Consider the following 105,059-nt stretch of genomic DNA (forward strand, 5'->3'; position numbering starts at 1 on the left):
TCAGCCTACTCAGTACCCAAGTGATTTTCCCCCAAAGTCCTCCTCAAGAGTTATCAGGCTCCAAAACATCCACATTGTATTGTTTTTCCTCTGGAATAGTGTTCAATATACATAGTAGGTTGACTGGTACAATAAATGTGTCTCAATTCACAGTGGTTTCAGAGTCCTGCAATAAGAGCTACGAAGCTAATCTTCTCTGGGTGTCACTGAGTAGACTGATACCCAATGTCATTGAGCCACATTCCATTAGGCTGTACAGTGAAATAAGTATGCCCCCAATGCAATTCTAAAGTCTAATACATCCAGTGGTATTTCAACAGATTTGATTAATTATTGTCTTTTGTTGGATTTATATAAGAACATTCCAAACTCGTTTAGCATGATCTATTCGATTATGGCATGATTCAACTGTTTGTATTCATTTGCATCACTTTCTGTTAAGACTTTTATTTTAAAGGCGAACCGCAAATTCCACTAATGTAGCTAATCCTTATTGTGGCTAGCTTCGCATAGGTGGGTCCGACCACCATTTATCAAATAAGAACTGTTTTATAAATTAGGGATATTTTACATGATGACACCCAGCTAGATCGTTAGCTAGCTAACTATAGCTACTGAAACGGATTAAATCGTTTTGCTGTGCTTTTGGGGAAGAACATTGTTTGCATCCATCAGCTAGCTTGCTTGTTCATGACCAGCTGTCCAGAGCTCGGGAAGTGTTCCTGCGGTCTTCTGGCAGCGGCAGGTGCGGGAAACAAAACTTGACCAGCATCATAGCATAAGTATCGGTGAATCGTGGTGACATGTGAAATACGAGTGACAGTGTAATCAATCTGTAATAACTACGTAAAAATGTATGAACATGTTAAATTATTATGTGACGTGTAGTCATATTCAGATCCCGATTGGTCAGCAAGCTTATTTGACGCGTCAAATAGTGTTATTTGATGTGTATCTTTTTGACACGAAAAGACCCAAACGGCGTTCGATATTTCTGTGTATTTGTTTGCAAAAATCTACTCATAAGTGCATTTCATGCATTGAAATATGCTCAACAATGCTAGAAGTGTACTGTAGGCGTAGATTTCAATAACAACTGATTATGAGTTGACAGCTAAAAACCTGGGCAACCAGAGGAATTGACTCCAACCATAGAGCTAGATAGAATGCTTTGTGCTCAAAAGCCAGTTTTAGCATGGGCAGCGTCATTGAGGATTTTCACCATTTTGAAGTAGTCAACTAGGTGGGGCATGGTTTAAGGAAGTGTCACATAATTTCATCCAGGTCACAAGGACGGATCACAAAATGAATTATACTCGTGAGGATACATTCCACAACTGCAAGTGGCAGTAAATCGCAAACACTGGCTTTATACCTATACAAACAGGCAGTGTGCACCCTTAAAGTTATTTTGCCAACTCATAGAAGTAGTAGAAAGAAAATTGACTACTTCAAAATTGGAATCCCTAAAAACACGTCACTTCAATACAAGTGCCTTTTCGTTGCATGATAGGAAACAATTTTCATTAACCGTAACCGAATTCTCCTAACCTGTTGCGAAAAAGTCATAACTGTATAGAAGTGGTGTGTTTTCATGGAATCTCACGTAAAAATGGATATGGACCACAATGGCGCTGCACATGCTCTCACGGACGCCATAATGGGAAAGCTACAAATAATATGATCATTGTGAATAGTCAGATTAATATGATAGTTAGATTTAAACGTTGACATGCTTTGCAAGAAAAAAATGTTCCCTAATAACCCTGTTTACATGGACACATCTGAAATCAGGCTACCTGATGGGACTTTGATAAATGCTGAAAATCGTAAACCAAAATAAAGTTTCCAACATTCTGAGTTCGGACATTTAACGCTGGTGTGTGTTTTTTTTCTTCAAACGCATACGTTCAGTTTTTCCGAACTCACTTCACTCGCGCAAAAGAAAGAAGCTCGCGCTGCTTGTGCTAGAACATGCGAAGATACACCGCTATAACTGTACAAATGCTAATAATTCGAAAAATTCGAACGCAAGCATTTGCTTTACTTCGATTTTTACCTTACGCCGATTAAAATAACGGAGTAAGGTGTTTCCATGACTGCTGCCATAATCAGTTTAATATCGAATTATTAGCGTGCATGTAAATGTACAAGGCGATGTGTATCTAACGTTAAGTCTATGGACCCAACATATCTTTGCTTCACGTATTCTATTGAAATTCAACAATTTCCCCTTGCACATACACATATGGATGCTGTTCACAGACTGTGTCCATAAATACACAAATATTGGTAATAATAAAGGTGCCTTTGACACAACAACAGAGAAAATAAACAATATTGATAAACCTGTCAATAAACGTCTCATCTGGCATAGCAGGCATGCATGATTGTGTTTTCCCGCGAGACAAGGAAGTGGTGTGTTGGGGTTTGTTGACGTTCATACTCCATAGCTCGAGACGGAAACATCTGCATGATAAGAGATGTTCTCGAATAATAATTCATAGAAGTGTGCGACAGCAATGTCGTCAGCTCTCTCTTTTATACATGCTTTTAGCGTAACGTATTTGTCATCTATATGATACTAGGATATAGGGACACAATCGAATGTAAGTCTGTGTAAACAAGTCTTGTATTTTGTTTTTGTAGCTAGCTAACGTTAGCTAGGCTAGCTAACGTTAGCTAGCTAGCTTGTCATGTCTGAAACGTCAACATTACTTAAACTGCTGTTGGACTGGTTGTGCCTTAGTCCAAGATCGTTAGCTTCCCAGTATTTTCTGTTTCATACGATTTCATCTTGGATCTCCAAGTGATGTCACTATCTATTTACTATAGTTAGCTAGCTAGCTAGTTAGGGCCACTATGGAGAGATATTTGGTAAGGTTAGTTTCAGTTGATGTGGAGTTAGCGCTAACTGTGTTTGTGCTAGTTAGAAGTAGAAGCAAGGTGTGAAAATTGGAGGATAACCATTGAGGATAACCCCACAGTAGCAACTAGCTAGGTACCGACCTTGCCTGGTCCCACACTGTATTTACCGAAGACAAATATTCTATAATCATTGTATGCCATACATGTCGGCAGGTAGCCTAGTTTTTTCAAATTGTATTTATTTCACCTTTATTTAACCAGGTAGGCCAGTTGAGAACAGGTTCTCATTTACAACTGGGACCTGGCCAAGATGAAGCAAAGCAGTGTGCCAAAAAACAACAACACATAGTTACACATGAGATAAACAAAAGTACAGTCAATAACACAATAGAACAGTCTATGTAAGGTGTGTGCAAATTGAGTAAGGAGGTAAGGCAATAAATAGGCCATAGTAGTGAAGTAATTACAATTTAGCAAATTAACACTGAACTGATAGATGTGCAGATGATGATTTGCAAGTAGAAATACTGGTGTGCAAAAAAGTAAATCAAAACGATATGTGGATGAGGTAGGTTGTTGGATAGGCTATTTACAGATGGGTATGTACAGCTGCAGGGATAGGTAAGATGCTCAGATAGCTAGGGTTAGAGCGTTGGACTTGTAACCGAGAGGTTGCAAGATCGAATACCCGAGCTGACAAGGTAAAAATCTGTCGTTCTGCCCCTGAACACGGCAGTTAACCCACTGTTCCTAGGCCATCACTGAAAAATTGAATTTGTTCTTCATTTTCTTGCTTAGTTAAATAAAGTTGAAAAAAGTAATGTCTATCATTCATGTGTTCCCATGTTTATGATTGCCATTCCTTCTTTTCCTATTCCACAGAGAGCAGAACATTGCCTGTCCACCATGGCAGCCCAAACCCCTCCACAGAGCGCCTTAAGGGAGTTCTGTCCCCTGTACTACCTGCTCAATGCAATACCTGCCAAGGTTCAGAAAGGCTTCCGCTCTGTAGTGGTCTACCTGACTGCTCTGGACACCAACAGTGATTACATTGCTGTGGGGAGCAGTATTGGGATGCTCTATCTGTACTGCAGGCGGGTCTGCCAGATGAACAAGTACAACATAGAGGTGAGTATGCCACTGTTCATGCATTGCTTATTTTATTAAATTATTTTGCATTTTTACCCTAAACCAAATTAGATAACAAACATCCAATTATTAGTGATTCTATGAACCACGTTTACCCCCCCCCCCCCAATAAGTAAGTTTGTCATTATGTTTAACTGTTAACATGTTACTGTATCTTCCCAGGGGAAATCCGAAGCTATCACAACAGTGAAGCTGCTCAGTTGTTTTGATGACTTGGTGGCAGTGGGCACAGCGTCTGGTCGGGTTGCTCTCTTTCAACTGGTGTCTCAACTTCCAGGCAGGAATAAACAGGTATGCCAACCAACCAATCAACTGATCTGTTGATACGAGTAAAGATAGTGTCATGTTTTGAGCTTTTTTGTTGTTGTTGTTGTATTTTATTCCCTTTTAAAATGGAAAGGTGCAAGCTTAGCACATGCACTGCTCAAACCTTTAGTGTGTGTGTCTGGGTGTATATCGGAGGGGTTCGAGAGGGGGGAAAAAGCACAAGACAAATGTCCATCTCATATGGATTAAAGTACATCTTATCATATAATGTGCTAAGTAAATGTATCCCTTTGTGTAGCCAAACACTGAGGCCTCTCTCTTTTCTGTAGCTAAGGCGATTCGATGTGGTCGGTTTGCATAAAAGCACAGTCACTGCTTTGGCCTGGAGTGCCAATGGAATGAAGCTTTTCTCTGGTGATGACAAAGGAAAGGTTGTGTACTCTGCTGTGGACCTAGATCAGGTATAGCAGCTTTCATTCTTTCAGTTATGTGCTGTTTGTTTTCTAACCATCTTCTCTCACATATTTGTTGTACCCTTATACACTAAGGGTGTATGTAACCCAGTATTGTGGTTGCAGCTTTGACCTGTGTTGTATGCTCATATCCTTAGGGTGTGTGTAACCCAGTGCTGCTGTTTGAGGAGCCCTCAGCCATAGTCCAGCTGGAGTACAGTCAGAAAGTCCTGCTCATCTCCTCTCATCAGAGATCCTTGCTCTTCTACACTCAGGAGCAGGCCCTGCAGCAGCTGGGCACCAAGCCCAGGAAGAGGTAACCTACATGTTGTACTTATTCATTAAAAAGTACCACAACTTCTACATCAGTGACTTTTCAGCAACAAATGAAGTATGTCCCCTTCAGACAATTTATTGAGACATTTACATTTTCTCAGCTGAGTTTCTTCATATTTTTCTGATGTATTAAACGAGAGGAATAGACGGTGCAACAATCTAAGCTCTGAAGTTATGTGTATATCTTATATATGTCTCTTGCGTTATTCTTTTCCTCGAAGCAATGGGAAGTTTGGTGCGTGCTTCCAGCCAGGCCTGTGTAAGCAGAGTGGCCTGCTGGTCTATGCAGCGAGGCCTGGTCTTAGGTTGTGGCGGACGGACGTGCGAGGACTGGTGGAGGACACGCGGGTCCTGAAGCCTCTGTTCAACCAGCAGGTGCCCCAGTTTGAGCTGTTCCCCAGGCCAGCCCCCACAGGGGGTTATCGGCCCCAGGAGAGGCAGCTGGGCCTGGTGAGCTGCTTCCTCAGAGAGGGCTGGGTCCTCAGCTGGAACGAATACAGTGTCTACGTGTTGGACTGCCTTAACCAGGTAAATATGTCCTCAGGTAGGAATGGATACTAAACTAATAATACATGTATTTTATTTAGCGCTTGTTACAATGTTTTGTTAGAGAGTAATGGCGAGAGGTGGTTAGAAGTGGATCAGTTGAGACTGCAAAGAATGTAGTAATTTAAGCCATCTTAAAATGGATTGCCTCAACCACAAGGTAATCAAGTGTGAATTGCATGTGTTACAAATTATATATTGATGGAGAATAATGAAAGATAGTAGGGTAAGTAAATCAGCTTAGAGAATACAGGTACCTGTAATTGAAGCCATCTTTGTGTCCTGTCAGAGTGTTTCTTCTTTCTAAAGGTCGCAAATATCACATCGAATGTGGATCTCCCGTTGACTTCTGGCTGCTGACATTTTCGTGCGATTGTACATTTAAAATCGTTTTTCACTCGGTTCGCAAGTACTCTCGGCAGGCAAACGCTATTGGTGTGTTCGAGCCCTTACGGGAAGTCGATCTGTCAATGTTATTTTGTCTTTGACTTTCAAGGTGATCATCGGTGCACTGGAAAGCTGCGGGGACATTGTCTCTGTGTCATGCACTGAAAATGAGATCTTCATCTTGAAAGGAGATCGAGACATCGTTCGCATCTCCAATACTCCCGAGGGCCTAGCTTCCAACAGTAAGATGTCATATTGTATTTTGTTTGCTTGAATACATTGAAACCACTTTGGACTACAGTTCAAACCAACCAGACGGTGGAAAGAGAGACAATCACAATCTACAAATAACTTTCTTTAGTCCTTTAATTTCTTTAGTCCTTTAATTTCTTCTATCTCTATAGTCATTCCCTCTTAACCTTCTTCTTCCCGTCCAGTTTCTGAGTTGTCCCTCCGTTTGACCTCTCCCCTGACCACTCCCACCATCCTGCTCCCGCCCACCGGCTCCGTGGAGACAGCCCAGCCTATCAGGACCATGGCCATCATCACAGAGCACGGGGAAAGGCTGGTGGATGAGGAGGTGGAAGAGGTAGAGGAAGTTCTAGAGCAGGACCAGCTGAGTGATAACCCCGAGGCGGGGGAGGCTGTAGCCCTGGTGGAGAGGCCTGAGGTGGGGGAGCGACTGAGCCACCAGAGAGGGGCCAGTGTAGGGGGCACCAGTGAGTCTCGTAGCCGCAGCAGCTCCATAACGTCCTGGGATAGCGTTCAGGGCATGATGCTCTCCACCCCAACCACCACGGAGCAGTCGGACCTCTCCTCCAGCCGCTACAGTGCCATCAACCAGGAGGACTTCCAGCAGGAGCTGGTGGTCAAGGCCATTAAAGTCAAGAAAAAGGCAAAGAGGAGGAGACAAGGTGAGTGGCAGTAGTATCCAATTTGGTAAGGCTCTGATTTTCAACAAAGGGCCAAGAAAACTTTGAGGTCTAGTGTTCTTTGCTCTGGTTGATCACAAAATGTTCCAAAATGGCTCTAAGTAGCATTTTGATAGCTTTAAAAAAGTTCATTGCTTGTCTTAGAATTTACCTTTTCCATGTGAGTCTGGATTCAATACATTAATGTTGAAACTTGATTTCGGCTATGTTCTCTCTCTCTTTTTCTCTCTACAGAAAGTGGAAACCGCATCTGTGAGCAGCACAACAGCTGGTCCGAGAGCATTTGCAGTCAGGATGGAGGAGGGGGCAGCGACGGGGGGGCCAGCACTCCTATGAGTGAGCCCCCATCCGCCTCCGACCACACCAGTCTCATGTGCAGCAGTCTGGACCTGCAGAGCAGGAGCAGCGGATCCCCAGACCAGGAGGGACCCGTCAGTGGCAGTTCCCCAGAATTAAATAACTCTGAAGCTCAGAGCCAGGGTGGTGGCCAGGGACAGGACCCTCAGACTCAACCCCCTGGGACTCGGCCTCCTTCCTGCCCCGCGTTCCTGCCTTTCCAGGACATGGAGTGTCAGTCCTACCCAGAGAACGGCCACGGCCCCTCGGCCACGAACAAACAGGGAGAGGCCCCTACCCCAGATGTAGACCTTCTACTGGAGTGCACCTTTGCCTACATGCAGACCTCAGAGGACCAGGACCCCACTGAGGAGCAAGAGGATGACTTCCTGAGCCCCCTCATTGGACCGGATGACTCTGAGGACCAGGACGACCCGCACCATCTGGAGCCTCCTAGCTGTGTTGATCAGATGTGTTATTCCCGGGAGCCTGAGCAGTGCCCCTCCAGTGACGAGGAGGACATCTATGCTGCCCAGGGAGTCCCGTACTCAGCCTCCAGTGTCAGCCTTGGAGACGGCCTCGACGCCCTCAACCTCCAGGGCTCCAACATCGGACAGCAGGACCAAGACAAGACAGTAATATAACACACAACATGTTGTGTGATGTTTCTGCTTCCTTCCTCAGTGTGTGTGCTGCTACAGTACATTGCATTCAGTTTCATTCTGACACTATATGACTAGTAGTGTCACTTCAAAATAGAAGCATTGACTCATTTGATTTTTGTTAAACGGTTGGATAGTTTTCACCATAGAATGTTGTTCATCACCAATACCAACAGTTCTGCCCCTGGTTGAACCCTCTCTCCTCTCTTCTCCTCTGTAGTTAGCAGAGAGCTGGATGGGCTACACAGGGCCAGGCTGTGGCATTCTGAACCTGGTGGTGACTGACCGATACATCTGGTGCCTGGACTTTAAAGGAGGCCTGTACTGCAGTGCTCTCCCAGATGGGGGGCTGAGCTGGCAGAAGTTTGAGGAGAACGTGCAGCAGGTGGCACTGTCACCTTCAGGTGAGGATGTCTAAAAATATGATAATTTAGCGGCAGACACTTTTATTCACAGTATCTCTGTATTATGCGTTATAGATAGAAGGTACTGTGGTACCTGGTCTACATCGTTGTTGCCTCTATTTAAGATGAGCATTCAATGTGTTGGTACTTTTGGGAGTTGGTAAGTTCATTATCCAAGATTTCTCCTTTGGATATAAATACTAGTGGTTTGTCATGGCTGTTACATTGAAGTCTGATTTCATTTCAGGGTCCCTGCTATGGAAGGTGGAACAGAAGACCATGACAGCGTATGCATGTGGTAAAGTCACCATCAAAGGCAAGAGGCACTGGTACAAAGCCCTGGAGGATTCTGCCTTTGTGGCGCTTAGTGAAGACACAGCCTGGATCATCCATACCAGCGGAGACCTCTACCTGCAGACAGGTGAGATAGTTAACCACAGGGAAGGAGTTTGTGATTATACTCATGAGTCTTGTTGTTCTTTACTATCTGCTTTAAGAATAAGATCACTTTATTGGTCAAACCACATTACAGGATTCGTCTGAAATTTGACCTCCTCTTTTAACCCAACCCCCCCGAAAGACACACATACATGTTTTTGGAGAGGTGCGGGGAGCTACCACGCTGGGCGCCCGGGGGGTTACAGCGGCAGGCAATGACATCTAGGGTTTGAAACCAGAAACCCTTCAGTTGCCAGCTCAACTCTCGACAGACTTTTCCAATCGAAACCGGGATTCGACCCTCCGCTTGCTGTCTTGCCTCTCTAACCGCTGGGCTACCTGACACCCCCTTGCTCATTCCGCTATGGAGTAAAGATGAAGAAATCTGCCACTACATTTAGCAAATTCATTGCTGCATAGAAAAGGTGCTCACAGGAAGTTTCTATAATATGGTTTTTGTTACAAACCATTTTACTTTATTTTAAATGTAAGATTTGTTCATGTAAGCTATTTGGACTATTCAATTCACTCCTCCATTTGAAACAAGACTTCTGGGTTTCAGCAGCAGGTGGCCTCAGGGCATAAAGAATATTACATCATGACCCTGTTCATTGGCAGTCTCAAGCCGGCAAATAAGTTCCTGCAATTAACCAATTGGCCATTAGATGGAGCTGTTTAGGCTCCATAATAAATAGTATCATCAGTCACTGGCTAAAATACTTTAGAGGTAATCATAGTGCTGTATAGATGCCATATTTGGGATGAGAATAATGAAGACGAATAAATCCCAAACATTACAAAATAATATCTGTCCCTTGTATTATGATGGCTTGTGAACAACACCGCTAACCCTGCTGGTCAAGACGAGTAATATTATTTCCCTGGTTGTGTATGTCAGTTGTACATGAAGCATGACTCTAGCAGCTGTTCTGACACATCCAGAGCCAACAGACACAGAGGCCTGTTCATTAAATTACATGCTGTGTATGTCTGCCTCTGTCTAGCCTCAGAGAAACCCTCTGAAATGGGTAGGATTTGTCACAGAAATTGGGTGGTGGCAACGAGATAAATATAGACTTTGGAGACTGACATCAAAGCAATTGAAGATTAGTGATTGGTGGGCATAGTGTTGCTGCAGGCTTGTAATTTCAAGTGGCACATTTAATTTCAATTGGATATGATAAACTAAGAAACCAATGGGAGACTGGTAATATGGCTAGATGTTCTTTACTATTCGGTCATCAGATTTGTCACCAATGCTCCTTATAGGACACATCAGGACACATCTGTAAACTGGTCATCTCTTTATACCTGCAAGACCAACATGCCCTCAATCATCTGAGATCTACAGCCCTCACAACAACCCGTTTTGCCAGTCACATTCTGTTAATATAATAATAATAATAATATATGCCATTTAGCAGACGCTTTTATCCAAAGCGACTTACAGTCATGTGTGCATACATTCTACGCATGGGTGGTCCCGGGGATCGAACCCACCACCCTGGCGACACAAGCGCCATGCTCTACCAACTGAGCCACAGAAGGACCACTGTTCAAGGGCCCCAAAGAACACACATCCCTGGGTCGCTCGTCTTTTCAGTTTGCTGCATCTAGCAATTGGAATGAGCTGCAACAATCACTCAAACTGGACAGTTTTATCTCAATCTCTTCATTCAAAGACTCAATCATGGACACACTTACTGACAGTTGTGGCTGCTTTGCGTGATGTATTGTTGTCTCAACCTTCTTGCCCTTTGTGCTGTTGTCTGCCCAATATTGTTTGTACCATGTTTTGTGCTGCTACCATGTTGTGTTGCTACTATCCTGTGTTGTCATGTGTTGCTGCCTTGATATGTTGTTGTCTTAGGTCTCTTTATGTAGTTTTGTGTTGTCGTTATGTGTGTTTTGTCCTATATTTATATATATTTATTTTTAATCCCAGCACCCGTTCCCGCATGAGGCCTTTTGCCTTTTGGTAGGCTGTCATTGTAAATAAGAATTTGTTCTTAACTGACTTGCCTAGTTAAATATAGGTTAAATAAAATAGAAAAATAGTAGTCTAGACTTGGCATGATTACCATTTTGTTTACATACAGACACTCACTCACTTACTCACAAAAAAACACAACAAATGCACTAACTCACAGACTAATCCCTGACTGTGGTCGTGGTCCCATCCTGCAGGGTTGAGTGTGGACCGTCCATGTGCACGGGCTGTGAAGGTGGACTGCCCGTGCCCAATGACCCAGATCGCAGCACGGGGCGGGGTGGTATGGGCCCTCAGTGAACACAGGGCCGTCTTCTACAGAGAAGGCCTCAGCAGCTACTGCTCTGAGGGGGAAATGTGGAAGTACGACAAAATCAGGTAGAACCTTTTCTGTGTGTCATAGACCCCAGTAACAGTGATAGATGAGTTAGCTATGCTTGCTTCTCGTGAAACTCATATGGGTTGTCATGTGTTTGTTCTATTGAATTGTAATCCAACAATGACTCTTTCACCTCTTTTGAAAAGAGGAAGGAAGATGTGTGTCATACAGGCCTAGTAACAGTGAAAGTTGAGTTAGTATGACCAACCTGGGTTAAAATCCAGCTCTCCTGCACACCATAAGACTGCGTTAGCCTGCTGAGTTAAAGGGAGCTAATGCACGTCTTCAGGACTCAGGCAATGTTGACTATGCTTTCTTTGCTAATCATCACGTATTTGTGTGTGTGTTTTTCCTCCTTTCAAAGTGAGAGTCAAGGTCTGGAGCCCATCTGTATAGCCCTGGGAGAGAACAACACAGCCTGGGCTCTGGACACCGGTGGAAGTCTGTGGTTCAGGACTGGAGTCACTGCCAAAAAGCCCCAGGGGGACGATGACCACTGGTGGCAGGTTGGTATCCAATGTTACCCACACAGTGCTAGGGCTGTGGCGGTCACGAAACTTTGTCAGCCGGCGATTGTCAAGCAAATAACTGTCGGTCTCACGGTAATTGACTGTTAATTAACATAAACACATTTAGCATCTCCTGGCTTTCACACATAGCCTACAAGGCATTTTCTTTAAAGTAAGAAATTCATGTAATATAGCCTACACCTTCACAATAAATTCATTATTTATTGTAGACAGGTCTATAGAAACATGATATGAAGAACATGTAGTCTATTTCAGAAGAACAGAATAGCATACTCTGATTTGTCCTTATGTTAGGTACTGATGTGGCTATGTCAAATGGCTGTAGCAGACAAGATTTACTTATAATTCCGTGGCATTATTTTATAGTTTGAAGAATCCAATTGAACAAATATAAATATTTTCCCCAAACGATTTGAGGGATATTCTGTGTTGAGCGGAAATATGCTTACTTTAGAGTTATTCGTGTAACTATAGTTCTACAAATGTTGGGCTATATGTTTTGATTTGTAATACATTGTATGGCTGTGGGACGAGACTCTAATGATGAATTGAGTTGCTTGAAAGGCATGAGCTCTGCTTTGTTTTTTGCACAGGCTGTACACATCCAAGTTATATTTTAGCGCTTGGCGACGCAGACACTCGCGAGCAGTGTGTGTGCGCAATAACTGAATAACATATATTTGTACAATTATTTTTGCAACGCATGTTAGGCTATTTCTTCACATTATAAGCGCAGCAATGCCCACATGGTAGTAGGCTATAATGCTTTTATTATAAAGCTGCATTTTTATGGTGAAAATGATCTTCCCCAATCTTGAAACTCACACGCTGCTTATATATGCCAGTTAGGTTCTACACCCCATGTGAAGCGGATGAATGTGCTTAATTGCCCACTTTAGTTGTGATACAAACCTTTTAAAACATCTAGGCCTCTGGGCTAGGCTACATGAGGTGTGCTACTATGTTTCAAACAAGTCGCAAAAAAAAGCGTTGTTTCTATGGGCATGATGCTGGGCGTCATTCACAAGTGATAATATATCATTCACAAGTGGTAGGCTAATATTGTCACCCATCAGACTATTATTGGTTTAATCTTGTCTTTACATATACTAAATAATATACAGTTGAAGTCGGAAGTTTACATACACTTAGGTTGGAGTCATTAAAACTAGTTTTTCAACCACTCCACAAATTTATTGTTAACAAACTATAGTTTTGGCAAGTCGTTTAGGACATCTACTTTGTGCATGACACAAGTCATTTTTCCAACAGTGGTTTACAAACAGTTTATTTCACTTATAATTCACTGTATCACAATTCCAGTGTGTCAGAAGTTTATATACACTAAGTTGACTGTGCCAGCTTGGAAAGTTCCAGAAAATGATGTCATGGCTTTAGAAGCTTCTGATAGGCTAATTGACATCATTCGAGTCAATTGGAGGTGTACCTGTGGATGTATTTCAAGGCCTATCTTCAAACTCAGTGCCCCTTTGCTTGACATCATGGGAAAATCAAAAGAAATCAGCAAAGACCTCAGAAAAAAAATTGTAGACCTCCAAGTCTGGTTCATCCTTGGGAGCAATTTCCAAACACCTGAAGGTACCACTTTAATCTGTACAAACAATAGTAAGCAAGTATAAACACCATGGGACCAGACAGCCATCATACTGCACAGGAAGGAGACGCGTCCTGTCTCCTAGAGATGAACGTACTTTGGTGCGAAAAGTGCAAATCAATTCCAGAACAACAGCAAAGGACCTTGTGAAGATGCTGGAGGAAATGGGTACAAACGTGTCTATATCCAGTAAAACGAGTCCTATATCGACATAACCTGAAAGGCCACTCAGCAAGGAAAAAGCCACTGCTCCAAAACTGCCATTAAAAAGCCAGACTACGGTTTGCAACTGCACATGGGGACAAAGATCATACTTTTTAGAGAAATTTCCTCTGGTCTGATGAAACAAAAATAGAACTGTTTGTCCTTAATGACCGTCGTTATGTTTGGAGGGAAAAGAGGGAGGCTTCCAAGCTGAAGAAAACCATGAAGCACGGGGGTGGCAGCATCATGTTTTGGGGGTGCTTTTCTGCAGGAGGGACTGGTGCACTTCACAAAATAGATGTCATCATGGGGTAAGAAAATGTGGATATATTGAAGCAACATCTGAAGACATCAGTCAGGAAGTTAAAGCTTGGTTGCAAATGGGTCTTCCAAATGGACAATGACCCCAAGCATACTTCCAAAGTTGCGTCAAAATGGCTTATGGACAACAAAGTCAAGGTATTGGAGTGGCCATCACAAAGCCCTAACCTCAATCCTATAGAAACTTTGTGGGCAGAACTGAAAAACTGTGTGCTAGCAAGGAGGCCAACAAACCTGACTCAGTTACACCAACTCTGTCAGGAGGAATGGGACAAAATTCACCCAACTTATTGTGGGAAGGTTGTGGAAGGCTACCCAAAAAGTTAATCTATTTAAAGGCAATGCTACCAAATACTAATTGAGTTGTATGTAAACTTCTGACCCACTGGGAATGTGATGAAAGAAATAAAAGCTGAAATAATTAATTCTCTCTTCTAATTATTCTGACATTTCAACATTCTTAAAATAAAGTGGTGATCGTAACTGACCTAAGACAGGGAATGTTTACTAGGATTAAATGTCAGGAATTGTGAAAAACTGAGTTTAAAGGTATTTGGCCAAGGTGTATATAAACATCTGACTTCAAATGTACACGTATGTGTGACATTTGTTTTGATTTGGAATGGACCATTATCATGTACATGTCTCGAAACAGGGGCATCAGGAAAAAATGTATGTACTTAAATAGCGAATGGAGGATGCTTTTCCCCGTGGTTCATTTTCATGCCAGCCAGGTAGGCTATACACCTGTTGTAAATATAAGCAATGTGCTTTATAGAGTTGAGATATAAATATAGGAGGCCTAACTTATAGAAAGCTGATTCTGCTATTTTTAGTAGAGGCCATCACCCTTTTTTCTTGCACTGTTGCATAACCTATTGAAATGAGCTCATGGGCTCTCATGAAGTGTGTTTGGTTAGATTATCAAATGCATTTGCATTGATGTCAGACTGATTAGAAGAACAATAAAGTTCTGAGTACCAGGCAGTTAGCAAGTTTGGTAGGCTACTAATAACCAGCAGCAGCATCAGGGCTTGGAGAAGCCTAATTACCGCGACTAAATGGTCATGTGGAATTTGACTGCCTTCATGACTCGTGACCGCCGGTGTGGCGGTAATACAGTCACCGCAACAGCCCTACTCACACCTGTAATTTCCATCAGTCCTCTATTTTGCACTTCGATCGTTTTTTAAGAATGTCTATTTTTTTAAGTCAAAGGGGTTGCATTACAGACAACACCCCGAGATGACTGGCACACCTTCTAATGCTTATCTATTTCTGGCCTTTTGTTCCCTCCCTCAGGTGAGCATCACAGACTATGTGGTGTTTGACCAGGGCAGTCTGTTCCAGACGCTGATCCAGGCCACTCAAAACGTGGCCACGGCCACCAAGGCCCCGGTGGAGCGGGTGGCAGAATGCCTCCGGGTGGCCTTCCTCTCCCAGCAGTCCCAGTGCCAGCCCAGCCTGGTCTCTTCCAACACCACTGGCGTCTGGATTGCATCTGGCAGGAACGACTTCCATGTCGCCAAGGGCAGCCTCAGCGGTTTGTAATTAGACCTCAATACTTTTTTGTTAACTCCCCAAGCTAATGCCTAGAAATCAAATCAAATTTGATTGGTCACATACACATGGTTAGCAGATGTTAATGCGAGTGTAGCGAAATGCTTGTGCTTCTAGTTCTGACCGTGCAGTAATATCTAACAAGAAATCGAACAATTTCACAACAACTACCTTATACACACAAGTGTAAAGGAATGAATAATATTAACATAAATATATGTACAGTGAGCTGATGTTCTGTGTTTAGCCAAGCAGGCTAACTAGCTATTTTGCTGCAGTTAGATACCCTAGCTTGCTGATATTTCTCTGACAAGTTGCAAAGTGTACCTGGTTTCTGGTGCATATATTTCATAATACTCGTTTTCTACAGCACTATTTTCTTCAACACGGTTTTTTAAATATAATTTATATTTAACCTTTATTTAACTAGGCAAGTCAGTTAAGAACAAATTCATTTGCTACAACAAGCGGCAACCTTTTCTCAAAATTTCATCACATCCTTGTAAAGAGGCACCGTTACCGTAGATACGGTCTCAACCGTGCATCCTATATTTTTTATCTGAATTCCCCCGTCTTTGGTCAGCTGTTATACAACACAAATGTCATCTTTTCTCTCCTTATGTCGGCTGTTCTATCTGAACGGGCTTTAAGGCAACAACTATTTGCATTTCTTTACTGACACCTTCTCAAAGGTCAACGTGTGTTAAGGCAGTGAGATGGACAGTGACTTTTGTGATAATACTGCAGGGTGTTTAGTGTGACAGTGATGTTTTGTGACACCACAGGCACTTTCTGGCAGGGTGTCGTACCCAGAGGAACCGTCTCTGCCACGAAGTGGGCCTTCGTCTACTCCTCAGCTTTACTCAGTAAAGAAGGTAGATTGATGACCACTCTTTGTGAGCACATAACATTATTACTATCATCCCTCCACCTTATGGCAACAACTCATTTCAAATAAATGTACAGAAATAAAGAAGACCACTCCTTTGACATTAAATTTACATTACATGTTATCTGTGTCTCTCTGTGTATTACATCACCAACATGTGACAGTGTTTGTATCAATCTGTCTCTGCAGGGAGCTTCCTGTGGCTGGGCCAGAGCAGGAAAGACCTGTTCTGTGTTTGGGACCAGGATGGTCAGATGCACCCCACCACGGTCCAGCTGCCCCAGGACATAGAGATGGTGCAGCTTACTGCCTGCCGCGATGCCCTGTGGGGACTGGACCACCACGGCCGTGTCCACATCCGCACCCTCTCCACCAGCTGCCCCACTGGCATGCACTGGAATCTGCTGGACCTCAGCCAGCTCGGTGAGACCATACTGTTCACACATAGAAATAACATTGGTTGCCTCATCAGACAGATCACAAGCTAGGTAGCTAAGTTTAGGCTAGATGCTAAGTGCAAAAATAACGTTGATTTTGTTTGCTAAATTGGTGATTTAGTGGCCTCACTGGGAGATTGATTGCAGTAGTTTTGTGGTATTTCTTCTCTGTTTTGTAGGAAAACTATACGGAACAAAAATATAAACGCAACATGTAAAGTGTTGGTTTCATGAGCGGAAATAAAAGATCCCTGAAATTTTCCATATGCACAAAAAACACATTTCTCTCAAATGTTGTGCACAAATTTGTTTACATCCCTGTTCGTGAGCATTTCTCCTTTGCCAAGATAATCCATCCACCTGACAGGTGTGGCATATCAAGAAGCTGATTAAACGGCATGATCATTACACAGGTGCACCTTGTGCTGTGGACAATAAAAGGCCACTCTAAAATGAGCAATTTTGTCACACAACACAATGCAACAGATGTCTCAAGTTTTGAGGGAGCATGCAATTGGCATGCTGACTGCAGGGCTGTCCACCAGAGCTCTTGCCAGAGATTTGAATGTTCATACAGAGGCGGCGCTCCTGGTGAACGGGGACTTTAATGCAACTTAAATCAGTTTTAACTAATTTCTATCAGCATGTTAAATGTGTGCAACCAGAGGGGGAAAAATTTGAGACCACCTTTGAGACCACTCCACACACCGAGACGCGTACAAAGCTCTCCCTCGCCCTCCATTTGGCAAATCTGACCATAATTCTATCCTCCTGATTCCTGCTTACAAACAAAAATTTAAGCAGGAAGCACCAGTGACCTGGGTCTATAAAAAAAGTGGTCAGATTAAGCAGATGCTAACCTACAGGACTGTTTTGCTAGCACAGACTGGACTATGTTCAGGGATTCTTCCGACGCCATTGAGGAGTACACCACATCAGTCACTATCAATAAGTGCATCGAGGACGTCGTCCCCACAGTGACTGTACATACATACCCCAACCAGAAGCCATGAATTACAGGCAATATTTGCACTGAGCTATAGGCTAGAGCTGCCACGTTCAAGGAGTGGGACTCTAACCCAGAAGCTTATAAGAAATCCCACTATTCCCTCCGACACACCATCAAACAGGCAAAGCATCAATATAGGACTAAGATCGAATCATGCTACACCGGCTCCGGCGCTCGTCGGATGTGGCATGTCCTGCAAACTATTACAGACTACAAAGGGAAGCGCAGCCGAGAGCTGCCCAGTGACACAAGCCTACCAGATGTGCTAAATAACGTCTATGCTCGCTTCGAGGCAAGTAACACTAAAACATGCATGAGAGCATCTGCTGTTCCGGAAGACTGTGTGATCACACTCTCCGCAGCCGATGTAAGACCTTTAAACAGGTCAATATTCACAAGGCCGCAGGGCCAGATGGATTACCAGGACGTGTACTCCGAGCATGCGCTGACCAGCTGGCAAGTATCTTCACTCACATTTTCAACCTCTCCCTGTCTTGAGTTTGTAATACCAACATGTTTCAAGCAGACCACCATAGTCCCTGTGCCCAAGAACACTAAGGTAACCTGCCTAAATGACTACCGACTCATAGCACTCACATCTGTCGCCCTGAAATGCTTTGAAAGGCTTTTCATGGCTCACATCAACACCATTATCCCAGAAACCCTAGACCCACTCCAATTTGCATACATGGAACAGATCCACAGATGATGCAATCTCTATTATACTCCACACTGCCCTTTCACACCTGGACAAAAGGAACACCTTTGTGAGAATGCTATTCATTGACTACAGCTCAGCGTTCAACACCATAGTGCCCTCAAAGCTCATCACTAAGCTAAGGACTCTGGGACTAAACACCTCCATCTGCAACTGGATCCTGGACTTCCTGAAGGGCCGCCCCCAGGTAGTAAGGTAGGTAACAACACATCTGCCACGCTGATCTTCAACACGGGGGCCCCTCAGGGGTGCGTGCTCAGTCCCCTCCTGTACTCCCTGTTCACTCATGACTGCACGGCCAGGCACGACACCAACACCATCGTTAAGTTTGCTGATGACAGAACAATGGTAGGCCTGATCACCGACAACGATGAGACAGCCTATTGGGAGGAGGTCAGAGACCTGACCGTGTGGTGCAAGGACAACAACCTCTCCCTCAACGTGATCAAGACTAAGGAGGTGATTGTTGACTACAGGAAAAGGAGGACCGGGCACGCCCCCATTCTCATTTATGGGACTGTAGTGGAGCAGTTTGAGAGCTTCAAGTTCCTTGGCGTCCACATCACCAACAAACTAACATGGTCCAAGCACACCAAGACAGTCGTGAAGAGGGCACAACAAAACCTATTCCCCCTCAGGAGATTGAAAAGATTTGGCATGGCAGATCCTCAAAATGTTTTACAGCTGCACCTTTGAGAGTATCCTGACAGGTGGCATCACTGCCTGGTATGGCAACTGCTCAGCCTCCGACCGCAAGGCACTACATAGGGTAGTGTGTACGGCCCAGTACATCTCCGGGGCCAAGCTTCCTGCCATCCAGGACCTCTATACCAGGCGGTGTCAGAGGAAGGCCCTAAAAATTGTCAAGGACTCCAGCCGTCCTAGTCATAGTCTGTTCTCTCTGCTACTGCATGGCAAGTGGTACCGGAGCGCAGGTCCAAGAGGCTCCTAAATAGCTTCTACCCCCAAGCCATATGACTCCTGAACTGCTAATCAAATGGCTACCCATACTATTTGCATTGTCCCCCCTGCACATTGACTTGGTACCCCCTGTATATAGCCCCACTATTGTTATTCACTGCTGCTCTTTAATCATTTGTTATTCTTATCTCTTACTTTTTTGGGGGGTATTTTTTCTTAACTGCATTTTGTTAGGGCTTGTAAGTAAGCATTTCACTGTAAGGTTTACACATGTTGTATTCTGCGCATGTGACAAATAGAATTTGATATGATTTAATTAGTCTACTATAAGCCACCTCAAACGTAGTTTTAGAGAATTTGGCAGTATGTCCAACCGGCCTCACAACCGCAGATCACGTGTAACCATGCCAGCCAGGACCTTCACATCCTGCTTCTTCCCCTGCGAGATCATCTGAGACCAGGCACCCGTACAGGTGATGAAACTGTGGGTTTGCACAACCAAAGAATTTCTTTACAAACCGTCAGAAACTGCCGCAGAGAAGCTCATCTGCATGCTCGTTGTCCTCACTAGGGTCTTGACCTGATTGCAGTTCGGCATCGTAACCGACATCAGTGGGTTAATGTTAACCTTCAATGGCCACTAGCATGCTGGAAAAGTTTGGTATTCACGGTGAATGCCGGTTTCAACTGTACTGGGCGGATGGCAGACAGTGTGTATGGTGTCTTGTGGGCTCGCGCTTTGCTGATGTCAGCGTTGTGAACAGAGTGCCCCATGGTGGGGTTATGGTATGGGCAGACATAAGGTACGGACAACCAACACAATTGCATTTTATCGATGGCAATGTTAATGCACAGAGATCAAGAGGCTATTGTCATGCCATTCATCTGCCGCCATCACCTCATGTTTCAGCATGATAATGTACCATACCATGTTGCAAAGGATCTGTACACAATTCCTGGTAGCCTAAAAATGTCCCAGCTCTTGCATGGCCTGTATACACACCAGACACACCCATTGAGCATGTTTGGGATGCTCTAGATCAACGTTTATGACAGTGTTTTCCACTTCCCACCAATATCCATCAACTTCACACATGCATTGAAGAGGAGAGGGACAACATTCCAGAGGCCACAATCAACAGCCTGATCAACTCTATGCAAAGGAGATGTGTCACGCTGCATGCTGCAAATGGTGGTCACACAAGATACTGACTTGTTTTTTTGACCGTTTTTTATTTATTTTTAAAGGTATCTGTGGTGACCAACAGATGCAAATCTGTATTCCATTCATGTGAAATCCATAGATTAGGGCCAAATTAAGTTATTTATTTTGACTTATTTCTTATATGAACTGTAACTGTATGAAATTGTTACATTATGCATTTATATTTTTGTTCAGTGTAAATATTTTCCACATTTCATTATACTGTAGTAACTAAGCCACTTTGTTTGCAAATGTTAAAGGAACATTTTATATATAGGCAATAAGTATTCTTAAAAATTAAATGGCCATTTTCATAACTGATTAGAGCTGAACATTTATTCCCAGTGTGACATACTTATCTAGCACATGCTGTATGTCTAGTCTGTCAAATGTCAGCCTGTCTTTTGGTGTCAGTTCCATGTAAGCTGCATACTTTCGCACGCCCATCGTAGTGTCCCCACCAGCTTACGTTTCATGTCCCAGTGGTCGGCAATGGTACTCGCACCTCCAAACTGCAGTCTGACTTTGACCTAGTTCATGTGAGGTTGTCTTTCTAGTCCTAGTTACGCCCCTCAGGAATGCAGAGAGAGCAATAAACTAGCACTCCTGAAACGGAGGATCTGGATCTAGAGGCATTGTCTTGAGTTGGCTGCTGACACAGATTCAGCAGGCAGACGTCACTCGCTTCCTCAGTTTTACTAGGGAGTTTTTTTAACTTAAGTATAGGCAGGTGGTACTTACATAAGACTTTTTTTGTGATAAGGTCCTCCTTGAGCAAGGTGTCAAAGTTCATGCCAGGCAGGGAAATTATCAGAGCAGTTCCTCCTACTACAAGTCAAGACCTTTCAATACTCCATGAAGGAGTGTCTGATAAGTTCTCCAAAGAAATCCTTATATTTTTTTGGAGTGAACTGTTTACATTGCCTTTTAGACTTTTTGGGGGGCTGTACCACGTCTCAAGCAGTAAGCTGACATGCCTGTAGAAAACACATGATTCTAAAGAGATATTAGGCCTATGTAATTACCGTCATTTGGCAATGAGTCCCTACCCTCCATTCCAAGAGGTTGGTGTCATTTAAAATTCATGGAAAGTAAGTTATCTAACAGCAGATCGATTTCAACCCTTCGATAGATGCACCAGGGTCTTGGTAGAAGCTTCAGTGTTTGTTTATTGAAGAGGTTCAGGTTGTATATGTTCTGCTGCTGGAAAGTGGCTGGATGCAAATAGACAGACATGTGACGACAGCAGACAGCTGTAGCCAGGCCATATTGGGCTATGTGTGCATCACAATGTAACATGAGAGGGGAGGGAGCTGAGAGTACACACATTTTTAGCCGTGTTCTGTTAGATCATGTGGTCATTGACACTAAGTCTCCGTGCTAGAGCACTGCACAGGAATCAGGACAGGGACAAGAGTGTTTTGACACCTTTCACAGTTCATTATAGTTCATGAAGGAAGTTTTGAAGTTATCGCATAATGAAAATACATTTTTCAGTGAAACTTATTTCATTGTAAGACGTTCATTGGGTGTCGAACATTTAGGTAATTTGTTATAAAATATTGATTTACTATATAATAAAAATTATTTTTGGAAGGGAAATAATCAAGACTGGGGAAATAAATCACAAAGCATTGGTCTGCCTTGTGTGGGTTCTCCATGTTTGACATATAAAGAGTTGTTCTCTCATCAAGTGATCATATTTTCACCCATCACACTATATTCAAATTAACCTTGTCTTAACTAATATGAAAATAGGCAGGAACAGGGGGGGAAAAGACATGTCATCTATATGCACTCAAATAGCGAATGGAGGCCTCGTGCTTTTCCACGTGTCCGTTTTGTAGGCTACTTCGGGTTTATATCGGAGCATGTGCTTAATATGAGCAGCTGAGAAATAAATCTAAGAACACTTATTTCACTCCAAGCATCAACCACTGCTTGATGAGCAAGCTCTTGCTGCCCTGTAGGTAATATTCCGCCCAAACTCTGTATGCCATGGCCTGTCCCAGCTACCCAGTGCTTAATTTGGGAAACTTTTTTTGAAATCTGTTCCGGAACATCGATAGTGACATGTTTTTCGCAAAACAAATCATATTTCACTAAACTGTTGAGAGCAGGAGATGGAAACGCATGGTGGTGCGATATTCTGTATAGCTAAATGTAATGTGTAACCCAATTAATTGTGAAAATATAAAACAATCCCTATTACTAGGCTATTAAAATACAAATGCACTGATTGTAAGCTAACTGTAAGCCACCCTGCACAATCAATGAACCAACAGCATCTCTCCCAGACTCATGGATAGACATTTTAGAGCGTAGCATATGGTAACCAGTCCATACTGTATGCATTATAATACTGTCCACACTCAAAGGCCATTACTCACATTTGTTTAATTTTGGAGTATAGGCTAGACCAATTATGTACCAAAGACATATCAGTTTTATTTTATGTTTTTCTACCATGTGCGATATGCCTTAGGCTATGTATTGTATTACGGCACAATCATCATTTTAATTCAGTTTTTTTTATGGGCTTGGGCTCATAAGCTTATGCATATGCATAAGCTTTAATATGCTTATGGGAGTTTTGAATTAATCATCACCTTAGAAAGCAATGTCCATTTCGTTGTGTTCGTCTTTGAAACAAAGACTAACTACACTGTTTCAACCTGCTGTTGAAGTTCTTTCTTCAAATTGATCATCACAGTGAGGTGAGTTTTAAAAGTAAGGTAGGATTTCTGTTTTGATGATAAGTATTTGATGTGATTATGTAAGCCAATGTCAATTGTCTGTATGAATACATATTTTCTCCACTTTCATGTGAGCATCAGTTGCTGCTTGAAGGCTTAGTACACTAGTAATGTGTGCTCGTGTCTTACTGCTTGCCCTGTGACCATCTTTGGTCCTAGAGTAGGCCTAAATAGGGCTTTTAGTGTATTTGTCCTGACCTGGTGACCTTGCCAGGAAAATTGTTTGGCTCATAGATCACCTGATATACAGTACCAGTCAAAAGTTTGGACACACCTACTCATTTAAGGGTTTTTATTTTATTTTACTATTTTCTACATCATAAAATAATAGTGAAGACATCAAAACTATGAAATAACACATGGAATCATGTAGTAACCAAAAATGTGTTAAATAAATCTAAATATTTTAGATTTGAGATTCTTCAAAGTAGCCACCCTTTGACTGGATGACAGCTTTGCACACTCTTGGTATTCTCTCAACCATATATTCTAGTCAGCTGGAATGCATTTCAATTAACAGGTGTGCCTTGTTGAAAATTGTGGAATTTCTTTCCTTCTTAATACGTTTGAGCCAATCAGTTGTGTTGTGACAAGGTCGGGGTGGTATACAGAAGATAGCCCTATTTGGTGAAAGACCAAGTCCATATTATGGCAAGAACAACTCAAATAAGCAAAGAGACTTTAAAACATGAAGGTCAGACAATCCAGAACATTTCAAAAACTTTGAACTTTTCATTTACATTTAAGTCATTTAGCAGACGCTCTTATCCAGAGCGACTTACAAATTGGTGCATTCACCTTATGACATCCAGTGGAACAGCCACTATACAATATTCAAGTGCAGTTGCAAAAAACATCAAGCGTTATGATGAAACTGGCTCTCATGAGGACCACCACAAGAAAGGAAGACCCAGAGTTACTTCTGCTGCAGAAGATAAGTTCATTAGAGTTACCAGCCTCAGAAATTGCAGCTCGAATAAATGCAGACACATATCAACATCAACTGTTCAGAGGAGACTGTGTGAATCAGGCCTTCATGGTCAAATTGCTGCAAAGAAACCACTACTAAAGGATACCAATAAGAAGAAGAGACTTGCTTGAAACACGAGCAATGGACATTAGACCGGTGTAAATCTATCCTTTGGTCTGATGAGTCCAAATTTGTTTTTCTTTGTTCCAGCCGCTGTGTCTTTGTGAGATGCAGAGTAGGCGAATGGATGATCTCTACATGTGTGATTACCACCATGAAGGAGGAGGTGTGATGGTGTGGGGGGTGCTTTGCTGGTGACACTGTCTGTTATTTATTTAGAATTCAAGGCACAATTAACCAGCATGGCTACCACAGCATTCTGTTTGCGCTTAGTGGGACTATTATTTGTTTTTCAACAGGACAATGATCCAACACACCTCCAGGCTGTGTAAGGGATTTTTGACCAAGAAGGTGCTGCATCAGATGACCTGGCCTCGGCAATCACCCGACCTGGTGATGGTTTGGGATGAGTTGGACCGCAGAGTGAAGGAAAAGCAGCCAACAAGAGCTCAGCATATGTGGGAAGTCCTTCAAGACTGTTGGGAAAGCATTCCTCATGAAGCTGATTGAGCGAATGCCTAGAGTGTGGAAAGCTGTCTTCAAGGCAAAGGGTGGCTACTTTTACCACCAGAGGATTTCCCAGTGAGGTCAGAGGTGAAAGGGGGATATCAAAGGGTTAAAACAGTATATCCAATGTCTCTGAACACCAAAGCATGTTGGCTCTAGTACCATATACACTATTCAGAAAAATACATACAAATACTTGTTTAGGCTAGACATGACTGTAGACCCCTATGGCGTCTATGGGCTCCACACCCAAGTCTCAGGCAACATTTAGGACTAGGCTAATCTTTTCTAAGAATGTATCTTGCCCAGAAACTCCAGGAGTAATCCTGAATTGCAACCGATCCCTTCAGCGATCCCTATAGATTATAGGTTGTTTATATAGAGGTCCGGGTTTTCATTTTTTAGGGATAGGTGGAATTCATCAAGTCGATCTGTTCCAGATTTTTACCTTGTCAGCTTGGGAATTCAATCCAGCAACCTTTTGGTGACTGGCCCAGTGCTCCTACCCGCCAGGCTACAATGACAGCCACCTTATCAACAGTAGGGTGGTTTCACTGTCCCTGACCCTGTCTCTCCCCACACAAAGTTTGTTACAGAATGTCAATAGCTTAATCTAATAGTGATAATGTGATGAATGCAGAGAACAATGGTTTTGGAAGGGTTGACCATTAAAGGGATGCTCCTAAGCTTTTCAGCCAGTAGTTTTAAAAGTATTGCTCACGAGCAAAAAACAGTTCCTTGAAAATGTTGCACAATTGTGTACTACGCCATCCATTTCGTATAATATGTTACACCCTGCAACAACAAAAAAACATCCAATTTGTACAATCTGTTACGAAATTGTAAGTACTTAAGATCCCAGACTGCATCTTTAACCCTTTGACAAGAAAATACTAAGTAATACACTATGTTTTGGTGTGTCGGTCCTCATATTTCATAAAAGTATTCACGTCATTCAGTCGGAAACCTCTTCTAAAGACTGAAATAATTATTTGTTTTTAAGTGATGAAGCCTTTGAAAACACAGTAAGTGTTGTAATGTTTCACATGAAATAATAACTTGTCTTTTTTGCCTTATTGGCTTACAACCCCTAGGCCTTCATTCATTTGTTAAACAGAAGCTCAGAGAACTCTTTGCATCATCAACATTTTTATTTTATTTTCATTTAACCTTTTATTTAAACATGCCATCTCCTGTTCTGGGCGATGTGCTTTTCCTTATCTGGCTTAGATTAAAGGGACTGTCATCACATTAATGCAATCATGGGATAGAGGAGCGTCAAGGTTAGCAGGACAAACCAATTCACTTTATCAACACCTTGCCCTGATGTGTCTGTGAGGACATCCAGGCATTTAAACTTATCCTCTCCCGGTGGTCGTTGTCCATCCGTATTCTCTGTCCTGATATCACATGTCCTATGGTTTAGTTTGGGAAAGGTATAACATACCAAGCTTCTACAGTGTCAGTTTTTTACGCACGCACGAGACCATGCATACGCCACTCACTGAACATTTTGAAGTGGACGTATATGTATGCAGTCTTTATTATAATAGAATAGATTGACTTCATTTTTCCCTGAGCGAACTTGCCATTGTGTCATTTGGATTAGATAATAAACAAAACAGCACAAGAAACCGATGACAGATATACAAATAATACAAAGTCATTAACATAAATTCAAGAATATTGCAGGCGAATGGGATTGCTCTATTTGGAGGTCATTGTTTGTTTAGAGGTCAGCCAGCCCAATAGTCAGATTATATAATGTGTGAGATCACTGTGACGTAATAGTGTTTTGTCACATGGGCCTCTAGTGTGCTGTGTTATATTGTGCTGCACAAATTAATATCAATGGCTGTGGTTTCTGTTTTTCTTACTGAACAATAGTAAGAGAAAGTCGTACATACATATACTCCCAGTTAAAATTAGCCTATTATCAAAGTCTGTTACAATATTATGTAAAAGATCTCTGCTATTATTAGGCCTATATGTCTGAACCAATGTTCCTGCACAATCGTTTCTTCAGTGTCATGAAGAAAGACTTCACAGAAGCTGAAGAACTGACATTGGTTTGGTTTGCTTTGTCTTGCAGGTCAGGTAAGGCTGATCAGCATATCATGTGGCAGTCAGAATGTGTGGGCGTGTGATGGCTATGGGATGGTCTATTTCCGCGTGGGCACGCAACCCCTCAACCCCAGCATGATGCTTCCTGCCTGGATCTGCATTGAACCACCAGAGCAGGTAAATCCACACAGTGCATCTGCTTAGATTATGAATAGCATTTGATTGGCACAGTGATAGTTGCTTATACGGTGGAGTCCAAAATTATTGACACCCTTGATAAAGATGAGCAAATTGGCTGTATAAAATAAGGAATTAAAATACTGAGCTATATTGTATGCTGCAAAAAATTGGGAAATTATATTATTTTATACTAATACAATTGCTAAGAGAAAGATATATATATTTGACAAGTAATATTTTTATTTCTCAATGGTAGGGGTTATAATTATTGGACACCCCTGTTTTCAATACCTCACCATGCGAGGATAACGGCACTGAGCCTTTTCTAAAAGGTTTTATGAGTTGGAGAACACTTTGGGAGGGATCTTAGACCATTCCTCCATACAGAATATTTTCAGATCCTTGATATCCTTCGTCTGCACTTATGGACTGCCCTCTTCAATTCAATACACAGGTTTTCAATGGGTTTCATTTCCGGCGACTGAGATGGACATTGCAAAATGTTGGTTTTGTGGCCATTTAACCATTTCATTGTTGATTTTGATGTGTGCTTGGGGTTATTGTCTTGCTGGAAGATCCACTTGCAGCCAAGTTTTAGCCTCCTCGCAGAGGCAAACAGGTTTTTGGCTAAAATGTCATGGTATTGGGTAAAGTTCATGATGCCGTTGACCATAACTAGGGCCCCAGGACCAGTGGAAGCAATATAGCACCATAACATCAAAGATCCACCCCCATATTTTACAGTAGGCATGGGGTTCTTTTCTGCTTATGTATTCTCATTTTGACGCCAAACACACAACTGGTGTGTGTGACTAAACAGCTCTATGAACATGTCATCTGACCATAGCACTGGTTCGAATCCAAGTGCCAATGCCGTTTTGCAAACTCCAGACGTTCACATTTGTTGGATGACATAAAATAAAGCTCTTTGGCCACGCACACCAGTGGTGCGTTGGGCATCAAAATGAGAATGTATGAGGGGGAAAAAAACATACCTACTGTACAATATGGTGGTGGATCTCAGTTATGGGGTTATTTTGCCCCCGCTGGTCCTGGGGCCCTTGTTCAGCCCATTATATTTTGAGTTGTGCTGTGGTGTTCACATCGTCATGGTTTCCTGCTCCATCAGCCAGTAGGAGTGCACTTGATAAGGATCCACACTAGTCCCAACGACCGCATGCTGTGGGCCATGGACAACAGAGGGAACGTACATGTCCGCACAGGAATCACAGACGAGATGCCTGTCGGCACAGACTGGGAGCACATTCCAGGTAAATGACCTGACGATTGACTATCAATCAGACACCCAATGATATAACACCTTTTGTTCCCTACACCTGTCATCCATGTTTGATTTTTAGCCAGTGCGTCGATTGTCTCTTTGTTTAAGTTAGACAACCACGTTTCCATAAGCGGAAGATCAGACACCCATTCATAAAACCTTTGTCCAAAGACGAGACAATCGACTGCAGTGTTCTATATCCAATGTGTTCCCAGGTCTTCAGGCCAGTCAGCTGGTGCTGAGTGTGAAGACAGTTTGGGTGCGTTGCCCCAACGGGGAGGTGGCGAGGCGCTACGGTATCACTGACAAGAACCCAGCAGGGGACTACTGGAAGAAGATACCAGGCCTGCTCAACTGGCTAACTGGTGAGTGATGAGATGGAGACAGAAAGAGAGAGAGAGTGTTCCAGTTGTGGAACAACACGTTTCAAGTTTTAATGTCAAATGCACAAGAACAGTGAAATGCCTTTCTTGCTAGCTCTAACCCTAACAATACAATAATCAATAACAAGGTAGAACAAGATATACAAATAAAAAATAAGAAGAACATGATACAGTAAGAACACAACTGTGTTCTAGTACAGTAGCAACAACAAAGTGTTGGCTTCCGCTCATTCCCACATATCTTGGTCCACAATTCAAGCATGTTTTGTACACAGGTCAGGGGCTTACTGTAGCTTAGAGTTAATACATTCTCAGGCATTGTTAATGTTTGGCTTGCTGTTCCTTTGTGCATGTTTGAGATCGACTCCACAGCCAGAATCACTGATCTACAAATCACCTTGCGTCCCAAATAAGTCCTCATTAAGTGATCAAGATTAGCGATTCTGCTCCTTGCTTTGCTCAATCTGATCCCTCCAACCCGCTGATTGTCCCACAGTGACACCCATGGACGAACTGTGGGCTGTGAGTTTGTCTGGAGGTCTGAGTCACCGGCTCACCAAGACCATGGTGCACACCGTTGTCAAGTGCCACGTCAACACAGGCTCCCTGAGTGGAGAGGACCTGGAGGAGGAGTGGGAGGTCATCTAAAGAAGACAGAATTTGCATTCTATTCCCTATACAGTGTACTACTTTTGACTAGGAACCACAGGGTGCATAGGGCTCTTGTCAAAAGTAGTGCACAATGTAGGGAATATGGTGCCATTTGCCATGTCTCTTCCCAACCGAAACAACCACTATTATTATTCTCTTTCACTACTGAAATGGGCTGCATTTCATTTATTAGTCTGTACTTTACTTACTGTGTATTTTTTTATGTTAACCTCCTATGTACATAATATCTAAGATTTTATGGCAACTGCTATATGGTTATGAATCAGAACTGAGTGCACAATGGCTCTGTAGACAGACCGGACGGGATGATTTTGTGTTACCAAGGGAATGGGGTGTGTCGCCCAGCCCTCCTTATGCTGTTTTCAAGCATTATTAAGTGTCCGACCAGTGTTTACGTTTAACCTAACCCAACCAATCCCTATTGAATTTGAATGAATGAATTTATTGATATATTAGTTATTTAATTTGTTATTTTTATCTGATGACATTGTAGGAAGGCGATTTTGTTATATTTATTCATTTGAGTTAGTCTGCACTTTAGTTGTAACCCCACTCAAGTACACAACACTAGTCGACTTGCTGCCCTGAGACAGTTTATTTTTGTTTTCTTAGGAAACACCCTCTCCCAAAGGAACTTACTGTCGCTCTGGTGTTATTTTTTACACATTGATCAATTCCGTTGAATACTGTATTTACCACGGCACACTCAAGAGCCTTCCAATAGGGTACCTTCGATTAAAGACTTCAAACGGTTAGACCTTTAGTCCAGTTTAACCATTGTCACCCAACTCAATGCCACAGGAGTTAGATAGGGCCATGGTCTGTGAAATGATGTTTGTATATTGTTTTAAAGGGAACTACGACTGTAGTAGGAAGGAGATCCATTATTTATTGCTATTTTTACTGTATATAATAACACAGTTGTAACATGTGAATGTAAGTACTTGAATGGAGAAATTGATTACGTTAGTCACCTTGCAAGGGTACCTTAAGTTCATCTCTGTAGGTGCTTACTGTGCACAGATTGATTGATTGCTTCCTTTTTTTACTGTGGAATGATGTGTGCTCACTAAGGAAGGGATATTACTTTGCAGGATTTTGAGCTGGGAGATTTCTAACGTGTATTTTGTATAACTACCAGAAAGGGAAACTAACCAATTAATTTATCCAGTCTCAATACAGCTACTGTATAAATATGGGAATCATGCATTTAATGGTTGACATACTTTAATCAAACATATTAACAACAGCTAAACAGCTTTGGAAATATAACGCAATCACTGACTAGTACATCTCATAGCTTTGTGAATAAGTTGGTTGTGTTTGTGAAAAGCTATAAGTGTGGCTTAACTAGTACTGTATTACAATGCTGAATTATCTAGCTGTAATATTAACATATAGAAACCAGGGTTACACATTGACATTAGGCATACTACATGGTATCATAATGCTGCTTCTGAATACTGTACTCTACATCAGTGCTACTTAGTCATTAGGGGCTTGCCAGTTCAATTCACTTTGACAAAGAGTGCATCCCAAATGGCAACCTATTATTCCCTATGTAATGCACTACTCTATTGTTTCAACAGTGGGGGAACCCTGGTCAGACGTAGTGCACTTTGTAGGGGAATAGGGTGCCATTTGAGATGTAAAGAAAATCTGATGGGTCATCAAATGACCAATGTTTTGGAATATACTGGACAAGTTGAAGTACTGTAGCCCCTCTGTGCGTCTTTCATGGGATGCACAGTACTGTAAGTCCACTGTATGAATCCATGCCTCTCCTCAGTATGACTTCCTTAATAAAGATGTTTACAGTTATTGACTCTACGTGATGATACTGTATGACGACCATAAAGCAGCGTTTCTCAACTCTATAGGACTGCACATTTTTTTGCTCTAGCCCAGCACTAACACAGTGCTGAGCTGGAACAAAAATGTGGGAGCTGGAGTTGAGAATGTTCTCCTTCTGACCACGAGCCAAGCATTTGTCAGAGAAAACAAAACCATGAATGTGGTGTGTAAAGAGCTCATTCAAACCATTGTGCCATTTTATGGGTGGGTGATACCATGATGTAAAACATATGTTCATGCTGCCATGTAGTTTTGGACCTATTCTATAGTTTATTCTGTAGTTCTGTAACTACATTGTTGTTCCATTGCCTGTGTAGTAACTGTGTAATTACTGTAGTAGTAACATTGTATTAACATGTTCTCTGCACCCCTTCAGCCCACAACCTCCAGATAATGGCCCTATAGGTGAAGCACATTATAGATAAAAGAAAACAACAGGTTCATATATTTTATAGACAATAATAGTATTTTATTTACACATTGCAACATTAACACCATTAAATTCACTCTTGAGTGTCAAATATGACAACTCAACATTTATTCTAAAGTGCATTGTTTTTAAACATCAAAATGTAAAGAACATTTTGAGTTGCTATTTACAAAGCCACATGCTGCATTTAATTCACGTTTATTGACACTGTTGTCGAAGTGTTCACACCATAGCCAAAAATAACTATTTGATTCCAGAAGTCAGTACAGTAGTTTAATCTGAGAGGTCTGAGAGAATGTTTAACTAGCATACTGGTGTAGTCTGAAGTCCAGTGGTTTCAGAAAGTCTGGCAGAGGGTCCAGCTGTTCAACAGGTATGGACTGGGTCAACTTCTGCATAGCCTGAACAAAGAGAGATGGGGGAGATAATCCTGATAGCCACTGGAACGCCTGCTCTCCAATAAGACCCTGCCACAGCCCTGGATTCTTCTCCAACTTTCCCTTCATTTGAAAATGGAATTTTGGCATGAAGAGAATGAGATAACCAAGGCAGACGTGCTTCCGGCGCATGTCAGGCTCACCCCGGCGTATCTGATTTAAGAGGCAGTCCAGGGGGGTGTTCCCATCTCGATCTGTGACATAAAGACATGCACCGTGTCCTAGTAACAGAATCAAACACTCAGGGCGAACCAGTTCGCACGCCAGATGCAATGCACCTTTGCCTCCCTCCACGTGAAAACATCCACGACTGTTAATGTAGCTCACGCGCTCGCTATTGGGGAAGTCTTTCAGAGAGTCCAGAATCATTTTCAGGATAGTAATACGGTTATAGCGGACAGCTACTGTGAGATGTGGTGTTGCAGATGCTTGGCAGCAGCAGAAGCTTCGACTGGGCATCTCCAGTGCGCCGACGGAGTATCTGTTGAGCAGGTATCTGGCGTATTGTTGATGATCGTGCACAAGTGCATACAGAAAAGCCTCGGATGGAGTAAAAGAGCACGCCCGCCCGTCATCTTCCCAGTGAAACACCTCCATTGTCCGCATGTCCTCGAGTACCCATACTGGTAGCAGGTCCCGCACTGCTTGGTAGAAGGCAAAGGAGGTTCTTTGGCACTGTTTCTCGGATTTATAATCCGCCCGGTTGTCAAACACACCCGCTAGATCATAAGGCATTGTCACTTTGTTCTGCAGATACGTTTAATTTCGGAATATACTTTTTTTGCAAGGTATAAGCACCTCTGTGCCAGGTTTGTTTACATCAAGACAGGTTGTCAACAGAAGTTATTTTTTAGAAGACAAAAATAATCAATAGCTGAATTTAGAAAAGTTGCATGAGACACTGGAAAATGTGTTTTCAAAATAAGAAATAAAAGCCGATTGCAATCGTTTAGAGCTCTTCGGTTTCGCTGCTCTCTGAGTCTGTGTTCAGTAGCAAGGACCCTGCCTGAGTCTGTTCAGCACTGCTATTCTTGACTTGCTTCAAACCCCTTTTCGAACTCCATCGGCAGTTTATATATCCTTGCTGGTGGCGAACGGTAGTGGAACTCCCTTCACGACTGCCCTCGTTGGCCGCTGACTGCGTCAACAAATATCCCCATTGGCTGATGACGACTTCAAAGTGAGATTAAATGTGACGTCAGTTCAAGTGTCCCTAACTTTTCCATATTTGTTGTGTGCCATTTGAGTGATTTGTTTGGGAGACGCGCTATCGCCCCCCTATCGAGTGTCCCCACTGCATACAGTACATTCAGAACAGTCCGGTGTAGAGGATGTATGTTGGGCTGTGGGTCGCCACAGTGCAAGTTATATAATTACGCGTCTGGTGCAACGTGCTGCTACCAACACCCCCACTGCTAAATTCTGACAGACATGTCTGTTTTACGCGTTATAACTGTTTCTCGTTTGGGTCGTAATGTCTCATCAGGATTAGGCTAAACCTATCAAGTGTAAAATCTATTTTAAGGATAGATTAAAAACGTATATTTACACCACATTACAATGGTCAAGCAACTATAGGCATTTGAAAAGCGGTGACGTATGCATTGCAAAAACACTAACTTTAACATTAAAATGTAACCTCAAATTATGAAACAGTTTGTGAGTTCATGCAAAGTCAAATCCAGGCTATTGGTTTTAGTAGCTTCAGTATAGGGCTGACCATAATCGGCTTTTAGATAGTCGACCACGCCATCTGTTTGGTGAATACGTGTCATTACATGTCATGCATAACCTTGAATTGACAAAGTAGCCTATCTTCACCACTCATTTTCAAATTTACTGCAAACAGTATGTCCCCACATCATGATCAAATCTGATGTATTGAAGTTATTTCTTATGAGCCATGAAGTGGAAATGCAATGTGAAATGGGTATAGAAGTGGGAATTCAATGTAAAATGGTTAGGAATCTGCTAATTAAAAATGTCTAGTTAGGAAAGACAGACTGGTATCAATAAAACATTTTGGGGAAAGTGACATCCTGGTATGGAGTTGCATGGACTTATTCATATCCTCATTGAGCATGGTTGTGAGTAATAGCAATTGAGAGAAGCATGATCCAGCTGCAGGTGGCACTCTCATGTCCCAGTGACTGATGCAAACAGACACGGTGATGTTTCACAGTCATAAACCCCAACCCTAACCCTGCATTATGGCCTGGGTAATCTGTGTAGCCTATGTCATGAGAAATAGATGATCACAAAAGATAATATTTAGATTTAGTGTATATCAACATGACGTGAGCATGCCTGCTGCAGCTAGATAGGTAGGATGGGACTATACTGTATAAAATAGGCCACTTTACAGTTCAAAAGAAGCATGATGGATGAGTCTTTTTGATTAAATGAATGTTAAGTGAAGAATGAAATCCATCACAATCTGCAACAACCACATCTCTGTGGGAACGACATTGGAAAAAGGAATAATAGTCTTGTATCTTGTTCATGTATCTGCACAGATACGGTGCCTACCAGATGTATTTTCCCAGTGTAGTAAAAAGACCAGATACATTAACATCAGGCAATAGTAGCCTATAGAAAGTATTCCCAATGCCTATGGGAGGACCCCCCGATTTAGCAAGAAATGAGTCTAGCTCAAGTGCAATTTTTTGGAGGTATGATCTTTGAGCCTCTGTAAGCTTCTCACTCATTGTTATTGATTCATTAATGATTATCCCTAATCAGGATAGCATCCACATTTAATGTAGAGGTGTTCAGAAACATCTTCTATTCCTATTTACAATAAAAGTACTTCAAAAGACACAATACATTGTTCACCATTCAGTTCAAATTGGCCAAAACAAACCGAAACATAACCAAAACAAACTGCAAATGCATCCAGAAAGTTTGTAGAGTCACAAGCTTGATTTAATCATTGTGTGCTAGGCATATGGAACCAAATAATATACTTTTGACTACTTTAATACAACCTTCCATCCCTTTACTTAGATTTGTCTGTATTAGGTAGTTGTTGTGGAATTGTTAGATTACTTGTTGATATTACTGCACTGTCAGAACTAGTAGCACAAGCATTTCGCTACACTCGCAATAACATCTGCTAACCATGTGTATTTGACCGATAAAATTTGTTTTGATTTATAAGTGAATTTGTCCAAATAGGGGGGACTAGCAGTGGTGGGAAAAGTATTACTTGAGTAAAAGTAAAGATACCTTAATAGAAAATGACTTAAATAAAAGCGAAAGTCACCCAGTAAAATACTACTTGAGTAAGTCTAAAAGTATTTGGTTTTAAATATACTTAAGTATCAAAAGTAAATGGAATTGCTAAAATGTACTTAAGTATTAAAAAGTAGAAGTATAAATAATTTCAAGTTCATTATATTAAGCAAACCAGATGGCACAATTTTCTTGTTTTTTTTTATTTAGCTAGTTGCTAGCCAGGGGCACACTCCAACACAGACATAATTTACAAACAAAGCATTTGTGTTTAGTGAGTCTGTCAGATGTTCTCTTGATGAGAGATGTTCTCTTGATAAGTGTGTGAATTGAACCATTTTCCTGTCAACATGTAATGAGTACTTTTGGGTGTCAGGGAAAACGTATGGAGTAAAAAGTACATGATTTTCTTTAGAAATGTAGTAAAGTAAAAGTTGCCAAAAATATAAATAGTAAAGTAAAGTACAGATATCCAAAAAAACTAATTAAGTAGAACTTTAAAGTAGTTTTACTTACGTACTTTACACTACTGGGGACTAGATACATAGACTTCCTTTAGTTCTAAAACAGATATGTATGAAAATACCTTAAAATAAAAGGGGACATTCTGTACTGTCGTCTCATGTGAAACATTTCAAAATCGAACTGCTGCAGTATAGAGACAAATTCAAATGTTTTAGCTTCACTCCAAATAAATACAGGGAGGAGTTTAAATAGCCTCTAGCCTCCTCATTTTCTAGCTTGATTGTGACAGTGCGAATGCAAGACGCTGCTCCCTTATTCGGCTTCTAAGGTTGGAGAACACGGCCCTGAGGTTAGGCCATGGGGGCACATATTTGGGATATTCTGATAGGCCTATGTATAATTTGTGCATGGTCCCTGACATATAAAGAAAATATAAATTAAATGCAGTACATATGATTTGAGAAATGTGTCCATTGTTGAATTAGATTATTTTAATTCACCTTTTTGAATGTAAATTAATTCCATGAATTGGCTGTAGAACGTAGGAAAACTTATTTTGTTTAATTGCATAAGTTCCCATCTACCCAATTAATTAATTAATTAATTGTAGCCTCTAGTTTCCAGGCAAGAAGAGAGTTGGTCCACTCATCATTATTAGCTTGAGGGAGGCCTCTTCAGGGCAAGCCTTGAAAAATTCAGTTCCATCTGATGCAGCCAGGCACTTTATCAAGACCCCGTGGAGTGTCAACTAGCAACCCACCCACCTGGCAAGATTCTCGACACCTAGCTAGTAACGATTGTAATGGACAAAAGTAGACAGCTAACTAGTCAAAATCTGTAGAATATCGTCGACAAATGCGTGTGTTAAAGCCACGTAGCTCTAGCTATGCTAATTGATTTCATAAATCAAGCTAGCTAGCTAGTTGCTACCGCAACTTTTATTCAAGTAGCAGCGAGCTAGCAGTCAAGCATCCTCGCGAACTTGGGGTATTTTTGCTCGCTAACTGGGGTGGCTGGTTAATATTGAAAGACCCATACAACACAGTTATTTGGCCACCCGTTATATTTTTGGAGCCAGCTATCTTAACAACTTTTATAACATAGCCGTCTTAATTGAGATTGCTGGCTAGTTGAACAGTTTAATCAGTTGGTCATCGCTTCGTCTAGCTAGCCACAATAGCTTTGCTAGCCAACCTGCTAACGTTACTTTGTTCGCTAGCTAGCAAACTAGCGCCAGGCATCTAGCAAGGTGCTGCTGACTACAGACAGACAGTAACGTTACAGTAGCTAGCTAGCCAAAATCCGAGTACTTTTGTTGCTCTTTCTCCGTTAAGAAATCCCCGCAATGATGGAAAAGAGTGGTTCGGAAATGTCAGGGAAAAGAAGGGGTAGGAATACAGTTAATAATCCTAACAAAAGTTTAGCTACGAATGGAAATAGCAACAATTCATGGGAGGAAGGAAGTTCGGGCTCCTCCAGTGATGATGAGCATGGTAGGTCAACACGACGGTGGTAGCCTCGGTCACTCTAAACTAGTTCATACACTTGTACAGTGATTTAAAAATGTTAATCCTGTGTTTTGTTATATGTTTAGGTAGTGGTGGTATGAGAGTTGGGACTCAGTATCAAGCACTCGTGCCAGACTATGATCCAGGTGAGTAATTTTACTGTTCAGACAGTCAAGAAGATGGAACAGGTTACCAGACATGATAGCCTCGAACAATTCCTGGTCGTCTATTCCACGAGCCTTTACTAAGCGGGCTACTGCTAACTACATCTTTATTATTTTGACATTCCGACTCCTGTCCACGGCTACATTGTTTGATGTTTGAACCGATTTAACTGCGGAACTATTGTCAATGTATCCAATATATTTCAGCATATTTAGCATATAACAAATCTGAGATGAGCTAATTAAAAAGTTTGTAACAGATTTACATCTGTTATAGCTAGGCCCTAATTGTTGGTCGAACGACCATGGTTATAAACGTTTAATTAAACTATCTGGAGTGAGAATGGTGTTGATTGCTTCCCTTTAAGCAATTAATCATTATGAAATGTATTATTTGTAACATGAACTGAATAAATTGTAGTTGCTTTCACTAGCCTATTTGATTAAGCCCTGACTTCTAATGGTCCATATTCTTTTCCTTTTCAATTTGGTCTCCATGCGAGAATTGATAGGCTTGTGCTGCTAATAATACATATTGTATTTTCCAATGGAACATAACATTTCATTTCATTCATTTCATTCTCGCTAAACTTGTATTGTTGGATATTGGTTTCACTTTCACCAGAGTTTCACTTTCAACATAAAAGCATTTAGGATGAAGGCAATGAGTAGTTTTGAGTAATTAAGTCACTGGTCCTCATTCGATCCTTTATCCCCCCCGTGACAGAGATTGCCAAGGCGGCCGAGGAGAGGGACAACCTGGGCATGCTGGTGTGGCTCCCCAGCCCGAACCTGGCTGAAGCTAAATGTGAGAGCCATTCAAGCCATTTTCCTCATTATGTACCAAATGTAAACTACTTGCCCATTTTACTTTTACAAATCTTATGTTTATCTGAAGCAAAATATTTATTTATTGTAATAGCTATGCAATAACAGAAATGGGTAGCTGAGTGTTGTGCAAGTGAGTGTTAGTCTTTCGGATCGATATATTTACACACACACAGAACCAGTCAAAAGTTTGGAGACACCTACTCATTCAAGGGTTTTTCTTTATTTTTACTATTTTCTACATTGTAAAATAATAGTGAAGACATCAAAACTATGAAATGGCTCATATGGCTTCTGTAGCTCAGTTGGTAGAGCATGGCGCTTGTAACGCCAGGGTAGGGGGTTCGATTCCCGGGACCACCCATACGTAGAATGTATGCACACATGACTGTAAGTCGCTTTGGATAAAAGCGTCTGCTAAATGGCATATATTATTATTATTATTATATATGGAATCATGTAGTAGCCAAAAAAAGTGCATTAGCCACCCTTTGCTTTGATTACAGATTGACACACTCTGGAATGCATTTTAACAGGTGTGTCAGTGGTTAGGGATGTCCTTGTCTCGGGTTAGGGAGGGCTTGGTCGGTAGGGATGTCCTTGTCTCATCGCACACCAGCGACTCCAGTGGCGGGCCGGGCGCAGTGCCGGTTGCCAGGTGCACGGTGTGGCCTCCGACACATTGGTGCGGCTGGCTTCCGGGTTGGATGCGCGCTGTGTTAAGAAGCAGTACGGCTGGCTGGGTTGTGTATCGGAGGACGCATGACTTTCAACCTTCGTCTCTCCCGAGCCCGTACGGGAGTTGTAGCGATGAAACAAGATAGTAGCTACTACAACAATTGGATACCACGAAATTGGGTAGAAAAAGGGGTACAATTCAAAACAAAAAGTTCATTTGTGGAATTTCTTTCCTTCCTAATGCGTTTGAACCAATCAGTTGTTTTGTGACCAGGTAGGTTGGTATACAGAAAAGAACAAAAGAACAGCTCAAATAAACAAAGAGAAACGACAGTCAATCATTACTTTAATTAAGACATCCGGAAAATTTCATGAGGACCGCCACAGGAAAGGAAGACGCAGATATACCTCATTAGAGTTACCAGCCTCATAAATTGCAGCCCAAATAAATGCTTCAGTTCAAGTAACAGACACATCTCAACATCAACTGTTCAGAGGAGACTTCAGCAATTTGACCATGAATTCGACCTGATTCGCACAAAGATACCCCTACTAAAGGACACAATAAGAAAATACTTGCTTGGGCCAAGAAACATGAGCAATTAGACTGGTGGAAATCTGTCCTTTGGTTGGATGAGTCCAAATTTGAGATTTTTGGTTCCAACCGCAGTGTCTTTGAGACGCAGATAAGGTGGTGGAGGTGTGGTGTGGTGGTGCTTTGCTGGTGACACTGTCAGTGATTTATTTAGAGGTCAAGGCACACTTAACCAGCATTGGTACCACACCATTCTGCAGCAATATGCCATCCGATCTGGTTTGCGCTTAGTGGGACTATTATTTGTTTTAGAACAGGACTATGACCCAACACACCTCCAGGCTGTGTAAGGGCTATTTGACCAAGAAGGAGAGTGATGGAGTGCTGCATCAGATGACCTGGCCTCCACAATCCCCCCCACCTCAACCCAATTGAGATGAGATGGACCGCAGAGTGACGGAAAAGCAGCCAACAAGTGCTCAGCATATGTGGGAACTCCTTCAAGACTGTTGGAAAAGCATTCCAGGTGAAGCTGGTTGAATAGATAAATCAGACGGTGTCACCAGCAAAGCACCATTACACCACCACCTCCATGCTTCACGGTGGGAACCACACATGCAGAGATCATCTGTTCACATACTCTGTGACTCACAAAGACACGGCGGTTGGAACCAAAAATCTCACATTTGGACTCATCTGACCAAAGGACAGATTTCCACCAGTCTAATATCCATTGCTCGTGTTCCTTGGCCCAAGCAAGTGGCTTCTTCTTATTGGTGTCCTTTAGTGGTTGGTTCTTTGCAGCAATTCGACCATGAAGGCCTGATTCACGCAGTCTCCTCTGAACAGTTGATGTGTCTGTTACTTGAACTCTGTGATGCTGTGATTTCTGGGGATGGTAACTAGTGAACTTATTCTCTGCAGCAGAGGTAACTCTGGGTCTTTCCTGTGGCGGTCCTCATGAGAGCCAGTTTCATCATAGCGCTTGATGGTTTTTGTGATTGCACTTGGAAGAAACTTTCAAAGTTCTTAATGTTCCGTATTGACTGACCTTCATGTTTTAAAGTAATGATGGACTGTCGTTTCTCTTTGCTTATCTGAGCTGCCATAATATGGACTTGGTCTTTTACCAAATAGGGCTATCTTCTGTATACCACCTCTACCTTGTCACAACACAACTGATTGACTCAAACGCGTTAAGAAGGAAAGAAATTCCACAAATTCACCACCTGTTCATTGAAATGCATTTTTGTTACTACATGATTCTATATGTGTTATTTCATAGTGTTGATGTCTTCCCTATTATTCTACAATGTAGAAATAAAGAAAAAACATTGAATGAGGACTGGTACTGTATGTAAAATAAGGTATTTGTTTTTATTTTTCATATTTGCCAAATTTCTTCACCAAATTTGTCTTGTCATTATGGGGTATTGTGTGTAGATTGATGAAAAATATTTTAGAATAAGGCTGTAGCAAAATGTGGAAAAAGTCAACTGGTCTGAATACTTTTCGAATTCACTGTGTGTGTGTGTAAATATTTTTTTGTACAGTGGATGAATACATTGCAATTGCCAAAGAGAAGCATGGGTACAACATGGAACAGGCACTGGGGATGCTCTTCTGGCACAAGCACAACATTGAGAAGTCCCTGGCAGATTTGCCCAACTTCACACCTTTCCCAGATGAGTGGACAGTGGAGGACAAGGTCCTGTTTGAACAGGGCTTCAGCTTCCACGGAAAAACGTTCCACCGTATACAACAGATGGTGAGACTAACGCCTCCGAATTGTATCATTTTTGTTGGTTAACAGCAGACTACTCCATTGGCTAACATGGAACACACGATGACATGAGACATTGAATTCTAATTTGGGGTGTTCATTGTGTGAAGTCTCTAAAACACAAATAATGCACAAAACTGTGCTTTCGTTTGTTATTTACAAGTTCTTCTTGTTCATGTGCTAGCTACCAGACAAGTCCATTGCTAGCTTGGTTAGATTCTACTATTCATGGAAGAAGACACGGAGCAAAACCAGTGTCATGGATCGCCACGCACGCAAGCAGAAGAGGGAACGAGAGCAGAGGTATGAAGTGTGTTCTTTTGTTTAAAAAGCATGAACCGCATTCTCTCAACTTCCACTCCCTTTTGGACAAACTAGTCCTGGGTGGTTTCAACCATTCCAAATGAGACAAAAAAATGTATTGGAAAGTTAGGCCAAGAATACCATAATTTGTTTTCTATGTGTTAAGTTTTTGCTTTATGTTTCAGTGAGGATGAGGCTGAGGAGACCAATGGAAATGCTCCAAGCGATGTAGAGTACGACCCAAATAAGGAGGAGAAGAAAGAGGTGGATCTGTTCAGAGGCTTTTATCAGTTTTAATAAATGTTGTTTATTGAAGCCAACTAACAAGGTAATTTTGTGTTTTAGCTGGGCGCAGCACCTGAGAAACAGGAGCCAAAACCACTAGCAGTGGTACAGAAGGTAGCTTTCGAATTGCAAATATTTTCATTACCATTTCAATAGAAACCTACAACATTCATATTAAATTGACACTACTTTTGATGGTTTGGCTTTTTAACCTAAATCTATTCCTTCACGTCTAGCCGACTACTGGCGTGGCAGAGAAACTGACCCACGTCAAAAAAGAACCACAGGGTCCCCCAGGGAAGAACCTGCATCGTGCTAAAAAGAAGCCTCCTAAAGGAATGCATCTGAGCCAGGGAGACGTAGCTGCAATGTCCACCAGCACCCCCGCTGCAGTCGGTGTGCTGCGGCAAATGGACATGGAGCTGGTTGGCATCAAACGCCAGGTTAGTGCACTGTCTTAACATTAATACATTCATCTTCTGTGACCGCATTTCCTATCCATTGACAAGTCCATTTTTGTGTCGATCATGTATTCATGTCAATGGGAGATTTGTGTGGAAACGAAGAACTAAGCCTGTGTACCTAGAGTGTCTTTAGGGTGACGAGTTAACCTGACCATTTTTCCTTAATGAGTTTTATCCCCTTCTAGATCCAGAGCATCAAACAGAATAACAGTGCCCTGAAAGAGAAGCTTGATGTGGGAGTAGACAACTTCAGAGTACCTGAGGTAATGCTATTGCTGACCTAAAGTTCTGACCATCTCATTTTACTATCGCCATAGAATTAAAGGTGCATTATGCAGAAATGGCTTGTAACAGTTAGCCTAATTTCAGTTTGTGACAAAACAAGCAAGTATACTGTGGAGAACCATTGTACCATCTAAACTGCTGTGAAATATATTTTTCATAACCAAAAATATTGTATTTTTTAGCCGTTTTGAAGCTGGTGTGCAAAAAAAAAGTCAAAGATGCAATAACGAAACATAACGGGAAGCATAGGAATAGTGCATGTGCATAGAATATATCTACTACTGCTTAGACTTGCTTTCAATGAGTGACAGATCTATAACATACATTTGGTCAGATCGCCCCAAAAAGTGACATATTGCAGCTTAAATGTTACTATTGTTTTGCAAAGTGATGGGAAAACAAAGCTTTCTGAAGCATGGACGCTTTCCAGCCAAATGTGGAAAAATAGGTTGATCACCCTAGTGGTGTCTGCTGGTCAAAAGAATTTAGAGCTGCCAAATGATTATAGATTACGTCACACATGCCGTAGCGCAGAGACAGCGCTGAGATGTCTAGCAGTTGTAATGTTTTCAAATACTATATATTTTAAATCTACATTCTTCATTATGTTTGAAATTGGGTCAGCTCAATAGACGCTAGCGGCTCTCAAAATCCACCTACACACAACTTTCGGCAACCAACCCTCGAAATGAAAGGCGTTTCGCTTCCTTTTTGTCTTCGACCAAACCAATCAGGTGGTTTGCGACAAAACAACGTTTCGGATGTCGTTGACGACCTGCTTCGGATAAAGCGATATGGGTATCGGCACACTGCTTTGAAGCAAACTGCTTTGCGGTTTCATTGCATGCTCCGGTATCCATTGTTACGGTAAATGTATCATCACTAGTCTTGTAATACATTTTGACCTGTCTTGTTGCTTGTATGTTTGACCATTTTTATGTCTCAGGTGAACCAGAAGTTTAACACTCGTTGGACAACAGAGGAGCAACTGCTTGCTGTACAAGGTAATAGATTGCAAGTGCAACAGATGGGTTGGGATTCGAGAAAGGGTAGAAAGTGGAACCAACTGAAGTGGGGCCCATGTGAAAAGTCAGATGATAAAAAAATATCTTGAATTCTGTTTCACTGGGGAGGGGGGGGGGGCCTGGCACATAACAATCTCAATTTGTTCAAAATGTATTTTCCCTCCTTTGTAACCTCTTCCAGCCATCAGAAAATATGGGCGGGACTTCCAGGCTATCTCGGATGTGATTGGCAACAAGTCTGTGGTGCAGGTGAAGAACTTCTTTGTAAACTACCGCCGACGCTTCAACTTGGATGAGGTGCTGCAGGAGTGGGAGGCCGAGCACGGGATGGAGGGAGCAGCCAAGGGAGGAGAGGAGAAAATGGACACATCACCATCTCCCACTGAGGATGGAGCCACCAACCCTGTGCCGCCAGAGGACCAAAAAGAGGTATGTGACTCCACTCTTTGTATTGCAAATCGTCCTCCAACGACCCATATTAAGAAGGAGTGTGTAATTACAGATGTATTCTAATAACTCGAGACCCACCTCTCACATGCCCAGGTTCGGACCCATAGTTTTTAAGAAACCCTGCTTTAAAGAGCCTTAATTGAAACCATAGCAAGGCGGTCACCCTGCCTGTGTTTTGGTAAAAAGCTGAGGGATGGGCCTTGACAAATGTAACCACTCTCAAAATCATAGACCGAGCTATGGATGCAAGGACTGACCATCCATAATATGAAAATTATAGTTTTAACTGTGTTTTGAGGATATACAAGGTTTGTTTACATTTACATTGTTTTACTCCAACATTTATAAACAATCTTCTATTGTGGGTCCTGATGGAGTATGACAGTTGAACTTAGCTCATGAGGCATTTAAAAGTTATATTTAAGCAATTAGGCCTGAGGGGGGTGTGGTATATTGCCAATATACCACGGCTAAAGGCTGTTCTTAGCAACACAACGCGGAGTGCCTGGTACAGCCCTTAGCTGTGGTACAGTATATTGGCCATATACAACAAACCCCCAAGGTGCCTTATTGCTATTATAAACTGGTAACCAATGTAATTAGAGCAGTAAAAATGTTTTAGGTTTTGTCATACCTGTGGTATACAGCCTGATATGCCACGGCTGTCAGCCAATCAGCTTTCAGGGCTCGAACCACCAATTTATAATCTTTATGAATCAATGGTTTTATATCATTATGTCTATAAGCAATTAAGGATTCCAGAATTTTATTTGAGTTTTTTTGCAGATGTATTAAGTGCAAATACTCCCCAATTTTGTCTCTTTACAGGAATCCTCACTAGTGGAAGCACAACAACCTCTAGCATCCTGAGTGGCCAGCCATTTTGGATAATTCTGTTGGCAGAACTCCTCCCTCTGAGATTTTATGTCTGTTCTGAAGAGGCGATGATGAATCTGCACAGGTTACTCCCTGTCTTTGCGGGCCTGTTCAAGAAGGTCATTCCTGTTACCTCATCCCCGATTCAAGGATGTTTTACAGCTGCCCACCAATTAACTTACAGCACCAGTCTTCAGCCGGACTGACAGTCAAAGTAACCAGAATTATCTGACTGCACTTTATCTCATCCCAGAAAAATCTTCTGTATCAAATGTAACTTGTTTATGCATCTGGCGCCTTTTACCCTGCCTCGGTCACTCAACATTACAGATGATCCCTGTTATCCAGCCCACAATATCCCTTTGTCATCTTATCCTTCTGCAACCCTCTTTACTTTGTAAAGACTGGTTTTTGTTGTGTAGTATTTAATCACAGTAGGTCCCGGTATGAACTGACCCTGTCGACCACAATTCTTTTGTATTGTGCCCAACGTGAGGAAGTTGTCTTTGTACACCAGACAGCCATAAACCAAAACAACCCAAGGAAATACCATTGCAGTGTTGGAGATGGAGAAAATGTGAGTCAGGTGATTTGCCCCCTGATACACACAGTGCAGAACAAGATGATGGCATTTCCACAGGGCCATTTCATACAGAGACCCAATGCAAGTTAATACCACACAACCAAATCTATGTATATTCTTCCTTCCAAAACTCTTGTCTGCAGCTGTTTCCTTTACCCCCTAATGGGTACTTGTCCCCCCCCCCCATGGATTTACAAGGAACAGACTGGTGTATGAAGGCTTTAAATCCAGGAGGGGGAGTTAGCGAGACGGGTGCACAGTGTGGGAGTGAGATGGGAAATCGGAATGCAGAAATTGCCTTGCAGTATTCTACAAACTCCAATCACCATTTGGTACAAAGTAAACACTACAATCTCCCTTCCCTCTGCTTCTATGCGTTACTTACGGCCGAACCTCAGCCCTCCCCTACTGATATACACGCAATGTTTGTCATAAAAGGTTGCTCTTACGGAATGGATGTGCCTCCAGCATAATCCAAGTAGGATTCTTGGATCTTGAAATTGCCATATCCTTGGCATGATGAATGTTGTCCCCCCCCCCCACCGTACTGAAAAGACTGTACAGACTTATTGAAAACTGACATTACATATAGTAAGTGTAGAACTTAGAATCCCGACAGGCGCTTCCATTGAAGAAATAAAGTAGGTGTTGAATTTTAAACAGTAGTGCACTTTTGGTGTTCAGTGTTCAATATTACTCAATTTAAACTAAAGTTAACATGTTCTGGTGCATATTTATAAATAATGCATTACTTGTTTGGATGACAGGTTAGAGACATACAAATAATGTAAAACTTTAAATAGGAGCTGTTCATCATTGAAGGATGTCCATTTTCAGTTTACTAGTAACCTCAGGACAAACAATCATGTTAAAGAATGCTTTTCAGTTGGAAGGAGAGTTGAGTGAGAAGTTCCTTAAGTTGATGATTAGGGAGCAAGGCTACAGTAAACATGTCTCCCCCGGGCCAAATGAGATTGCTGTGACTAACACATTTCAGTTAATTACTATAGCACCCGCCTTGGGCCGATCAGTGTAATTTTGTAAATGCCGGGTATCTATGGCAAGACTCACCGTTCGCCCAAGTTTCGTCAAAATCGGACCAGTGCTGTCCGAGATATTGCGTGTGACTAATGGACAGACCGAGAGATCCACAGTCCCCTCTCCGATTTTCATCTTGGGGAACAATTTTTACATTTTAATTTAAACCTTTTTTGAGTTCTGAAGTGTTTTTATTTATCATTTCAAACCCTGTCCCTTTCACAACAACTGGCCTATGCTATTCTACCGTTTTTACTGTACTGGTACCATGATTTAGCATACTGTTTTGAAATCTTTTTATATATTTATGAAGAAATTGTGAATGCCTGAGGTGGGGTTTTAATGAGGTTGTGTGTATTGCTGTCATTTACCATTGTGTATTCAATTTGCGCATCAATTAACTAGACAATAAATTTGAAGGATTTATAGGGACATTCACTGGATGCTCATTTGTCTTTTCCTGCTATTTGTATTTAGCCTGTTCCCAGAACTGTTTTGTGCTTTTGCCACCTCTATTGCGCATTATCAAGTCCAACATTCAGTTTGGCATAATAGCACAAACAGACAGGCACTCTTGTTCTGTCTTTCAGCACACATTTTGTCATAAATATTTCAATTGTGTGTTTTAAGCTGTTTCAATATTGTGCCTGATGTGGGGTTATGCACCATACTATAAAAGACCAACAGTGAAAACCCTGTTGATTTTGTGATGAACAGTTCAAGGAATGGGGCTCCCCAGTGGTGCAGCGGTGTAAGGCACTGCAACTGTGTTAGAGGTGTAACTACAGACCCTGGTTCAATTCCAGGCTGTATCACAAAAGGCTGTGATTGGGAGTCCCATAGGGTGGCACACAATTGGCGCAGCATCGTTAGGGTTTGGCCGGGGTAGGCCGTCATCGTAAATAAGAATTTGTGCTTAACTGACTTGGTTAAATAAAGGTTATTTTTAAATAAATGCCTTTGCTGAAGAAGGATCAAGTAATTGTTTCAGGACAGGAGGAGAAAATAAATGTTTTACTGAATAGGAGGAAATGACTCATGTGCTGTAAGTGATGGGTACAGACCATTACAAACAGTAAAATGTCCCACGTTTGTATATCTGACAGCAATTCCCGTAGTACACTTGATGGTGATGATGACACTGCCATCTAGCGGAAATACCATACAACACATCATGGCCTCAACCACTGGCTGACTACCATTTTTTTTTCTTCTTGACGGGGATTTCCTGAGGAAGTAAGACCAAAGCAAAGGGGGCTTTCCAACCACTAGACATCAAGACAAGAGCAAGTCAGCAGCGGCTGCTTTTTCTGCTATATTCCCGTATGGAATTTAGTACATTTCCTTTTAACATTCTGTTTTTAAAATGTCAGCTACCGATCAAAAGCCTCTAGCTGCCTGTTTTAAAACCGGCAGTGTTTGGTCGTTTTCATTGTAAGCGGTTACATTGTGGTGTTGATGAACGTGCCATTCATCGAAGCTCCATTTGTAACATTGTAGCTCCTGGAAAACGGCGTTGCGTTGGCCCACGTTATATCTGATTCATGTAAGTATTGTTGCTAGACGGGAAAGCTAATGATATTATAGTGAATTTGACTTTTATGTAGCTATGTCTGTCTGTAGATTGCAACATGTTGAGTAGCCATGCAGTTGTGAGCCAAAACATGTGTGTGGGGCTAGGGAGGCTTCAAATTGGGGTATGAGGTCATTTAAAACATCCATTGTGGTGCACTGAATTGCCTACACTCAGCCATCTAAACCATGGTGAAGATAAACCAATAATGGCATATTCTAAATATGTATTATTCCACATGATCACCTTGTCATGTCATTTTACGTTGACATGACATATAAGATCTTCCGTTTTACACCAATGCATGTGCAATACATTAATTGCAGTTATGACAAATTGGTTGTCCAAAAATATACCTCAAGTCATTTGCATGATTTTCTATTTTGGAGGGTGGTTTCTATTATTAGACACGGTGAACAGTCTGGTAATAGTAAATATTGGGTGCAAAAATATATTTGTATTGAAATATATGCTTATCATATGTCAATAATGCCTTTGAGACATGCCAAACGGTATGCCTGTATGCATATGAAACATTGAAAACATTCTTTAACAGAATCACATTTCTGATTGGCCTGGTCTAAGATCACTGATCAGAAAAACATGAATCTGTTCTGGGAAGATTCACCTGTTTCCAAGTTCTCTTGCTTTCAGGTTATAGTGTTCCACGTAGCTAGAAACACGAGCATTTCGCTGCACCTGCGATAACATCTGTGTATGTGACCAACACACTCTGATCTGATTTAGAGCAATTAGGGCTGTGACGGTCATAGGAGTTTTGGATGACGGTAATTGGTCGGCCAAATGATCGCGGGTACTGTTAAAACAGACGCACATTTTCTCTCCTGACTGCATGTGTTTCTGCTGGGAGGGGGGTATTGCTTAGACAACTGAAGACTCATTTGCTACAACATTTAGCTTGTTTCAGCAAAGAGCAACAATGTTTAGTCATGTTGAATGCCCAGCCATCCGGTCTTCAGTTAGCTGTTTATTCCACACAATAAAAATAAAAATAAAATATATATATGGTCATGATGGCTGTTATTTTATTTTCATGATGGTCTTTATCCATACCAGTAGTTACATGGTTATGGTAATTGTGCCAAACCTAAGTGCAATGAAAGGTCACTCAGAGAATTCCCCTACTTGTTTCGTTTTTGTTTTGTGATGTCATGTTACTCAACCAGCATAACAAGACTTGGCTACATCTGTATAATGGGAGTGGAGAGACTGCCCTCTGTGCCGATATTATCTGAGTAGAATAGATAGCTCGTGCATTTCATGGCCATATGAGAGGATCTCGCCTGAGAAACTATGACATGTAACTGATTTCCCTCGTCTTTTTTCTTCCTCCACTCACTGTTAGACACAATGTGTCCTTTCAGCATCAAGCATTATGACCAGGTTTAAATACGGTAGAATAATGAGCCTGTTTCTCAAAAGATGTCGGACATTCTCCATGTAAATCTATCAGTGAGTCTATTTAACAGGGGAAATACCCAATTTTACATCATGCTCAGCGTTTCATCAGAAACAGATTTCCTGTCAAGGAAGATAGACCTGACTAATCTCGTCCCTGGACCAAATGTACCCGAAACAATCTCAAATGTACTATATGCGTTACTGTAGGTAGGAGATAACGAAGATATCTATCTAGCTTAACCAATCTACATTTCTAACGTTTTGCTGACAGCTTTTATCTAGCTGTGTCTGGAGTTTGTGTAGGCTTGCTTGTGTGTGTGTGTGTGTTTGTGTGAGTGAGAGTACTAAGTTTGTGTGTGTAGTCAGTCAGTGGTGATGGACAGGGACAGGCATGTGGAAAAGCCCCTTGAATATCCCAGGAAGTCCCTTGCGAACCACATGAACTGGTCAGCGAGTAGTCTAGGCCTAGTCCATTTGCTCGTCCAGTGATGATGGTTGGATGGACTTTCAACGTTGAGGGCAGAGTTGTAGAAGTGGCCAGTCTTGATATCCTAACCAGTGTCAGTCTGAATGGGTTCAGTTGTACTATATGAATGAGTCATTTGAACAATGTGTAACAGGATGTAGACCTGATGGTTCAGTCATTCGTTCAGAGTTAGGTTCCCGAGAAGCTGGAAATCTTCTCAGTTCTCCATTTGAACTAGAACCTACTAGTAGAAGTTTTTTTTTTTTTTGGGGGGGGGTGATGGTGTATGCTGTACTTACATGGGATTGATGTCAATTGAAGGATGTTCTAGCCTAGACTGCTTGCACTCCTAAAGTGAATAATGTTTTGGCAAGTCAATAATAAAGGCTTGGTTCAGTCTAGATTAAGTTCTGTCCTCTCTATCTAATTTTGGGGATGTTTTATTCCAGTCCCAGGCCTTCCTGCTAGTGCACTCCACTCTGCTCCGAGTCAGAGCGGGGATAAAATTAGACCCAGTTAGCTATGCTTGTTATAAAGGGGTTTCCCAAGGCTTGGCCTGACAGTCGTGAGCTGTTGATGTGGCAATGAATTCTCAGCATTAACACACACAGCCTCAGCTGAAACACCATGTTGTGTTTGTCCTGTATGTTGCAACTGTACATTTTATGAAACATCTCTCACCTCATGTCTGTCTGTGTGTGTGTGTGCCCTCCCCAGGTCATGTCAGCAGGGCGGAATGCGGACGGGCGGGAGCTGCAGATCCCCCTCCAGCAATGCGCTCTCTCCCTGGCCGCTCTCTCCCTGGCCCAGCGCCCCTGGCCCAGCGACCACGTGGCAGGCTTCCTACCCCAGCACGGGGGCTTCAGGGACCACTTCGTAGCCACCCCGGAACCCAAGTACTGCTGTGAGTCCTGCAAGCTGGTGCTCTGCAACCCCAGGCAGACAGAATGCGGACACAGGTTCTGTGAAACCTGTATCTCTGATCAGCTAAGGTGAGGAGAAGAGATTTGATATTCATCCTGAATGCGAGAATGAATGGGTATGTTTATTTTGTAGGAAATTACAGTTGAGAAATTACAGAAATGTCTTCTTGTCCATGTGTTTGATATGTCAGCTGTCTTTCTGGTAAGATTGGTTTGTCATTCAATGATCATGTGATGATGATGGAGGAATAATGAAGTCATTGGCCACTAGTTGTTAATAGGATGCTTGATTGGACATAAATTATTAGTTAAATCTACTTTACAGCAAACCGAATCCAGTATGTCCAGAAGATAAGGAACCTCTGTTCAAAGACAAGGTAAGACTGAAAACGATTTGCATCACTATCATCACCCCTATATACCAGCCCCAAGGGGAAAAAAATGAAAGTTTATTTTTAACTCAGTCAGGGTCTCAACTAACTGTTGAGAGTTAAAATAGTAGAATACACAAGGTACATTTCGAAATTTGGTTGTGCACTCAATTAGCCCATATCAGCTAACGTTTTTTAAAGTTGATAAGTTAGTTTAGCGAGCGATCTAAACCCATTCAGTTTATCAGTTACTCATTCAGATATCAATTCAAATCTGCAAACATTTCTCTCCACCCTATGGCAAAATGAGTAGAATTGCAGGAAATGAGTTATACAAGTGGCAAGATCTTCTCTACACCCATGGTAAAGTTGCTTTAAAAACAGCAACATTTTCTCTACGCCCCATGGCAGAATGGGGCGTAGATAACATTTAAAACGTCATCTGACTGCGTGTGTGGGTATGGATGTGGGTACGCAGACCCACGAACCACTGAAGCCCCTCGTGATGAGTTCAGTTTTTTGGTGGCCCCCATTCCCACCAAAGTTGCCCATCTCTGCTGTATACCCATTCTAAGTGGCCTTGAACATAATCCGTGACAATCGTTTTTGTGTGTGTTTTGTCAGGTCTTCCGTGACGTATGCTGCCATAGAGAGATCATGGCTCTGAGAGTGTACTGCAGGAGTGAAAAGAGCGGCTGTAAGGAGCAGATCAGTTTACAGCAGGTCATGGTAAGTGTCTGACTGGGGGAAATAAAACGTCCCATTGTTGCACAGTGCACGCCGTCGGTATTCAAACTCTGAACTGCAAAAGATCCACCCATTTTTGAATGACCGTTTTAGAAAAATGTTTATCTACAATTCTCCTTGATGCTCGTCACATTGGTTGGACATTTCCCATCAACTGTTATGAATTACTATAATAATACGTGACATTTTCTTTACACTCATGATTCCTTTTCCTTCAATGTATTTTTTTTTTTTTTTTTTTTACCAGGATCATTTAAATGTGTGTCCGTATTTTGAGGTGCCATGCCCTTTGGGAAAGTGCAAAGAGAAGATGATGCGCAAAGACATTCCTGAACATTTGAGTTGCAAATGTAAACACAGGGAGACCACCTGTGAATTCTGCATGCAGAAGATGGCCATGACTGAGTTACAGGTAATTAGAACTACTACTGGAGTTGGGCCGGTGCTCACCAAACCTGCACCTCCTATAGAATATTTTGTCTTTAAGGGGGAAGTTTAAACCTGAGTTTCCTGCTTTAAAAAAAAGTATTTACACACTACGAGGTCAAAAAAAACACCCTGACATTTTGAAATAATGATTGAATAATGATAATGCCCTTTCTGTGTAAAAAAAAGAAAAAAAAGACCTGGAATTTAAGCCTGTTCAGGTGGTATGGAACTTTTGGTCCACATCATGACGTCATAATGTGATCTGATTATAATAGAGCTCATCAGATTGTAGTCCTAAAACCCGGAAATGAGTTGCCTCTGGTTTGTTCAGCCATCCCTATGGGAAATATGAATGATGAAAGAATAGGGTTTTTGAATAATCGCCGAAAATGAGGTCAACACAGGCTTTGGAGATCTTATACGTTTTGTTATGTGAGATAATAGCAGTCCGATAACATGATCTTTATCAATTATGAAGCCTTTATGTGATTACATAAATTATTCAAAAATTCACAAAATGTGTTGTTTGCTGAAGTTTATCTCATAGAAGAAAACATATAAGATCTCCTAATCCTGTGTTTACCACAGACTAGAGGTTGACACGGGAGTGAAAATTAATTCCTGTCCCTTGTCATTTTTTCCCTGAATTGTCCTGATCTCACAACAGTTATATCACCCCGGGAACTTTCTTGTCCCTTCCCAATAAAAATCACTCCTGTCCAGTCCGTGCAAATGTTTGTGCACAGAATTATAGGCTATTGTGTTTGTTTAGGAAGTATTGAAAATAATTTCAGCAATATGCGACTGATATGTGGTTGTCTTACCTAAGTCGCTCTGGATAAGCGTATTCTAGATTACATATCGACTAAGGCTGAAGGATGAGGAGAGAGACCCCAGCAGGATGGGATGCACATAACAGCACCAGCATAAATTTCTAGCCAACAGCTGAGCACTGCGCACATATGAACATTTACAACGCATTGTCATTTACAACATGAACATGATTCTTTTTTTTTTTTTTTTTTACCTGAGTGGCAGTACTGCATGAATCAATATTTTTATTTCACTCTTTAACTAGAATTAGTACTGGCACCAAGTCAGTTAAGAACAAATTCTTATTTACAATGACGGCCTACCAAAAGGCAAAAGACCTCCTGGCTGGATGGGGGCTGGGAATAAAATATAAATAACATATAAATATAGGACAAAACACACATCACGCCAAGAGAGACAACACTACATCAAGAGAGACCTAAGACAACAACATACTGTATAAAAGGATATAAAGAGGACCGGTACCCAAAATAAGTACTGCAGCGTTTCCCGTACATTCATTTAGCAGAGGCAGCCCAAAAATATGACTGCAGTTTGAAAGAAGTTACTAAATAGTATTAGCGCAATGACTGGAAGTCTATGGGAACAGCTAGCATGCTAGTGAAACTAGCGCCGTTCAAACTGCACGCAGAGACGTACACATGGTATCCATGAGTTCATCTGACTCTGGGTAAGTAGAAAAGGGGCTTAATTGCCAAATGTTGCACTATCCCTTTAAGATCAGTGACACGTTACAAGGTATCTTTGAAGGAAACGGTGGTGTGAATGAGAGCCATGAGCGCACAGCCACTACTTGCTCCTCATCATCTCCCTACAGTGCAGTGGCGCACATCAGTTATATTTCAGATGTTAAAATCATTACATTTTCATGAATTTTGGAGTAGAATGTATTTTTTTAAAGTCACCAGAATTGACCTTCTCACTGTCGTTCTGGTACTGGCATGTATTTAAGTCCACCTTAATCACTGACTATAACAACACTGTTACTTCCCTAAACAATATCATTGATTATTGATGTTGTAGAGCCAGTTCAGTATTTGTGTTCAATGTTTTTTGTGTGAATATTTACTAGGTGTATTTTCTTTCCATAGTGCCAATTTCTCTTTACTTGATCACTTTTTCAGAAACACAAAGACACCGTTTGTCCTTCATTTCCGGTGGCCTGCCCCAATCATTGTACTTTCCCCTCCATCTTACGGAGCAAAGTAAGGAGTTTATTTAAAATTTCGTAATATAAATTGTGTTCATGCAAAACAAGAAGGGTCATCTTTCCACTTCTCATCAGATGGATAAACGTCGTTTTAGTTTTCGTGTTGCTCATTTCATTGAGACCACGTTGCACTGAAAAATGCTTGACACAGAAGGAAATGATTGAACCTGAATGTGTGTTTCTCTACTCTCAGCTGACGAGTCATCAACACGAGTGTCCCAAGGCTCATGTCACCTGCTCCTTTATTCGCTTTGGATGCAATTTCAAGGTCAGCCTTCATGTTACTATGACTGTTAGAAATGTTCTGAATAATAACACGAGTAATAGAAGTTCTAATAACATGGCCACTATGAACTCCCTGTGATGGCTCTCCTACTCCTTGGTCTTGCTATTGTGATCATAAGAAAGTGGTGCTACTGTCCCACTGATCACCAACTCGGCCACATTTAGCAGAGCATACAGTAGTTTTAAGCTGGTATGTTACTGATCTGATGTTCCCTGTTGCTCCGCTGTAGGGTCTCAACCAAGACATGAGGGACCATGAATCTAGCTTTGCCTCTGAACACCTGCGGTTGATGGCAACCAGAAACACTACACTGGAGGCCAAGGTACTGCAATTACATTGATTTTTTTTACAACAATTTGCCCTGTGTACAAGTAGAGGAAACATTTTATAGAATCAGCATAATGAAATTGTTGATTCACACGTTTTTGTACGTGCATTTATATGTAACACACTAACAACAAAATATATTTTGGGAAGTACCCGAAAGAAATCAATTGGGAGAATTGAAACTAAATGAACCACACAGCTAACTTCATAACAACAACTAACTCTAGGGCTGAATGGTTGCTGTAGTTCAGGGTAACGAAGCCGTAATAACAACAACAAATCAAATCAAATCCAATTTTATTTGTCACATACACATGGTTAGCAGATGTTAATGCGAGTGTGGCGAAATGCTTGTGCTTCTAGTTCCGACAATGCAGTAACCAACGAGTAATCTAACCTAACAATTCCAAAACTACTACCTTATACACACACAAGTGTAAAGGGATAAAAAATATGTACATAAAGATATATGAATGAGTGATGGTACAGAGTGGCATAGGCAAGATGCAGTAGATGGTATCGAGTACAGTATATACATATGAGATGAGTACGTAAACAAAGTGGCATAGTTTAAAGTGGCTAGTGATACATGTATTACATAAAGATGCAGTAGATGATATAGAGTACAGTATATACGTATACATATGAGATGAGTAATGTAGGGTATGTAAACATTATATTAAGTAGCATTGTTTAAAGTGGCTAGTGATATATTTTACATCAATTCCCATCATTAAAGTGGTTGGAGTTGAGTCAGTGTGTTGGCAGCAGCCACTCAATGTTATTGGTGGCTGTTTAACAGTCTGATGGCCTTGAGATAGAAGCTGTTTTTCAGTCTCTCGGTCCCAGCTTTGATGCACCTGTACTGACCTCGCCTTCTGGGTGATAGCGGGGTGAACAGGCAGTGGCTCGGGTGGTTGTTGTCCTTGATGATCTTTATTGTTTATCGTCTAGGTGGAGGATGTTAAAGGAGAGCTTCTGGAGCGGTACAAGGTTCTGCCGGGCCTGAGCAGCCGTCTGTCTGAAACATTGTCTCACTACGAGGAGATGAGGGAGAAGAATAGACAGCTGGACCAGAAACTCAATACCATGCAGGTAAAGGTCCAATTCTGTGTCATTATCTATAACCTTGTAATAAAGACGTAATACTCGCCTTTGGCATACATAATAATACTTGTCTTTGACATGCATCATGACATAATGCACTGTCCTTCAGTCCCATTTACTTATTTCTCAGTTGCAGGTAAAGTCCTGTCATGTAATGTAATGTAATGTAATGTATGGAAGTGGGGCTGCACGTTATATGCAAAACATTAATTGCGATTTTTGTACCAATTATTGCAATTGCGATTTATAGATCAAAACACTTGGGTGAACTGTTAGAAACGTAAAATTAGAATGATCATTCTATTGCTATGGTTGGAATACAGTGGCAACATGGAATGCAGTTTTGTTTGGTATGACAACGGAAGTAAGGGAGGAGATAGTTGTGACAAAGTAGGAACCAAAGTGTTGGTCAGTGTTTCCCGGGGGACCCTAATTCGATTGATATAGATGGGTACATTCAGACAAAGACTTTAGAATATTCTTTGCATTTTCTTCTCTGATTTTAAGAACAAGCTATTGCACAAACAATGCAGCAGTCTCACGACCAGTCATCAGCGCTATAGTCGTGCAATCGCAAAGATTTGTTTTTCGGTTGAGTGGTGATCAACAGAAACATAGCAATCAAATTGTAGAAATATGTTGTTAAATTGAACAAGGATAAGTTTCTGAGTCGTAATTTGATAAAAAAGGAGAGTTGTTGAAGTTTGTCATCTGCTATTTTGCAAAAGCAGTCAATTGTGTTGTGTGTTCGTATCGAAATGAGTTAGCTAGCTGGAAATGTAAATAAAACAGACCTGAGGAAGATCATCTAACATTATTTTTGAGTTATTCAGGTGTCATTGTTCTTGGTCTGGCAAAGCCAACATGGTTGGGTAATATTAGAAGGATGAGGTAGTGGAAGGATTTAAGGAACCGCACCTGCTTAGCAGTAGCCAGCAAAATCATCACATACTTTCTCAGTGGACACAACGATCTAAACATAGTAAGTACCAATGTGGTACTGCAATTTTAAAGAGAACTGCAGAACTCTGATACTATGATAGGAGACCGGGTGATAGGTTGGGAGTGGGTGAGGAGACATTACGTTGTTCTTATAATATGTAACCTGTAATATGTTGAGACCGACGTCTCTGAGACCAATGACATCAGCAATAGTGCTGCTGCTGCAGATGCAAAGTACCGTGCGTGACGAGGAACCCGTGATTCTAGCTACAACAAACAAGGCAGGAGCACGAGAAATACAACATCACCAAAATATAAAGGATAGTCTATGTAATAGCAATGCCTGTCAAGAGAACATACAATATAAGTGTAATACAATACGAGCGATGCAGCTGATATGGTACGATGTCCCTGTCTAAATCCAGACCCGTACGAGGCAGCAAGGTTCGGAGTTTCATCAATGTTTCTAGTTTTTAAGCTACACTGTTCAACATTTCAGTTTTGAGTTTTTCTTGGCTGCCTCTTGTCCTATGAATTGTTTCGCGTTGTCTGCGCAGCTCTGCACTGATTCGACACATGGCGCACTACTGCTCTGAAAGCAGGGTGGCATGCTTTGGCTGGTCTGTGTGTTGTGCAGTGAATGTGTCTTTGTGATTTTGTAAGTGTGCTTTTTATTATTTTATGTTTTTCTCTGACGTGTGTGTGATTGGACTTTCTATTTTTCTATAGTGCAGAATAACACATTTGAAGACCTGATTTAGATTTGCTGTGTCCGTGAATCTTTTGTGCTGTATGAATGTGCTCCTTGCTGGGCTGCATAGGAGTGGTCCTCTCCTCTGGTCGACTAGGTCACCACGCCTGGCCCAATTCCCTAGGTCTCCATCCAGGGACAGCTTCCGGGCCACCCAACCAGCCACATACGCTTGCGCCTCTGCCTCGACGGCCGTCACTGATCTCTTCCTTTTAGAGGTGTGACATCAACCATATTAGTAACATTTAGTTTTTCTCAATTGCTTTGGTATATTGTTGAGATCAAGGATCATATTCTCTAAATGAATCACTTTTTTACAATTTGACTTAGATTTATGTAGTTATTCATATAGAATTATTCGTAGTCATATGAGTACAACGCTACACAACAAAATGTGGCCAATCATTGTGTTTCTCGTTATCAATTATGTCACTAAATTTCACAGAGTGAAATTAATTGTGTATCTCCTGCACTATAAACTACTCTTACACACCTGTTCAAGTGGTGTCGATGGGAGACCGTATGGGATGGAGGTCACAGATGTCTCAAGTTTTGAGGGAGTGTGGAATTGGCATGCTGACTGCAAGAATGTCCACCAGAGCTGTTGCCAGAGAATATCACTTTAATTTCACTACCATAAGCCGCCTCCTGTCGATTTAAGGCAGCCCCCCGCTCCTCTCTGGTTCAGAGGGGTTGGGTTAAATGCGGAAGACACATTACAGTTGAATGCATTCAGTTGTACAACTGAGTAGGTATCCCCCTTTCCAATGTTGTTTTAGAGAATTTGGCAGTACGTCCAACCGGCCTCACAACCGCAGACCACGTGTAACCATGCCAGCCCAGGACCTCCACGTCCGGCTTCTTCACTTGCGAGATTATCTGAGACCAGCCACCCGGACAGCTGATGAATCTGTGGATTTCCACAACCGAAGAATTTCTGCACAAACTGTCTGTGAAGCTCATCTGCATGCTCGTCCTCACCAGGGTCTTGACCTGACTGCAGATCGGCATCGTAACCGACTTCATTGGGCAAATCCTCACCTTCAATGGCAACTAGCACGCTGGAGAAGTGTGCTCTTCACGGTTTCAACTGATCCGGGCAGATGCCAGACAACGTGTATGTCATCGTGTGGGAGAGTGTTTTGCTGATGTGAACGGAGTGCCCCGTGGTCGCGGTGGGGTTATGATATGGGCAAGCATAAGCTATAGACAACAAACACAATTGCATTTTATCGATGGCCATTTGAATGCACAGAGATGACGTGATCCTGATGCCCGTTGTCATGTCATTCATTCGCCGTCATCACCTCCTGTTTCAGCATGATAATCCACAGCCCCATGTCACAAGGGTCTGTACATAATTCATGGAAGCTGAAAATGTCCCAGTTCTTCCATGGCCTGCATACTTACCAGACATGTCACCCATTGAGCACGTTTGGGATGCTCTGGATCGACGTGTACAACAGCGTGTTCTAGTCCCCCCCCCAAATATCCAGCAACTTCACACAGCCATTGAAGAGGAGTGGGACAACATTCCACAGGCCACAATCAAACAGCCTGATCAACTCTATGTGAAGGAGATGTGTCGAGCTGCATGATGCAAATGGAGGTCACACCAGATACTGACTTTTTTAAAAGTTATGAGACCAACAGATCCATATCTATATTCCCAGTCATATGAAATCCATAGATTAAGGCTTAATGATATATGTGACTGAAACCCAGTAAAATGTTTGAAATTGTTGCATTTCTATTTTAGTTCAGTGTAGATTGGTAGGTAAATACAGTTGATCCAGTCAGCAACATTCTGCATTATATTGACAGTGTGCATTGCCATTGTTTGATAAGTGAGATATGTGAAGGCCTACCTGCAGTAACAGAATGGCTGAAGATTTGAGTTGCCAGCCCGAACCCTCATGTTGGCAGGTGGATGTGTCGGTCTGTTAGCTCAGGAGCAAAGCTTCAAGCTGTTTGTTTTATCAATGTTGTAAAACATTTTGATGTGCCGCCGCAAAAACTGATGACCAGACTCCTATCGGGACAGAAATATAGTGATTAACCTATTGAACCTCAATAAGCGACAGTATAATTAGTCATTTGTAATCATCTATTACATGAACTAAGCTGTAATTACTTCTAGTCCATGCTTTTTAAAGTTTCTCTGGCATATTCTCAAGAGACGAGGTAGATGATGGGGACGAGTCGACCAATGTTTATGCAGTGGGCTGTGTGACCGCTGTCCTTGTGTTCTAGGGAAGCACCAAGGTCCTTCAAGGCCTTCACATTGTTGGACCCGCTGATCACAAGTTACTGCTTTCACTCAAATGATTCCTGAATATGCGTCAAGGTGTGATTTAGCAGGTGTCAAAAACAGCGGGTCAAGCAAGAGCTCTAGGCTATAGAGCGAGTGTTCCTTCCACTCAGTCCAACATCATCAAGGAGATGAACTGCACCCTCCTATAGGGAGACTATACATACGGTCACTGGGCATGGTAGATTTGGAAACTAAATAACCTATTGGCTGTAAAAGTAGGAGTGCATTAGTATAAGTGGTTGTCCCTTTGGTTAGTTTAGGTGGTTGTTTAGGTGGTTGTCTTGATGATAGGTAAGTAAAGAAGACATGACATAGGCCTCCCTTTTTCCGTTAGGCTAGTGTTCATAGATCCTGTCTGGCAGGCTTTTTTGTTGTTGTCTTAACAGACCCCATCAACTCCTGTTGTAATCAAGATGATCTTTAACTGTTATCTCATCAAGGACAAGTATGCACCTTCTTTCTTCAGTGGTCATGCGCTGTGCTCCTCTTCATTTGGTGGAGGACACAAACGCAAGGTTGCTAGGGAGAATGTCTTCCTCAGCTCCTTGTAGCACTTTGGGCTGTGGTGTAGTGATTGGAGGGGAAACTCCTTTTAATCTCTTTTGTGAATCTTCTCCCTCTTGTTTTTGAGCAATGCATGTTTCACTTGAGTCCTGCAGAATGCCTTTGCCTCAGGGCTCAACTGTTCGAAGGAGTCCTGCATTCCTGCCTCTTCAATAGACTCCTTCAACTTCTGCGTCCTTGAAAGAAGTAATATATCAAATAATATATCACTCAGTTCAGTTTCGGAAAGTAGGGCTATAGGCTACGCCTAATAGTACTGAGTGTACAAAACATTAAGGACACCTGCTCTTTCCATGACCGACTGACCAGGTGAAAGCTATGATCCCTTATTGACGGCACTTGTTAAATCCACTTCAGTCAGTGTAGATGAAGGGGAGGGTATTTTTGAAGCCTTGAGACAATTGACACATGGGTTGTGTATGTGTGCCGTTCAGTGGGTGAACGGGCAAGGCAAAATATTTGAAGTGTGTTTTGAACGGAGTATGGTAGTAGGTGCCAGGCGTAACGGTTTATGTCAAGAACTGCAACGCTGCTGGGTTTTTCACGCTCAACAGTTTCCCGTGTGTATCAAGAATGGTCCACCACCCAAAGGACATCCAGTCAACTTGACACAACTGTGGGAAGCATTGGAGTCAACATGGGCCAGAACGCTTTTGACACCTTGTAGAGTCCATGCTGTTCAGAGGGCGTAACTTAATATTAAGAAGGTGTCCCTAATGTTTTGTACACAGTGTATATTAAGCGACATATTTGTCTTCCATCGTGTTTATCCTCTTCCTCATTAGAAACTTAATTCACCTCCTCTTCCCTCTCTCTTGTTCTAGCAAGAGTTCAAGCTCCTTTATTCTCTGAAATATTGAAGATTAGTTTAGCAACTACCGAGACACAGCATGGCAACGTGAACGTTATTGGTCAACAGTCTGCTGGGTGGCGCGTTATACGTTTCTCCATTCATTTCCCGCAGTGATTCTTATCTCCTTTTCTAATATCTCTAGCGGAGTGCATCTCGAGTGTGAGGAACTCTGCTTGGCGTGTGGGGCTTGGCGTGTGGGGCTTGGCGTGTGTGTGTGATTGGGAAGCGGACAAAAGAGGAGAGGCTGCGAGAAAAATCAGTTTTTTTAAAGTGTCTTTACGGACGGCTACGTGGCGCTTTCTAAATATCGAAGCCTCATGCGATATTGCACATGTCAACATCGCAATTTTGATTCAAATTTGATTGTTCGAGCAGCCCTATATGGAAGTGTGTGTAACTGCATGTGTGTGTGTGTGTGTGATTGTTCCTCCATGTAGGAGTTGATGAGTTCCCACTCTGAGAAGCTTCTGGAGATGGAGCTGGAGCTGAGGTCTCTGAGGTCTGTCCGAGAGGAGGTGGAGACCCTCCGAGGAACCGTGGAGAGCATCCGCTCCAGAGTCGCCACTCTAGAAGGAGGGCGGGGCGGGGCCAACCCAGCCACACACACACTAGGTGAGTTGCCTTGAATTCTCTCGTTCTCAACACTTGTCTTGTGAATGCTCTTTAGCACTTCACTGCCACTAAAACCTGTAATCGTGTGTACCTCGCATTTAGGAGTTTCTCAAAGTGTAATGTGACATTGGTCCAATCTGTTATACTCAGTCTGAAACGACATTATGAGCAAAGAAATCATTGAACATTTAATTTTTAAAAATGAAATGGCTTTTTAGTCCAGAGTAGAGAGCAGTCTAGAGTGGTGCAGACAATACAGGGCTCTTATTCCATTGGCTTGCTTTTGTTTCTCTGCATGTTCTTTAGAGACACAGCTCTCCCGTCACGACGACATGCTGAGCGTCCATGAGATCCGACTAGCAGACATGGACCTGCGCTTCCAGGTCCTAGAGACTGCCTCCTTCAATGGGATGCTCATCTGGAAGATCCGTGACTACAAGCGGCGGAAACAAGAAGCCGTGGCGTCAAAGACCCTGTCTCTCTACAGCCAGCCTTTCTACACTGGCTACTTTGGCTACAAGATGTGTGCCCGGGTCTACCTGAACGGAGACGGCATGGGGAAAGGAACCCACTTGTCGCTGTTCTTCGTGGTGATGCGTGGCGAGTACGATGCCCTTCTGCTCTGGCCCTTTAAGCAGAAGGTGACCTTGATGCTGATGGATCAGGGCCCAGCCAGAAAGCACTTAGGGGATGCCTTTAAACCAGACCCCAATAGCAGCAGCTTCAGACGGCCCACGGCAGAGATGAACATAGCCTCAGGCTGCCCGCTGTTCGTGGCCCAGACTGTGCTGGAGAACGGTACTTACATCAAGGACGATACCATCTTCATTAAGGTCACAGTAGATACGTCTGACCTCCCTGACCCCTGACCTATGGTCTGTAGAGAACAGCAGATGTATCCGGATCAGTTTTATCTGTCAGAGGGAAAGGTGCCCTTATGTGAGAGCGATGAAATGGAGTAAAAAAGGAAGCAGAATAAGGTTTCTTTGCAGATCTCAGTGTGTAGCCTAAGCCTGTAGAAAGAGCAGAGTGGACCTCCGAGCAGTAGCCTTTGGTCCCTTTGTTGCTCACCAGAGAGGTGTGAGGATTATTTTTCAACAAGGGAGATATGTCACAAGCAGGGTTGGGTAGGTTACTTTCTAAATATCATCCGTTACAGTTACTAGTTGCCTTTCCAAAATTGTAATCAATAACGTAACTTTTGGATAACCCAAACGCTTTGTTACTTTTAGATTATTTTCCCCTTAAGAGGCATTAGAAGAAGACCGAAATGTATGTTACCAATTGAACTACATCTATTGCAGGATAAATCTATATTAAAGTTTACATAGCTGGCGTTATATGGATGTTACATTTTACATTATGGGTTGGTTATGTAGGCTTCTTCCAACCCATCGCTTTCTACTACAATAATACGATTTAAATTATATCTTTACATTAAAAATCTAACTCTGTCAGATTTCCAGTCATTCCAATAAATGTTATACCCCTTGACCTTCAAGAATAGGATGTGGAAATATGGAAGTATAGATTCGCCAAATTGTTTTACCTGAGCACAACCCCAAAACTAAGGACTTATTAGCCAGCCCTACTCTGTTGTTTGATTTTTGTTATTGGGCTCATTGATTCAAGTTTAAAAAATAAATGCTGCACTCATGGAAGGGCATGCTTTGAGCACTACTGAAAAGTGCTATTTACATGAGAAAAATGAATGGCATTTGCTGTAGGCCAATTGTTTTCACCTTTTTGTTGGTGACACTTTAATATCTCGATAATATGCAGCTGTTTTAAAGGGCAAATCCACAGATGAAACGATAACAAAATGGCCAACCCGCCTCTGTTTTGGTAAAAAGTTGAGGGATGGGCCTGGTGAAATGTAACCACTCTCAGATTAAGACACCACTATGGATGCAAGGACTGACCATCCATGATATGAAAATGGTTTTAACCATGTTATGAGGCTATACAGTGTATGTTTACATTTATGAGGCATTTATAAGTTCAATTCCTCAAGAAGCAATGGATATTTTTTTTATCAGCATGAATTAGATTGAGAAATAAAAGCCCCACTTTTATTCCATAGGCTGGGATCCGCACTAAGCAGCTGTTTTCACTGGCTGTCCACTGGTTTCAAAAGCAATGATTGATATGCAGCTTAAACTTTTTGAAATTCAACCATTATTGGGGTCAAATACCCATTTATATTTGTGAACAGCCATCCACAATCCGTAAATCGCAAATAGCGAAATGAGAGAGAAGCAGTGTGATTTACATCAGTGAGCATCACTGCTGTCATCCTTACTTCCAAGCTTTTATTCAAGTCGTATAATCTTTGGATGCCGACAGCAGTCGCACCATTGGAAGACAGCTTGGACTGTGGCCTACAAAAGCCTATTCCTGCTCTTTTCCCGCGATCCATTGAAAACATTTGATGTGTCAGCATAGTGGTCTCTAACTTGTGGTTAGACTCGCTCAGGTGGAACAAACTTAAACGTGCACATGTTTCCTCAATGACATTCAAATCAGCATTGAAAAAATAAGTGTCAAAGATTTCTTTTCGCAAACATCCTTTCTGAATTGATAAGTAATCCTCGAAATAATCATAGCGTTTTTCAAAAGCATCTGTAATGTAATCTGATTACAATATTTTTGCTGGTAATGGATTACAGTTACCGTTTTTTTGTAATCCTTTACTCCGCAGCCCTGGTCACCAGTGGCAACCAGGCTGAATATTAAATAGAGCAGTGAGCATGGTGGTTTAATAAGTGATAATGCCCTCGAAGCTGATTTTTGGAGGATATATTTGCAGGGGTGTTGTTAGGCAAACCGTGCCAATATGTCCTCCAAACACCGTCTTCGAGGGCCTTATCACTTTTATACAACGGGTTACCAACGTTTTCAAATAACGATTGACATATTTTCATACACGTTATTTTGATTAATTTATTCATATTGTTTCATTCTTTCACGAGATATAGTCCCGACAGAAATCTAGGGTTGCTACCCAAGCCAGCTGGTCCTTCGTTCTATTTGTTTGGTTGCCAGAGGCACGACCCAGTTAAGTCTTTTTGTTCTAAATCTATGGATTTTGTTGATGGCTGGCAACTTTCTTATCCCTTGCTAGCCAGCCAACTAACACAGTCATGACAAACAGTGCAGCTAGAATAACATCAACGTAGCTGCGTTTGCATTTGTTTAAGCTGTTTTCTAGTGACGTTATTTGGATACATCCATAACAATGAGCTAATGATGCTCAATTTCAACTGGCATAGAAAATGTGCTCTCTCGTCGGGGTACTTGTTCAGAGGAGCTAGCCAACAACACAACTTACCTAGTCACTTCAAACTGGAAAGACTGAACTAGCAGCATTTTGTTTGACCTGTTTTCTGTTGATATTTATTTGTATATATCCATAAAAAATATGGTGGTTCATGATTTCGACTGGCTGATAAAAGCTGTCAGCCTGTCTGTCTCATCCCGACCCTACAGGTTCATTGCTATGGGACAGCTGGAGATCGAATTTCAATATTGAAACAATGTTGCAAATGTCAGAGAGACAGACCGCAAGGTTTATACAAATCTCTGCTATTGAAAACCAATTGCTAGTCTAAAAGAAATGGGAGAATGTCTAGATGCTTTTTACAGTGGAGAACAAGTTAATAAATTGTCTGGCTGGGCTGATGAGATGGTGGATTGCGCAGTGAGATTGAACAGAGTAAACAGTCATTTTAACGTCCTAGTTTTAGCCGTGGTAACTTGTGGGATAGACACCGGCTTGAATGTGGTTTTAACCAATCAGTGTCCAGGATTAAACCCACCCGTTGTATAAGTCTAAAAAATGTCTATGCTACTCAGAGCAGGGATAGGTATAAATGGCATGGAGAGTGGATCATTCTAAGCCAAGTTATCAGGATGTAACCATCATCAAACTACATGGACCCATTATGTATGTATGTATTATGTATGTATGGCAATCTACCAAAACTAAAGATCATATAGAATGGAGATAGTGAATAAATTTACTTCGGCATTAATCATTTCTGCCTTGAAGAACATGAGTGGGACAACGCATCATCCAACGCAAGTCGAGGTACAGACAAATATTACAGGAGACATCAAATATCACTAAGGAGAACTCCGACTTGACTTTGTTTGATGAAACATTTCTAAATTAAAGCTGGAAGAGACAATCCCACATGACATGTTGGATAAGGAGATACAATACTTTACCTTGTTGTGTTTGCATTGATGGTGAAGTTTGGTCGTATTGTTGCATTGTTAAAGTACAGAATGTAACGTATAGTATGTATGTTTCCAGTGTTGTGATGGTGTTGGAGAACGTTGTTGATTGACAAGATTTTATTAACAGTCGTTGTGTGAGTAGTGGTCCTGTGTAGCTCAGTTGGTAGAGCATGGCGCTTGTAACGCCAGGGTAGTGGGTTCGATCCCCGGGACCACCCATACGTAGAATGTATGCACGCATGACTGTAAGTCGCTTTGGATAAAAGCGTCTGCTAAATGGCATATATTATTATTATTATATTAGTAGTGTTTTGTGTGCAGGCTCTTATTTCAGATTTGGTTTTAGTGGACCTGGTACTTAGGCAGTGTGCAAAGTCTGCATCTGAAATGGCACCCTATTCCCTATATAGTGCACTACTTTTGGCCAGAGCTGGCCAAAAGTAGTGCACTACATGGGGATTCAGGTGCTATTTCAGACGCATATGACACAAAGGAATGGATACACACTGGTATAGAAATGCCACTGCTACGTGGAGTCAACAGGAATAGCCTTTCATTTCTGAAGATCTATATAGATCTGTAAATTACTTCTATACTGCTTTTTGTACCAATACCTTACACATTGTTTTTGTAATGTTCAAAACGGATGCTGTGCATCATGCTAATTATTATTTTTTAACAGTTGGGAAAGCAAAATGCCTCACTCCAACCATGTTGATTGAGCTGAGACATGAAGTGGACTTGTTTTCGTGATGGTTGGTGGAGAATGTTATTTGCACAAGTTATGTTTTGAATGTGTAATATTAAAATTGTTAAAAAGAACTTGAATTTGTCTCTTGGCTGTGATGTTTGGTTCCTGTGGCGGAGGAGATCCAAAGGAGGATTGATTGGCCACACACTCTGAAAGCCTCCTCCAACATCACCAGGCAAGCTCTATCCTGGAACACACAATGGAAACTGAAAAGTGGGCACCAGAGAAACATCTTGTGGTGGGAGCTTGAAGCAGACCCCAAAGGATCAGGCACGGGATGGAATGAGATTGACAAGACAGCAATGGGAGCTAAAATGTGGAGGTGTAGATGGAATGGCTGCTTAAAGTTCTAATCATAATATATATTTATTTTTTAATGTAACCTTTATTTAATTAGGCAAGTCAGTTAAGAACAAATTCTTATTTACAATGACTGTCTACATGAGCCCTATGAGACGCCTAATCATGGCCGGTTGTGATACAGCCCGGGATTGAACCAAGGTCTGTTTTGACACCTCTAGCACTGTGGTACAGTGCATTAGACCGCTGCGTAATACCTACTTTGTCTAATTTTATTATATGACTGACACTGGTCTGCCACACTTGCCTCTTTTGAATCAAGAAAACTACAGTGAAGTTGGTTAATTGATGTCTTGATGATATGTTTAGTGATGGGGGGGAAGGTCTGCGCAGACTGTAGCTAGCTCTCCAGGATATGGTGACCACTGCTTCATAGGAAAAAGTCTATCTTCTCCTTCCACTAGATGTCAGGATAGTACAGAAGCATAGTATCTACTACTGTATATTTTCCACCAAGGGTAGGCGACAACCGCCACGTGACTTTTCAAGAAAACCTGACAACCACAGTTACAAGACCAGACACCCTCGGTGAACTGTAGTGTTTAGATAGTTGCAGGTAGAAACGTGTCATGTAGACACAATTCCACATTCTGTACGACCGGTCTGATCGAGTACATTCAGGTCATGTATTACGTAACCTTGATTTCACTAGGCAAGTCGGTTAAGAACACATTTTTATTTACAATGATGGCCTTCACCGGCCGAACCCGGACGACGCAATCATGGACGGTTGTGATACACCCATGATTCAAACCAGGGTGTCCGTGGTGACGCCTCAAGCACTGAGTTGCAGTGTCTTAGACCACTGCGCCACTCGGGAGCCATTTCTGTTAAGTTGCACCCATCTGGATATTAAAACCCCTGGCATTAGCCGCTGTCTGGTAATGTTATTCAGTGTATACATATAATGAGCTCTGAAAGTATTGGGACAGTGACACAATTTCTGTTGTTTTGGCTCTGTACTCCAGCACTTTGAATTTGAAATGATCCAATGACTACGTTTAAAGTGCAGACTGTGCTATGCTACCATGATTACAGCTAGTCCTGAATGAGTGAGAAAATCAGACACATATCATACCCCCAAGACATGCTAACCTCTCACAATTACAATAACGCGAGGTTAGCATTTTTTTTTGGGGGGGGGGGTATGATATTTATGCCCCTAACTTTCTCATTCATTCACAATTCATTCAGGATTATCTGTAATCATGGTAGCATCCACATATTAATGTAGAGGTGTTTAGAAACATATTCTTATTTTACAATAAGCGACTCCAAAAATGACACCATACAGTATTTAGCATTCATTTATATTGGACACAAAATAATCTGAAACAAAAACAAAAACAAACAGCAAAAGCATCCAACAAGTTTGTAGTGACACAAGTTTGATGTAATCATTGCCTCCTTTTGACAACTTTGATACACATGTGTGAGTTTGTCCCAATGCTTTTGGTCCCCTAAAATGGGGGGACTATGGAAAGTGCTGTAATTTCTAAACGGTTCACCCTATATGGATGAAAATACCCTCAAATTAAAGCTGACAGTCTGCACTTTAATCTTAGCCATTGTATCATTTCAAATCCAAAGCACTCACTGTCCCAATACTTTTGGAGCTCACTGTATAAATCATGTTAGTATGTGAAGATATTGTATGATTACCACACTTCTTTCTGATATTTGCATCTAAGCAACATAAATGTAGACGTCTACATACTGTATGTAGTACATGTATTCTTATCAGACCTGGGTTCAATACTATTTAGTATTTTACTTTCAAAGTAAGGATTTGGATATTTTGTCTTTGAAAATACAAGTTGTTAACTATTGGAATGTATTTGGAAATACACTTGGAAAGTATAGGCAAGTATTTGAGAATGCTCAAATACACAGACAAGTGTATTTTCAAATACAAATATTGAAATACTCCCATGCATGTGAACCCAGGGCCCGTATCCACAAAGCATCTCATTGATCAATTTATCGAACAGTACTCCTACTCTGAGATGCTTTGTGGATACAGGGGTCTATTTGGTATTTGAAATAATGAAAATACTTTAAAATACATCCAAAGGAAGTAGTTGACTCAGGCCACATCGTTTGAAAATACTCAAACAGAAAATAAGTATTTAAATAACAAATTATGTATTTGTTTAACCCAGGTCTGATTGTCACTGAATATCGATTACATTGTGTGTGTGTAATAATAAGACAATATAAAACTCCTGTATTGTCCATACAAGTTTGCAGTGAAGACTTGGAAAACTATATTGCCCTGCTTGGTGTAGAGCAGGGCTGCCAAATCCTGGTCATGAGATTCCGTAAAAACACGCCATTTTTTTTAGTAGGAGGTTAGGAGAAAGGGTAATTAGATAAGGTTAGGGTTTAGCGAAAATGCTCTTCTAACCTGACACAAAAAGTCACTGCCGGTCGAAGCGGGATTTTTTTTTAGGGAGTTCCCAGCTCCCGGAGGGCTGAAACATTTCTGGTGTTCATCATCTCCTTCTAATCGATCTCCTTCTAATCGGGGATTTATTTAGTCCTGGGACACCAGGTGAGTAAAATTAACTACCAGGTAGAAAAAAAACAGAAGTGATTTTACCCTCCAATGCTCCAATGGGAATGCTAGAGTATTTTTCGCTCTTGAATTCTCAGTCATGCCCCTATGTTATTTACAGGAAGGGCGGTGCCGTTCAGGTAAGGCAGAGTCAACACTGTACCACTGCGCCACGCAGAGGAGCTACTGTGAGCGACCAGTAATCAGTTGGAAAACAACCGTGGAATACATGTGCCAAAGAAGAACATATTTTATTGGAAGTAACAAGTGAGACATTCGGATGCAAAGTAGATCGTTGCTCAAATCTTGAAAGCTGTGAAAAATAAGGAAATCAAACGTTAGTTCTTGGTTTGGGAACATAGAAGAACAACAGCATCATGTTTAGTTGGGTGAATAATGAACAAGGAGGCAGAAACAAGGACGGCGAGATGTACCAAACTGTAACGGAGGGTCTTCAACAACTTTACACCAAAAAAATATTACCATTGGAAGAAACGTACCTTTTTCATGATTTCCATTCACCGGCGTTGGAGGCAGCAGATTTTCAGAGCAAGCCAATGGTTCTACTGGTTGGGCAGTATTCTACGGGGAAGACGACGTTCATAAGGTAGTCCATCCAGACATCTGCAACAGTTATGCAGCCTCATTTTTGTGACAACTGTATTTTACCTACAGGGCCTGCATGCCAAATTATTTAGTTGTTAAATAATCCCTAGGCAAGTATTTTGACAAGTTGAGCTGTCAATGTAAATGAGGAAACAACCACAGATGAAGGTTGTTGCCCTCTGCAACCTAATATGTAGTGTTAGAAAATGATCTAACATTATGTTGAGGTTTTAGATGTTTTTTTATTTTTTAAATACCAATATTCCATGTTCACATTCAATACAACATGAATTAGACTTCCCATTGTCCTTAGATCAGGGGAGGGAGGTGCCACACTAACTGCTTCTTAGATATGTTTTTTTTTTAAATGTCAAGAGGTAGTGACATTAAATGTGTGCTGATGGGTGTACTCAAGGACTGGAGTTGGGAAACATTGCTTAGCCAGAACAAGTTAATCCACCAGCCTGTTCTTGATTGGTTGCTTTCGAGTTTCCGCCATTAATATCAATGACACGTCTGGTGACCATTGAAACTTAAGTCTTTTGTGCACTCCAGGTCTCTGAACAACCAATCACAATAGGTGAGAAATAATAGAACCATTATAAAAGTCTAACTTCTCAGTTTCAATGGCAATTTTGAACACATTATTTTTGACTCACCAGGCCTAGAGCAAACACTGTCAGTTTAGTAACTAGGTGAGCGGCAGGTTTTGCATCAAGATGGGACATGCAGCTTCACTATCTTTAGGAAAGGAGCCTCTGGTGGGCTGCCAGCCTGCTGAAAGTAGATGCACAATACTGAGAATTAGGTCAACACACCCCTTTTTGTCGCAGGGGTCACATCTCACATTGCAGATTATGTGCACACAAGAAGAAAAATGGTTTCAATTTAGTCAAATCCCTTTTATTACTTGACCTTAAAGTTTTTTTTTAAAGTTTTTAAAAAATAAACTTGAGTGAAAATAGTTTCTTATCCTAAGTAGACTACACAATTACTTGGTGTTTGTACTGCTCCTACACAATAGCGGATTTCATTCTTGCAGCGCTCAGTTACATCAGACAGAATCCCACCCAATTCTAAGGAATGTAATGATGAATCAGGGGAGTTGATCATTGCCTGATCCCAGATCTGTTTGTGCTGTCTTGTCAACTGCTATGGTCATTGTCAAGCTGAACGTGATGTGTTTGGTGGAACAATGACCACAGGAGTTGGCAAGGATGCACGCAACGATATGGGACGAGACTAGGGTAGAAAGCCATGAACAGTCCTCCTAAAGACATGTCTTCTCCTTTTGAGTGGATGAGGCCAAGGCAAGCTGGCGTTCCTCTTTTTCAAGACCTTTGACACAATGTCATCCTCTCACAGGAAGGGCTGAGTACCTGTAGCATGGCCAGAACTTTGCAGGAAAAACAATGTTTTTGTTGTTGTTTTTGTCTTGGGGGGCATATATCAAGCACTCCGCCAGACTCTGCCAGACATTTTCAACTGCCTTGGCAGTTGAAAATGTGCCATCCAGTTAAGCCCATATCAAACGAAGTGTTTTTTTAAAACACGCTTGTACACGCTGAATTTGGAATGCACATGAGCAAATGAGAGAACAGATGGGACGCGAGCATCTACGGCATCATAGCTCTTCAAATTAGAAAGCGAGTCTATTTTTCTGGTGTCTATGCAGAGTAATGCTGGTCAAATAAGCAGATAGATTGCGTGGGTCGTTTTGTGGAAAAGGAATTCGAGGAATTATGATCTTCCCTATGCTAGACTAAAGATGTATTGGGTTGTAAGGTTTATTAGCTTAGTGGTTAGAGCGTTGGACTTGTAACCGAAAGGTTGCAAGATCAAATCCCCGAGCTGATAAGGTAGAAATCAGTCGTTCTGCCTGTGAACAAGGCAGTTAACCCACTGTTCCTAGGCCGTCATTGAAAAATAACCATTTGTTCTTAACTGACTTGCCTAGGTAAATAAAGTCAGTCAAATAGGCTACAAATCAAATTTATTTATATAGCCCTTCGTACATCAGCTGATATCTCAAAGTGCTGTACAGAAACCCAGCCTAAAACCACAAACAGCAAGCAATGCAGGTGTAGAAGCACGGTGGGTAGGAAAACTCCCTAGAAAAGCCAAAACCTAGGAAGAAACCAAGAGAGGAACCAGGCTATGAGGGGTGGCCAGTCCTCTTCTGGCTGTGCCGGGTGGAGATTGTAACAGAACATGGCCAAGATGTTCATAGATGACCAGCAGGGTCAAGTAATAATAATCACAGTAGTTGTCGAGGGTACAACATATATTTGAAAACAATTGCAGGTTACCTGTGTTGATTTCGATCATAGGCATATAGCCTAGGCAGGCTATGGCTGGGAAACTCGAGGAACCCCGATTTCAAGAGAATACTGTTATGTAGACGAACAAGAACAACTGAATTCTTTCTAAACTGCTCGGATTTACTAGCTACAACTCTCCTCACGTTCACCGAGGTAAAGACAGATTCAGGTTGGATATTCACCTGTAGTTTTCCTTATGTCCACAAACAGCAGTTAGGGACCGTCAACGTAGTGACAAATCACATTTTTCAAATTTCAATAGCTCTTTAATCATTGCTCCTAAAACTTTGAAAACTGGTTCTAGCTAACCCAATGGCATAGATGCACTTTGCGCACACTTTCTTTTTTTGTCGGTTTACAAGTCACATTATTTTACATTTATTTATTGTAATTTTTGAAATTCAATTGCACCCTGGTCATGTGACCCACACACCTCAAACAAGGTTCCTAATGTACATTGGGCTTAGACACTGCACACCCTTTTGTTTGCCCATTTGCATCACATGAGATTTTACGATCATTTTTAAAAGATTCAAATTTCAATAGCACCTTTTGTCTTATGACCTACTACTGACTACTTTCAGAATATCCACTGATTAGCCTTATATGTAGCACAACCTTTTGTTTGTCCATCTTCATCTCGCACAATTTTACATTAATTGTCAATGTTTTTCAATGTTTCTAATTTCAACAGCTCCTTGGTCATGTGACCTACAACCCTCAAACTACTTTCAGAACTCAGTCACTAGGCTTATATATTGCACACCCTTTAGTTTGTCTATTTTTATCTCAGGGGATTTTACATAAATTTGTCTGTTTTTCACTGTTTCTAATTTCAATAGCTCCTTGGTCATGTGACCTGCTGGACTCAAACAAGGTTCAGAATGTCCACTCAGTGGGTCTACACATTGCACACCCTTTAGTTGGTCCATTTTCATCTCACATGTTTTTAGGTGAATTTTGTCAACTTTAGAATTGCAATAGCTCCCTGGTCATGTGACCAACTTACTTCAACCTAGGTTCAGATTGTCCACTAACTACCCTTCTATATTGCACACCCTTTAGTTTTTTAATTTCTCTCACACAATCTGACATTAATGTCTCAAAATGTTAGATTTCAATAGCTCATTGGTCATGTGACCTACTGACCTCAACCAAGGTTAAGAATGTCCACTGACTACCCCTGTATATTGTACACTCTTTAGTTTGTCCATTTTAATCTCAAGTGAATTTACATGAGTTTAAAAAATTTTTAAATGACAAGAGCTCCTTGGTCATGTGACCTACTGACTTCAAACAAGGTTCAGAATGTACACTCAGTGGTTCTACACGTTGCACACCATGTAGTGTGTCCAATTTCATCTTGCATGTTTTTACATGAATTTTTAAATGTTTTTAATTTCAATAGTTTTGTGGTCATATGACCTACAACCCTCAAACTACTTTCAGAATATCCACTGACTAGCCTTCTACACGGCACACCCTACTGTTCGTCAATTTTCCTCCCACACGATTTTACATTAATTGCCTGCTCCGCTCCCCTGAAGGACAGTGTCACTCACACACCTATTCACTTGGCCTTCTCCCTGGGGCTTTTCTGACCCCCAGGCAGTCCCCCATTAACCTGGTGACCTCTGACTCCAGGCCTCTAGCCGTACACTCCCTGCCTGCCTGCCTGCCCTCTCCCTGGGCCTGAGAGTATATAGCTTACTCCCTGGAACTATAGACCTCCAGGCCTCCATCCACACCTACTCTCCCTACCCGGTCAACCCCCCCCCCCCTTCCCCCTCCCTTGGCCTTAGAGCAGGGGTGGGCAAACTTTTTTGGGGCTCCGGGGCCACGTCGGGATTTTGAAATTCAATGGAGGGACCAATTGTTTGTTAAAATCAATTTGCAGGGTCTTCCCGAGTGGTGCAGTGGTCTAAGGCGTCACTACAGACCTGGGTTCAATCCCAGGCTGTGTCACAGCTGGCTGTGACTGAGAGACCCATGAGGTGGCGCACAATTTGCCCAGAGTCGTCCGGGTTAGTAGAGGGTTTGGCAGGCCGAGATGTCCTTGTCCCATCGCGCTCTAGCGACTCCTGTGGCGGGCCGGTGAACATAACAAATAACTGTTTTATTATGGATTCTCATGGCAATTAAGTTGGCATATGCTGTGCTGTGTATGTGAATTGACAGTCTCCTCTCACACGCAGATTTTGATGCCGTTGACTCCGTCTGTGTGATTTCGACTAGGCAGATGGCCTAGCACTCCCATAGTAGTATAGTATGTGGCATTCATATAAATGTGCATATGCAAGTATTCTTTAGTCGTTCTGCCTAAACAGAAAGGCCTAGTAATAGTAGGCGTTGGCCTGGTGTTTGTGCAGATGTTTCAGTCGGATGTTTCACTCGTTTCACTTGTTATATTACTTCATCTTCATCAACCATCATGCCAAGTCCTGTGTTGTATCGATGTAATGTTTTGCCGATCTCAAAATACAAATGTCCACAGTAGTGATTTACTCTGTTCTGTTTCAGGTACCTGCTGGAGCAGGACTTCCCAGGCATGCGGATTGGCCCAGAGCCCACAACGGATGGCTTCATCGCTGTCATGTATGGGGAGAACGAGGGGGTTGTCCCTGGTAACGCTCTGGTGGTTGACCCCAAGAAACCCTTCCGTAAACTCAACGCCTTTGGTAACTCCTTCCTCAATAGGTAAAGTGGACTGGTTTTTTCTGTTTTTTTATTTTATTACGGCTAACACTTTACATTAAAGGGGAACTGCACCCGCTGATTTGGCCTCGTTTTTTGGCTTGCTCAAGAAATGCTTTGTGGCCATGTCCGAAGCCAAATGTGATGGCTTGGGGGTGTGGTTTGATGTGGGTGTTTTTTGGGTGTGTCCTTGCCACCACCAAGACACACCCATCGTCAGAACCTTGCTTGCAGCTGTTTCCCCCTGCTCAATCACAACAAACAAACCTGCAGGTTGAGTTCAATAACTATAGGCAAATGTATGGTGAGATGCCTGAAGAATCTTTGAATAGGTCAGTAGCTTACAGATTAATATGAGAATGCATTTGCTGATTTTTATCTAGATATTCTAAATGTTTTTTTGTTAAATTTTAAATGTAGTAACAGGTCCATGTAGAATAAACAAAACTTTACATAACACCATAGACGCAGTGTTCTGCTAATATAACTAACAATGTGTACCTTTCATTGTCATTCCCAGCCAATACAGATACTGTGCCTATCTGCATTTTGTCTGGTGGTAATGGTAAACTTGGCAAACAATTTATTGGTCATACCTTCCTGTGCGGTGTCCCGTATACAACAGGAGTTCCCTGATCCTGGTGCGGAATACACAGGGTTTCTCCCTCCCCATATTGACTGAAACCATTCAATTAAATAATAAAAAAAGACAATACAAGTCAAATTTGTCTAGTAAACTTTTAATGCTGAGTTCCAGGTCTCTTCATTCAGAGACATCAGTATCAAGCCTGTCTGTCAGTCTGGACTTCATCACATCATTTTGCAATTCCCCATGTTCTGGCTCCATACATGTTTTTGTGAACACATACACTCATAGTCATTGTACTATTACCAATGGCGGTTAGGATAGGTGATATCTGACCAACAAACATACTATGATGAAGTTTGAACAGGTCAGACTAAACCTACCTAATTCTGGTCTCGCCATCAGACGACTGAGGCTGGCTTCTGGCAATAGCATCTACAGTACTCTCCATCTGTAGAAATAGGCAGAGTTCATGCAGAGTTAATTTGTGACACATGGAATGAAAAGGGTGTTGCAAATACGGGACATTTCTGCTGTACTGTATTATTAGTAATCCCCTTCAGCCCCACATTGTGGATATGTTGAGTGGCAGGTCTCTCTCCATTCAGAGACGTCTGTTACCAAGCCTGTCTGTCGATCAGGACTGCATCACATCATCTTGCAAGTCTCCAAGTGCTGGCTCATTTGATCCATCTGTGAACACATGCACACATAGTCACTGTTCTAATACCAATGGCAGTTAGGATAGGTTATATTTTACAAACAAACATACTATGTTGAAGTTTGAACAGGTCAGACTAAAACCTACCTAATTCTGGTCTACCCATCAACAACCGTTGGTGAGCAGACGAGGTGGCTGGAGGTAAGGTCTTTGCCAGCTCCACATTGGTTGGCATGGCAGCGTAGATAAGATCCTGGCCCCTCATCAAATATACTGGTTACACACACCACACACACACACACACAGACACACACACACACACACACGATTACATTGTCAATGGTTGTTATGATTAGCCTGGTGCAACCAACCTGATCGCTCTGTTCACCTTTCTATTTCACTTCAGATATCATATGATGTGAAATGGAATAGTGAACACAGCGAACAGTTTAGGTTATGCCCTAGACATTATATGGATCTAGGAATTAGAAAATAAGCAACAAATAATATCAGTTTAAATCATTTATGTTTCACTATTGGGTTATCAAATGTACAGTGGGGCAAAAAAGTATTTAGTCAGCCACCGATTGTGCAAGTTCTCCCAGTTAAAAAGATGAGGCCTGTAATTTTCATCATAGGTACACCTCAACTATGACAGACAAAATGAGAAAAAAAATCCAGAAAATCACATTGTAGGATTTGTAATGAATTTATTTGCAAATTATGGTGGAAAATAAGAATTTGGTCAATAACAAAAGTTTATCTCAACACTTTGTTATATACCCTTTGTTGGCAATGACAGAGGTCAAATGTTTTCACACACTGTTGCTGGTATTTTGGCCCATTCCTCCATGCAGATCTCCTCTAGAGCAGTGATGTTTTGGGGCTGTTGCTGGGTAACACGGACTTTCAACTCCCTCCAAAGATTTTCTATGGGGTTGAGATCTGGAGACTGGCTAGGCCACTCCAGGACCATGAAATGCTTCTTACGAAGCCACTCTTTCGTTGCCCGGGCGGTGTGTTTTGGATCAAGGAGGTTTTCAGTCAAAATCTCACGATACAGAACAGGGCTCCAGGAAAACTCGCCTCCCTGCGGACCTGGCATCCTTTCGCTCCCTCCTCTCTACATTTTCCTCTTCTGTCTCTGCTGCTAAAGCCACTTTCTACCACCACTTTCTACCACTCTAAATTCCAAGCTTCTGCCTCTAACCCTAGGAAGCTCTTTGCCACCTTCTCCTCCCTCCTGAATCCTCCTCCCTCCTCCCTCTCTGCAGATGACTTCGTCAACCATTTTGAAAAGGCCGACGACATCCGATCCTCGTTTCCTATGTCAAACAACACCGCTGGTTCTGCTCACACTGCCCTACCCTGTGCTCTGACCTCTTTCTCCCCTCTCTCTCCAGATGAAATCTCGCGTCTTGTGACGGCCGGCCGCCCAACAACCTGCCCGCTTGACCCTATCCCCTCCTCTCTTCTCCAGACCATTTCCGGAGACCTTCTCCCTTACCTCACCTCGCTCATCAACTCATCCCTGACCGCTGGCTACGTCCCTTCCGTCTTCAAGAGAGCGAGAGTTGCACCCCTTCTGAAAAAACCTACACTCGATCCCTCCGATGTCAACAACTACAGACCAGTATCTCTTCTTTCTTTTCTCTCCAAAACTCTTGAACATGCCGTCCTTGGCCAGCTCTCCCGCTATCTCTCTCAGAATGACCTTCTTGATCCAAATCAGTTAGGTTTCAAGACTAGTCATTCAACTGAGACTGCTCTTCTCTGTATCATGGAGGCGCTCCGCACCGCTAAAGCTAACTCTCTCTCCTCTGCTCTCATCCTTCTAGACCTATCGGCTGCCTTCGATACTGTGAACCATCAGATCCTCCTCTCCACCCTCTCCGAGTTGGGCATCTCCGGCGCGGCCCACGCTTGGATTGCGTCCTACCTGACAGGTCGCTCCTACCAGGTGGCGTGGCGAGAATCTGTCTCCTCACCACGCGCTCTCACCACTGGTGTCCCCCAGGGCTCTGTTCTAGGCCCTCTCCTATTCTCGCTATACACCAAGTCACTTGGCTCTGTCAACCTCACATGGTCTCTCCTATCATTGCTATGCAGACGACACACAATTAATCTTCTCCTTTCCCCCTTCTGATGACCAGGTGGCGAATCGCATCTCTGCATGTCTGGCAGACATATCAGTGTGGATGACGGATCACCACCTCAAGCTGAACCTCGGCAAGACGGAGCTGCTCTTCCTCCCGGGGAAGGACTGCCCGTTCCATGATCTCGCCATCACGGTTGACAACTCCATTGTGTCCTCCTCCCAGAGCGCTAGGAACCTTGGCGTGATCCTGGACAACACCCTGTCGTTCTCAACTAACATCAAGACGGTGGCCTCGCTGTTGGCTGGGCTCCCTGCCTGTGCCATTAAACCCCTACAACTCATCCAGAACGCCGCAGCCCGTCTGGTGTTCAACCTTCCCAAGTTCTCTCACGTCACCCCACTCCTCCGCTCTCTCCACTGGCTTCCAGTTGAAGCTCGCATCCGCTACAAGACCATTGTGCTTGCCTACGGAGCTGTGAGGGGAACGGCACCTCAGTACCTCCAGGCTCTGATCAGGCCCTACACCCAAACAAGGGCACTGCGTTCATCCACCTCTGGCCTGCTCGCCTCCCTACCACTGAGGAAGTACAGTTCCCGCTCAGCCCAGTCAAAACTGTTCGCTGCTCTGGCCCCCCAATGGTGGAACAAACTCACTCACGACGCCAGGACAGCGGAGTCAATCACCACCTTCCGGAGACACCTGAAACCCCACCTCTTTAAGGAATACCTAGGATAGGATAAGTAATCCTTCTCACCCCCCTTTAAGATTTAGATGCACTATTGTAAAGTGACTGTTTCACTGGATGTCATAAGGTGAATGCACCAATTTGTAAGTCGCTCTGGATAAGAGCGTCTGCTAAATGACTTAAATGTAATGTAAATGTACATGGCCCCATTCATTCTTTCCTTTACACGGATCAGTCGTCCTGGTCCCTTTGCAGAATAACAGCCCCAAAGCATGATGTTTCCACCCCCATGCTTCACAGTAGGTATGGTGTTCTTTGGGTGCAACTCAGCATTCTTTGTCCTCCAAACATGACGAATTGAGTTTTTACCAAAAAGTTATAATTTGGTTTCATCTGACCAAATGACATTCTCCCAATCTTCTTCTGGATCATCCAAATGCTCTCTAGCAAGCTTCCGACTGGCCTAGACATGTACTGGCTTAAGCAGGGGGACACGTCTGGCACTGCAGGATTTGAGTCCCTGGCGGCGTAGTGTGTTACTGATGGTAGGCTTTGTTACTTTGGTTCCAGCTCTTTGCAGGTCATTCACTAGGCCCCCCCCCCCCGTGTGGTTCTGGGATTTTTGCTCACCGTTCTTGTGATCATTTTGACCCCATGGGGTGAGATCTTGCGTGGAGCCCCAGATCGAGTGAGATTATCAGTGGTCTTGTATGTCTTCCATTTCCTAATAATTGCTCCCACAGTTGATTTCTTCAAACCAAGCTGCTCACCTATTGCAGATTCAGTCTTCCCAGCCTGGTGCAGGTCTACAATTTTGTTTCTGGTGTCCTTTGACAGCTCTTTGGTCTTGGTCATAGTGGAGTTTGGAGTATGACTGTTTTGAGGTTGTGGACAGGTGTCTTTTATACTGATAACAAGTTCAAACAGGTGCCATTAATACAGGTAACGAGTGGAGGACAGAGGAGCCTCTTAAAGAAGAAGTTACAGGTCTGTGAGAGCCAGATATCTTGCTTGTTTGTAGGTGACCAAATACTTATTTTCCCACCATCATTTGCAGAAACATGGCAAACGTTGTTTATAATCAAACCTCAAGGTGTTATATATCTATTCGATAATATATCAACCGGGACAGGTGGCTTCTTAGTAGGAAAGAGAGAAACAATTGTCGTATTTATCTTTTACGCACATATCACTCTGAGAGCCTCCAGCTGACCACTGACGCAATGTTGATGTTCAGGCTCATTTCTCAAAATAAAAGCCTGAAACTATGTATTGTGACACTAGACGCATTAGGGAAGCCATAGAAAAAGGAATCTGGTTGATATCTCATTCACTGCTCAATAGGGAGGCATAGGAACGCAGAGCTTTCTAAATAAGAGTCCCTTCCTGATTGGATTTTTCTCAGGCTTTCGCCTGCAATATCAGTTCTGTTATACTCACAGACAATATTTTACAGTTTTGGAAACTTTTGTGTTTTCTATCATAAGCTGTCAATTATATGCATATTCTAGCATCTTGTCCTGACAAAATAGCCTGTTTACTTTGGGAACGTTATTTGAAAAAAAAAAAAATAGTGCCCCCTAGATTCAATCTGGCGACATCACAATCATGACAAAAGGTTTTCCAACTAATTATTTGCCTACTTCTGAAAGGTTATCGTGTTTTCAAGCCAAATCCGAGTTGTATTGAGGTAGGCTAACATTAGCCAGCTAGCTGGGTAGCTGTGCTAGTGACCATTTTTTTGAAAAACATTTTTAACCTTTATTTAACTAGACAAGTCAGTTAAGAACAAATTCTTAATTTCAATGACGGCCTAGGAACAGTGGGTTAACTGCCTGTTCAGGGGCAGAACGACAGATTTGTACCTTGTCAGCTCGGGGGTTTGAACTTGCAACCTTCCGGTTACTAGTCCAACGCTCTAACCACTAGGCTACGCTGCCTCCCCAGGGACCAACAAGCTCCAACCACGTATTCCGTATGGTAGGGTCCTTCAGCAGGGCATGCAAACCATAGTTGTGCATCCTGCTGGAAGCATGCATTGCCGAGCCGGAGGAATGGTCATTCCATATGGGGCTTTTCAGTCTCAATGGCCATGATCCTTTGAGCCCATTGGGGGAGACGAATCAACGAAGCCCCATTTAATGAAGGGGGAAAAGTGGGCGGAGGGGCGATTTGCACGTGTAGTTTAGCAAAAGGGTGCATGAATTATTGACGCCTTCATTTACTTGTTGTGGCACATTCAGGTTTAAAACTCAGTTTTAGACGAGGCTGAATTTATGACGACAAATTCCTATTTACACGTTGTAGTCAATACTAGAATATATGTTGCTAACTCATATCGATGCGACAGGCCTTTTTCAAAGATTAGTTCAGGGGTGGGCAAACTTTTTGGCTCGAGGGCCACATCCGGATTTTGAAATTCAACAGAGGGGATGCATTTTTTTGGTGGCTTTCCGAGTGGCGCAGGCCTTCACTACAGACCCGGATTTGACCTCAGGCTGTGTCACAGCTGGCCGTGACTGGGAGACCTATGACGCGGCGCACAATTTGGCCCAGCGTCGTCCGGGTCAGAAGAGGGTTTGGCTGGCCTACATATCCTTGTCCCATTGCGCTCTAGCGACTCCTGTGGCGGGCCGGGCGCATGCATGCTGACACGGTCGCCAGGTGTCCGGTGTTTCCTCCGACACATTGGTGTCGTCTGGCTTCCGGGTTAAGCAGACATTGTGTCAAGAAGTAGTGCGGCTTGGCTGGGTCGTGTTTCGGAGGATGCACAGTTTTCGACCTTCGACTCTCCCGAGTCCGTACGGGAGTTGCAGTGATGGGACAAGACTATAACTACTAATTGGGGAGGGGAAAAATGGTAAAATAAAAATGTCTTTAAATATCTTTTTTAAGGGTCTCACGGGCTGGATTGAATTGCACGGTGGGACGTGCTTTGCCCCCCCCCCTCCTTGGATTAGTTTTAGGGGCAGCTGTTTTTTAAGTTGCTCTCACAAAGCTGCTTTCACATTTATGCAACAACAATATTGTAACAAGTAATTAGTGTTACACACAGGTAGAAGCATAGAATTACATTACTTTAATTTGAAGGATCCGTGGGTATAAGAGCAACTCAATGTCAGGGGGTTACCCACATGGTTACAATTATTACTGAAATGCTGTGGCATGTGGAACTTTCCATTACATAAATAGGCAGCTGAGCCTTGGCAGCTGATAACTCAAGGTGAAGACATTTTCTTTGATATGAGGATGATTACAACCAGACACCACCTCCCACTGCCCCATGATCTATTATCTTCTCCACATTTACCTCCCTCTCTCACTTGTCCTAATAAATCAGACACTAGTGACATGGGGATCCTTATTCATTATAACATCCTGTATAATTCATCCGTGTGCAACGAGAAAACAACATATTTGAAATGGTTTTTTTTCTTCACATTCTAAATATGTTTTGTTGACTACATTTGTCCAATCCTGCATTCCTGCAGTGGAAACAAACAAAAAAAAGAATTTGCTTTTCTCTCCCTGTGGTTAGAAGGTTTGGTTGGATCCATTTTTTAAATGTAATCATGTTTTAAAAAAGCAGAAGTTAGCAATTTTATTTTGGTATTGTCGTCCCATTTCTTCCTGTCAAGCCCAGCCCTTTTGACATGGCTGTCATTTTTTTCTGAAAACAGTTAGGAGGGAAGTGGCTGTCACTTTTCCTTTAGTGCATGCTGCAACCACAATATCTTTGATGTCTGTTGTTGGCTCAGTCAAGAGGTTCTCTTAGCTTTAACGTTAACCAAACAACACTTGTCTGAAGCATGTTTCCTATTTCCAGATGTTTGTAATCCATGGGAAATGGTTAAGTACTTATATGACACTTGGCCAAGTTAAAGTCAAAGACATTCCTGACAGGACAGAGGACATCACCTCCTTTCCAGAGGAACCTCTGACAATGCACATTGTTTCCAGTGGACGTTAATGTGCGTCACACAAGATGTCACTTGGAGTATCAGTTATTTTACATAGCGGAATTTATAGAGTTTAAGAAGGCACACTGGTTACATACTAGACCTACATCATGTTTTTTATTTTTGCAGTTGAATCCTTTCTGCCCAAGTGCCCAGACAAAAATAATAGACATCACCGGTGTTGGCCTGAATCTGCCAACAAGCCAGATTTACGGCGATCACTAAAGCCATCTCTGTTACCATCACACGCGATCTGATCTGAATGGCTGAATCACTGCTCTTCCAAAAACATACCAGCTTAGAAATGGGAAAGAATGGGGGTAATAAATAGGAAGAAAACATCCTTAATATGTTTTGACAACCTGAGTTTAGCAGGGTGTTTTTCTGGAGCTGCTCTTCAATTCATGTCTGTAACATTGTATTGTGTTTTCTCTTCTCCTGTAGGTTAATCTGTTCCCAGATCCCTAACCAGGTCCTCCGGGGTATTAGTATAATTGACACACCAGGAATCCTGTCTGGAGAGAAGCAACGCATTAGCCGAGGTCAGTAGCTAGCTATCGAGCTGAGATGTGGCATTGATTGATACAGGAGGAAGGTCTGTATCAATCAAACTACCCAACTTGGGAGAGCTATGGTTGTACATTGCTTTAAGAAATCAAAGTTGTTTTGTTTATGATGAATCAATTTAACAAGTCTATGCTTGTTTGTATACATTTCACAGGTGCAGATATTTAACATACTGGCTTTTTATTCAAAAGTGCACTAATTTGATAAAACTAATGGTAAATGGGTAGCTATCAAGTGTGATTTTAAATTGTCAAAGCATGGGTTGTATGGCTGTTTTAAGTGTGTTGTGTAGTTCTTGTCAACAGATAGGTCACTCTATGCCAGCTGTTTGTCCTAATTGTACCAATATTACATCTGATAATATCACAACATGATGCAATGCCTCCAGTGCTGTAGTTATGTTTTCTCCATAATTAGAATCCAACATTCGCTTTCCAAGCCTCCACTGGAGACCCTGAGATATGAAGTCATACTGAAGTAGGTCTTAAGACCCTGCTACACTGCAACCATTGGGCAACTGCCGTTGCAGTCAGACATCAGCCATGGAGGGAATGCTTCCTTTAAAAATCAATGAAAGCTGTTCTACTGCCCATGTTGCGCTCATGTTGCGTCGCGTCCAATGACAGCATCCAAGCTCAATAATCGAGGTTCAATTCTTGATGCCTGCATTCATTCTATCTTGTGAATTGAAATTGTGAAAAAAAGTGATTTTGGCTGCTTATCTTATTTGGATATCCATTAGCTGTTGCGAAAGCAGCAGCCGCTCTTCCTGGGGTCCACACAAAACAGGAAACATGTCAATACAGAACGTTAATAGTAACTCAAAACGAGCAAGTGTTTACTGGTTGCTCAGGAGGGAAAAGGGAAGTCAGATCTGTGGGAGACATTTGACTTACTTGTGGAGGGTATAGGAGCAACCATTGCGTGAGTATTATGTGAGCCAAACCGTTACTGTTAGATTACAATGTTATATTTTTTCTGACCATTTGGAACAATGTAAACAACCCTAAGTGAATCAGAGAGTCTGTTCTAACAATGTTTTATATATACACTACCGTTCAAAAGTTTGGGATCACTTAGAAATGCCCTTGTTTTGTAAAGAAAAGCACTTTTTTGTCAATTTGTTTAAAAATATCCTTAAATTGATCATAAATACAGTGTAGACAATGTTAATGTTGTAAATGACTATTGTAGCTGGAAACAGCTGATTTAAAAAATAAATAAAAAATGGAATATGTACGCCTATGTAGAGAGGCCCATTATTAGCAACCATCACTCTTGTGTTCCAATGGCACTTGAAGTAGTTGTTCCCCTTTCTCTGCAAGGGCTGCAGCTTTTGTGGCGCGATGGGTAACGATGCTTCGTGAGTGACTGGTTGATGTGTGCAGAGGGTCCCTGGTTCGAGCCCAGGTTGGGGCGAGGAGAGGGGCGGAAGTTATACTGTTACATTAGCACAGCTGAAAACTGTTGTTCTGATTTAAAGAAGCAATAAAACTGGCCTTTAGACCATAGTACGGTGACAAAACCACTTCACACACCAGCGTCACCTGGCATGTTTTGGTCTCAGAAATTCAACCATATGCAACCACCGCTCACACTGGGGTTAGCTTAGTCTGACGTGAATTGGGTCATGAGTGGGTTTTATATGTAACAGTAGAAAAGGGCGGTCCATGACACCTAATCTGGGTCTGGGCTCACGGGGGTGTGGCCACTGACTAGTTCATCTTTATGAAAATCCATACTCTTATTTAGAAGGTTAATATCACATTACATCTTTTCACAAATAGTTTCATGTTTAGTCACATACTTTTCACAATATTTAGATGTAAACTTGATAGCTGGGGAATGTACCAATATGTGTGTTTCCTGTTCCTCATGAGATCACCAAATGAAACACACTCAACATGACTGTCCCTTAAGTGTCCAGGGATCATTCTCAAAAGCAGAAACAATGTTTAATTCTACCATTTTGGTGAATTAGGTGTCTCCAAGTGTCCATTGTTCTCTCTCTGTGCTCTCTTTTTCTGCATGACCAGGGGGAAAGAGTCTCCGCCAGGAATTTATAACCTGAGATAACAGAACCTGGGTGTAGGAGAGGGGAGGTAGCCATGATCTACACCCAGAAAGGGCCACGTCATGACAAGATCTACAGTGCATTTGGAAGGAATACAGACCCCTTGACTTTTTCCACATTTTGTTACATTACAACCTTATTCTAAAATTAATTAAATTGATTTTCACTTTGTCATTATGGGGCATTGTGTGTAGATTGATAAGGAAAATGTCCATTTTAGAACAAGGCTCTAATGCAACAAAATGTTGAAAAAGGGAAGGAGTCTGAATACTTTCCGAATGGATTGTATGGATGATTTACAAAGCCAGGCACATTTAACAGTTAGGCTATTGATTATAGACCTACAGTTGAAGTCGGAAGTTTACGTACACTTAGGTTGGAGTCATTAAAACTAGTTTGATAGGCAAATTTACATAATTTGAGTCCATTGGAGTTGTACCTGTGGATGTATTTCAAGGCCTACCTTCAAACTCAGTGCCTCTTTGCTTGACATCATGGGAAATTCAAAAGAAATCAGCCAAGACCTCAGAAAAAAATGTAGACCTCCACAAGTCTGGTTCATTCTTGGTAGCAATTTTAAAAAGTGCAAATCAACAGCAAAGGACCTTGTGAAGATGCTGGAGGAAACGGGTACAAAAGTATATATATCCATAGTAAAACGAGTCCTATATCGACATAACCTGAAAGGCCGCTCAGCAAGGAAGAAGCCACTGCTCCAAAACCGCCATTAAAAAAGTCAGACTACGGTTTGCAACTGCACATGGGAACAAACATCATACTTTTTGGAGGAATGGCCTCTGGTCTGATGAAACAAAAATAGAACAGTTTGGTCATAATGACCATCGTTATGTTTGGAGGATAAAGGGGGAGGCTTGCAAGCCAAAGAATACCATCCCAACCGTGAAGCACGGGGGTGGCAGCATCATGTTGTGGGGGTGCTTTGCTGCAGGAGGGACTGGTGCACTTCACAAAATAGATGGCATCAGGAGGAATGAAAATTATGTGGATATATTGAAGCAACATCTCAAGACATCAGTCAGGAAGTTAAAGCTTGGTCGCAAATGGGTTTTCCAAATGGACAATGACCCCAAGCATACTTCCAAAGTTGTGGCAAAATGGCTTAAGGACAACGAAGTCAAGGTATTGGAGTGGCCATCACAAAGCTCAGACCTCAATCCTATAGAAAATCTGTGGGCAGGACTGAAAAGCGTGTGCGAACAAGGAGGCCTACAAACCTGCCTCAGTTACACCAGCTCTGTCAGGAGAAATTGGCCAAAATTCACCCAACTTATTGTGGTAAGCTTGTGGAAGGCTACCTGAAATGTTTGACCCAAGATAAACTAATTAAAGGCAATGCTACCAAATACTAATTTAGTGTATGTGAACTTCTAGGAATGTGATGAAATAAATTAAAGCTGAAATAAATCATTCTCTCTACTCTTATTCTGACATTGCACATTCTGAAAATAAAGTGGTGATCCTAACTGACCTAAAACAGGGAATTTGTGCTAGGATTACATGTCTGGAATTGTGAAAAGCTGGGTTTAAATGTATTTGGCTAAGGTGTATGTTATCTTCTGACTTCAACGGTATGTAGTGCATTACTTTTGACCAGAGCTCTATGTAGCGAATAGGGTGCCATTTGGGACACATACCATGGGGATATGGGCGTTCTTCTACATCTGTTGTTGGTTGCTCTCTGTGTACAGCTGAGGTTGCATTCCTCAAGCTCTAGCCATTTAAACATTCTTTCAATGACTCATCATAGCATCACAACATTGGTAGTTTTCATGTTGAATTATATTGTACATTTTTAAAGGCCCACTCCTCAAAATCACAGAGTGGGCGTTTTTGAATATGAATTAAACATTATGGCCAAATTTAAGTCATTCATGATTACTGGACTTGGTGAACTCGGAGTAGTTATCAGAATAACAAGTGGTATTGATATATTTCCAAGTTCCAATTGATTCAAATTAGTCATACAGATGAAGTTTGTTTCATGAGTGTCCGTCTATACCAATGTCCTCTGAGTACTCTCTCGTGTCTACAGCGTTGACAGTTCCCACACTATCCTCTCTCAGAACTCCTCCTAAATGGCTTGGCCCTTTTAGGCTGCTCTCATTTTTTTATAGCCTTGTAATCCCTGCCATTTGTTTGTGTTAGCAACACAGCATTAAAGGGAAATTTTTGAAATTGAAGCACAATTATTTGAGGATTATTGCTCGTTCAAGAAAATCACAATATGCCTCGTCTTCCAGGCAATCATTTGATTGTAATGTCCTTTGCAAATGCATGTATGCACACTTTTACTGGGGACCGTGTAACGATACTTGTCAATGGGCCAGCATGTGATACGCCTCCTGAAATCTGTAAGACGATCTCGGTGTCTGTCTTTGTGGACCCGTTTTCATTACAACCTGACATGGTTTATTTAGAAAAGGAGTGCCACAGCTGCCACATGCACATTTTGTTTTACCTGTCCCTGTAGGCTAGTGTTTGCACCTCCAATAGTGTGTATTTAGTCAACAGAAACATAAAGGATATATCTGTCATTCATATTTACATTTACATTTAAGTCATTTAGCAGACGCTCTTATCCAGAGCGACTTACAAATTGGTGCATTCACCTTATGACATCCAGTGGAACAGCCACTTTACAATAGTGCATCTACATATTTTAAGGGGGGTGAGAAGGATTACTTTATCCTATCCTAGGTATTCCTTAAAGAGGTGGGGTTTCAGGTGTCTCCGGAAGGTGGTGATTGATTCCGCTGTCCTGGCGTCGTGAGGGAGTTTGTTCCACCATTGGGGAGCCAGAGCAGCGAACAGTTTTGACTGGGCTGAGCGGGAACTGTACTTCCTCAGTGGTAGGGAGGCGAGCAGGCCAGAGGTGGATGAACGCAGTGCCCTTATTTGGGTGTAGGGCCTGATCAGAGCCTGGAGGTACTGAGGTGCCGTTCCCCTCACAGCTCCGTAGGCAAGCACCATGGTCTTGTAGCGGATGCGAGCTTCAACTGGAAGCCAGTGGAGAGAGTGGAGGAGCGGGGTGACGTGAGAGAACTTGGGAAGGTTGAACACCAGACGGGCTGCGGCGTTCTGGATGAGTTGTAGGGTTTAATGGCACAGGCAGGGAGCCCAGCCAACAGCGAGTTGCAGTAATCCAGACGGGAGATGACAAGTGCCTGGATTAGGACCTGTGCCGCTTCCTGTGTGAGGCAGGGTCGTACTCTGCGGATGTTGTAGAGCATGAACCTACAGGAACGGGCCACTGCCTTGATGTTAGTTGAGAACGACAGGGTGTTGTCCAGGATCACGCCAAGGTTCTTAGCGCTCTGGGAGGAGGACACAATGGAGTTGTCAACCGTGATGGCGAGATCATGGAACGGGCAGTCCTTCCCCGGGAGGAAGAGCAGCTCCGTCTTGCCGAAGTTCAGCTTGAGGTGGTGATCCGTCATCCACACTGATATGTCTGCCAGACATGCAGAGATGCGATTCGCCACCTGGTCATCAGAAGGGGAAAGGAGAAGATTAATTGTGTGTCGTCTGCATAGCAATGATAGGAGAGACCATGTGAGGTTATGACAGAGCCAAGTGACTTGGTGTATAGCGAGAATAGGAGAGGGCCTAGAACAGAGCCCTGGGGGACACCAGTGGTGAGAGCGCATGGTGAGGAGACAGATTCTCGCCACGCCACCTGGTAGGAGCGACCTGTCAGGTAGGACGCAATCCAAGCGTGGGCCACGCCGGAGATGCCCAACTCGGAGAGGGTGGAGAGGAGGATCTGATGGTTCACAGTATCGAAGGCAGCCGATAGGTCTAGAAGGATGAGAGCAGAGGAGAGAGAGTTAGCTTTAGCGGTGCGGAGCGCCTCCGTGATACAGAGAAGAGCAGTCTCAGTTGAATGACTAGTCTTGAAACCTGACTGATTTGGATCAAGAAGGTCATTCTGAGAGAGATAGCGGGAGAGCTGACCAAGGACGGCACGTTCAAGAGTTTTGGAGAGAAAAGAAAGAAGGGATACTGGTCTGTAGTTGTTGACATCGGAGGGATCGAGTGTAGGTTTTTTCAGAAGGGGTGCAACTCTCGCTCTCTTGAAGACGGAAGGGACGTAGCCAGCGGTCAGGGATAAGTTGATGAGCGAGGTGAGGTAAGGGAGAAGGTCTCCGGAAATGGTCTGGAGAAGAGAGGAGGGGATAGGGTCAAGCGGGCAGGTTGTTGGGCGGCCGGCCGTCACAAGACGCGAGATTTCATCTGGAGAGAGAGGGGAGAAAGAGGTCAGAGCACAGGGTAGGGCACATTCATATGTCAACCATCATTCTATTTCAGGAGGCCCAGAGTGTAGTCATTGGTTGGCTGTTGTATAAACATTAGTGGTGACCTTTAAAGAGATGGTGCGCTCTTTTTCTACTTACCCAGTCAGATTAACTCTTGGATACTATTTGTATGGCTCAGTGTCCAGTTTGAAGGTCGTTTCACTAGCATTTAGCCCAATGATTGGAAGTCTACCGGAACAGCTAGCATAGCTGCAGAGACATAAAAATGGTAGCGGAGAAATACAATTGGTATCTATGAGCTTAATTGCCAAAATCTTGCACTATCCCTTTTAAGCCAGCAGCATGCCACCCTGCATACCACTGCTGGCTTGCTTCTGAAGCTAAGCAGGGAGTCCTGACTCTCTGAGGTCATTAAAGATCCCATGGCACTTATTGTAGGAGTAGGGGTGTTAACCCCGGTGTCCTAGCTAAATTCCTAATCTGGCCCTCAAACCCTCATGGTCACCTAATAATCCCTAGTTTACAATTGGCTCATTCATCCCCCTCCTCTCCCCTGTAACTATTCCCCAGGTTGTTGCTGTAAATGAGAATGTGTTCTCAGTCAATTTACCTGGGAAAATAAATAAAAGATGGTGCTTTCACCCTTGGCCCACTGTAGAGATCTTAGTTAGAGGATGTATAAAAATCGGACTGTCTGATTATTTGTTTGTGTTCCATCTATCTTTTCAAGTGCAGGAAATCGTCACATTGCAATAGATTGTAAATCATGTGTTCTGCAGACAAGACTGTAACCAATAGCAGTACAGCTACAGTGGGGCAAAAAAGTATTTAGTCAGCCACCAATTGTGCAAGTTCTCCCACTTACAGATGAGAGGCCTGTAATTTTCATCGTAGGTACACTTCAACTAATGACAGACAAAATGAGAGAGAAAAAAATCCATCAATTTATTTGCAAATTATGGTGGAACATAACTTTTGGTCACCTACAAACAAGCAAGATTTCTGGCTCTCACAGACCTGTAACTTCTTCTTTAAGAAGCTCCTCTGTCCTCCAATCGTTACCTGTATTAATGGCCTGTTTGAACTTGTTATCAGTATAAAAGACACCTGTCCACAACCTCAAAACAGTCATACTCCAAACTCCATTATGGCCAAGACCAAAGAGCTGTCAAAGGACACCAGAAACAAAATTGTAGACCTGCACCAGGCTGGGAAGACTGAATCTGCAATGGGTAAGCAGCTTGGGTAAGCAGCTTGGTTTGAAGAAAGCCACTGTGGGAGCAATTATTAGGAAATGGAAGACATACAAGACCACTGATAATCTCCCTCGATCTGGGGCTCCACGTAAGATCTCACCCGTGGTGTCAAAATGATCACAAGAACAGTGAGCAAAAATCCCAGAACCACACGGGGGGACCTAGTGAATGACCTGCAGAGAGCTGGGACCAAAGTAACAAAGCCTACCATCAGTAACACACTATGCTGCCGGGGACTCAAATCCTGCAGTGCCAGACGTGTCCTCCTGCTTAAGCCAGTACATGTCCAGGCCCGTCGGATGTTTGCTAGAGAGCATTTGGATGATCCAGAAGAACATTGGGAGAATGTCAGATGAAACCAAAATATAATTTTCTGGTAAAAACTCAACTCGTGGTGTTTGGAGGACAAAGAAGGCTGAGTTGCATCCAAAGAACACCATACCTACTATGAAGCATGGGGGTGGAAACATCATGCTTTGGGGCTGTTTTTCTGCAAAGGGACCAGGACGACTGATCCGTGTAAAGGAAAGAAGGAATGGGGCCATGTATCGTGAGATTTTGAGTGAAAACCTCCTTCCATCAGCAAGGGCATTAAAGATTAAACGTGGCAGGGTCTTTCAGCATGACAATGATCCCAAACACACCACCCGGGCAACGAAGGAGTGGCTTCGTAAGAAGCATTTCAAGGTCCTGGAGTGGCCTAGCCAGTCTCCAGATCTCAACCCCATAGAAAATCTTTGGAGGGAGTTGAAAGTCCGTGTTGCCCAGCAACAGCCCCAAAACATCACTGCTCTAAATGAGATCTGCATGGAGGAATGGGCCAAAATACCAGCAACAGTGTGTGAAAACCTTGTGAAGACTTTAGAAAATGTTAGACCTCTGTCCAACAAAGGGTATATAACAAAGTATTGAGAAACTTTTGTTATTGACCAAATACTTATTTTTCACCATAATTTGCAAATAAATATCACTAAAAATCCTACAATGTGATTTTCTGGATTTTTTTTTTTCATTTTGTCTGTCATAGTTGAAGTGTACCTAGGATGAAAATTACAGGCCTCTACACTTTTTAAGTAGCAGAACTTGTACAATTGGTGGCTGACTAAATACTTTTTTGCCCCACTGTATATCAGTTATAATTGATGTTTATCGAAGAGTGATACCTCTTCAATGTTAGCTGAGCGTCATGATTGTATTTTTTTTTTCACTCAACAGGCTATGATTTCTCAGAGGTGCTGCGATGGTTCGGGGAGCGGGTGGACCGCATCATCCTCCTCTTTGACGCCCACAAACTGGACATATCAGACGAGTTCTCTGAGGCCATCAAGGCCTTCCGTGGCCAGGACGACAAGATCCGCGTGGTGCTGAACAAGGCTGACCAGGTGGACAGCCAGCAGCTGATGAGAGTCTACGGAGCTCTGATGTGGTCCCTGGGGAAGGTGATCAACACACCCGAGGTGGTGAGGGTCTACCTGGGTTCGTTCTGGGCCAAACCCCTGCGGAACACGGAAAACCGTAGGCTCTTTGAGGCAGAGACGCAAGACCTCTTCAAGGACATTCAGGGCCTGCCTCGGAATGCTGCCTTACGCAAACTCAATGACCTCATCAAACGGGCTCGACTTGCTAAGGTAATAAGCTGCTACGGTAACTCTACCGTTACTGTTCTCCCCACTCTGCCCTGCCAAATCCTGTGCTTTCTGCCCTGCCCAAATCAGCTGCTTCAGAAAAAGCTAACGGGGATCTAAATAAACAAACAAAAACAGGAATCCCACAGCTCTCTGTATTTCTTCCTTCTATGCTGAGAGTGTGTGAGTGTGAGACCATGTGATGTAGTAAAGCACTCTGTACCCCCAGGTTGGCCCTATTCCCTGGTCAGTGGAGAATGTATGACGTCCTAACCACAAACTAAGACCCTGCTTACCCACCCTCTCAACCTCTCCCACCCTGTCCCTGCCAGTCTGTGTGCCATGTTTACGCCGACCTTGTCTGTCTTTGTCTGTCTGTTTGTCCATCCCACAATGCCTGCCTGCTTCCAAGAGGAATAAACATAATATGGCAACTAAAGGCAAAACCTTACCTTGTCCCCTGGAGCGAACTTCCTTCCCTTTATTGAGGACATGTTAGTGTAAACATTGGTGTGAATGTTCCCCTGGCAAGGACATCTTAAAAGGTGGAGTCGCACTTGCGAACACATTGATAACCCTGCTGGTCCAACAATGCTTGGAGAGGTTGAAGGACCCTGCTGAATGAATGCAATCAACTTATTTCCGATGTGTTCTATTTTTAACCCACCTTATCATTTCCCCTCATACAATTTGAGTTCACACATACTGTGCAAGTCTCATTATGAAATCAGATGAAAATATCAAAGAATGGAGAAGGAAGGGAACCACACAGATGCAGACCGAGTTTGCTCGACAGCAGCATGACCCCATACCTACAGTGTAATCTGAACTTTATTTGAATATGTAGAAAGCTGAAATCTGCAAATGAATTCAAAAGACAAGTGGTTCATGCTAAAACATACTAATACATTACCTCTCTCTCTCTCTCTCTCTCTCTCTCTCTCTCTCTCTCTCTCTCTCTCTCTCTCTCTCTCTCTCTCTCTCTCTCTCTCTCTCTCTCTTTCATAGGTGCATGCTTACATCATCAGCTACCTGAAGAAAGAGATGCCGTCGTTGTTTGGGAAGGAGAAGAAGAAAGAGGAACTGATCATGAGACTTCCTGAGATCTACACCATACTGCAGAGAGAGCACCACATATCCGCTGGAGACTTCCCCAACGTCGTCAAGATGCAGGTCAGCTGGGTTACCATGGCTCCAGAGAATGAACGCGGCCGTGTCCCAAATGGCACCTTATTTCCTATATAGTGCACTACTTTTGACCAGCGCTATCTGCGCCCTAGTCAAGAGGAGTGCACTATAAAGGGAATAGCGTGCCCATTTGGGACGCATGATAGGTTATCAATCTAGGTGCAACTCAATGGCTCATCTGAAAATGCAGAGTATTGTCAAATATTTACCCTTAATCGGTTTAGTTAACTTGAACACCTCAAGGGAGTTGTGAGACCGTACGTGTAGATTCAAGTAAAGGGGATAGATCGTCAACAATGAGTCAGAACGTCATCGTTGCCGGACGTTTCCATTCAGTTGAAAGCGAGAGACGGCCACACCCCTGGCACTTCCCCAGCTCTGTGTGAACGCAGCTGTTTTCTGTCAGCTACACAAGGAGAGCGAGAGCTAGGCCTTAGAGGTAGACCGAGCCTGGCTTTGGATTTGGAAGGGAGTAGCTCAACTCGTTGAACCTAGATAAATCATCACAACACTTGGACGCGAGAGCATTGCAGCTGGTTATGAGACATTGTCTAGAGAGAATGCTCACAATTGAGCATGTTCTAGCATGTATGGGTCCCCGAGGAGCAGTGTTATGCCCGGTCCTGTTGTTGTGTGTTGAGGAGAGGGACCACCCGCCATAGTCTCAAATTCCTCTGCATTTTAGTCATGGGAGTTTTACTTAACAAAATGTTCTACACAGCACCTCAGAGACCTGTCAATCAGAAACAGTCAAACAATGAAATGTAACATACCCTTTGGTCAACCCACCGTTATCTTAACCCTGATATGATTTTAGGGTCCCTTTAATCCAGATCCTACCTGCACCCTACTTATTGGTTGTATGCAGGAAGCCTGTAAATGTGTGATTTTGTGCCACAACAAATTACATTGATCTCTGAACGTTCTTTGTGTCTTTTTGTTTATATCTTTTGTTTATACAGGAGCAGCTCCAGCACTATGACTTCAGCAAGTTCCCCTCCCTGAAGATGAAGCTGATCGAGTCTGTGGACAAGATGCTGGCCAACAAGATCTCCGGCCTGATGACCATGATCCGCGATGAGGAGAGCAAGGCGCCACCAGCTATGGTGAGCGGCGGGGCCTTTGAGGGCTCCCAGGATGGGCCCTTTGGCCAGGGCTACGGAGAGGGCATCAGCGCCGGGTCTGACTGTGACGACTGGATCGTGAGCCATGACAAGCACAAGTACGACGAGATCTTCTACTCCTTGAATCCCATCAATGGGAAAATTAGTGGAGTCAACGCCAAGAAGGAGATGATGAGCTCCCGTCTGCCCAACACAGTCCTGGGGAAGATCTGGAAGCTGGCGGACTGTGATAAAGACGGCATGCTGGATGACGAGGAGTTTGCCCTGGCGCAGCACCTGATCAAGGTGAAGCTGGAGGGGTACGAGCTGCCCTCCGAACTACCTCAGCACCTGGTGCCTCCCGCTCACAGGAAGAACGAGGTCGCTGACATCCTCTACAACCACGACGCGGACTAAGGACGAGCAAAAGAAACACCAGTGGAGGACACTCCAACTCTGTTGTGTCCCAATGCCCAAACTCATACATTATGTAGTATGACGTGATGTTTTGGCCATGCATACTAAGTAGTGTGCTAGTGTGAATATTGGGAAATAGGCAGTGATCCAGTCTTAACAGGAAATAAAGCGGGGGGAAATTTGATTCAAAAACAAGCAGTGACCTTACTAAAGTTGGAATTAAAAACGTATTTTTTTGACCCAAAGCTTTTATTTTCAACAATGAAGGATTTATTTAAAAGATTGACACTGCACTTTATTTAATTAGTGAAGGTTAGTTGTATAAGTATCCAGGAACTGTGCTTACCATACAGTGCCTACAGTACCATTCTGCCACACAACTTCACAATTGTCTCAAATATGTTTAGTCTGTAGTCAAAATATAGAGAGAAAATATGCGGAATTGTATTCTTGAACAAATACATCCTGGGAAGCTGTCTGGGTGAGATACAGAGGAAGTTTTCACATGGAGAGGTTGATGTCATAGACTTGACAAAGGTTAGAGTGCATCTCCTCTTGTTTTAAGTGGCTTGGCCATTTTTACCTACCGGAAAGAGATTTCTATTTTCAGAGAGCACAGTCTGGTTTTGAAAAATCAAGCATTGAGGCAATGGTGGTCTTATTGCAACAAAATAAACAGTTTGGATGACAAAATAAATGTTGTCCCATGTTTGTGTGCTTATGACAGGAGTGGATTCCTTGAGGACACATCATTGATACTCGCAAAAAGTTTATGATTGTGCCTTTTTATATAAGTTCTTGTCTGTATAGTTAAGTTAAAAATGGTGCACTGTCTTGCATATAGAGAACCTCAAACATTTTAAATGTAATAAAAAGTTAAAATGTGTTTTTGTGACATTTTGTTATTGAAATAGTTTAAGTGATATGCATGTTCATCTCTTCAGCCTTAAAGCCATAGTCTGACATTTGGGCAATTTAAACCCTTTTTTTGTACTTACCCAGAGTCAGATGAACTTATAGATACAATTTGTATGTCTGTGTGTGCAGTTTGAAGGCAGTTGTTGAAGGTAGTTTCTGGAGCCATTGTTAACTAGTGTTAGTGCTATGACTGGAAGTCCACAGGAACAGCTTGTTAGCTACCTTTAACTTCCTCCTCTCTGTAAGTAGAAAAAATGTTGCGCTGTCCCTTTTAAAACTTCTATGCAAATCCTGTTTTATTTCACTTTATCCAGGTATTTATGATCTGAGAAATTTCTGTATTATTCACCCAAAACAGACCTGTCCTGAGGCAGAATTCATGTTTTCAGAACATAGTTTGCAGGGCGGAACAAAATAGTCAACCTAAGATCTGATGCATACAACACTGTCTGTCGCTCTTGGGAGATGTGCTTGAGTGTAAATTCTTGCCTGTCAACATTGAAAAAAAAAGTGATATTGTATAATTTCCTCTCTTGGGAGGTGGAGGCTCTTTTTGCTTGTGTTGTAAAAATGTGTTGCGCATTCTAGTGATTTACTCATTCTCATGATTTATTTTTGTTCTCACTAAAAATGTCCAAATTAGCTGGAAAGGGAGGTGAGTTATGAATATACAGGAAACTCTATATCATATGGGTCAAACCACACGTGATGCACTGAAACCCATCTGAAACATTTTTGATTTCTCCTTTGTCAAGATAATCCATCCACCTAACAGGTGTGGCATATCAACAAGCTGATTAAACGGCATGATCATAACACAGGTGCACCTTGACAATAAAAGGCCACTCTAAAATGTGGAGTTTTGTCACTCAACTATGCCACAGATGTCCCAAGTTTTGAGAGAGCGTGCTATTGGCATGCTGACTGCAGAAATGTCCACCAGAGGCGTTACCAGAGAATTTAATGTTAATTTCTTTACCATAAGCCGCCTCCAATGTTGTTTTCGGGAAATTGGCAGTACGTCCAACCGGCCCCACAACGGCAGACCACGTGTTGGCGAGCGGGTTGCTGACGCCAACGTTGTGAACAAAGTGCCCACTGGCGGTGGGGTTATGATATGGGCAAGCATAAGCTGTGGACAACTAACACATTTGCTTTTTTATCGATGGAAATTTGAATTGCAGAGCGATACCGTGATGAGATCCTGAGGCCCAAGGTCGTGCCATTTATCCGCCGCCATCACCTCATGTTTCAGCATGATAATGCACGGCCCCATGTCGCAATGATCTGTACACAATTCCTGGAAGCTGAGTGTCCAAGTTCATCCCTGGCCTGCGTTCTCACCAGGCATTTCACCCATTGAGCATGTTAGGGATGCTCTGAGTCAATGTGTACGAGTACGACTGCAGTGTTCCAGTTTCCGCCAATACACAGCAACTTCGCACAGCCATTTGAAAAGGCCACAGGCCACAATCATCAGCCTGAAACTCTTTGCAAAGGAGATATCGCGCTGCATGAGGCAAACACAATATTCTGACTGGTTTTCTGATCCACACCCCTTACTTTTTTTTAAAGGTATCCCAGTCATGTGAAATCCATAGATTAGGGCCTAATTAATTTATTTCAATGGACTGATTTCCTTATAGGAACTGTAACTCAGTAAAACCATTCAATTTTTTGAATGTTACATTTATACTTTTATTCAGTGTATAGTCGTAGCCAAAAGTTGAGAATGACACAAATATTGATTTCCACAACGTTTGCTGCTTCAGTGTCTTTAGATATTTTTGTCAGATGTTACTATGGAATACTGAAGAATAATTACAAGCATTTCATACGTGTCAAAGGCTTTTATTGACAATTACATAAAGTTGATGCAAAAAGTCAATATTTGCAGTGTTCAAATCAAATCAAATCAAATTTATTTATATAGCCCTTCGTACATCAGCTGATATCTCAAAGTGCTGTACAGAAACCCAGCCTAAAACCCCAAACAGCAAACAATGCAGGTGTAAAAGCACGGTGGCTAGGAAAAACTCCCCTAGAAAGGCCAAAACCTAGGAAGAAACCTAGAGAGGAACCGGGCTATGTGGGGTGGCCAGTCCTCTTCTGGCTGTGCCGGGTAGAGATTATAACAGAACATGACCAAGATGTTCAAATGTTCATAAATGACCAGCATGGTCAAATAATAATAAGGCAGAACAGTTGAAACTGGAGCAGCAGCACAGTCAGATGGACTGGGGACAGCAAGGAGCCATCATGTCAGGTAGTCCTGGGGCACGGTCCTAGGGCTCAGGTCCTCCGAGAGAGAGAAAGAAAGAGAGAATTAGAGAGAGCATATGTGGGGTGGCCAGTCCTCTTCTGGCTGTGCCAGGTGGAGATTATAACAGAACGTGGCCAAGATGTTCAAATGTTCATAAATGACCAGCATGGTTGAATAATAGTAAGGCAGAACAGTTGAAACTGGAGCAGGAGCATGGCCAGGTGGACTGGGGACAGCAAGGAGTCCTCATGTCAGGTAGTCCTGGGACATGGTCCTAGGGCCCAGGCCAGTTGAAACTGGAGCAGCAGCATGGCCAGGTGGACTGGGGACAGCAAGGAGTCATCATGTCAGGTAGTCCTGGGGCATGGTTCTAGGGCTCAGGTCCTCCGAGAGAGAGAAAGAAAGAGAGAAGGAGAGAATTAGAGAACGCACACTTAGATTTACACAGGACACCGAATAGGACAGGAGAAGTACTCCAGATAAACAAACTGACCCTAGCCCCCGACACATAAACTACTGCAGCATAAATACTGGAGGCTGAGACAGGAGGGGTCAGGAGACACTGTGGCCCCATCCGAGGACACCCCGGACAGGGCCAAACAGGAAGGATATAACCCCACCCACTTTGCCAAAGCACAGCCCCCACACCACTAGAGGGAAATCTTCAACCACCAACTTACCATCCTGAGACAAGGCCGGTATAGCCCACAAAGATCTCCGACACGGTACAACCCAAGGGGTGGGGGAACCCAGACAGGCCGACCACAACAGTGAATCAACCCACCCAGGTGACGCATCCCCCCCAGGGACGGCACGAGAGAGCCCCAGCAAGCCAGTGACTCAGCCCCCGTAACAGGGTTAGAGGCAGAGAATCCCAGTGGAAAACGGGGAACCGGCCAGGCAGAGACAGCAAGGGCGGTTCGTTGCTCCAGAGCCTTTCCGTTCACCTTCCCACTCCTGGGCCAGACTACACTCAATCATATGACCCACTGAAGAGATGAGTCTTCAGTAAAGACTTAAAGGTTGAGACCGAGTTTGCGTCTCTGACATGGGTAGGCAGACCGTTCCATAAAAATGGAGCTCTATAGGAGAAAGCCCTGCCTCCAGCTGTTTGCTTAGAAATTCTAGGGACAATTAGGAGGCCTGCGTCTTGTGACCGTAGCGTACGTATAGGTATGTACGGCAGGACCAAATCAGAGAGGTAGGTAGGAGCAAGCCCATGTAATGCTTTGTAGGTTAGCAGTAAAACCTTGAAATCAGCCCTTGCTTTGACAGGAAGCCAGTGTAGAGAGGCTAGCACTGGAGTAATATGATCAAATTTTTTGGTTCTAGTCAGGATTCTAGCAGCCGTATTTAGCACTAACTGAAGTTTATTTAGTGCTTTATCCGGGTAGCCGGAAAATAGAGCATTGCAGTAGTCTAACCTAGAAGTGACAAAAGCATGGATTAATTTTTCTGCATCATTTTTGGACAGAAAGTTTCTGATTTTTGCAATGTTACGTAGATGGAAAAAAGCTGTCCTCGAAATGGTCTTGATATGTTCTTCAAAAGAGAGATCAGGGTCCAGAGTCCGAGGTCCTTCACAGTTTTATTTGAGACGACTGTACAACCATTAAGATTAATTGTCAGATTCAACAGAAGATCTCTTTGTTTCTTGGGACCTAGAACAAGCATCTCTGTTTTGTCCGAGTTTAATAGTAGAAAGTTTGCAGCCATCCACTTCCTTATGTCTGAAACACATGCTTCTAGCGAGGGCAATTTTGGTGCTTCACCATGTTTCATTGAAATGTACAGCTGTGTGTCATCCGCATAGCAGTGAAAGTTTACATTATGTTTTCGAATAACATCCCCAAGAGGTAAAATATATAGTGAAAACAATAGTGGTCCTAAAACAGAACCTTGAGGAACACCGAAATGTACAGTTGATTTGTCAGAGGACAAACCATTCACAGAGACAAACTGATATCTTTCCGACAGATAAGACCTAAACCAGGCCAGAACATGTCCGTGTAGACCAATTTGGGTTTCCAATCTCTCCAAAAGAATGTGGTGATCGATGGTATCAAAAGCAGCACTAAGGTCTAGGAGCACGAGGACAGATGCAGAGCCTCGGTCCGATGCCATCAAAATGTCATTTACCACCTTCACAAGTGCCGTCTCAGTGCTATGATGGGGTCTAAAACCAGACTGAAGCATTTCGTATACATTGTTTGTCTTCAGGAAGGCAGTGAGTTGCTGCGCAACAGCCTTCTCTAAAATCTTTGAGAGGAATGGAAGATTCGATATAGGCCGATAGTTTTTTATATTTTCTGGGTCAAGGTTTGGCTTTTTCAAGAGAGGCTTTATTACTGCCACTTTTAGTGAGTTTGGTACACATCCAGTGGATAGAGAGCCGTTTATTATGTTCAACATAGGAGGGCCAAGCACAGGAAGCAGCTCTTTCAGTAGTTTAGTTGGAATAGGGTCCAGTATACAGCTTGAAGGTTTAGAGGCCATGATTATTTTCATCATTGTGTCAAGAGATATAGTACTAAAACACTTGAGCGTCTCTCTTGATCCTAGGTCCTGGCAGAGTTGTGCAGACTCAGGACAGCTGAGGTTTGGAGGAATACGCAGGTTTAAAGAGGAGTCCGTAATTTGCTTTCTAATAATCATAATCTTTTCCTCAAAGAAGTTCATGAATTTATCACTGCTAAAGTGCAAGTCATCCTCTCTTGGGGAATGCTGCTTTTTAGTTAGCTTTGCCACAGTATCAAAAGGAATTTCGGATTGTTCTTATTTTCCTCAATTAAGTTAGAAAAATAGGACGATCGAGCAGCAGTAAGGGCTCTTCGGTACTGCACGGTACCATCCTTCCAAGCTAGTCGGAAGACTTCCAGTTTGGTGTGGCGCCATTTCCGTTCCAATTTTCTGGAAGCTTGCTTCAGAGCTCGGGTATTTTCTGTGTACCATGGAGCTAGTTTCTTATGAGACATTTTTTTAGTTTTTAGGGGTGCAACTGCATCTAGGGTATTGCGCAAGGTTAAATTGAGATCCTCAGTTAGGTGGTTAACGGATTTTTGTCCTCTGGCGTCCTTGGGTAGGCAGAGGGAGTCTGGAAGGGCATCAAGGAATCTTTGTGTTGTCTGTGAATTTATAGCACGACTTTTGATGTTCCTTGGTTGGGGTCTGAGCAGATTATTTGTTGCAATTGCAAACGTAATAAAATGGTGGTCTGATAGTCCAGGATTATGAGGAAAAACATTAAGATCCACAACATTTATTCCATGGGACAAAACTAGGTCCAGCGTATGACTGTGAGAGTGAGTGGGTCCAGAGACATGTTGGACAAAACCCACTGAGTCGATGATGGCTCCAAAAGCCTTTTGGAGTGGGTCTGTGGACTTTTCCATGTGAATATTAAAGTCACCAAAGATTAGAATATTATCTGCAATGACACAAACCCTTCTTTTTCAAGACCTCTGCAATCCACCCTGTCATGCTGTCAATTAACTTCTGGGCCACATCCTGACTGATGGCAGCCCATTCTTGCATAATCAATGCTTGGAGTTTGTCAGAATTTGTGGGTTTTTGTTTGTCCACCCGCCTCTTGAGAACCACAAGTTCTCAATGGGATTAAGGTCTGGGGAGTTTCCTGGCCATGGACCCAAAAAATCAATGTTTTATCCCCGAGCCGCTTACTTATCACTTTTGCCTTATGGCAAGGTGCTCCATCATGCTGGAAAAGGCATTGTTTGTCACCAAACTGTTCCTGGATGGTTGGGAGGAGTTGATCTCTGAGGATGTTTTGGTACCATTCTTTATTCATGGCTGTGTTCTTAGGCAATATTGTGAGTGAGCCCACTCCATTGGCTGAGAAGCAACCCCACACATGAATGGTCTCAGGATACTTTACTGTTGGCATGACACAGGACTCATCGTAGCGCTCACCTTGTCGTCTACAAGCTTTTTTCCGGATGCCCCAAACAATCGGAAAGGGGATTCATCAGAGAAAATGACTTTACCCCAGTTCTCAGCAGTCCAATCCATTTACATTTACATTTACATTTAAGTCATTTAGCAGACGCTCTTATCCAGAGCTCCCTGTACCTTTTGCAGAATATCAGTCTGTCCCTGATGTTTTTCCTGGAGAGAAGTGGCTTCTTTGCTGCCCTTCTTGACACCAGGCCATCCTCCAAAAGTCTTCGACTCACTGTGCGTGCAGATGCACTCACACTTGCCTGCTGCCATTCCTGAGCAAGCTCTGTACTGGTGGTGCCCCGATCCCGCAGCTGAATCAACTTTAGGAGACGATCCTGGCGCTTGCTGGACTTTCTTGGGTGCCCTGAAGCCTTCTTCACAACAATTGAACCACTGTCCTTGAAGTTCTTCATGATCCGATAAATGGTTGATTTAGGTGCAATCTTACTGGCAGTAATATCCTTGCCTGTGAAGCCCTTTTTGTGTAAAGCAATGATGACGGCACGTGTTTCGTTGCAGGTAACCATGATTGACAGAGGAAGAACAATGATTCCAAACACCACCCTCCTTTTGCAGCTTCCAGTCTGTTATTCGAACTCAATCAGCATGACAGAGTGATCTCCAGCCTTGTCCTCGTCAACACTCACACCTGTATTAACCGGAGAATCACTGACATGTCAGCTGGTCCTTTTGTGGCAGTGCTGAAATGCAGTGCAAATGTTTTTTGGGGATTCAGTTCATTTGCATGGCAAAGAGGGACTTTGCAATTAATTGCAATTCATCTGATCACTCTTCATAACATCCTGGAGTATGCCATCATACAAACTGAGGCAGCAGACTTTGTGAAAATGTATATTTGTGTCATTCTCAAAACTTCTGGCCACAACTGTGTGTATATATAGCCTTCCTGTATTTTGTTTCAATCAAAGCACATTCTGCCTAGTGGTACGTGTTGAGTTTTGGTTGCATTCATTTTTTTGTGGGAATATTCAGCTAACCAATCCAAAAATCTCAAGGAATGAGGTGGTGTATTTGGTGTAGCAGTAATGTTATACTATGCTATTATATTTGGTTATGTTGAATACTAATGAATGATTATTTGATCTTTCAAGAAATTGATTCAGATTTGATCTAACTTTAACCAGAAATTGAAGCACACCTAGCCTAGGCTTCTCTTTTTCCTCATGCAAAATTTAATAATCCAGAAACGAGAGAGCCCATGTGTGGCTGTTTTTATGAAAATCTGTGAATATTTGGCCAAGGAAACATTTCTGGTTGGTCTCAGGGAATGTGAAACCTTTAGGAAAGAAGACTTCTAAAACAGGGGTTGAGTGAAGTTGTAGCGAATATGTGGAATGAACATGGAGAGCCTCACAAATTTGTTTAAATTACCTTATATTTCAGTCTAATACAGCTATTTATTTTTGAAGCTCTTCATCAGAAGTA

At 42.5% G+C, this 105,059-nt stretch overlaps 5 protein-coding genes across 6 annotated transcripts; 4 read left to right on the forward strand and 1 right to left on the reverse strand.

Annotated features, from left to right (window-relative positions):
• Window positions 1-526: 526 nt before the first annotated feature.
• tecpr2 (tectonin beta-propeller repeat containing 2) lies at window positions 527-31,309 on the forward strand. Of its 2 annotated transcripts, none has more exons than XM_046308706.1 (20): window positions 527-745; window positions 3,751-3,996; window positions 4,180-4,308; window positions 4,614-4,745; window positions 4,895-5,052; window positions 5,294-5,600; window positions 6,115-6,247; window positions 6,443-6,919; window positions 7,172-7,908; window positions 8,156-8,339; window positions 8,587-8,760; window positions 10,965-11,145; window positions 11,511-11,652; window positions 15,119-15,359; window positions 16,162-16,251; window positions 16,455-16,688; window positions 27,000-27,148; window positions 28,281-28,422; window positions 28,649-28,798; window positions 29,313-31,309. In XM_046308706.1, the coding sequence occupies exons 2-20, from the start codon at window positions 3,775-3,777 to the stop codon at window positions 29,462-29,464; spliced, it is 4,134 nt and encodes a 1,377-aa protein (XP_046164662.1). In that variant the 5' UTR covers window positions 527-745; window positions 3,751-3,774; the 3' UTR covers window positions 29,465-31,309. The 2 variants fall into 2 exon arrangements, with proteins under 2 accessions (XP_046164662.1, XP_046164660.1); XM_046308704.1 differs by lacking the exon at window positions 527-745 and adding an exon at window positions 2,428-2,609.
• Window positions 31,310-31,787: 478 nt separating this feature from the next.
• On the reverse strand, window positions 31,788-33,387 carry ankrd9 (ankyrin repeat domain 9). Its single transcript, XM_046308863.1, has one exon. The coding sequence runs from the start codon at window positions 32,942-32,944 to the stop codon at window positions 32,072-32,074; it is 873 nt and encodes a 290-aa protein (XP_046164819.1). The 5' UTR covers window positions 32,945-33,387; the 3' UTR covers window positions 31,788-32,071.
• A 3,106-nt stretch (window positions 33,388-36,493) lies between these two features.
• Window positions 36,494-47,147, forward strand: rcor1 (REST corepressor 1). The gene is made up of 12 exons (XM_046308738.1): window positions 36,494-37,401; window positions 37,503-37,562; window positions 38,308-38,388; window positions 41,175-41,389; window positions 41,589-41,707; window positions 41,893-41,971; window positions 42,053-42,106; window positions 42,229-42,435; window positions 42,642-42,719; window positions 43,688-43,745; window positions 43,948-44,195; window positions 45,045-47,147. The coding sequence occupies exons 1-12, from the start codon at window positions 37,254-37,256 to the stop codon at window positions 45,084-45,086; spliced, it is 1,389 nt and encodes a 462-aa protein (XP_046164694.1). The 5' UTR covers window positions 36,494-37,253; the 3' UTR covers window positions 45,087-47,147.
• Window positions 47,148-47,837: 690 nt separating this feature from the next.
• Window positions 47,838-63,803, forward strand: traf3 (TNF receptor-associated factor 3). The gene is made up of 11 exons (XM_046309123.1): window positions 47,838-48,259; window positions 50,892-51,166; window positions 51,423-51,474; window positions 52,093-52,197; window positions 52,463-52,627; window positions 54,603-54,683; window positions 54,882-54,956; window positions 55,204-55,296; window positions 56,256-56,396; window positions 62,270-62,444; window positions 62,751-63,803. Exons 2-11 carry the CDS (start codon window positions 50,895-50,897, stop codon window positions 63,311-63,313), a joined length of 1,722 nt encoding a protein of 573 aa, XP_046165079.1. The 5' UTR covers window positions 47,838-48,259; window positions 50,892-50,894; the 3' UTR covers window positions 63,314-63,803.
• A 6,361-nt stretch (window positions 63,804-70,164) lies between these two features.
• On the forward strand, window positions 70,165-97,358 carry ehd4 (EH-domain containing 4). Its single transcript, XM_046309105.1, has 7 exons — window positions 70,165-70,351; window positions 70,476-70,961; window positions 75,802-75,978; window positions 84,410-84,507; window positions 93,355-93,767; window positions 94,773-94,937; window positions 95,915-97,358. Exons 2-7 carry the CDS (start codon window positions 70,732-70,734, stop codon window positions 96,470-96,472), a joined length of 1,641 nt encoding a protein of 546 aa, XP_046165061.1. The 5' UTR covers window positions 70,165-70,351; window positions 70,476-70,731; the 3' UTR covers window positions 96,473-97,358.
• Window positions 97,359-105,059: the final 7,701 nt, after the last annotated feature.

The sequence above is a fragment of the Oncorhynchus gorbuscha genome, linkage group LG17 (assembly GCF_021184085.1).
Source record: "Oncorhynchus gorbuscha isolate QuinsamMale2020 ecotype Even-year linkage group LG17, OgorEven_v1.0, whole genome shotgun sequence".
NCBI lineage: Eukaryota > Metazoa > Chordata > Actinopteri > Salmoniformes > Salmonidae > Oncorhynchus > Oncorhynchus gorbuscha.

Excerpts from the sequence above, each read along its gene's own strand:
- tecpr2 (XM_046308706.1), top strand. The coding sequence starts at position 3,775 with ATGGCAGCCCAAACCCCTCCACAGAGCGCCTTAAGGGAGTTCTGTCCC. Across the intron at positions 5,053-5,293 it reads GGCACCAAGCCCAGGAAGAG|CAATGGGAAGTTTGGTGCGT; the intron begins GTAACCTACATG and ends TTTTCCTCGAAG. Across the intron at positions 5,601-6,114 it reads TGTTGGACTGCCTTAACCAG|GTGATCATCGGTGCACTGGA; the intron begins GTAAATATGTCC and ends TTGACTTTCAAG.
- ankrd9 (XM_046308863.1), bottom strand. The coding sequence starts at position 32,944 with ATGCCTTATGATCTAGCGGGTGTGTTTGACAACCGGGCGGATTATAAA.
- rcor1 (XM_046308738.1), top strand. The coding sequence starts at position 37,254 with ATGATGGAAAAGAGTGGTTCGGAAATGTCAGGGAAAAGAAGGGGTAGG. Across the intron at positions 37,563-38,307 it reads CGTGCCAGACTATGATCCAG|AGATTGCCAAGGCGGCCGAG; the intron begins GTGAGTAATTTT and ends CCCCCGTGACAG. Across the intron at positions 41,390-41,588 it reads TCCACCGTATACAACAGATG|CTACCAGACAAGTCCATTGC; the intron begins GTGAGACTAACG and ends TTCATGTGCTAG.
- traf3 (XM_046309123.1), top strand. The coding sequence starts at position 50,895 with ATGTCAGCAGGGCGGAATGCGGACGGGCGGGAGCTGCAGATCCCCCTC. Across the intron at positions 52,628-54,602 it reads TGGCCATGACTGAGTTACAG|AAACACAAAGACACCGTTTG; the intron begins GTAATTAGAACT and ends TCACTTTTTCAG. Across the intron at positions 54,684-54,881 it reads CCTCCATCTTACGGAGCAAA|CTGACGAGTCATCAACACGA; the intron begins GTAAGGAGTTTA and ends CTCTACTCTCAG.
- ehd4 (XM_046309105.1), top strand. The coding sequence starts at position 70,732 with ATGTTTAGTTGGGTGAATAATGAACAAGGAGGCAGAAACAAGGACGGC. Across the intron at positions 84,508-93,354 it reads GAAGCAACGCATTAGCCGAG|GCTATGATTTCTCAGAGGTG; the intron begins GTCAGTAGCTAG and ends TTCACTCAACAG. Across the intron at positions 93,768-94,772 it reads AACGGGCTCGACTTGCTAAG|GTGCATGCTTACATCATCAG; the intron begins GTAATAAGCTGC and ends TCTCTTTCATAG.